At 44.8% G+C, this 144,179-nt stretch overlaps 3 protein-coding genes and 3 long non-coding RNA genes across 9 annotated transcripts in view; 3 read left to right on the forward strand and 3 right to left on the reverse strand.

Annotated features, from left to right (window-relative positions):
• The first annotated feature begins 14,375 nt into the window (after positions 1–14,375).
• Positions 14,376–54,867, forward strand: gfra4b (GDNF family receptor alpha 4b). Its single transcript, XM_077005880.1, has 8 exons — positions 14,376–14,791; positions 36,769–37,044; positions 37,253–37,333; positions 45,961–46,306; positions 47,238–47,347; positions 49,815–49,949; positions 51,982–52,145; positions 53,184–54,867. The coding sequence occupies exons 1-8, from the start codon at positions 14,551–14,553 to the stop codon at positions 53,319–53,321; spliced, it is 1,491 nt and encodes a 496-aa protein (XP_076861995.1). The 5' UTR covers positions 14,376–14,550; the 3' UTR covers positions 53,322–54,867.
• On the reverse strand, positions 38,525–41,257 carry LOC143514557 (uncharacterized). The gene is made up of 2 exons (XR_013130899.1): positions 40,863–41,257; positions 38,525–40,761 (listed from the first exon to the last, which is right to left on the reverse strand). It is a non-coding gene; the product is annotated as an uncharacterized LOC143514557 (long non-coding RNA).
• A 20,806-nt stretch (positions 54,868–75,673) lies between the features above and the next one.
• Positions 75,674–81,444, reverse strand: LOC143514558 (kyphoscoliosis peptidase-like). Of its 2 annotated transcripts, none has more exons than XM_077005881.1 (7): positions 81,173–81,444; positions 79,756–80,472; positions 79,305–79,419; positions 78,507–78,624; positions 78,181–78,372; positions 77,655–77,845; positions 75,674–77,397 (listed from the first exon to the last, which is right to left on the reverse strand). In XM_077005881.1, exons 2-7 carry the CDS (start codon positions 80,443–80,445, stop codon positions 76,097–76,099), a joined length of 2,607 nt encoding a protein of 868 aa, XP_076861996.1. In that variant the 5' UTR covers positions 80,446–80,472; positions 81,173–81,444; the 3' UTR covers positions 75,674–76,096. The 2 variants fall into 2 exon arrangements, with proteins under 2 accessions (XP_076861996.1, XP_076861997.1); XM_077005882.1 differs by having other exon boundaries at positions 80,317–80,472; positions 81,173–81,443.
• An 8,420-nt stretch (positions 81,445–89,864) lies between these two features.
• On the forward strand, positions 89,865–110,780 carry LOC143514560 (solute carrier family 4 member 11-like). Of its 3 annotated transcripts, none has more exons than XM_077005883.1 (19): positions 89,865–90,005; positions 95,027–95,125; positions 95,659–95,702; positions 96,138–96,357; positions 96,569–96,650; positions 96,914–97,037; positions 97,260–97,463; positions 98,681–98,765; positions 99,103–99,228; positions 99,550–99,663; positions 99,767–99,899; positions 100,159–100,232; positions 100,487–100,697; positions 101,604–101,710; positions 101,931–102,096; positions 102,365–102,562; positions 103,006–103,201; positions 109,819–109,988; positions 110,288–110,780. In XM_077005883.1, the coding sequence occupies exons 1-19, from the start codon at positions 89,969–89,971 to the stop codon at positions 110,352–110,354; spliced, it is 2,457 nt and encodes an 818-aa protein (XP_076861998.1). In that variant the 5' UTR covers positions 89,865–89,968; the 3' UTR covers positions 110,355–110,780. The 3 variants fall into 3 exon arrangements, with proteins under 3 accessions (XP_076861998.1, XP_076861999.1, XP_076862000.1); XM_077005884.1 differs by having other exon boundaries at positions 110,177–110,302; XM_077005885.1 differs by lacking the exons at positions 109,819–109,988; positions 110,288–110,780 and having other exon boundaries at positions 102,884–103,021.
• Positions 89,999–102,835, reverse strand: LOC143514562 (uncharacterized). Its single transcript, XR_013130901.1, has 4 exons — positions 102,387–102,835; positions 101,925–102,102; positions 90,305–90,367; positions 89,999–90,205 (listed from the first exon to the last, which is right to left on the reverse strand). It is a non-coding gene; the product is annotated as an uncharacterized LOC143514562 (long non-coding RNA).
• Positions 110,781–141,462: 30,682 nt separating the features above from the next.
• The window catches only part of LOC143514561 (uncharacterized), an 18,015-nt gene continuing 15,298 nt past the window's right edge, over positions 141,463–144,179 (forward strand). The window contains exon 1 of the long non-coding RNA XR_013130900.1: positions 141,463–141,503. This is a non-coding gene — a long non-coding RNA (uncharacterized LOC143514561). The remainder of the gene's footprint in view (positions 141,504–144,179) is intronic.

Below are 144,179 nucleotides of genomic sequence, written 5' to 3' on the forward strand. Positions count from 1 at the left end.
TGGAGGGGGGTTCTGACTACTTGTCAGAAATGGTTTGGTTTACATTTTGTGCGTTGCCAGGACTCTTGCCATCCGACTTGGGTGTACTGGACCCCAAGAAGCAATCCGTGTTTCAGAACCTAAATACACAGTAATTATATAAGTAGCGTATGGTTGTTTGGATGAAAGTTTTAATAATAGAAATGGTGTGTGAGGTGTGTTGACACTAAGTGACGCTGATGTGACAGATGGTCCTGATGCTGACTGATGCAGGCTTATTTGTGTGTCACAGTCGTCACATTCCATAGACGTCTGGACTAGCAAATTAGTAATTAGTGGTCTGGCTTGCCGAGAAGTGTTCCTAGCAGCATATGGAAGCAGTCAGGATTAAGCCATCTGGATCCGCCCGCAATCTCGACTGACACACTGCCCCGTCCCCAGACCTGGGTGAAATAAACACAGCATGATCCCAGGACAAATGTCCCACAGGACAAATGTCCCACAGTCCAGCAACACGCTCTCATGTTCAGATGGAATGGTCCAATTTTCTGGAAAGTTCAACAAACCATTTCCCCCTAGTGCAGGTGAAATGGTGGACGTTTGTCAAACTAACAGTCTCAACCAAAGGAAAAATAGACAAAACACCCATAGTGCTGTGCTCTTGCTTATCCAGGGTTTGAATGAATGCCCTGGGCACACAGTGGCCTCTTGGCACCCGGTAGTTAAAGCAAGTAGTGAATACCAGTTACCTTGTTCTGTCCTGCATGTTTACTGGTATTCAACCTGTTGGTATACTGGTGAATACCAGTTCCACAAACCACCACCACTACAGAAAGCAAAACGTACACCTCATTGCCAAACTGCCTTTTATATATACAGATATTCCAAAACAACCCATGTACAAATTCCCCCCTCTTACTTGAGGTTTTGATGGTATTTATCGCCGCACATGTAGTTTCTGGGTCTTAGTAATTATTCTGCTACTGTTCGGAGACCTTTGGAATATGTTGACATTTGCTAAACTTGCCCAACCCTGTCCAATTTTGAGGCCCGGACAATCGGAATAAAGCAGGACTAGTCGGGTGATATGGAGCCTGCCTCCACGGACCGTTCCCTCGCCGCATGCCAGCTGGCCCTGGGAAACCCTGATGTGGACATCAGTCCAGAAGCTTAAGTGGAGACACCAGAGGTGCAGCAGTCTCTCCAGCTGCTAGCCTCTTATCTGATTCTCTAATTCTTTGCTGCACATCCCTCGCTAGATGAAGCTAATGCTTTTTTTCCCACTCCGCTTGGCATTTTAAACTCGGCGGTACAAAAGGATGGACAGTCTGCCATTATGCTGAACCGACGCTGTGAGGGAGAATACCGGGTCGTCTGGCGAGATAATCCGCTAAGATAAGGCCTGTTTGGCCACAGCCCCTGCGGTGTCCGGGGGCAAGCCATTTGATGGATGCACTTTGGACAAAAGGTCATATTCATAAAGAAGTTATCTGAGAAATGTTTAAGGAATGCTAAAGAACGAACATGAAACCGCAATGTGACAATGGTGTGATTTTATCCGTTGCTCTTACAAGTTCCCGAGGCCTCAGACTGAGCTGACGTAGCTGACAAGTGTAATGGCTACCCCGCTGTAACAAAGAATGACTTTGCTGCTTTGTTTGCCTTCTGTGTAAACCTACTACACCCAAGGCTATTAATCCAGCGCTACAACCATTTTGTAATGAACAATCGTCCCCACTGCTGGTGAATGGGGAACCCAGTTGATTAAAGCATTAATATTCCTAGTGGACTAACCTACAGAAGCAAACAATAGTGGCGTCTTATGCACGCACTATAAATGGCTCATGTGGATTCTAAATGCTTATACTCATTAAGGGAAAAGAGTCTTTGGAAATAATGGGCAAGACTCGCCTCCTACATCTTGATACCCTCCCTCTTCAAAACCGATATTCTTTTGCGCACTGTCTGTTTTCGAATGATTAATTGGTCTTTGGTGACCTGAATTTGCTATGACTAAACGCACTGACGATCTCTTATGAAGTCACCTTAATTAGCGGTGATGGAGCTTAGTGCAGATGCTGTGGCCTCTGGTACCAGTGCAGTCTGATGATGAGTGCAGGAAGGGGAAAGGCTGTATTGTAATGACCCAATATGAAGAGAGCTCTTTGGTGAAATATTTCATTCTCTTTTCCAAAGGCTTTGAAACTTTATTATGCAACAGTTGAAATCCTTTTTTCTGCTTTGGGTAATGTGATATTACAGCTTTTAACGTAAGCATATGACACGCAGATGGCAAATCCACTCAGGCCAGCGACAGAAACAGACAGCTGTAATTATCGATGCTGGCCTTTTTGGGTAAATGATTATTTATTAGATAGAAGATCAGGTCAAACTGATCAACTAGCCTCTTATCATGGCGATGTCCCTCCACTGTTGACCCATGAAGTATGCAGTAAACAAAGAGTCACTGAGAGGTAAGATGACTTCACATAGACCTTCTCATGTTCGTGTTCGCACTTGTTTTGCATTAGTTGCTATTACTCCACCTGTCACACACGTCCTGCCCAGCTCGAGTAGCAGTAGTGTTTGGAACCTCTGGGGTTTGCTACATTACAGTAATGGCAGTGCTCTGAAGAAGACCAAACACCACCTGGGAGTGAACCTCTTACATAAGATCAATAGATTGTCCCCCTTTTATCTCTCTCTCTCTCTCTCTCTCTCTCTCTCTCTCTCTCTCTCTCTCACTGCACCCCTGTCTTCCTTCTATTTCTCAGTCATTCAAGTGTTAAAGGAAACAAATCTCCCTCTTGCATCTCCTTCCTATGAGCCGCCAGCCTGAAATGAAACGGGCCGGTTCTGGATCAGTCCAGCATTCCTGCTTCTCCAGACCCCAGCCAACAGCTACACTGTTTAAACCTCTGGCTCTCAGTCCTGCTCCCTGCTCCTCTCTTTCCATTGATTACACATAAACAGGCCACATGGGGGGTTGGTTTCCATAAAATCTGTTTTCTGTTGGCTGGAAATAACAACATGAGGCGCTTGTTCGTTTCCTGTACCATTTCCGTAGTTCGCAAGATGACTCCTAACGGATTACCCAAATAATGAGGTGCAAGAAAACTTGGGCCTTGTTGCTGGAAGGATGTGTTCATGCCAGAATTGAATTGCTAGACAGACAGACACACACACACACACACACACACACACACACACACACACACACACACACACACACACACTTAATTATTAAATCACTCAGGGCTAACTAGATTTTTTTTGTGAATAGGTTAACAAATGTCTCACACTGCCAAACACAATCTTTCTGGTGTGCAGAAGTTAAATGAGTTCTCAGCTTGCAATGCATAAGACAGTTAGGATTACATTATCCACACTATATGTGGCCCAGTAGCGTGGGACATACATTTCTGTCCCTTTTTCTTGTCCACTTGAAAACAATCATACACAATCATGTTTACGATTACCAAGACTGACCTTTGAGGAAAGAAATTTAAGAAATAAAAAAAGGAGGCACTCCAGCACAGCTGGGCCTTACATTCATGATTTCATTAAGATCTGATCCCCACGGAGAAGACTGACACACCTGCAGGTATGCAGATGAAGTTTACCTTTTTTTAGTGAATGCCTTTGAGTTTAATACTTGCGCAGAGCTGAAGCAGAATACAGGCCCACCTTTCTTTTTTATGTAAATGCTGGACAATTATCTTGAATAAAGATGCCTTTATTATGTTAATGAACGTGACAGTGTCTGCTTCCACCTGTTGGTAATAAAATACTGCACCCTCAGTCAGTAGACATGGACTGGGAACCATGTTTTGAAACAGCTTCTTGCATTGACAATCTATATATTGCAATATATATATTGCATGAGAATCAGAAGAAAACGAGATTGAGAGCTCAAGTATGTAGTTAGTGCATTCCAGACTGTTACCTGTGCAAAGCCGGTGTGGAAGATGGGGGATGTGTTTGACAAGGTTTTCGTGCTCCGTGGTTCTTTCTGTTGGTGAAATTAAAGCACATTTCAAGTTAACAGCAAAGACTGCAAGCCATTTCAGGAGTTGTCAGATCTGACCCTAATATCCCAGCATGCCGCTGAGCTGTGAGGCTAAGTGATGTGTGAAGCAGTGCTTAAGGAGAGGTTCACTCTAACTCGCTCCACACCTTATTAAAATTGTTGTTTCCCCTCATTTGTAATCACACATGGCACCACCTCTCTGACAGCCTTACTGAGAAACTCCTCTACAGAATCTCAACGGACTAAAACACTCCAGTGGGAACCATCACTTAAGCTTTAAAAATCCCCCATAAATCTGCTGTTCTGAAAAGGGTAAACCGTGCAGTCCTGGATGAATTTGTGCATTAAATGTTTATTCAAAGAATAGCTGGATCGGATAACAGTAGCATTTAATACAACAGTTCGTTTGTGGGATTACTTGTATTTGCTGTAGGACATCCAAGCCGTGTGGAAATATCCAAGCACGGCGTTCGCCTCCACAGCCTCTAGAGTGCACGTTTGCTCACACTCAGGTGCTTGTGTCAGAGGGCTTTATTCAATTCTCACCTCATTTGCTCAAGAATCTTTACTGTGAACCTCCCCATGAATACTTCTCCGCCCATCCCTGCCTCACGTGAGGCGATAATCTCCGGCAGTGTGATTAAAGCACCGACCCAGCCAGGCCCACGTGAATTGTGTGGCGCACGCGGGCTGCAAAAGAAACGCCTGGCTTTTATTTACTATAAACCTGTTTAGTGTGTGAGCGTATAATGCAGGCAGGGTGACTGATGCTTGCGTTGAATAAGAAGAGAGCGCTATGACTCTTTGTGAGCTCTTTGTAGTTGGATGTTGGAAATTCAGAAGTCGGCCATGATCCTCTGGTATTGAACCCACCCCTCCGCTTTCTCCCCACTCATTACTTCCTGTCTCTGTGTAGAAGAGAAGACATTAAATTCACTCCAGTACTTAGCAGGCTAGGGTTCATCAACAGCTGCCTGCTACACTGGCCACACTGCACAGTGACTAGTGGCTTTTTCTCCTGAGAGGCCCCTCAGGGCCAAAAGCTTATTGCATGGGTGACTTTTCCTGGACCAAATGGTCACCTTTGAGACCATGTGGGTTCTTTAGAAATGGACTCCTTAATGGGTCATGTGTGTCTTTATGCTCTGTTCACCATTCAGTGTCTACAATGACCATTTAGTGTCTGCAGTGTTTAAATAGTGGTTTTTTTGTGTCCTGCCAAAAAAAAATTTGGCTTATTTGCCAAAGAACATGTGAAAATGTCTATTTCGTGACCAAAAAATTATTCAATTTTCAATCCTCAAGAAAGGGCCTTACTGAGAAACTCCTCTCCAGAATTCAGTTTAAACAGTAATTCAGCCTCTTCCAACCCCAGAATGGAGCTGTTGGAGTGAACATGAGGCACACACTCACTGGACTTTACACGGTCTGTGTGGTGGGCTGACCCTTTGAGCCACAGGGTGCAGTGGTGGTGGGGGGGGGTGTGGGAGTGTGGGGGGGTGTGATTCAGCAGACCCTTTGGGGCATGGCTTTGTTGGCAGGCGGCTTGCTTAGACTGTTTGGACCCCCTCCCTCAGTGCTAGAGGAAAAGAGCACGCTCAGGAAACCACTGAATTATAGATGCAGAAACAGGAAATTCCTCCACCCCTCAGCCACTGTCATTCAGCGCATGACCTTTGACCTAATCAATTAGCCCAACCAGAAGCATGTGGCAGAGTTCCTCGGGCAGCTGAACACAGTTTCAGATTTATGAGAGACTCCTGCCCCTCTCAGGACAGACCCCGAGAGCTGGGTGGTCACCGTTAGCGGCAAATAGAACAGCACAGCCTGTTGGCTAATTCCATAGCACATCTCACACAAAATTGGATTGATTATGTCTTCATTTTTTTTAAATTTGCATTTGAAGTTACTCGGTGTAGGCCTTGAGCATTAAGAAGAAATTGGTTGTTTAATTGAGCATATCATGAATGCAGTAGTAGATGACCAATTAATGTAATTATTCAGGACATTCCCAAGCAGAGTTCATCAGAATTTCCTGAAAAAGCTCTTTAATTGAATTAGAAAACACGTCGATACTTAAATCCTGGTTTTAGAGGCTAAAGTCTAAGTGTGGTCTTCAGTTTAGATAAGGTTGAGGAAGCAGCTGCTCAGCAATGCCAGCCCAGTACAGACCGCATGTGAACCTGCTCATCCCCAGCACAGTACAGACCCCATGTGAACCTGCTCATCCCCAGCCCAGTACAGACCGCATGTGAACCTGCTCCCCCCACAGACTACTGCTGCTAGTTTTATTTGACAAGACAACAAGCTAACTGTGACTCTATAGCTATTCATGCTTTGTGCATGAATTGAGAGATACTCCATTGTTGATAAATGACCATCGGTGGAATTTAAATGGTTTGTGGTCCCAAGTTTCTTAAGATCACAGAAGAACAGGTTCTACACAACAATACAATGCACCATGTGATCATGCCGAAATACCCCATAATAATCTTTAATGGAGACACCATAGACAAAAGGAAGACAAAAGCAAAACCATGTAACCGTGGTTACACATGATCAAAGGTCCCCCGATTCATGGGTCAACATGAAACACAGTGTTGGTACTGAGACAAAGTCAGTGATGTAATTTTCACCTTCTGAATGAGTCCTTAAGATGGCAGTGAACAAACACGCCATATGTAATCAATGTGAAGGGAGTTGGGTCAACTTAGAGGGAAGAATCACAGCGTTAGGTGTCTCTGCTCAGCAGCATGAGGAGGGCCATTTTGAGCCCAGCTCTACAGGATAGCCCATAATATGCCAATCAGCTTTGATTGAAGTTCTTCTTTCCTGTGCCAGCTCTCTGATCATTCGCTTCAGGTCACGTTATGCAGTGGGAAACTCTCAAAAACTAATTGGTTGGATCCAAAGGTCATTTTGGTTAGTCCTTGAACTTGTGGCAACGCTTTAGTATTTGACATTTGATACTGAGAATGTCTTCAGCCTTTTTTGAGGAGGCACGGCCGTCTGAAAGTTTTGGAGCTGTCGTAACTTGAAGCAACTCAGCTGTTTTGTTGGTCTTTTTTTCTTTGGTCTCTTCTTCACACGGATTCAGGGTACACTGTGGGGAACAGTTGGTCTCATCACTGATGTGCCTCTGCTGGGTGTAAAGAGTGAACCCTCTATCACCCACCCTATTCACAGTTGTGTACCCTGTTCCGGAAAATTCCATTTAGCATGTAACAGCGTTACCTGTCTGCGTGATTACAGTATTAAACCGTATATGAACCGGAGTTACCAGATTTCCACACCCAGAGTTCCAGGGATGGCTACTTTCACCAATTACTTATTTAAACATCATGAGACTGACACCAAGTATATTGCCTTATTATTTATGACGTCTCTTAGTCAGCCGAACGGCAAGCGTTGTTGTGATGCAGGTCCCCCAGGGCCCGGAGATAGAGATCTAATGAACTCATTCTGACCTCCCCTCATTCATCCTGCACTCGTTTCTGATATTGATTCACCTGGATGTGCGGACTGAGACACTTTTTAAATATTTGCTCTGGTAAACCAACATGAACACTCCATTACAGGAGCTGTTAGTAACGGACAGCGTACGCGCCGTGTCCTGTACCTGAGAGATACCCTGCTTTAACATCCAAGATGCCAAATACCATTGTTGCTAGGCATCTATCTCCATAGTCACCCAGGCATTTTAATGGCCTCCTAGATATTTAATGAAGCTAGCTATGGGATGGTGTGGTGGTGTGGAGAGGGTGGGGGGTTGTTGAGGATTAAAATGACATGCTTGGAATGATGAAATGACTATTGCAATGTAAAGGAAAGAAAAAAAAAATCAGGTAATAATGCATTAGCTGGGGTGATGTGTCAAGGTGCATGCAGCAGGACCCCTGGGTAGGTCCGCACACAGGACCAGGTTTATGAACCCACTCCTCCATATTATAGAAATGTTCTGGGAAGCCAAACTGTTATTGGTAAGCTCTCCGGCACATGGTTTGTTAATCAGAGGCCTCTGTAAACATACTGATGAGCAAACCTCTGTTTGGGCACTTTGTGGCAGCCACTCCCGGATGGCAGAGTCATTATAAAATGCAAATGCGTCTGTCTTCTTAAGACACCACTGCTCTTGTCTCGTTGGCTCACTCTTGAGTCTATTAAAGACAGCAATCTGGAAAACAAAGAGCGAAGAAATGACATTTTGAAATGACGTGGCACATGAAATATCAATAGTTATCATATGAAAGAATGAGAGAAAGTCTTCCTATGGGATTTATTTAATGGAAGCATTGCTGAGAGAGAAGGGGTGGGTATTTTTATTTATTAAAAAACTTTTTTGAGGTTTGGATTCCACATTCGCTCGTCGCTGTGTCGCTATGGTGCTGTTGCTTGCTTTGCACCCTGAGCTGTCTTGATCAGCAGTTCCCTTATGGTCTTTGACACTACAAGCTGCTCTTCTGTAATTTGGGTAATTGTTACTCCCGCTCCCCTCCAGCGCACACACACACACACACACACACACACACACACACACACACACACACACACACACACACACACACACACACACACACACACACCAGGCCCGCTCCCTGCCTGATACAGCTGTGAACCCAATTCCGGGTCAAGTCAGTATTGTGAAGTCAGTTATTTGCAGACACAATACCACAAGCTCTAAGGATGCAGTCCATCCTGCAGCCTCTGACCTCTAATGCACTGCTACAGCTAATAGTAAATGCAACAGTGATTTCGCAGCATGGACACTGGGCTCTGGTACGGTTCAGGGTCACGACCCCGTGTGCTGCATGCAATGCTTTAACCGCATACATCACGGCCTTTAAACCATGGGCCGCTGTTGACTCAGGTGCCATCGGATTATTTTTGGCCACCATGGCGGCGGGTGATAGATGTTTGAGCGCAACCTTTTCACCCCTATAAGAAGACACTGAGGGCCCCGTGAAAACAGGGAGAGTGATGGCTTTATGAATTCACTCTACAATAGCACCCGCAGAGCCAGATCTACTGCTGTGCTGGTGCTGCTCTGCAGCAGTTAATCTCTCATTTCAGGGGTGGTAATGGATGAAATCTGAAGTATCATCTGAAGAGAGGGAGAAACTTTAGAGGTGCTCATGAGCCTGAGATACAGCAGCGTGAAGGGAGACGGGGCCACTATGTTTTACGTCTGCTCTTCAGACGAGAGGGAGAGGGATTTGGCGTGCAATGCTGGGAGATGCGGCTAAGTGGTTTCCTGTGTGTTTTATGATTACGTGCGTCACACCGTCCTCCTCTACGTACAGTATGCGTGCGGCGAGGTGTGTACTAAGTGTACCTGTGGATTTGAAATTTGAACGTGCGTGTGTGTGCACATGTGAAGTGCATGCCATTGTGTTTACGTCTATGCCTGTGTGTGCGTTTGTGTGTGTGTGTATGCATAGAAGTGTTTATAGGTATCTGAATGTGTGCAAACTATATTTAAGGACAGACAGATCCCAGCCACTGTAACTTAACCTAAGACATCCAGAAGGATGCGTGCAGGAATGATGTTGCTGTGTGTGTGAAGGAGTTGACCACACACCCACAACCCCAGCGTGGGGTCTCCTGGAAGCAGGTGCTCCCTCCTCTCCTGCGGTCCAGCTAAGACGCCTGAAGCTCCCACATTAGAGAGTCGTCTCATGACCTTCTGGCTTAAATAGGACCGTAAGGGAAACAATAGGCCTTTATTTTCCCTCCAGGACTTATTTGCCACTCACTGTACAACGTGCCGGCAAAAACATGAAATTCATTCTCAACATGTTGTGTGATTGGCAGATAATTTAGGCGGAAATGTTTATGGTAGTGAGGCCAGCCATCTGCAGAGTGATTTCTGATTGTTTTCATTTCATACAGTCAGCAGCACCACTGCAGAAAGCGTTGATAAAAAAAAATGTTAAAGGCATTTTCCACCGTGCACAAGGGGTGGTCACCAGGCTGTGTGTAAGTGATCCTTTTCTATGACAAAATTACCATGGGACACCCTGTGAAACGGTCCAACCACTTGGGGTATTATGAAGTGCTGATGAATGTGTGTATGTGTCCACGCCTATATCCACATGGTGAAAGTACGGCTTATGAGTGTGGCTTTGATGTAATTATTTTCCCTCTAGACCTGGTGGGGTATATGAGTGCAGTGTTTATAAATGTAGTGTCCCACCAGTCCTGCTCAGTGACCCATTTCCCATAGGCTTTGTAGCGAGATCATTCTCATTTGTAGAGAGAGCGCATTCATAGTGATGCTAACTCCATCTCATTATAATCTTTGTGCTTTATGACTTTTGGGAAACATACTCCTTGTCCAGTTAACCGTACCAAGCTATATTTAGCTATTTATATTTAACTTTTATAATAAAAAGGATAACGATGAGGGGAAAGATGGCATTTCAAAAATGACTATGAATAATTTTGTCTTTTTCATGCTTGCCCTCTTAGGTATTATCTAATACATTATTAATTATTATTATCTAATACAGGCAGAATGGCTCCACGGCCCCTTAGCCGCTCTTGTCAAGCCATGAGGTCTCGCACCTGGACACGCACGCTCTTCATCTGGCTTTTGTCAAGCATGCAGTGGGGGTGACCCTGGGCAGGGCAGGTCAGAGCTGAAAGCAGAGACAACAGCAGCGCGGTGACACACATCCCCACCCCGTGTGCCCCCCTCATCACCACGGATACAACCAGGCCCCTACCAGTCATTCTGGCACCACGCCGAGGTCGCTGCTCCCTTACAGTGTTTACAAATTCTGATATACATTACAAAAAAAAATGGGCTGAAGTGAAAGATCCTGAAGTTGTTTTTTAATAATTCATCTAATATGCTCGGAGCTCACATAGTTTGATGTCACGGAGCTTTGCTGCCCTGCTAGTGATGTCCACTTGTGTTTACGTGGCTGTGTGGAGTTCCCCTGGCTGTGAGTGGAGTTTCCAAAAGCAGACCCAGTCCAGCGAGGCACGGTGTTTGGAGACCACGTTGTCTAATAGTAATCATAACATGCTGACTCTTTAGGAAACCTGAGATCCTTGATGTATACAAAGGGTTGTTGCATTTAATTTCATTTTGTTTGCTAGAAATAAAAGGTGTTGAGTACGCCTTCGGGAGGAGACCGTGGAGTGACGAGGTGTTGTGGAACTCCAGTCTGGGCAGGAACCGTGAGAACTTCAGCTGGAGTTGCAGGCAGAGCTGTGGACAGCTTCTGCTTTGCATCAGCAACCCCCCCCCCCCCCCCCCCCCCCCCCCACCATCGACACCACTACCCCTAAGCCCCCCTGCCTGCCCCAAAGAACCAGTGGAGAGGTGCAGGAGATGATGAGGAGATGGAGGGGGTGGAGATGGAGAGCTGTGTCACAGGGAAGAGAAGTGAGACTTGTAGGAAGTGTGCTTGGAGTCAGGAGTCTCAAACTCCTTCAGTTATTTCCTACTCATTTTGCAAGTATAGGAAAGAGACAAAACTACATTGGGTTCCAATAGTAGAGGAAAATAAAAAAGTCACATGCCATTGACAACTGTGGTGCTGAGATGGGAAATGACACGTTATTACCTGATGAGTCTTCAAAAATATTGGAACTATAAAACTCTCCCCTGTTCTGTTCACACTCTCAGTCCAGGACTCTTGCAGCACTCCTGGCCCTGAGGAAGCTCTCTCCTCCCCTACGGCCTGGTGCACAACCACATCCTGCACATGGCCCCTTTTCCTTTTCAAGTTGTCGCCGGTATTTCTTCTGTCCTCTTACATCCTGATGCTGCACCCAACATCAAACCCCCACCCACCACCTCCACCACCACCATCACCACCACCTTCTTTCATGTCTCCTGCCAGTCAGAGATCCCACCATCTTAAGATCTATCCAATTTGCTAGATGTCGCAGGCTCCATTCTCCTCTCCTCAGAAACAACTTATGTCACCCAGTGAGCGCGGAGCTACATCCGCACGCCAGTTCAGACTCAAAGCCGAGAGGCTTCTCACTCTTGTTCACATCTGGGCCCCGGCGGGCCGGCGGCCGGGCCGGATCCTGTAATCTTGCACCTCAGAGCACGGGCAGCAGTGAGCCAGGGCCAACTCCATTCTCCCTGTGATCCTCTAATGACTGAGGGCTCATCCAGTCACTCCCTCCGGGCCACTGCTGTTGTGCTATTGCCATGATTAGATTAGTGAGGGTAAACAGTCCTGTATTGTTTGAGCTCACTTAAAAAAGGAGGCCTTCTAATAGTCCGTGTTTTTACAGTGGGCTGGTCTTATGTTTTGCATTTAACTTAATTTAGAGGATACATTATATACATAGATTTTCTGGATAATATTTTAAAAAATCACAAACACAGCTAAGCAAAACAGTTAAATAATACAAAGTCTAGCCTTTTGTGATCTGTTTGAAGTGCAATGTGAAAACCAGGCTGGGAGTCGTGTATTGGAATTGCTGTCAGGTAGGTGCTGTTCGTGGTTAACATCTGCTGTTGTTTGACACTGTGTTTGGTGCAGGGATGGGCCATAGAGGAATGGGTGCAGAGAGCTCTGTTTCCAGTGCTCCCCGCAGCGCATGGTGTGTGTGTGTGTGTGTGTGTGGCATTCTGGGAACACCACAGACATCTGAATTAAACATGGTGTTTCATGCAAAAGAGCTTAAATGTGGGGCGAAATATAATGGTTGGATGAAGAATATCAAATGACAACAAATATCTGAAAGAAGTGGCAGTGTTTGAAGCAGGCTCCTCCCTACCCGGACCTCCCCTAAAGACCAGGATGTAAACATTTACAGACCAGCGCAACCTTAGTGTACTTGTCAGTGCAGAGCTGAACGACTAAGGGCCGCTGCTGGGAGCATCCTCCATACACGCCGACATAGGCCACAGGCGCCTGTTTCACACACTTCTCATCTGTTCTACTTTCACCTACATTTAACCATTCAGAGCACAGCACAGGCTGACGATACGAGCACCTATCTTCTGTCCACAATGGCATTGAGGCTTTCCACATGTTCAGCAGAGAGCATCTGAGCTCCTGGGACCAGACAGATATTCAGCAGGCTTTTAAGACACATTAAAACTGGGAGAGGGGGAGTGGGGTGTGGTCAGAGGCTAGAGCCCCCCCAACAAAATTCACCCTGCCATCTGGATGTCATGTCCTGGACACGGCCATGGAACAGCAGAACTGAGATGTGTGCCAGGACACACTACTTTGCCCCACGAAGGAAAAACCCATATTTCACGTTGGCATGTGCCAGGGCGGTATGCCATAAGGATATTTCAGGGTTTTTCAGAAGGGTATTTAAGAAGGGCTTTTCAGGGGTATCTCAGAAGGGTACTTCATAAAGGTACTTCAAGGATGTTTCTGAAGGGTATTTCAAGTAGCCTATTGGTATTCCAAGCTGCCAATAACAATGCCACATTTTTGTCAGCTTTAAACTGCCAGCTTCTGAGATTTTGAAATATTTTATTAGTGTGTGTGACTTTAAACAGTACATTAGAGTTGTTTGTAGTCTGATCGGTTACATCTCTGAATCTCTGTGGCCCTGTGCTCATTGCTGTACAAAACTGAGTCATGGAAGTTAACAAGGAGCAAAGCGAAAGGTTACCTGCCTAAACTCTAAATCCCCATGCCTCACAACACGCAAATCAAACCCTGACCCACCTTAGATTTTATTTAAGCTTTGCCATATAGGACTGAACATTAGTTGAACTTGTCAGTTCAATCAACTCATAATGACACTGGTTACAGCATTGTAATGGTCGCGCGCACTAAGCTCTTTCGCGCACATTAATGGGCTGATTGGCACGGGCACGTGAACGTGAGAAAGTTGCCTATAGGAGCCCAAGTCCCTATGATCTCGCGCCATAATCAAGATCAGCATTGTCCCTCGGTATGAACGCAAATCACACATCCCGACTCTAGCCTCAACCAGGTGTCAATTTCCATCCTGGGAATCTCATTAAATGCCTTCAGCGTTTGTGGCGCGTGCTGCTGATGCCCCTCTTTAGCGCCTTTTCATGATGATTAGGCTATAATTTAAAGACTCTAAAGATGCGCTGAACAGCAAATGTACTCAACACGTCCGCTATCGCCGTCTCTACGTATGAGACATGGGAAAAGAAGAGCGCTAAGTGCGTGGACAAAAAAAACATCTCTGGAGCTACTGCGCTTTTTGCTGAATTTTAAATCCAAAACCAGGCACAGTTTGTCCAGTCCTAGCCCGCAGTTTGTGCGAACACTTTCACTAGACGCCTCTCTCTCTCTCTCTCTTTCTCTCTCTCTCTCTCTCTCTCTCTCTCCCCCCGAATCTCCTGCTCTCACGCGCGTTCACGCTCTCCGAGCTCCAGTCTGACGTTCCAACAGTTTCTTTCTGCGCGGAGTTTGAAGGGACCTGTGGTGTGGTCACTACTGTGATCCAGGACGCGCACCAATATTACAGTAGCTTTACCGGACACTGATTTCCCTGACCAAGGACAACTTTCACTAAAACCTGAATTACAAATATTGCGGCACACAATATAATTAGCTGTTAATTTCATTTGTATGTTATCGCTTTTTGGCTTTTTACGCCAACCTATATTAAAGCATTTGGGATTTTTCGCGGTTACAAGTGTCGTTTTGCGTCACATTTTGATATGTGTTCTGCACGGGCGAGGAACTCATACTTCACATGGTAACAGATATATGAACAAAGCAGTCCTGCCATATTCGGAATTAGATATCTTCAGAAATTATAAAGAAATGGACCTTATCAGCATTTATTTCATTCATCTGTTTTTTTCAGGTAAGGGACCCTCGTTCCGTTTATTCTCATGATTATAAGTAGCATACGCTATGACTTAAACTACAATTGGAACATCGTGAAAATAATGAAGTTATCTCGTACAGGACTCGTACGAGGCTTGACAGCTATCAGACTTTTGAGATTGCAGGTTGAATCTACATTCGTGAAACACATACTTTTCGAAATCTGAGCTGAATTATTCATGAAAATTAATGGATCAGTACCCAGGACGCACGAAGCGCGAGTCTGGTGGTCACACATGTACCAGCGTTGACCTGTCCTGACGTGGTGTTAGTAAAGACGTCCTGCTAAGTTGACGGTGAGGACATGACTGTCCATTTGTACGAATGTTGGCGGAAAACAAGTTTGAATACGCTGTAATTCGGTTTTGCCACGTCGAAGAGTTATTGGGTGTTAACTGCTTTAATTGCAGGAATCATTTCGTTTGTCATGGAGTGTATGGTAACATAAACACAATAAGATCAGGCAGGTCATGCAGGTCGTTAGTATTGGCTTATAGATTTTCAGGTAAGCAGCATGCACTACACTTCGATTTTCAGTGGGTCAATGTAATATGAGCCCACTGAACGAGCAGCTTCACACCGGCCACAGGGACTCGGCACTTAGACGGACCTGAAACGAATGAGTCTGTGGTGTCAGCTGATTGGATCATTAATTTCATAAATGTTTCTGTTGGATCTGTATTTTAATGAGACTTTTAGATAACTGTGTTTGTGTGTGTGTGTGTGTGTGTGTGTGTGTGTGTGTGTGAAATTTGAAATCGAAATTTGCTAATGATAAATAATAAATGCATATTTCTTTAAAAAAGAAAAATCATAGAATCATCCATTAAAATCATAGAATCATCCATTAAAATCATAGAGTCATCCATTAAAATCATAGATGGTTTTGAATAATTTGAATTATTGTGCATCCTATCAACTTGTTTCACTAAGGATTTAAATATTGCATAATGCACATACAAAATTTTGGTCATGAAAGTCTAAGTACAGCCATTACCCTTGTAAAAAAGTCAATCACATAGGCCTACTTCAATCAGATAGCTTTAAGGAGTCATAAGGTGGTCCATATCTGATATTTGAAGTAGAAGTTGTAAATATTGAACATTGTTGTGAATATTGAAGTCAAGTTCTAAGCATAACCATGACAACAGATTGGCACTGCAGTGTTCTCAGTAGAGGGGGAAGGTCAACTGTTCTGAAGGCTTTTCTTCTACAGACATTGATCTTCTGACGAGTGTGTTCACACAGTTGATTTTTTAATTGGTAACACCCATGTGCATGTTTATTTAGTGTTAGACCTGTTGAAAACCACAATAGAGAAAGCTTATGTGATTTTGGCATGAGGAGAATGAATAAATGTTTTCATTAACAACAGCTTTAATGAAAACCTTTTGAACCTTTGGAATAGCTACTAACTGGCTGAGGGGAACTCACAAGAACATTTGGTTCCCGATTACACACAGAGTAAGGTGCTGAGGAAGAAAACCCGAAGCATCACATCATCTGAAGATATTTTTTTCATTTTAGAGTCATGGCCTCAAAATAAACTCAAATATGCCTTCTCCATACCAGCAGGCCTGTTGGAAGGTTTACAGGAACAACATCCTCTTCCATAATCCAGCTGTTTGTTACAGCCTTGAACAATGTTCATATAGTCTTAGTAAATTATTCTTGTAGGACTGTGCTACATGAAGCAATAAAAAATGGAATGCCAATAATTATGAAGCCATGTAATATATCTTAGCAATGAATTATTTGTTTTCTACAATATCATTTTTCTTCATTTTCATGAAATGGGGTAAATAATTCAGGATCTGAATGTATATGCGCTCTGTAACTTGGTTTTTATAAAATTCTTGGCTTTCCGCTGCATTCTGTAATTGTGTCCCTGAGCAAGGCAGGTCCCTCAGTTGAGATGAAAAGATTATTTTGAGAACTTTTTGGTGCTTTTCCACATCTGAAACTCTAGGAAAGAACACCAAAAATATAATACTTTATAGGGACAGGCTTGAAATCTGACACAAATCTGCCAAAGACTTTGTCCTTTAAACACCTGCCCATAGTGTGACGATAGTTTGGCATTCAGCTGAAAATCCACGACATGCTCTGTGTTTGTATTTTAGGGTACAGAGTTAAAGTGAGTTAGGATGCTGCATTAGCATGTAATGTATTCACCTCAAAATCTTTGGCATGGCAAAGATTTGTCTTTGATACCCCAGTAGTACTTTGTAGTTTGGGTGGAGCTTCACATCAGCTCTAAAATGAGCTGAACTTAAAAAATCTTAAACAAAAACACAACGACAGTGGCATTGCAAACTTTGTTGGACCAACTTTGCATAAGGAGTTGGAAGTTAATGCTTATCTAATGTAATATTTAATACACTTAGTCTAGAGGTAATTCCTTTTACCAGAGAAGACAGAAAAACAGCCACTTCCCCACTGATTAGATGAGCCAGGAGTCGATTTGAGCTCAAAGATCCTGTGAAGCAGAAAGTCTATCCGTGTCCATTAGCCAAATGAATGACTGACATATGTTAATTCTGACCTTGCTATGTCATTAATTTTATTGACATGGCAACTACACCAGTATCGACAGCTTCCTGTAGCAGTCTAGCCTGACTTACTTCTGCACGATCTACGTAACATTTTTATGGATCACATTTTTGGCAGGGGAGCAGTCGCTCTTTTAAGAATAATAGGAATATAAGATTTTACCTCAGAGTAAATGCATTCACTGAAATTTAAAAAAAGAAATAATTGCAAATACACGCAATTTTGTAGTCTCTCCTGAATTTTCATGCATAGCAACTACAGATACGTTATCAGGATGCAGGACAACACCAATATACACAAGACCGAACTCCACAAGTATGTCCTCGGCTATGTCCTGGTTTGATGTCTTGAACATCACTTTTACGTTAAATGCAAGGATTCGTTGGTGTTTCCTTCGGTCAGTCTGCACATAGAGAAGGTGGACAGAAGAGTGATGACCACCTGTGGTCCAGCCATTGCTTCACACATGTGGATGACACCAGGGTCAAGATCGAAGTGCAGGAGGTGCAAACCTTCACTAATCACATCAACTGGGTGGACAGCTCCATCGAGTTCATATCGAAAGACGCACAAATCAACAAACTGGTCTTTCTAGATTGTGCAGAACATAAAAGAGAGGAGTAACTCAGTACGGAGGCCTGCAGGAAGTCTGTTCTTACCAACTATAATTTGTTGTTTGATTCCAGCCACCTTCTGGCACACAAGCAGACAAGATATTAGAACTACACAACTTGGCTGAGAACATGCCATCCAGGACTGAGTCCAAACATGAGGAAGGCAGACCTCTCAGAGAAGCATTGGAAGCTTGTGATTACCAAGACTGGCCCCTTTGGCAAAACCTGCTGCAAAAATAAGCAGGACCATCACCCTGACAGGCCGTGGCAGAGACAGAGCAGACGGAGCAACGGAGCAGGACGAACAGCCGGGCGACGTCCCGCACGCCTGGAGCTTCTGAGACACTCCGCACGCTCTTCAATAAATATCGCATTCTGGCATATTTAAAATGCAGCGATACAACAAGACAGGAACCTGTACAATCAAAAGCCCATGCTGCAGTGCATGGGGGGAGTGCTCAGACCCTCACAGAAGAGACGAAACAAACAACGTAACAGAGCTGTCTCCCCAGGTCTGGAGACAGGTTTTGTCTTCCCAGTGCTGTCCCTCCATCTGAAGGACAAAGGAGAGTCCTTTGATGACAAGAATGCAAACATTTTGAATTGAGTAGAGGATCGGTTCCAAAGACATAAGGAGGAGGTCACGCAAGAGGTCATCTTGGTTGAGCTGTGACACCCAAACATGCTGAACATAGAACATAGTTACCACAGTAGTTTCATACCGGCTCAGGACTCAGGAGTGTCACATGACTGTAACATGCTTCTTGACATTGTGGATGTTAATCATTCACACCGGCTATATATATATATATATATATATATATATATATATATATATATATATATATATATATATATATATATATATATAGAGAGAGAGAGAGAGAGAGAGAGAGAGAGAGAGAGAGAGAGAGAGAGAGAGAGAGAGAGAGAGAATTCCATTAAATATTATTTCCTGCCATATACTAACAAGCCAGAGGTGACTTAGGTGACTTGCACCCATACACATTTTCTTTTAATGAGCATGGCTTTGAAAAGCTTGGGTTTAACATGTCATTGTTCTGCACTGTCCCATGAGAAAGGCGTGCTTGGAAATGACCTAAAACCAGGTATATTAGCTGAGACCCTTCATGCCTCCTTCATCTTTCTGCTGCACGTTTGAGAAGATTGGGACCAACACTGCATTACCACGTGGCTCCCACACCAGCCCAGTTTTAAAGACTTAACGTCCAGAAATCACACTCGGTACACTCTTGTCTACATGGCAACCGTGTAGAGGAGTTCAGTGTGATGCACCATCTGCAGCGTTACATGCTAATGACCCAAATACATGTACATACAGTGGGACCTTCTGGGACTTTTGTTTAAATTATTTGGCAACCTGCTGTAGTTAATCACAGTCAGACCATTGCCATTTCATATGAAGGACTCTTAAGCTTAAGGTGAATGTGGTGAATATTAATGGTCCACTTTACATGGATAAGACATGATCCCTGGTGGCACTGAATCCAGGGACCTTTTCAATTTTAAACTTGGTGATAACAATGCACTGCTATGTGAGATATATGCAAAAAAAGAAAAAAAAGTCTAAACCATGAAGGTGAAAATGAAGTGGCTGCGAAAAAAAATAAAAAAAGAAAATTCTCCCACATCTGCATCCGAGACTGCGATGTGTCTGATAGCCCACACTAAAGGCAGCTGGAGTTCTCTGGTCTCTCTTATTAACCACCATAGAAATCAAAGGAGCATCAAGAATAAAGATCGTGTTCCTTTACAATTACATTGTAATGGCGTCCTTGTCCTCACCTTTTATACACAGTTCATTGTGATCAGTATCACTAGGCTGGAGTGATAAGCAGAGGGAGGGAGCGTGAATGTTATCACCAGGTGTATTTTGGCAGCCTCGTGGATCTCATCTGAAACCGAGATCACTCATAATAAAGGGCTTATCAGGGATGACATTTTCTTCAATCGGCACGGCCATTAGAATCACATTACTGTTGGTAGAATATATCACTTAGTCTTCATAACAGGGACATATTCATATGGATCCTAACCTGTGACCTCTAACTGTTAGGACCCATTATGCACAAAGTTAGCTGTCATTCTGTTGTCATTTCGAGAAGTATCAAGTTATCATTGTTCTATTTTTTAAAATCAGAATCCTTTATTTCATTCTACCACACTGGCTGACTCATTTAACTGTTATGATTCCTGATTGAAACTGTCACTGAAATAGTTAGGCCCTTTCTTCTTTCATTGACTTTCTCAATCCACTTCTGATTTAGAACATGGAATCAAAACCTTTGAACAGCAGGGCTACTTTTAGACTTAATGGAGTTTGACCATACTGTTGGGCCTGACAGAGAGGGATATTAAAGCCATAGGGACCCAGTGCCTCGTGATGTGTGCTACGCCACTGCCGCTGCTACCTCGTTTCTCTTGACATATTCAGGGCCTTTAAAATTGTCCTCATGTTTAATTATAGATGCCTTAAACCTAGCAGTTGAATGGGCCCTTTGCTATTCATCTAATGTCAGTCAGTTTGATGGTTTTGACCTTTCATCCTGACATTATTCAATATCGCACATAGTCATCTGCCTACAATATTAAACCATAATAGCTCCAAACAGTACATACTGTAAGGAGTAAGATGGAGTCACAGTTGAGAGAAGTCTAGGGTTCCTTGGTCCGGATTAATCTCGATGACAGGTCATTTTAAAATGGTCACTGGGCAGTGAGCTGGAAATTACCCCTACAAACCGAAACAGTGCTCACAATAGTGGAGGCATTTGGATGGGATGAAAGCTGGGCCTCTTTCCCACCAGCCTTGTTAAGAAATGCAGGGGATGGCTTCAGGGTTCGAGGACTACGGTGTCCTCTAAGGGCCAAACAGAGGCTCATTAGCTGAGCGACTGTTGACAGTTACCCAAGAAAAAAAAATGTGTGTGTGTGTGCGCATGCATGTGTGTGTCAGAGAGAAATAGGAAACAGAGCTGGTTTCTTCTGCTGGATAGGCACAGTGCGTCTGTGACCCAACTTCAAATAGATGGCTTTAGCTGCTCCACAGAGCAAGTGGCAGTTTAACAAGAACAAACAGCCATGTGTGGCAGCAGTGAGCTGCCATCTTTGTCTGCGTGGTGAACACAGGGAGGCTTATGCATTTCCTCGAGTTCCTTCATGGGATGCTTGGGCTTATGCGGTGTGCCAAGCAGTCCAATCACCTCCTGTCTCCTCCCTGGGTAGGTCTTTTCTGCTCAAGCTCAGTACGGGTTGTCTTTGCCTTGTGTGAACCCTCCTCCCAGACGTGTGCAGACTCTTTCCTGCAAGCATGCATCAGTGTTGCACTGGTCCCCATACCAGGAAGGACTAGTACCTTAAATTAGGCATTGGTAAAGCCATCCTCCACCATGCCCATCCTCCACTACACCCATCCTCCTCCTCATCCATCCTCCACCACACCCATCTTCAACCATGCCCATCCTCCACCACACCCATCCTCCACCACGCCCACCCTGTCCTCCACCACACCCATCCTCCACCACGCCCACCCTGACCTCCACCACACCCATCCTCCACCACGCCCACCCTGTCCTCCACCACACCCATCCTCCACCACGCCCACCCTGTCCTCCACCACACCCATCCTCCACCACGCCCACCCTGTCCTCCACCACACCCATCCTCCACCACGCCCGCCCTGTCCTCCACCACACCTGTCCCTCACCGCTCCACCATCCCTCATCCTGAGAGGCGCTGGCTGCCTCGTCTGCTTCATGCTGCTCTTATGAGGAGGTGTTGTGTCCCTGGGCTCTCCTGTGACAACCCTTCACTCATGTGCCTCGTGCTGCACTCCTGTCCCCCCGCTGCACACCCACGTCAGAGCCACTGGATAGATTCTTCAGTTGATCGCTACTGCAGCAGACAGCCATGTCTAATGGGAGGGACGTTTATTCCTCTCTATTTATTTACAAGTGCAAAAGACACATGCTGAAGAAAGTGAGAATGTGGGGCACAAGCTGCATGTGCTCAGTAGCTGAGAGAGAGAGAAACAGAGAGATATAGACAAAGAGGAGAGGAAATGAGAGAGAGAGATAGAGAGGAGAGAAAAAAGAGATAGAAAGGGGAGAAAATAAAGTAAACATAAAGAAAACGCTGCGTGGATGTCACTGGTAAACCTGTGATGGATGCAGCTGTCTGATTTCACCGTAGTCATGGCGTAACACTTTCTGACAGCCAGGATGAATGAGGAATGAGGTCCTCACGGCAAACAGGTATCATATCCCAGCAATAGGCAAGTATTATTTTCTTTATTCATTATTTCTTTATTATCAGTCACTTTCACAAACATAAATGCAGGTTGGGTGTCTGTGGCATTTAATTACAGTGGGCTACTCAAACGTTTGCCCATATTTGCTGGGCGGTAAATCGCCTGGCGCTTCCAAAGCAGACTTAAAGTCTGTCTTATCGGCCGGTGCAGGCCTTCAGAGAGCAGAGGCGAGTGTCTGAATGCATGGTGGCTTCTGCCGTGTTGTGGGTGGCCTTTTAATGAATCAGATCAATAAAGGCAGTGCTGCCCCTGCACTAAGGTGTTGCTGGAGTGCTTCAGTCCCAGTGAGTCTAATCAAGAAGACAAGGATGCATGACTTGAGAAATCTGATAGCAATCGTCACAGAGCTGTGCAGAGAGAGGGGGGAATAAAGGGGCCACGAGATCCTCATAACCTCAGCGTTGACTTTTTGGGGGGAAGGAAAACCCACATCATGATGCAATTCGAGAAGGTGAAAAGACACCGGAGGCTGCTGGTGTTCGGTCCAACTCCTACGCCACGCCGAGACGGCTCGGCCGGTGCCGGGAGCGGGAGGGCTGCCGGGGACGGACCTGTTTTCCAGCGTCCCGCGAAAGGAAACAAGTCATTACTGGGGCAGCAGAGAAGAACGAAGCAGAGGGCACCTGTCTGGCTGAGGCCCTGTGGATTTACGGCTGCGCCTCAGCTGGGAAGAGCTGCCACCACGCCTCCCTGCCCCGCCATTAATTACACCAGGCGCCGCTGAAGTGAACCGCACCAGTCGCTAATGTTTTAGAGAATAGCTTTGCATTCCCACGTATTTAATATGACGCCAAGCAAGCAAGGGATAAAGCAGCATTCATATTCATGAGCCAGTAGTCAGAATGTGACTTGGCTTCAGCAAATATCATTCTTAGCAGAAGAGACCGGAGTCCCCAGCAGGTGCTTGATTTGTAATCCTGTAGACTGAAAGCCGAATCCCGTTATATAAGTGTTATAATAGGTCATATCGCTAGCAGATTAAGGCATCCGCACATGTCCTGGGTTCAACCCTTAGTTCCCACATGTCTCTCGGCCTGTTAGAGCCAGATGGATGGACAGGGGGAACGACAGTGAGGATCTGACGGCCCCCCGTGAAGTGAGCTTGAGAGGGGACGGCCCACTGCCAAGAGGCTGCCTCCAGAGAGTGATCACTCCATATTAGGCCCGTTTACACTCTGCTCAGCAAGAGGCAAAAGGAATTAGCTTGGGCTATGAGTTCAGAAGCTGGAGGGACCCGTACCGCACACTGGAACCCCAGAAGCGCTGACCTTTTCGCTAATGAACTTTCGCACAAACGTTGCCCACATTAATGGAATTCACCACGGCAACACCGATGACAGCAGACTACAGACTGCTGGGATAAGCGTCATGTGGACCGTTTTCGAATAGTTTCTTTCTTAGGGGAGCAAAGAATTGGGAGCAAGGGGGAGAGAGAAAAGAAAAAGTGTGTCATACGCAGATGATCAAACGATAAGCCCAGATAAGTCTGTTCGCTAAACCCCCGGGGGCTTCGGTAAGGCAGCAGTGTGAAGTAAGAGAGTAGGGAGGAGAGCAACAGCTGGCACAGACTCCGCCCACCACCAAGCCCCACCCCCGCACAGGGAACACGGCTGCAGCTCCTCCTCTAAGACGGGACGTGAGTAGTGCCGTTTATAAATATTTGGCGAGGATCTCCAGAATCCGGACGAGCGGGTCGGAATCTTCCGGCGCCGCGATGGCTTCCCTGTCACACGCAACACTGGCACTACAGCAGACGGGCCCGCTCGGGTCAGAAGGTCAACGTAGGGCATAGCATCGCTGGTCCGCAAGCTGACCATGTTTTACGACAGGCCCCTCCCCCATCCCCGCGCAGAGCCACGCAGGCCGACGCAGCCATCTTTCTCTTAAAAAGTGACAAACTGTTTCTATTAGGGCCTGTCTTGGTGAGAGTGTCCGATTCTTAAATAAAGGCCAAGGGCTGGAGGTGACATGAGAACTGTCGGAGAAGACAGTGGCCATATTTTATTGGGCTGCTGCTGGGTGGTGCGAGTGCGGGCGGATGATAACGCCATTCCAGGGTGCAGAACTCGCCTTTATCCTTCACATTCCAGCCATTTATCCAACAATGGATTTTGCCATTAACTGAGAGATGAGGAACAAAAAATTCCCATTAACAACATCAGGCGATGGAAGCACATTGACCACTGACATTTGAGCTGTAGGTCCGCCTGAAACCTCATTATTGTATAGACTGCTGGACATGTTTGGTTTTTTTTTTGCTTTTATTTTTTTTATTTGAACCTTGCAATTTTCCGATTTGAACAGGCGTCTCCAGATCCAGTTTATCTGAGCATCTTCCCCAAGTACAAACTGCATTATTCACCACAGAAACACCAAAGGTAAAAAAAAAATAGACTGTCCCAGTGCCTGACCTGGGCCGCACGCCGGGGCCGCTGCTATTGTGCGGCGGCTACATTAGCCAGTCTGCTCTTCAGCCAGTGTGTGCATGATTCACCACAGGGCAGGGTTGTGCTTTAGCTGTATTATGTCATGCTTTGAAGCAGTTTTCTTTTGTGCTGAATGTAGGGGTAAAGCATGTGCATCTGGTCTGTTAGAGGACGGCATCAGCAGAGACAGGCGTGGTTCTGCACTTCTGATGATCCACTTTACCTGAATGCACCATTTGTTCGTTCTCCCCCATATGAGCTTTTTGTTGATAGCTGTGTTCTGTTGCTGTTGTTTACATTACGAGGCACCCTGTGAACAGTAGTAACATGTGCAAAACCTGCGTACGACAGAAGCGCTGTGAAGCCCTCAGTGTGCTGAGGTCAGGCTCTCAGCAGCTGTGTGTGTGGTGTCTGTGTCAGTCCCGTGGAGTCACAGTGTAGGAGGCCACATGGACGCCTCACACCGTTACACTGATCATTGGTCTCACTCCACTCTCACACTGCTCTCACACTGCTCATATCACTCTCACACTGCTCTCATATCACTCTCACACTGCTCTCACACTGCTCATATCACTCTCACACTGCTCTCACACTGCTCTCATATCACTCTCACACTGCTCTCATATCACTCTCACACTGCTCTCACACTGCTCTCATATCACTCACATACCACTCTCACACTTCTCTCATATCACTCTCACACCACTCACTCCACTCTCACTGCTCTTATATCACTCTCACACTGCTCTCATATCACTCTCATACCATTCTCACACTGCTCTCATATCACTCTCACACCACTCACTCCACTCTCACACTGCTCTCATATCACTCTCACACCACTCTCACTCCACTCTCACTGCTCTTATATCACTCTCACACTGCTCTCATATCACTCTCACTCCACTCTCACACTGCTCTCATATCACTCTCACACTGCTCTCATATCACTCTCACACCACTCTCACTGCTCTTATATCACTCTCACACCACTTTCAGTCCACTCTCACACTTCTCTCATATCACTCTCACACCACTCTCACTGCTCTTATATCACTCTCACACTATTTTCACATCACTCAGATCACTCTCACCCTATTCTCACACAACTCTCACATCACTCACATTTTTTAGCTTTCTCACACCCACTCCCCATTCACATCATTCTCACACCACTCTTACTGTTCTTGCTTCACTGTCATACTGTTGTCACAGCTATCTCCATTCTCACACCACTCTTATATCACTCTCACACTGCTCTCACACTGCTCTCATATCACTCTCACATCCCTCTCACTCCACTCATACCCCTATCATATCACTCTCAGACTCTCGCTCAACTCTCACACCCCTATTATATCTCTCTCACACCACTCTCGCTCCACTCTCACACCACTCTCATATCACTCTCACACTACTCTCACACCATTCTCAATTGTTTCTCTCCACTCTCCCTGTTCTCACACTCTCACATGGCTCTCACAGTTCTCACGTGGCTCTCACAGTTCTCACGTGGCTCTCACACCGCTCTCACCGTGCTCACACACGCTCGGCTCTGGCCAGATTGACTCGGCCATAATCACAGCGAGGCCAGCCGCTGCTGCAGCAACCTCTCCATCTTGTAAGGGGCGCTGCACCCTTGACAGCCTCCCTGAAGGGGAGGGAACAGGGGGAGGTATGGAACGGTGTGAGACAAAGCATTCCCACAGCCATACAATAAGCTCCTGATTAAGACTGGTCCACGGCCAGACAGACGGCTTAAGAGCAAATACAAAACGTTAAATTGATCTTTTTAGGCTAATATGGAGATGTTAGCTGTCTCTGAGCACAGCTTTAAAACACTGAAGTACAGGTTGTTTCTCCTGCAACGGTGCACTAGTGGGTAAGTGCATGCTGACTCCATGTAAGCTGACACTGAGACCCACTGAGAAATACACAGGTAGCTTGAGTCAAAGTTCAGATTTACAAACATGAGCAAACACACACACACACACACACACACACACACACACACACCCATGTAGAGACTGACCTTGCAGGTGTCTTCATCAGTACGTTCAGGGCAGATGGTAGAAGGATGGGGAGGAGTTAATGGAAGTCTAGGTCCTAGTCATTTATCTGTCATCTCCATCAATGACAAACACTCAATGCTTTTACGTTGGCATGACGCTACCATGCAATTAGTCAGGCATTTGTGTGAATGTTTTCAGATGTCTTTCCACAAGCTTAAAAAAAACAAAGTCAAAGTGCTTTAATCCATTTGTCTCTCAATAAAACCTTTTAACAAGTAATTGTAGGCCTAGTAATAATGAAAACTGGCATTTTTAATATTGTGTCCTGAGATGGAAGAGAGACCATTGCGTACAGCTTGGCAGTTGGCAGTCAGGACTCTCCAAAATGAGCAGCCTGACCTGTGCATGTGGAGTGGGCTGAAGTCGTAAGCACTGGTAATGTCCACCTCATTGTGTGTGTGTGTGTGTGTGTGTGTGTGTGTGTGTGTGTGTGTGTGTGATGCAGCAGCGATTACATCAAAGTACGGAGAAGTCCAGGTCCATGCCAGACAAATTGGTCGTCTCCTTCATTCCCTTACAGTGATGGAAAAGAATTCACACACAGGTTGTTATTACAGGCGATGAAGTTGCATTACTGGCTGTTTCGGTATTTGCACATAATGATAGTCTGGGAGAATAAATGATCCTTTAAATCCTGCTAATAAAGGTTTTTTTTTTGTCTCAGAATGGCTCATTAGACAGAGTAATACGATGGCGCCACCTGTCTCAGGTACGCAGGTGGCTGCTGCCTCCTTCCGCTTGTTGTCTGACACGTTTACACGAAGTCGCAGTATATATGTGTGCAAGAGCCAGGCAGCAGCATCATCTCTTTGACGACCCTGACCTCTGACCTCAGGTGGCCATGCTGAGCTGGGTTCGAGAGCAGGTCTCGGTGTGCTGGAGCATCGGCCACATCTGCCCCGAGGCAGCGTGGACCCCCACTGTGATGGGGCTCAGGGGACGCGGCCTTCCTTCCCAGAGAGAGTGCACATAACTCACAGCTAAGGCCATCGTTAACACTCCAACCCCCCCCAACATACACACACACACACACACACACACACACACACTCTCATTGGTCTTCTCTCCGCCTTTTCCTGAGTCTGCAGCTGTGTTGAGCTTATACGTATACCTGTGAAACTCCAGATTTAATAAGTAGATGGAAACTTTCTTTTTATGAAATAACTTTTTATAAACAACCACTGCCTTCTGGATGTTGATGCTCATGAAATGCCTAAGGAGAAAGAACTAAACAGCCCCAGAACGTGTATTTGTGTGAATTATGGGAAAAATACTGTAATGTTTCCATGTTTGCCCAAATCCAAATCCTCTTCACGATACCTCACCTCCCACTGCTAATGCGTTAGCTTCTGTTATAGTGTGATGGGACCCTCATCTGGCAAAGTGCATCTCAGTCCCAACAAAACCTGAGAAGCACTTTTTTGCAGCACTATGGCAGCTGCTTGACCTCTGTACAGGAGCAAGGCATTCTGGGCCACCACCCCTGGGGACATCTAACCATCTCCACAGTGTCCCCACACATTTGCTTTCTATAAGCCTTAATAATTTTCATTCTCTTCCGTTCCTCTGGCTTAGCAGTGGCTTGATGTGCCCGTAATTTGTTCCAATCTGGCCCCTACCCATCAGTTGGTGAATCTCTCCATAGATCAGCGAGGGAGATGAGAGGAGGGTTGATGGAGGGGGGGGGGGGGGGGGTTACGTATAAATGCATCTGAGTGTTTGCTACAGGAGGAACAATCTGTGGTGAATTAGTCAGTATGGGAAAACGAGCACATGTGCTCCTTCCAGCACACTGACTAGATGGAAAACAGCTGCTCTGCTCGCTAGTCAAGGTGTGCAATCACTCATCTGGAGCTCCACGGCTGGTAATGGGCGATTTAACAATCCTTCCACAGAATCTCCTGTTTTAAGATATTGAGACTATGATCTATATGGAAGTGGTCCAAAGGGTTAATTTCATAAGATCAATGACTCCTTGAGGCTGAGCAGGGATGAAGAGAGTGTGTGTGTGTGAGGGTGTGTGTGAGTCTTAGTGTGGGTGTGTATGAGGGTGTGTGTGAGTGTGAGTGTGTGTGTGAAAGGGAGAACTAGACCTGAGAGTTTCTCATCAGCGAAAGTGCTCATCATTCCTTTTGATAGAACACTTAGCATGGTAGGCCCCGCCCCACAGCCAGCCGTTACCCATGGTAACAGACGTCTTGTCTCTTTGGGCCTCCACCAACCGCAGTGCAGAGTGTTCATGGCCGACGGTGCTCAAGGCTCAGTGCCCTGGCCAACAAAACAGAACTTTTCGCAGAAGCTTGTGGGAACCTGGATAGCTCAAGGTCAAGTGCAGCTTGGACAGTAGAACAATGCAATATGACATGTGACTGATATTCACATGGCGAGTGCTTTGAGAAAAACGAAAGTCTGAGGTTAAATGGTCAGCGCCTGCATGGATTAACACCCCCTCCACATGTGCTTCATGTGGTACAGTCCATCTCTGCTTAATGAATAAGTGCTGGTAGCCAATTAGTTCATGGCTCGTGACATGTTCACATAGTCACTAATGGCTTCTCGTGCTTTAAATGTTTGTGTTGTTCTGCAAAGCTCCTTCATGCCTGCTCTTCTCCATGCCTGGCAGTCACTCATTAAACACTGCCTGATACTAATGATGTATGCCATTGTTTGGCAATGGTTGGAATTATTTTTTTGATGAGTCATGCTCTCTCCCCATCGTCATGCACACACTTACACACACACACACACACACACACACACACACACACACGCACGCGCACCGTAGGGCAATATGATGATAAGTTAATTACCACTATTATGAAGCAACCGACAATCTTGATGCCTTAATGTGGCTCACTGCATGTCTTGAGATAAGTCGCTATTGTGAAGTGACTTTGAGGGTGAGTATGATGAACCATCAGGCTAAATGTAGACTGTGGGACCACCTCCTTCTGTCACACACCCTTTGTAATTAAGGCCTATTTTATAAATGAGAGAGAAACTCAAATGAAAGCTCTTTTCTCTTTCAAATGCCACTTTCTTTTAGCCACAGCGTCACAAAATGTCCACACTTTTATTTTACTGATACTTTTGTCCACCCAAGACCAAAGACTTTGGGCCAGAACATGTAAACGACTGTGAGAGTGGCTTCCAGTATTGGCTTTAATATGCACGGGCTGGCGAAGCATTGGATCAGTACATCTGCATAGACTCATCATAGTAGCTCCTAACCAACCACACCTTCCTACATCAGCATCCCTGTTGATTTGTGTAGGTTTCTGCTCAGATCCAGCCACAACACTCCCTGGCTTTGCAGATAGCAGATGTTTCACTAATGGGAGACTCATGTTGTCTTGCTATGTTACAATAAGCTTGTGGTAGAAACCTCAGTCTATCCTGCACAGCACCCTGCCCTGCCCTCCCCAGCACGGGTATCGAGCGACTGGGATAAATGCTCGCCGTCAGATTGGGACCCCCTACCTATTAGCTTGGCTAAATGGCTGCAGAGTTGCTTTTCACCTTCTGAGGTGACAAATTGTGTGCAGCTAATTGTGAACTTGTGGCCTGCGTGTGTGTGTGTGTGTGTGTGTGTGTGTGTGTGTGTGTGTGTGTGTGTGTGTGTGTGTGTGTGTGTGCATGCACGTGCATATATGTGTGTGTGCGTGTGTGTGCTCTGCTCCAGTCTGGTCTCTGCTTCTCCCAGGTTAATATGTGCTGTGCATTGAGGTGGGACTCAGATCAGTGACCTGTACTTCCTGCTCTTGCGGTTTTGAGCAGGGGCTTTGGTAGTGTGTCACGGGACGGTTACCCGATCCGCCTCTGTTGGGTCTCAGCTCCCACACTTGTCCAGGATCTCCTCCTGATAACTTACGTCTGACCCTAAACGCACTCCTCACTCAAACAGAGTGTGCACGTATACTCACATCATTACAAGGGGCTGCATTCTTTTCCCCATTCATATTCCATGCATGGCTGATATTTTAAGCTGATCAGGCATTCATTTTGAGTTGCAGTGCAGTCTCAGATCCAATCTAAACTTTCTGTGATATTTCCTGTCGCTTACTTTCACCTGCACCACAAAACCAGGCAGTGCAGTAAGGTAATACGTGCAGGTGGAGCTAACCCCCTACTGCCCTGCCCTGAGACCCAGGCCGAACGAACGTGGATGGGCCCGTAAGGAGCCACACGGCGCTTCTTATGGGGAATCACATACCCGCATGCCCTCACGAGAGATTACGGGCCCGTCCCACTCCAGTGACGGCAAACAGCAATCCGTCAGGATTAAACAGTAATCTGCAAGGTGGACTGCAGGGATTGGGTGGAACCGTGGTGTTTCGCCGGGAACGCCTGTGTCCATTAAGCTGTGCTTCAGGGGGTTTAAGAGTGTGTTACGTGTGTGTGTTATGATGATGCCTGCCGGGTGCAGGGGCTGGTTCTCTTACGCACCAGAATTCATGGCCGCCGTGGGATGTTGGTGTCTGGTTTCCTCGCACGCCTCCTCTCAGGTTGGCTGAATGGGCTGATCGTGAAACGGTCTCCAGTGTAAATAACGCTCCTACACCAAGGCTTCGCGCTGCATAAACCACATCATCATCCTCTCCATTTCGCATTCAGCTGACGTATTCGCCATTCGCCAAGCACTGTTGTCATCGACTAAGCATCTTCTGTTTGTTTTTTATTAATTTTTTTATTTCTCTGCATGCTTTTTGAATCCCAACAGGTTATTAACGCGCAGGGCATTCTGGGAACAGCTGATGAACATGGATGTGCACATTCCTTTTGTGGAATGGAAGGTTTCCAGAATGGCATCCCATCACAAGCAGCTGAAAGCACAGGCTGATTAGTCTGATGATAAGTCCAAGTACACACTGAGTGGGCAGGAAAAATAGGATTTTGAGTTAAACTTTCTCACTGTGTTGAGGAGGAGATAAAATACCTTATTTTTTATCCCTAAACCTGCAGTGCAGAGGAACAGAGGGACATATTTCCCCAGAAACTTAACTTTTGGAAATTGCTTCTCTATCAAAACATGTTAGGAGGAAAACTGCCTATGCTTAGGGCTATATCTGTAGTATTAGAAAATGTTGCATGTCTCACATTCAGTTTGGGTAAACTGAGATTACAGCATTCTGGAAACAAAGTGAAATGTGTTGCTGTGTCAAATTTCTAAGAGCAATCTATTTTCCTTTGAAGTTAGTGAGTAGTTTTTGTGCCAGAATAACTAATTGTATTTAGGCTGTCTGTGTGTGGCTGTCTTATACACTCTTTTTTACACTCTTTTTAACACTCTCCAACTTCTGATTGAGTTTTGAGGGTTTTTTTTTACAACTTTTAACCATCACCTCTGAGGACTTCTCATAATGAAGTGATTAAATGAGGCACATGTATCTAATTGGTACAATGACTGAATGAACATAACTTCCAGCATATCGGTATCACACAGAGACAGGGCATCTGCTTGTGGTCATGGAGCTAAAAACAAGGGTGACATCTGCACTGAGCTGCTGCGTGCCATCAGTGCATGTGGAAGCCATTACCAGTCATCCCTGTTTACCAGGTAGCCCCTTGTCCAGATGCTACAAGAGCAAAGGACGAGTCCTCCACTAGTGAGACCAGGAGCTGCCTGGGTCTGTCAAAGCTCAGACATTTTTGTAATTTCTCAGGTTGCTCTCTACTGCTAACAGAGTTTCTAAAATATCTAAAGCAATTAATTCCCTTATTAATATCACTATTTGTCTAATTTCTCCATTAAAGGCAATCTGGTCTACTGAGGGAAATATTTTAATGTATTAAAACAGTCTTGTGCAATGGGTTTGTTTTTTTTTAAATGCCTTTTTACAATTCCCTCAGTATATCTATGTTCCTGGACCAATGATCTCTCCATATTCCACTGACTTCAGAGACAACGTTTTCAGCTTCAAACTACTTGGCTACTTTTACAACAAAGTTTTAACTTTGCTACATTTTTGAGTAACTTCATCAAAGCAGGCCTGCTATTGAACTTTGACCCAAAAAGGATACACACCACTGTGGTAAGACAGACTCGCTCCTCTGGCCTGGGCTCAGACATACGTGGAGCTGTGCTTCACACAGCCATAAAGCAGGTGGCTTTAAATCAGGCCCTGGCTAAAGAGGGGAAAAAAAGAAACATGAGAGAAGCTACAGTCTGAACACAGTAAATCTGTCTCTGAACACGAGGCAGCATGGCTGTGTCTCCCTCTCAGAGAGCTGTGAATGGAGGTATAAAGGCATCTTGTTGGTGTTGTCCTACCAGACTTCATTAACTTTCATTTTCAGTCTCATCCTTCCTAAAGTGGGCCATTAAGTCAGTGCATCTGGGTAACTGATCAGCTAATCTGTATTTGATTTATGTGCTAGGATAAGTGAGGACTTAGCACGGGCTTAGAAGGAATTGATTACTGACATGGCTAATTGGCTAAACCCACTGGTACTCCGAGACAGGCTTATTGGAAATGTCAAATCAAGCGCTTCATTTGCATTCATGATGTACAGCGTCTACTCAAGCTTCTGCCAAGGCGGTGTAAACGGACGCTGGTTGTGGCAGGGATGGGCCGGGGTCTCAGTCCGCCTCCCTACTCTCTGGAATCACCATCTGCCCACGCGAGAGGGTTTGTTTGATCACAAGTAGCACCGCATTTACCTCCGCTCGTCCAGATGTTTCACATGAACAGTTGTTTATGTGCCCCACCCATCACCACCACCACCACCACCTTTCTCGGAAGGTTACGTGAAATAGCAGATAGACCCAGTAGAATAGATTTGTGCTGATTTGTAGTCAATAATCCTTGGGATTAAAGTACCCTTGTAGACTATAAAATTGTGCAGTTTGTGCAATCACAGTTTGGTAGTTTTGGGATCAATACAGTTCTAGCAGAGCAATCACCTTCCATGATAAGCTGTAGAAGCTTGGTGTGTGAGAGTTTGTGTGTGTGTGTGTGTATGTGTGTGAGAGAGAGAGAGAGAGAGTGTGTGTATGTGTATGTGTGTGTCTGCGTGTATCTATGACTGTTTAAAAACAATAAAGCCTAAAAGACTTTTCTGCAGAGGCTTGGCTCCCGAGAATTATGCTACAACAGCATATGCAAATGTAAATAGGTCTCGCGTGGAAGACTTGAGCTTGGCATGGCGATGTGGGCATATGGGAAAACAGACTGCAGCAGAATGTTATGGCGCACCGACTGGCTTATTCAGCGAGGGGTATATCTCTGGTGGTGCGACACATCGCAGATTATCAAAGGATACAGAGTGCAGGCTCCTGAAGTAACGGGCCACTGCCTACTGTTGAATGTGAAAGTCTCCACTCGAGTACACTTGAACACGTCACCCCCCCTGTTGTAATGAATTCTAAAGATATTAGATATGACATGCTGCATGATGCTTGGTCTCACAGTGTATCGCTGACCCGTCAGCGGGGTGTGGAAGCCCCAAACAACTTCCTCCTCTTCTTTATTTAATGAATTCTTCTGAAGACTTCTATACATTTGAACAAAGTGGTGCCCTGAGGGACGCTTCATGAGAACGTTCCAACCAGAGTGTGAGCGTTCAGCGCTAACTCCAGCTGATCAATTAACTCTGTTCACCTGTATGAAGTTGGCAGGTGCAGCAGAGAAACGAGAGTGCACAGAGGAGAAGCTTTTTTTAACCTAACGAGGAGAGTATCACATTAATCGGTGAGCAGATTCACAGTCATTAACGCTCTAATTATCATCCTCCAACATTAAAGAAGGCAAACCTAAAGCCCCACTGTGACATGCTCGACAAACAAACTTTTCCTGTTTCCCCTTTGAAATCCTGTTACTTGTTTTCACTGGAACAATTCTTTTGCCAATTTTCATAAGGGTCCAATAAACACAGACTGCATTATTTTTTTACACGCATATACAAATATCGTTATAACAGCTCCACCCCTTCATTGATTGGGCTCTTGTTAATAAGACAATATAAGGAAATGGTTTGATCTAAATAATGCATGACGTGGGTATGCACGGTGGGACCTGAACGTTGCTAAGCCAGCTTTGTATCAAGCACACTTATCCTTCCCATAATCCTCTCCAGCTGCACACGCTCAACCTGCGCCAGCAAGATACAAAAAAAAATCGTTTTGTCTCCCGTCATCTTCGCTTACTCTGGTGTGTGTTTTCATGGCAGCCAACTCACTCTGCCACCATGGAAACACATGCGTATGGCTCCCTGGCAGAGGTTCGGAGACATCGCTTGAATATGTGCGGTTGTGCCATTCCGCATATGTGTCTGAAAATATTGAGCTATCAACTCCAACAAAGCCAGTGGATAAAACACCCTGCCAGACTCTCACAAGGATATTTCTCAAAATCTGAGGTTTTCTTTTTCAATTTTTTCTTCTTTTCTCTTAAATAATTTTGTAGCGACAATCCTGTGTTAGGTTTGAGTTACAAAACTACTCCACGTGTCATTCTGCAGTTAGTTTGTCTGTGTTTCTATTTTGAAGTATAAAAAGTGATACAAAACTAACCTGTGCTCTCTTATTCAGCACAATTTGTCCTTATCTAATTTGTGATTTCAAGATGTATATGAACAGAAAGTACACAGATTATTATGCAGATGTGTCTGAAAATATGAGGTGGCATGGGAGACTCACAGGGACATTCCTGAAAAGTGGATCTTTCTTTTCTTTTCTTTTTTAATTGATGTGTGGTAATATAGCTTCCTAGATCATGTGTTCAAAACATGCAAAGATTTCTTCAATGCAGTGAGAAAATGTTGTGGTTTGAATCTTGCTTTAAAGTTATTTTTTTTAAAGAAGCAATTGTTGGGCATGTTGCCGTGGATTCCAGTAACATGCATGAAAGGCTCTCTGAGTGAAGACCAGCTCAAAACTCCAGCACTGGCAGCTCAGCGTGTGGTGAAATCTGTGAGCTTCACAGATCGTTTGGTTGGCAACAAAAGGATTTATTAAATCATTTGATGACTTACCTAAAACATGTCATATCTATGAACCATGTAGTCGGTAAGCATATAATACACTACGTAAATGAACATCTACAAAAGAACCTTGCGTACAGTATCTTTGCCTTTCGTCCTTTGATGTGAGGAGGCTAATTATTCGATTTTGAAAAGTTTTCTTAATTATGAAAAAAGGAAAGAGCAGTATACCCCACTGATGCAAATGGCAGAAATATTATCAATAATTCTAATACCTCATGAATGAAGAAACTACTCATCCTTCTGGTGCAGTAGTAATTGGCTCCTGCTGGATTCTAATCAATGGCGGGACTTTTGGTCAAAGCATTCTTTGAACCGTCATGAACGCAAAGACACATGCAACATGAGAGACGTCTCTGTGGCAGTCTTACAGGCTTACTGATGTAATCTTGACGTTCCCTTCCTTCACTCAAGACCCTGGAAACGACTCCACGGAGCTTACCTTTGAGGTACCCTTGAGGTGTTTGAGGCAGTCATGGCCTGGCGGTTAGGGAACTGGACTTGTGACCGGAGGGTCGTGGGTTCGATTCCCAGACAGGCCATGACTGAGGTGCCCTTGAGCAAGGCACCTAACCCCAACTGCTCCCCGGGCGCCGGGCTAGGGCTGCCCACCGCTCTGGGCACGTGTGATCCACAGCCCCTAGTAATCACTAGTGTGTGTGTGTGTTCTGACTGCACAGATGGGTTAAAAGCGGAGGACAAATTTCGATTGGGGTGTAAAAATCACAATTGACAAAATATGGCACATTTCACATTTCATTTCACCTAAAGCTTGTGTGTGTGTGTGTGTGTGTGTGTGTGTGTGTGTGTGTGTGTGTGTGTGTGTGTGTGTGTGTGTGTGTGTGTGTGTGTGTGTGTGTGTGTGTGTGTGTGTGTGTGTGTGTGTGTGTGTGTGTGTGTGTGTGTGTGTGTGTGTGTGTGTGTGTGTGTGTGTGTGTGTGTGTGTGTGTGTGTGTGTGTGTGTGTGTGGACAGCCCTGCAGGTGTTGCTGTGTGCAGGGAGAGACTGCCTGCTGGCGGGGGACACGTGCTCCAGCGATGAGAACTGCAGCCCGCGGCTTCGTACCCTGCGCCAGTGCGTGGCGGGCGATGGCAGCGTGAGGCTGGGCCCCGGGGCCCGCAGTCAGTGCTCCAGCGCCGTGTCCGCCCTGCTCTCCAGTCCCCTGCACGGCTGCCAGTGCCGGCGCGGCATGAGGAGGGAGAAGAACTGTCTCAGCATATACTGGAGCCTCCACCAGTCTGGCGTGCACGGTGAGGGCGCGCTCACTACCCACATTTCTCCCACCCGTGGCAGAATTAACCCACTTCTCTTTAACGGGACTCTTTAAAGCTAAGACAAGTAAAACCTCCATAAGGGAACAAAACCCCTTACTAATGTTGAACCTATTTGACTTTTACTAAGGGGTTTTCTGTTGTCTGAGCACAGAAGAATGGTCTTGTCTCTGTCCTGCCTCTGTAGGGCTCAGTCTGGTGGAAAGCTACCCGTACGAGGCTGTGGAGAAAGGCTACGACTACGTCCGTCTAGCTTCCATCACTGCAGGTAAACACACAGGCAGTTCTCTAATAATATTCAGCTTTAACCTGCTGTGTACCTTGGGTAATGAAATCATTTGTGAATGTACACTAGACCGAACAGGTGTTCATGTGATGGCCGCAAAGACAAACCAAACACGACCACATTCATTTATTTATTTAATGCCCTCTGTTTATTTAAATAGTCTCACATGGACATTTCCAAGTTCTTTATCTTTGCAAATTTATGTTGCCTAATTTCGTTCACTATTTATATTGTTTCAGAATCATCGATCATGAAAAGAAAATGAGGTATTGACCTTGTTCTGATGGAGTGACTATGAGTAGTGGTTCTACATTTCAGATAATGAAGTAAAAATAGAGCGGAAGCTTGACAAATGATGGTTTCATTTGTAAGAGCACCCATGCTTCTGTAGCTAATAATATCCATGCCAAGTGGGCAGGAGATGTGTTAGGCATTTCAGACAGCTAGTCTGTCTAAAGCTACTTCACAGAAGACCAAATAAGTAGTATAGTATTGTCACAGCACGAGTATACCTTTAAGAGCCTATGTGCTCATCCCAGACTGCATCATATACTTCAGATATTCCAGATACTCCAAATAATCCAGATACTCCAAATAATCCAGATAGTCCAGGTACTCCAGATAGTCCAGATACTCCAGTTAATATAGATAATCTGGATACTCCAGATAGTCCAGATACTCTGGATAATCTAGATAATCCAGATACTCTGGATACTCCAAATAGTCCAGATACTCCAGTTAATACAGGTAATCTGGATACTTCAGACACTCCAGATACTCCAGTTAATTCAAATAATTAAAAAACTGCCAGTGGCCATGCCTGCCATCCTCTTGCTTTGAAAAGTCCCTGAGCAGGTGAGAGATGGTTGGTTTGGATTACTCAGGTGTCGTTAAGGCTGAGAGAAACATTGGCCAGTCACATCTTCCAAACTTTCAATCAATTGTCATTTACATAATGTACAGTATAACAGCAATGGAAGATTTTCACTTAAGATGCATTTGACAAGAGGAGCTGGAAGCTACCCAATACACATATCAAATATTGTACTCCGTATCTGAGAGTCGGGAAACCCTATGGAAGAAAAATAGTTCCATCGGATTTTGAATTCGTATTTGAAGCACTGAATTTGTTTGCCCTTGAATTTGAAGCTCTGAATTTTTTTTGCACTGAAATTATGCATCTGAATTTTGTTGCCTTTGAATTTAATGCTTATTAAAATACAATGAAAAAAAATTCGAGCGTTAAAAAATTCAAAAGATTTTTTTTCAAGTTGCTCGAATTCGATTGGTCAAATTTGGCTCACAAAATACGCGTGCAAAATTTCGCGTGCTAAAATACGAGTTCAAAGATATTCAGAGTAAACATCCGGGACACAAAGGATGAGCAATCGATTCAAGACTCCAATCGAACCAAATCCAACCAATCACGCTCCACTGGTCACGGCGCTGTTTGAAGCCACAGGCGGAGAGAGAAAGTGAGTTATGTCGGCGCACGGGATCGGCTCCTCTTCGGTGAGTGTATTTACTCCTTTATTTGTCTATTGTGGTGTTTTTAAGATTCAGTAAGATACAGTAAACGACGTGTTGCACATCAGAGGTTTGCGCTGGACTGATCTTTTTTTAACTCGCTCTGAACTCGCTATGTAGTCAACGTAGCTGCGTATGTGTGTGTCCGTCAGTCCACACTGTGCTTTATGATATTATATTTATCATAAAATCATTACATTCGTTTATTACTTCCTTACCAGTCGAGTAGTTTACAGCTGTTTTCAACTGTCTCCGTGGGGTAATGGTTAGTGACGAGAGCTTCGGACAAAACGGGCCTGACGAGCGATTTGTTTTTTAAAATTATTATTATATGTATAAAATCTTTCTCTCTGAGTTTACTTTTGGATAAGGAATTTATTTTTTCATTTTCTCTTCTGTTTATTACTCTAAACAGGTAGTTGGACGTGTCACAAGACAGATCAAGCAGTTAATGCCCGGTTCACACTACACGATTTTAGGCTGGTTTTTCAGTCGCCGACTGATCGGCGACAGAAACTGTGGTCGGAGGCAAATCGGCGATCACTCGTGTGAACTGCTGAAAGACGCTCGCCGAGCCGTCGCCGACTCGTCGCAGACGACCGGCAGATATCTAGCATGTTTAATATCTAGCATGTTTAATATCTAGCAGTCGGCGACTGAGAGTCGGCAGCAGCGTCTAGCTACAGCCAATGGGAACGCGGAGAGAGAACCGCGGCACCGCTGAATATATCTCTGAAGAATGTAAAAAACTTTCAAGAATGCTTTCAAAACAGTAACCCAGTAAACACACAAAATCCTCACCTTTCTTACAACTTTACTACAACACTGTGTTTAAGTTATTGTGACAGCACTGGAGAAATAGTGCGATTGATTATATCTATGTTCACTGCAACGGAGAGATGAAATAATTCTGGCAACTTGGGACTATGGAGTGTTTAAACGGTAAAAAAATAACGAAAATGTGGAGTACATGTACAATGTTTTTTCCTTCTATTTGGTGTTGCTGGTTCTGGCGAGAGTTTCGTTTTCGTGTTCTCGTGTTTTTGGACGGCAGCCAGATGAGGCGATTCCCCAGTTCCCCAGTCGTGTAATTCGTGAGCCCGCGTCGCCGATCAGTCATGTAGTGTGAAAGCCACAACAACTGAAAGACTCGCGATTACAGCACGACCAGTCGTGTAGTGCGAACGGCACAAAAACCTGGCGACTGAAAAGTCGTGTAGTGTGAACCGGGCATTAGACGAGGGATTAAAGAATCCCCAATGTGGACAGTGCTCACTCGACGACCTGACAGTGGCCTTGCTTTTTCCAAAAGAGGCAGAAGGGAATTTGACTAACTCATTTTTGAAAACTTCAACTCTTAATAAAATGAAAGTGAGTCAAGCATGAGTTTTAATTAGTTTTATTTTCTGTGGTGTATAATTTTTACCTTTATGTCAAACATCAGAATAACAAAATTGGGCAATCAAACAACTTTTGATTGTATCCATTTACTGCAATGTCTCCTACTCTGTAAATAATTAAAAAAATTAATGAAGCTGCATCTCAGTTTTTTATTGTTTTTTTTTATTACTCAAACTAAAACTGATGACAAAATTTGCCATTAATTTTTCATTCATATGGTCTTAACTTTGTAAAGATGTTATTTTATTCCAATTCTCAGACCAGTTGTTTCAAATAGACAGGAAATTCTCACAAAACTGGACAGCAGAAATGTAAAGATCACAGCCAGAGGACTGGGATGCAGCTCCTGGGTTAACTGCATCTCTCAAAGCTGTCATCTGTTCATCTGTCAGTGGGCATTCTGTGTGTGGGACAATGATATTTGAGTGGTCATCAATGGGAAGTCCAGTGTTGTCCCACTCAATATTGGGAATCTCCATTCCCTACAAATAAGTTGTATACACTTATGTGGATAAAATAGCCACTTCCAAACTTTATACATAAACCATACTATTTGTTAAAATCATATTACACTTGCATGTACCTCTGTGCTATCTGCTGCAGGAATTGGGTGATGTGAATGACCCAGCACCCACAGTTGATTAGGGGTCATGTGGCTCTCTGTTCTTATTGGATGATTGTCCCAACCACTACAAAAAGTATCTAGGTCTTCCTGCAGGCGTGGTAGGAACACATAGTGGCAACAGAAGATGTGTGTGATGTTGGAAATGCTGAGCCCTCTCCTTCAAGGTAATGGAGAACATCATAGTAGATGCTTGTTACAGCTACCCATAGATCTCACCACAACCTTTCAATCCTGGAATATGATCAAACTGAAATACCTTGTATTAAAAAAACAAAACAACTTGCACTCAAGTTCTGAAACTTCCACTTCAAAAAAGGCGTCGCCCCCTCAATTTAAATAATAAGACCCATTTATTTTACTATTGCTACCGCCCCCTTGCCCGCTTAACAATCGTCACACGCCGCCACCCCCACTGTATATGTCCTGGCGCCGGTCCAGTATATATATAAATGAATAAAAAATATTAATTATAACAAATCGGTCGTCAGTCGCGGGTATCGAACCCAGGCCCGTTTTGTCCGAAGCTCTCGTCACTAACCATTACCCCACGGAGAGTTAAAAACAGTTGTAAACTACTCGACTGGTAAGGAAATAATAAACGAATGTAATGATTTTATGATAAATATAATATAAAGCACAGTGTGGACTGACGGACACACACATACGCAGCTACGTTGACTACATAGCGAGTTCAGAGCGAGTTAAAAAAAGATCAGTCCAGCGCAAACCTCTGATGTGCAACACGTCGTTTACTGTATCTTACTGAATCTTAAAAACACCACAATAGACAAATAAAGGAGTAAATACACTCACCGAAGAGGAGCCGATCCCGTGCGCCGACATAACTCACTTTCTCTCTCCGCCTGTGGCTTCAAACAGCGCCGTGACCAGTGGAGCGTGATTGGTTGGATTTGGTTCGATTGGAGTCTTGAATCGATTGCTCATCCTTTGTGTCCCGGATGTTTACTCTGAATATCTTTGAACTCGTATTTTAGCACGCGAAATTTTGCACGCGTATTTTGTGAGCCAAATTTGACCAATCGAATTCGAGCAACTTGAAAAAAAATCTTTTGAATTTTTTAACGCTCGAATTTTTTTTCATTGTATTTTAATAAGCATTAAATTCAAAGGCAACAAAATTCAGATGCATAATTTCAGTGCAAAAAAAATTCAGAGCTTCAAATTCAAGGGCAAACAAATTCAGTGCTTCAAATACGAATTCAAAATCCGATGGAACTATTTTTCTTCCATAATACCCTGCCTGATTTAAAATCACTCATCATTAGTGTCTGAGATGTTGTTATACAAGTTGACCATACCTTAATTAATTTGTCAAGTTGCTATGAACAGAGTCCAGTGGGGGGAGGTTGGGTTAATGACACACACTTACAATTATCTGTTGAGAGTTATAATCATTTTTTAGCTAACAGTAATTAACAGCCCAATTGTTCTGTGACTAAAGAAGAAGTATTTATAGACGCACGGAAGGCTTGTCTCACTTCTCACTACTGTTCCATTTCCCCTTTGATCTGCACTTCTGTGAGTACACTAAAGTATCTGCATACTACCATAAAGTGGGAGATCATGTTCCTGACCCAGACCACAGACCTCTTCACGTTCCTGACCCAGACCACAGACCTCTTCGCATTCCTGACCCAGACCACAGACCTCTTCACGTTCCTGACCCAGACCACAGACCTCTTCACGTTCCTGACCCAGACCACAGACCTCTTCACGTTCCTGACTCAGACCACAGACCTCTTCACTTTCCTGACTCAGACCACAGACCTCTTCACGTTCCTGACCCAGACCACAGACCTCTTCACGTTCCTGACTCAGACCACAGACCTCTTCACTTTCCTGACTCAGACCACAGACCTCTTCACGTTCCTGACCCAGACCACAGACCTCTTCACGTTCCTGACCCAGACCACTGACCTCTTCACGTTCCTGACCCAGACCACAGACCTCTTCACGTTCCTGACTCAGACCACAGACCTCTTCACGTTCCTGACCCAGACCACAGACCTCTTCACGTTCCTGACCCAGACCACAGACCTCTTCACGTTCCTGACCCAGACCACAGACCTCTTCGCATTCCTGACCCAGACCACAGACCTCTTCACGTTTCTGACTCAGACCACACTCTTTATTGTCTGGGTTACTGTCAAGAACATGCATGGAAATCAACGTCATCCCTAAAGACGTTTCTCAGGTTACCTTTCTTGGCTGGGAATTCTGAAACATGGTTTTTCAAAAGCTGTGCACGCATTCACGTGCCTTGACTCATTTTCATGGTAATGAGAAGACAACAGTAGGTGGTGGGGAAACTGTAAATGTAGAAACATCATTACATTTCCTGAAAATGATATGCAACAATGCACCCTACAGTCATTTAAGTGAAGTGCTTATATGCACCCTAAATTAACTAATCCACCCTACAGCCATTTAAGTGAAGTGCTTATATGCACCCTAAATGAACTAATCCACCCTACAGCCATTTAAATGAAGTGCTTATGTGCACCCTAAATGAACTAATTCACCCTACAGCCATTTAAATGAAGTGCTTATGTGCACCCTAAATGCAGCGATGTACCCTACAGCCATTTAAGTGGAGCGTTTACATGCACTATATGCACACAGGAATGCACCCTAGAGTAGTTTCAGACCATTTGCCAGCTGTTCAAATCAGACTGCTCAAATCATACTGTTCAAATCAGACTGCTCAAATCTGACTGTTCAAATCAGATTGCTCAAATCAGACTGTTCAAATCATACTGTTCAAATCGGACTGCTCAAAACCAATCATTTAAGCAGCCCAGTGAAACTGCTGTTGTTTCCAGTTAAGGCCACGATCATGGCTGTGTTTGCCTGTGTAGCATAACTGCACCCTGGTAACTGCTGTCACAAACTGACCAGCACTGGCTGGGTAGAAAAACGCCTGGAGAACTGGGCAAACAAAATGTGATGCAGCCATAGACAAAATGACCCAACACAACAGATGTAGGTGGTGAGGACGGGCAGTGTAGGTACTAGGTAGGTGTTCCTAAAAAAGTGGGTGCAGTGTAATGAACAACATGGAGCTTGTGTGTTTTAATGGCCTGCCAGTGAGAAGGACATGATTTGACTCTGGGCCATTTGAGCAGGTCTGGATTCTCGTCCTCCGTGCCCGAACGTGTCTGGCTTTGCTGCCCGTGTGCTGTGGGTTCACCGGCTCCAGACACCATGGCTGTTCCACCTCCTCCTGCAGATACCGCAGGAATATAAAAGCACCTATATATCTCCCAGCACTGTTAGCTGCACTTGTGTCTGTGGGACTGGGTATCTCGTAACATTTCACTTAAGAGAAAAATTTAACGCTGGCCACTGCTGAGTAGGAAGATAAGGCCAGTCATCACAAATGTGTATTAGTTTTCTCTTTTTTATTTCCTTTCATCATGTTATCTCTTTAAGCCATCCCCTAGCTTCCATTCGGCCCCCGTATGAAAGCTTCACTCGGATTCGCGCTGTGCTTCAGGGATCCTGTTTTTCCACAGCTCTGCGAGCACCAACAAAGCTGCTCCCTCAATTCATGCAGATAGGCTCGGCCCGCGTTTTTGGCCCAAAACATCTATTTGGCGGCTGAGGGGAGGCGTGTATGAAAGAGGGCGTAATGAAAGAGCGAGAGAGACAGGAGACGAGGTGATTGATGGGAAGATTAGTTTAATTTCCCCTTTGCTTTTACCATCACTTCACTTTTGTTTGTGTTGTTTTTGTTGTGGCAAGCTGCAAAAATAAATAAATCTTGTGTGCACTGTAATGTCCAATGGAATAACTGTAACAACAAAGTTTTCAGGTAATTGAACCCCATGCCCCTCCCCATCGTAAACAAGCTCTCACCCCCTCTCCTGCCCCTCTCACCCCTCTCACCCCCTCTCCTGCCACTCTCACCCCCTCTCCTCCTCTCCTGCCACTCTCACCCCCTCTCCTGCCCCTCTCACCCCTCTCCTGTCCCTCTCACCCCTCTCCTGCCCCTCTCACCCCCTCTCCTGTCCCCCTCACCCCCTCTCTCCCCCTCTCCTGTCCCTCTCACCCTCTCTCCTGCCCCTCTCTCCCCCTCTCCTGTCCCTCTCACCCCTCTCCTGCCCCTCTCACCCCCTCTCCTGTCCCTCTCACCCCCTCTCTCCCCCTCTCCTGTCCCTGTTACCCCCTCTCCTGCCCCTCTCACCCCTCTCACCCCCTCTCCTGCCACTCTCACCCCCTCTCCTCCTCTCCTGCCACTCTCACCCCCTCTCCTGCCCCTCTCACCCCTCTCCTGTCCCTCTCACCCCTCTCCTGCCCCTCTCACCCCCTCTCCTGTCCCCCTCACCCCCTCTCTCCCCCTCTCCTGTCCCTCTCACCCCTCTCCTGCCCCTCTCACCCCCTCTCCTGTCCCTCTCACCCCCTCTCTCCCCCTCTCCTGCCCCTCTCTCTCCCTTCCCTGTCCCTCTCACCCCCTTTTCTGCCCCTCTCACCCCTCTCCTGTCCCTTTGTCCCCCTCTCCTGCCCCTCTCCTGCCCCTCTCACCCCCTCTCCTGCCCCCCTCACCCCCTCTCCTGCCCCCCTCACCCCCTCTCCTGCCCCTCTCACCCCCTCTCCTGCCCCCCTCACCCCCTCTCCTGCCCCCCTCACCCCCTCTCCTGCCCCTCTCACCCCCTCTCCTGCCCCCCTCACCCCCTCTCCTGCCCCTCTCACCCCTCTCCTGCCCCCTCACCCCCCTCTCCTGCCCCCCTCTCCCCCTCTCCTGTCCCTCTCACCCCCTCTCCTCCTCTCCTGCCCCTCTCACCCCCTCTCCTGCCCCCCTCACCCCCTCTCCCCCTCTCCTGCCCCTCTCACCCCCTCTCCTGCCCCTCTCACCCCCTCTCCTGCCCCCCTCACCCCCCTCTCCCCCTCTCCTGCCCCTCTCACCCCCTCTCCTGCCCCTCTCACCCCCTCTCCTGCCCCTCTCACCCCTCTCCTGCCCCTCTCACCCCCTCTCCTGCCCCTCTCACCCCTCTCCTGCCCCTCTCACCCCCTCCCCTGTCCTTGCTCCTGGCAGACTCAGAGCGCGGCGTGTCGGCGGTGAACCGTTGCCTGGACGCGGCCAAGGCGTGCAACGTGGACGACGCGTGTCAGCGCCTGCGCACCGAGTACGTGTCGGCGTGCATCAAGCCGTCCGGCCGCGGCGGCCCCTGCAACCGCTCGCGCTGCAACAAGGCCCTCCGCCGCTTCTTCGACCGCGTGCCGGCCGAGCACACGCACGAGCTGCTCTTCTGCCCCTGCGGCGACGTGGCCTGCTCCGAGAGGCGCCGGCAGACCATCGTGCCCAGCTGCTCGTACGAGACCCCCGACAAGCCCAGCTGCCTCACACAGATGAGGATGTGCAGGGCCGACTACGTGTGCAGGTGAGCGCCCGCGACCCCGAGCCCCGCCCACACGCCTCAACCATGTGGCATGTGGGCGGAGAGAGGAGGACTCTGACACTCCGTGAACTGCTGAATGTATAAGTAGGACTCTCATTTCCAAGAGAGGAGGTCTGACTTTTAGCTCCTTGGAGACGGTAAGCTAAAAGTAAAACTTTTAAGAGTTTTTGGCTAGAAGTAACTTGAAGAGATGATTATTTTTTCTTGTTCTTGTCTTTCCCATATCTCCTCTGCTTGCTTTAATAAACTGAAGTGCAGGGGAGAAACAAACAAACAAATAAACAAACCTCTGGGCTTCTGGGAAGGTTCCTAAGTTCAGGCATTTGATTGGTTTGTGCAATAGCTAAAGTCAAACAAATATTATTTACTACTTAAAGAGCAAACAAGGTCAGATGGAGTGTTGGTTGTGAGCTTTAGTTATGATCGTCAGCACCTACGGCCCTTCAGGTCATGTTAATGGTTGTGCTTCCTGAGGAAAGAAGTGTCCCTGTGACACATGGCACAAGGTTGATCTCCACCACTGGAAATAACCTCTTTGGTCCTGGTATAATTGGAGCCAGACAGAAGCTGAGGCCACTACAGAAACAGGCGTTTTCTGTGATTTCCTGGAAAAATCGGAGCAAGAAATAGAAAGACTGGACAGTTGATTCTGTTCTATTCGCATGTTTTCTTAATGGCCTTTGATCCGACAAGTAGGTTCCGAGAAAGAGAGAGAAAAAAGTGACAACAGCTCTTAGTGAGTTTATAAATGGAAGTGTGGAAAAGTTGCTCTGTCTGTGATACATCAGCATCGGGGCCCGTCAGTGGTAATTACCCCGGTGAGCGTGCTCGCTGCCGCTCTGGCTGGCGATCCTCGTCGGACATCCCGAACCTCTTTTGTTCAGTGGGACTGTGCGCTCTGCTTGTCCCGCAGGTCCCGCTTGGCCCAGTTTCAGCACGACTGCCAGCCCGAGGGACCGTCGGCCAGCGGCTGCAAACGGGGGAGCTACGCAGCGTGTCTCCTGGCCTACACTGGCCTCATAGGTATGTGGGGAGGGAGAGATGGATGTGGGGCTTTGAGCCGACAGGCAAGGTCAAGGGGAAAGAGGAGAGGGGGGGTAGGAGGGGAGGAGAGGGTAGGAGGAGAGGGGGGGTAGGAGGGGGGGTAGGAGAGGGGGGTAGGAGGGGAGGGGAGGGTAGGAGGAGAGGGGGGTAGGAGAGGGGGGTAGGAGGGGGGGGTAGGAGGGGAGGAGAGGGTAGGAGGAGAGGGGGGTAGGAGGGGGGGGTAGGAGAGGGGGGTAGGAGGAGAGGGGGGGTAGGAGGAGAGGGGGGTAGGAGAGGGGGGTAGGAGGAGAGTGGGGGTAGGAGGGGGGGGGTAGGAGGGGAGGGGAGGGTAGGAGGAGAGGGGGGTAGGAGGAGAGGAGAGGGTAGGAGGAGAGGGGGGTAGGAGGGGAGGAGAGGGTAGGAGGAGAGGGGGGGTAGGAGGAGAGGGGGGTAGGAGAGGGGGGTAGGAGGAGAGTGGGGGTAGGAGGGGGGGGTAGGAGGGGAGGGGAGGGTAGGAGGAGAGGGGGGTAGGAGGAGAGGAGAGGGTAGGAGGAGAGGGGGGTAGGAGGAGAGGGGAGGGTATGAGAGGGGGGTAGGAGGAGAGGGGGAGAGGGGGGTAGGAGGAGAGGGGGTAGGAGGAGAGGGGGAGAGGGGGGTAGGAGGAGAGGGGGGGTAGGAGGAGAGGGGGGTAGGAGGAGAGGGGGAGAGGGGGGTAGGAGGAGAGGGAGGGGGGGTAGGAGGAGATGGAGGACAGAGTGACCAGGAGGAAGGAGACCCGGGATACTGGAGTCAAGAGGGTCATTTGAAGAAATTAGATGCTTGAAATGAAAATGAAAGAGAAGGATAATCAGCAGATACAGAAAGAGGAAGGTGTGTGTGTATGTGTGTGTGTGTGTGTGTGTGTGTGTGTGTGTGTGTGTGTGTGTGTGTGTGTGTGTGTGTGTGTGTGTGTGTGTGTGTGTGTATGTGGTGTGTGCATGCGTGCGTGTGTGTGTATGTTTGAAAGAGAAATTAAGAAGATGAATAAAGAATTTGTGGAGAGAAAGAGGGAGAGAGATGCTATTTTTCAGCAGCAAGAAATAAGACCTCCCAGATGCAGTGTGTGATGTGCGAAAGTTGTTATTGTTCTGTGAAATGCCTTTGATGGCGATTGGCTGGAAATGCACCCTATTTTATGACCCTTCTGAAAACAGGGCTATTTTTTCATGACCACTAAAACAGAAACCCAGGCAGACTTAATGCATTTCAAAGGTGTTGCCACCAGCACCCCGCAGCTCAAACACTCTCTAAACAGCAGAGTGTTATTAGCCTCTCTGCGTCGGGAGCAATGAGACGCTTTCAAACGTTAGAGGCACACGGCCCGGGTGATCCCTCCTCACCACGCTACTACGACAAACGTTGAGTCAGGGTCATTTATATAAATGTGTGAGATTGTGATTGTGTGTTGGATGTACAGAAGCAAGCATGCAAACCTTACCAGGCTGTATGGAGTCACTTCCAACATGTAGAGATCCAACATAGAGTATACACACAGATCAGACACATAGACCATACACACAAGGCATACGCACAGGACATACACACAGGGCATATGCATAGTGCATACACACAGATCATACACATAGAGCTTGCACATAGAGCAGGGGTGCACAACATACGGCCCGCGGGCCATTTGCGGCCCGCCGGTTGATAAATAATTTGGCCCGCCTTCTGGCTTTGTGCCTGAATTTGAACGGTAATCAGGTAGAATATTTGTCCAGCTTAGAGATCCATATGTCTGGAGGTGGTAGAAAGCAGGTGAGTGTGTATCAGGCATGTAGGTACCATGCATATAAATGAGGTTCAAAAGGTAAACAGGTGTTGTATCAACCACCCTCACCTGCCAAGATAATGAATGAGATCCTCAGTGATGCAGCGTCGTGGCTCTGTGGACGTGAGCGTACAGTACATGACAGTAGTGGAAGATGGAACCAGACGGGTGGGCGGGGGAGGGCACGTTTTGAAAAATGGCCACAGTCTGCTGTAGAGGATCTAGCCACGTCTCCAGGGGCAGGTGATTTTCCCCTCAGGTCCAGAGGGACATCTGCACCATGTAGTTTCATCCGTTCCCCTTTCAAACAAACCTGATTCTCCTCGTATGTAGCCGGCTAGCGAGCCGCGGCGTGGGCTGAAGATGTGGCCAGCAGTTCCCACGGGGCTCTGCAGGAAGCCCTGTGTTCAGGCGCACGCGCGCGTGGAGCCCACATGCTGTGTAGAGTTTGTGGGCCGCTGCTTCAGCCTTCTTAGTAGAGCCCCGCGCGCTGATGACATTTCGACTTTTGTATTCTGCTAAATTATCCTAAAGCACATGGGAGCGGGCTGAGAAGAGGGTCTGGGTTGTTAATGAGATAACAGTCCAACGGGTCTGACGTGGTTTGGCCAATAAAAACGGCCCGTTTGCCCAGCAATGACGCTCCGTTTCCCACAGGGAGCTCCATTACTCCGAACTACGTCGACAACTCCACCTCCAACGTGTCACCGTGGTGCACGTGCTCAACGAGTGGCAACCAGAAGGAGCAGTGCACCGAGTTCCTGGATTACTTCACGGACAACGTGTGTTTACGTGAGTCTCACGCGTCTTCCTCACCGGGCTCAAACCAGGCCACGTTCTCACACCACAACTGGCCTTTGTCTGTGGGATGAAGGGATGTGTGTTAGTGTTGCTGTCATGTGTGTCCTGACATGATTCTTGGCTTTTCCTTTTGAAGCACTATTAGTATTTATTTATCCAGTGACATTTACATGACATTTACATGATACTATATATTTATGTGTGTGTGTGTGTGTGTGTGTGTGTGTGCTGGTTAATTCTACATAGTGAGTGTTAAATGTGTTAAATCAGCACTGCTGGATACTGCATCTGTAGTATGTATTACCATGAGTCCATAATGCTTGGTAATGTAAAGCCTAGACCCACTACAGTCTAGATGTCACCAGGTCTAGCTCCATTATACACTCCTGTTTCTCCTCAGCTCCTCAGAAGCACTGAAGTAAAAAATATGCCCATTACAATAACAGCCAAATTGCCTTTGCAATTATGTCAGAACTTCCTTGGCTTAGTGAAAAACACAACTTGCATTAAAATCCTGAGTATGGGTATTATAATGTCATATTTGTTTAATGAGCTCCTTGGTTGGAAGGAATATTCTGTGCTTTTCTGTTTTTTTTTTGTTTCGCATTAAGCAAAGGGACGGTGTGTTTGTTTAACAAGTGAGTTTGTGCCTGTGAATGGCAGACAAAATGAAGACAGCTCAACTGGCCCTCCGGAGAGTTTGCTTAATGAATCCAGAGGCATTCCTGAAGTGCGTAGCGCTCACACTCTGCTGTGTCTGAAGGGAGCGTGCGGTGCAGGCTCTCGTGTTGTGGGTGGGGGATCTCCACTTGGAGACTTCAGGAGTTTCTCTACACCAGTCCGTCTGGCTTTATAGCCAGGAGTCCCCACTCACTGCTCCAGCTCTGTCACACGTTTCCTATCAGCCCACCAACACAGCAGCCTGGGGCTTCTCAGATTAGGACTTTTATAGAGGAAAGAATCGTCTTGTAAAGCTTTTATGGCTCAGCCATGCACTCCGACAGGGAGGGAAGAATCTCACGTTTTCCTTCTGTAGTTCCACGTGTGAAAATATACAATTATTAATGCAACACAATGAGTTCTAGGAATTAAGGTGAGAAATGATTCTCCTCTCTCTCTGTCAGCTTGGGTCTATCATTCTGTCTCTCTATATTTCTCTGTCTTTCTGTCTCTCATCCTCTCTCTCTCTCTGTCGACTTGGGTTTGTCATTCTCTCTCTCTCTCTCTCTGTCTCAGTCATCTCTCTTTTCCTATGTGGCGCCCCAACATGGAGATGGAAGTGTGTCTCCAGCTCCGTATGGGCTGGGTTTAGCTGAACGTACCTCTGGCAGCTAATATCCCAGCGGCTGAGAATATTATCTGTGGATGGGGTCATTTGAGCGTGTTTGCTTGACTAGAAGTCCAATAATAATAAATGCTGAACAGTTTGGAGATTCTGCTTCTCCACTGAAGTAACCAGCTGCCTGGCCGTGGTCCCTATGGCCCACTCTGTGTGGGGGTTGGTTCTCAGGAGCGGAGCACAGCCGCTCCGCCTCTCTCCTGTCAGACCAATGCCTTCAGCACCCCCCCCCCCCTCCTCGTCTCAGCCCGGCCTGGCTCGGCCCTTCCACATAATCATCAGCGTTTCGTCCTCGTTATTGACTCCCCGGGCCTGTTCAAACAGAGACGGCTCGTACCAAGTCCCTCCCGCGCCCCCGCCGGCCCTCTCCGTTACGGCCTTCTGAAGTGGCGTCTCCGGGGAGGCGTGCAAGGGTCCTGAGAGGAAGTGGAGGGGCAGGTGCAGCCCGGGCACCCGAGAGGAATACTGAGCACTCGTCATGCCTATTGAGACGCTGGCGCCAGGCCCCCCTGGCCCCCCCGGCTGGCTTCCTCTCCGCCCTGCATTTAAATGGCCGTCTGAGAAGGGGCCAGCGGCTGAGTGGGACACAGCCGCCCAGCACTGACGCTCAGACGCTGCTCCTTCCTTGACACGACGCTGCTCCCAGCTCTGACTCTGGGTCTGTCTGTCTGTTTGTGCAAACAGGGAATGCTCTCGTTACGTTTGGGAATGGGACAGACCTCACACCCACCCCCAGCCAATCGGAGCGCTTAAGCCCCGTGACCGACAGAGGGGCGAGACACACCACTCCGGGCTTCGTCTCCATGGATACAGAAGAGAACATTGTGAGCCCAGCCATACCAACACAGGTGAGGGTTAGAGAACCAGGTGGGAGACGACTGTGTTTTCAGCTGCTGTCAGAGAACACCTCACAGACCCTAAAGCACAGATAAAACCTCAGAGACCCTAAAGTACAGATAAAACCTGAGACCCTAAAGCACAAAGAACACCTCACAGACCCTAAAGCACAGATAAAACCTCAGAGACCCTAAAGCAGAGAAAACACCTCAGAGACCCTAAAGCAGAGAAAACACCTGAGACCTTAAAGCACAGAAAACACCTCAGAGACCTTAAAGCAGAGAAAACACCTCAGAGACCCTAAAGCAGAGAAAACACCTCAGAGACCTTAAAGCAGAGAAAACACCTCAGAGACCCTAAATCACAGAGAACTCCTCACAGATCTTTCATTTGGATGGATCAGGTAATAAATCAGAAAGTGCCATGCTTCCATCAAGTTGTACACCAAAAACGTCACGTGATCACCCTGAGCTATTAAACCGCCATCATCTGCAGCTCTGTGTGGGCTGGGTTAAGCTGAACGTACCTCTGGCAGCTAATATCCCAGCGACTGAGAATATTGTCTGTGGATGGGGTCATTTGAGCGTGTTTGCTTGACTGTTTGTCTGTCTGTAGAGTTCACTGTACGTCTATCAGAAGTCCAATAATAATAATAAGCGCGGAACAGTTCGGAGATTCTGCTTCTCCACTGAAGTAACCAGCCGCCTAAATGGTTGCTTGAAGTTAAGAATCACTTGAAAGATTTCCATCACTTTACATCGCAGTACTTAATCCAAATCACTTCTTGTCTTTCTCTCGAATGTTAAAGTCTATTACAATCATTGCTATAGTGTTACATAAAAAAATTAAGAACGCTAAAAGAAGAAAACACAAATAACGAGGCCAATTCAAACTAACACAAGCACAGATTAAAATGGCTGCCCTATACACAGCTGTGCTTGTGATTTTTTTCAGACATCTTTACAGAATGAAATAAAGGTCAAACGCAGGAAGAATGTTTAGTGGTTCTTTAGTACATCTCGTCTTATTCTGCTTTGCTTGTTTCTTAGGACACGGAGAGTGAGAGACTATGGGGTGACGTGACTGTTCCCTTCCACCCTCACTCGGGTCACGTGACAGCCCACGTGGGGCTGCTGCTGCCCAACTTTCTCCTGCCTCTCTTGCTCCTGCTCAGTTCCCATTACTGACGTGACTCGATGGACATTTGCTGTGCCTCCTAGGACAACCCTGGGGCCATGGACCAATGTTTTTTTTTTTTTAATTCCAGGACAAAACAGAGCTGCCAGCCCCTCATTCCCGACACCTCTGACCCATCATGTAATCACTGCTTTTCTGTGGAAACTCCGAGTGCCAGCCAGAGGGGGAGCTTGCAAAGCAAAATGCCATTTATTGTGATGTACAGTTACATCTGTCTTGAACACAACTGGGAGTCACACTTGTACATATGTACATAATGTTACGCAGCACTGGTAGCAGATCCTATTGTGTGTGAGTGGTTTTTGAAAGGCTTTGTGAAGGGGGGAAGCCCATTGAACCTTTTAAGGTCCGAAATTGCTAGTCAATGCTCTGAAATTGGAAATTGGCCGCTGACACAAAGTAGGGAGGGAAGAGTGGAAGGTTTGTGTATTTTTTTGAGCTCCTCACGTGTCACTTCCAAGCATTCAGACGTGGCCCTGAAGGAAACCACGATTTAATACCGTTCTGATCGAGCTGACTGAGGAGAAAGACGTTAGCTGCTTCTGGCCAATACCAGAACGACAAACCGTGGGCTGAGGAAAACAGTATGTCTGCCAGAGCGTGAACCAGTGCTCCAATGAATACCAGTTTCTAGATCATTCTAAGGTGTGCTGTGTGTTTTCAAAAAGACGAACTTTCTTTGCCTGTCCAGCATCAGAGTCAGACTGAATGTTTGCCTTCTGAACATGTGTAGTCCTCTGTGTTGCTCTGGCCTTGTCTAAGCACGATGGATTTTCCCCAATGGTGTACATCATACTGCCAAGCACTTGACTATTATCTTATACAGCGTTCTCATAGTTGAGTCCTGTATAGTTGGACGTTTTACTTTCTCCAACACACCTGATGTCTGATAAGTTTAATGACGTGTGGTAGAGCACAGAACATACCAAACTGTGTAGTGCTCTGACACACCATGACTAGTTTTAGAGCACTGTTCTTAAAAATGACAAGTCAATGTAATAAAATTTATTTCAACGAAAGCCCTATGGAGAAAAATAGCCACTGCAAAATTAAAGTCACTGAAGGCCGTATACAGTAAAATACAGTAAAAGAATCAGTTCTGAATTGCCTCTCCCAAGGTACCCCCAGACTGTTGAAATAGGTCTTACGGTGTTCATTTGAATAGATGATTTCATTTTCTACGCTAGTGATTTCATAATCTACAGACAGTATTATGGTGTCCTTGTAGCTATGGGACGAAATGTATAGCTACAGTGCAGTGTGTTGATACGCTATGTGGATTTTCTCACGCAGTCTTTCGTCTGTGTAGATGAGAGTCCCTGGTGTTACTTTATAAATGCATCATTTACACTGGTGCCCATGCCACCATGAGGAAATGGTTAAAGCAGAGTGAGGAAAAGTGCGTTGGACACTGACACGGACCTGCAGCTGGTCACGCTGCCCCTTGTACTGCCATGAAAATACTACCAACGTCATTACAGAACATTCTGAGGTTCATCTCGGCTGCTGCCAATAAAAGATGCTGGTTCATTTAAAGCCTGTTGCTTTTTCTTTCACTGGCTGGACAGAGAGGTAACAGGAATGAAGTGTGGGGAAGTTTGTCAGGTACTCGCAACGCATGTGTCTGTCAAAAACAACATGTTCAGTGCCAGTCACTGAGAGGGGAGGTTATTCCTGGAAAGGAAAGAGATGACGCAGATTCTCCATCTGACGCAGAACACGTTTATTATTTAGTAAATCAACCAAGATTATTGCGGAGGACAAGAACTTTGGGTCTCAGCAGGGGCCGAACATTTCAACAGGCATAATGACAACGTGAATTCAGAAGTACATTTGCAGGTGTTTGTTCAAACATGAACACCGAGGTTAACAGATTTTACTTTACGACAAGAAACTGTACCTATTTGATTAAGTGGTGACAGGGGAATGGTTGTGTTGTTGTTGTTGTTGTTGTTGTTTCTGTGTAGAGGGTTTTTTTCTTTTTTTCCTGCCCTTTTTTGTCATTTTTCCCTTGGCAGATAGCAGTGAACATCAGCAGTTACTGAATCCTGGAACAAGACGTGTTGCTAAAGACCTTCTCCACTCCAAAGGAAAAGAAAAAAGACCAGTGGCCCTTACACTTAGCATGCGGCTATAGCACGTGCTGCCTTGGTTATTCACCAAGTCCGAATGTAAAGCTAGCACCACCCACTTCACCTGTGTAGGTGGTGGAGTTCTTTGAGGCCATTGGGAACTTTTAGCAGCTTGTTTCTCCATCAACGTTTGTTTGATTCCTTTTAACTGACTCTTTAGAAATTATAAGTGCCATGATTGTTTTGAAAGAGATGCTGTTTTGAAATGGATGTTGCTGAAAACCCCCCTACTGTTACCCAGTAACTACTGTTATCATTGTCAGTGCGGACTGTATTTAAACAGCCATGGCGTGGAGCTGGTTATGCTTGCAGATCTGATTATGCATTGCTGTAGCAATGCTTTAAGCCAAAGGTTTTGATTGGCTTTTGATCACTAATTATCCTTTAAAATGTGATAGATTGTTAAAAGGAAAACATTATTATATGGTATTCTATTTAATGTACATTTTTAAAGTTCAGAATTAAAGTTTTTTTTTTCCTTTTCAGGCAGACCAAAATGGTTTTTGACATTTCAAATCCACAGTGACATGATAAATGGCCTTATTTCAAACGCTTTAACTTTGCTTTGAAGTGGATAAACAAATGTTGAATGCAGTTGCTGAAAATTCATACTGTGGAAACAAGCATTTAATGAACATCTCACTTTTTCATAGATCCCACTGACTTACCATTAAAAATGAAAAAAAAAATAATAAACTTATCATATACCATACAGTACCATATAACTCCAGCTGTTATGAAATGTATTGATACCAGAGTAATCAGAGTATCCTTCACACTGTAAAAAAACAAACAACCATCCAACCAACCAATCACAACAAAGCCCTCAGCAAACCCATTTCCCAGAGGATCTTGACTGGGTGACAGAATAAACTCAACATAATCATGGGACAGGAAAAATCAATTAAAACCATTTGCTGAGCAGTGCTAAAAGCAGTGCGTGGCAAAATGAGCCCTGGGCCAGAGGCAGACACACATCCCCCAGGATGCATTGCACCGCTCGTCTCCTCCACACCCATCGCCACATCCTTCTCATCCTTCATCTCATCGAGGAGGAGGAGCACGCTGTGGTCCGAGCCCACCTCACTGCTCCATCCGGAGCTGGCGGGGCTGAAGAAGGCCAGGCGCGTGACGCACGTGGGGTGCCGTATTCATGTGGGCACACCGTAACTACGGGCGTTAGCGTGACGCTGGGTGGTGGGTGTTCAGCTGTGGAGCTCAGGCTGGGGTGCATGATGCAACCACCGGTCAATGAACTATGAATCGCACTTAATATTTACCAAATAAACTTCATTAGAGGGAGCAAACTGTTGTTTACTTTTTTCTTGACGTAGGTTGCTGAAAATACATGCCGTTAGTCTATAGTAATGAAATTAACATAATACATGGAGAACTATATATTTTATTGCAGAGTAATACTGAACTCTAGGTTAAACTAACAAAATGGAGCTTCTCTTATTAGTGTTTGGGATTATGGATAAGCTAGCATGGCTCAGAAGTGCTCAGCCTTGTCTCATCTCTAATGCAAAGTGTAGTCAGTGGTCATTTGATGGCTAGACGTACCACTTGTGCACAGCAGACACAGAGACCTCACCGCACGGCTGTGTGAAGTGGTGAGATGCTTTGATCGACTCCCTATGGATGTCGCCAACTTTTAATGATCATGCCTCTCCGAGGCGATTGCTCTGGAGAGCTGATAATGACCCAGCGCCGGTGTTTTCTCTCCATGGATATTCACTTAGAAGCTGAGATGCGTTTGCATGGTGCTGGAAGGATAGATCAATTTAGACTCTACTGGTCTTTATTGCCTGCATCTGCATGTCATATGCACCTGACATTTCGGCTCCCCCGTCCTGACGGAGAACTCAGTGCCACGACAGACAGCTGATCACCATAAAACATATCGCACATACGTTAAAGTCCCACACCGGGGCTTTTACACTCAACGTCTGCACTTCTGTTTTCCTTTTATCTCTGCGGCACGTATTTTGGGTCTTTCGGGTAAGACATAGAGAATCTCCTCGAGAAGAGACGATAACATTCTCTCTGTAAAAAACCCATTTTCTCCAAAGTTCATCCTCGATGACATCTTAAAGCCGAGCCCGATCAATACAAACAATTCAGAAGAATGCTGGGGGGGGACAGAGGTGAGTGGTGTCGAAACCTTGCCATTATAGCACGATTCCGGCTTTACCCGCACTGCATATCTACCCAGTCCCACTTCTCTCTCCTAAGGATATGTTGGCATTCATGGGAAATCTTAGCACACACCACTCATATTATTTCCCCCGGATGGCTGTATTATGATCGATTTTTTCTTCCCATTGCTGTAAACACTGCGACGAAGCGGGTTGTGGGATCATGAAACATGCCGACTTCATTTTCACTGAGCTTTAGCTTTCCTGTCCAATAGCTTTCCACGCTCCCGTGAACTGTGCACGCTCCCGTGAACTGTGCACGCTCCTGTGAGCTGTGCACGCTCCCGTGAGCTGTGCACGCTTCTGTGAGCTGTGCACGCTCCTGAGTTCACTGATAAATCATTGCAATACCATCTGGTTTCCCCGTGCCAGACAACACTCTGCAGCTCACGCACCTTTTGGTGCTGGTGTTCTCGGTGTAGCTCTGGTGGAAAGTCGCAAGATGCAGGGAGAATGCAAGAGAGACATAGAGATAAAAAGAGAGAGAGAGGGAGAAAGAGTGAGAGAGAGAGTGAGAGAGACAGAGAGTGAGAGAGAGAGTGAGAGAGACAGAGTGAGTGAGAGACAGAGAGCGCGAAAGAGTGAGAGACAGAGTGATGAGAAGGAGAGAGTGAGAGACAGAGAGAGAGAGTGAGTGAGAGACAGAGAGAGAGAGAGACGGAGAGAGATGGAGAGTGAGAGACAGAGAGAGTGAGAGAGAGGGATGGTGTACTCAGCTGCAGTTATGCACTACATTAATGCAGATAAATCTTGACAAGGTTCCTTTCTTTGGTCCGTGCCCCCGCCGCCACGTATAGACACATGGCTTCTCTTCGCCTTGTGCTTAGCAGACATTCGTTATTCTGCAGCCCGGGGAAGTAAATCTTCCGTGATGTGAGTTTCGGTTCAGCCTCCAGCTGAAACAACAGCCACTGGGATCCACCGGTGAGCTGTGCTGGGTCCAGTGCTGCACACAGGGATTTGTTATCCAGCACTTGCATGAATACAATTTTCCACTTGTCCTGTGGGGGTGTGAGACCATGGAGTGTGTGTATATGTTTGCATGCATGTGTGTGTGTAAGCGTGGGAGTGCATAATTACCTATGACATAGTGTGTCTCTGCATATGCATGGGTGTGCTCACCTGACTTTTGTGTAGTGGCAGATATGTTTATACTGTATGGCTACACAGGACCAGGCTGCCACTGGGAGACCAGGAGAACAGGGGGCCGGCCTGTTGGGCCCGTGTGTCTGGGGTGGAGTCGACGGTTCCTACACCGCTGCAGTCACCCCATCAGAACCCACCCCATCAGAGCCCACCCCATCAGAGCACACCCCATCAGAACCCACCCCATCAGAGCACACCCCATCAGAACCCACCCCATCAGAGCACACCCCATCAGAGCCCACCCCATCAGAGCACACCCCATCAGAACCCACCCCATCAGAGCCCACCCCATCAGAGCACACCCCATCAGAGCACACCCCATCAGAGCCCACCCCATCAGAGCCCACCCCATCAGAGCACACCCCATCAGAGCACACCCCATCAGAGCACACCCCATCAGAGCCCACCCCATCAGAACCCACCCCATCAGAGCACACCCCATCAGAGCACACCCCATCAGAACCCACCCCATCAGAGCCCACCCCATCAGAGCACACCCCATCAGAACCCACCCCATCAGAGCACACCCCATCAGAACCCACCCCATCAGAGCCCACCCCATCAGAACCCACCCCATCAGAGCACACCCCATCAGAGCCCACCCCATCAGAGCACACACCATCAGAACCCACCCCATCAGAGCCCACCCCATCAGAACCCACCCCATCAGAGCACACCCCATCAGAACCCACCCCATCAGAGCACACCCCATCAGAGCCCACCCCATCAGAACCCACCCCATCAGAGCACACCCCATCAGAGCACACACCATCAGAACCCACCCCATCAGAGCCCACCCCATCAGAACCCACCCCATCAGAGCACACCCCATCAGAACCCACCCCATCAGAGCACACCCCATCAGAGCCCACCCCATCAGAGCACACCCCATCAGAGCCCACCCCATCAGAGCCCACCCCATCAGAGCACACCCCATCAGAGCCCACCCCATCAGAGCCCACCCCATCAGAACCCACCCCATCAGAGCCCACCCCATCAGAGCACACCCCATCAGAGCCCACCCCATCAGAGCCCACCCCATCAGAGCACACCCCATCAGAGCCCACCCCATCAGAGCACACCCCATCAGAGCCCACCCCATCAGAGCACACCCCATCAGAACCCACCCCATCAGAGCCCACCCCATCAGAACCCACCCCATCAGAGCCCACCCCATCAGAGCACACCCCATCAGAGCCCACCCCATCAGAACCCACCCCATCAGAGCCCACCCCATCAGAGCACACCCCATCAGAGCCCACCCCATCAGAACCCACCCCATCAGAGCCCACCCCATCAGAGCACACCCCATCAGAGCCCACCCCATCAGAGCACACCCCATCAGAGCCCACTCCATCAGAACCCACCCCATCAGAGCACACCCCATCAGAACCCACCCCTCTGGGGCGTGTGCGGGACACACTCCATGTGACCACTGGAAGTGAAGGAAGGTAACACTCCATTTAACTCCCTTTCAAGACTTTGACCAAAAACTAAATAGGAAAAACGACCAGTCTAATGCTTCAATACCAAGAAACTGTGTTTTTTTCTGGCCACGACTCTAAATTTCGTCTGTGTGCTCTGCGGCTTGATTTAGACGGTTTCATGTGGCTTTCGTCTAATCCTGAAAAACAAAGCGTGGCACCCAGAAGCTCAGAGCTGCTCTGTCAGAAGGTGCCTCATAATACAGTTCAGTAACAGCCCATGCTGTTATGCAGAGATGCTACAGAGACCTGCAACGAGGCTCTTTTGTCCTTACATGAGATGTCATATTAAATGTAACGCTTAAACGCAGTGCTATTAGTGGAGCTTTTCACCAGCTCTCCGAGTGCTCTGATGTGACCTGCATTTTGAGGTTCTCTTCTGTGTGGTCTCTGCTGTCTGCACGCCCTCCTCCTGTGAGCCTGACGCTATCTGCACGCCTCCCATCAACCACTACCACCCCACCCATCCAGCCCCCAGTCGTTAAGGAAATGCTACCATTACGCCCGGTTCTCTGTTCTTCTCATACGACACGAGGCACGCGTATGCGACCTTCGCCATAAAGTGTTTACAAATACACTGAGCATGGCAATTATGTCATAGCATACCCATCTCTAATGCTGCTCATATTGGCTTCATCTGGCCCAAGGTCATTTCCACTGTAGTACTCAACGGCTGGATGAATGAGGGAGCCAGAATTGATGCTCTGGCCGACAAACACGGGGCGGACACGAGGCTGATGGCTGTTTGGCGGGCGGCAGTGGGCTCACTCCGAGGGAGACGGGGGTTAAACGCTCTGCTCTTGCCCCATGCTCAAGAGGCGGCCCTGTTTCATCACGGAACCGCTAATGGACAGACTCTGCGTTGCCCGCCTGAGCAAACAGAAACTCAGGATGTCAACAGAGCTCTTGATGAGTAAAAAGCCCCAAACAGCCGACCGCAGATCAGATCGCAGACCAAAACTGAGGTTCTCAAGTCATTCATATTGTAATTCTGCTTAGACCTGGTGCTTGTTATGCAGATCGCTCTCTACCATAGAAAAAGGCGGAGGAAAAAAGCTGTTAAGTGACTTCACGTCAAAGCTCCAGCGTGAGCTCGAGCTATGGTGGGTAAACACCGAGCTTTGATGCATGGTCCAGCGGTAGGCTTGCATGAGCTCCGTGTGCTCAAATGTCAGATCCTGTAGACTCAACACGCCTCACGTCTTCCAGCCTGCCTGGCCCGGAGTCGACTGGAGCAAGAAGAGATCTGCCCACAGGGACGGTCACCACATGGTCATCGATGCAGGGGCTTGACTCCAATACTGGCGTGTCTCTCACTCTCTCTTTCTCACTCCCCCCCCTCTCCCCCCCCCCTCTTTCCCTCTATAATGCTCTCACCTTCTGTCTGGGATTCCGACCCATTACAACAGACCTCAGCTGTCTGAGCAGCTGATAGCAGCTGTCTATCAGGGGAGTCAGCTCCGTGGCTCATGCAGACGGACGTCCAGCTCTGGCATGACGTGATGCTCATAACACTCCCCCCCCTTCACAGTTCCCCTGAGTGAGCACTAAACAAAGGTGGAGAAACAGGCGCAAGCACAGCGATCTCCACCCGAGCCCCACCTCTGCTCCATCAGCCCCGCACTGGTCCTTGAGGTGCTAGCTCCGTGTCGACTCCGTCCGACACTTGGACGGCCAAACCTCTCAGACTTTGATATTGACATCAGAGACCATTGCTCTGCTTTCCTTTTGTTAAGTATTTCTGTAAGGGTCAACCTCACAGTAGAAGCGAATGTGGGATGAATGTTTCAGAGGCACAGCTCTAGACACCAGGGGTGGAGGGGGGTGGTGTATCACCTGTGAACTGGACGCACACCTTTACCAGCAGGCTGCAATCAGACCTCTCACCAAGGCAATCATGTAGAGTTTCAGACACAATCAGACGAATATATTAGTCGTTTAGCTGCTAATAGGGATTCTTACCTTCTGCACTGACTGCTGATGTAAGGTGCTGAGCTTCTCAATCAAGCACAAGCCATTACGATGCACTCTCTTCCTCCAGGTTTACCGCATGCAAGCGTTCGCACCAGGGCTCAGGAGCCCCAACTTTACTTCATCAAATTGTATCTAGACACGGCCCAGTGCCCTAAATCGCATTTGCTAATAGCGATGGGCTCTGTATGCCCGTTTGCTAATGAAATGAGGTGAGAAGATGAGGAGATGAAGAGGAGAAGAGGAAGAGAAACAGTGAGGCATATATAGCTACCACGATGATTCACCTAAATATCAGGCATGGAAAATGCCACTGACAGGGCTTGCATAAGCATAAAATCAGTGGCAAAATATCCTTTTACCTTTGTGTGTGTGTGTGTGTGTGTATGCGTGTGTTTCAGTCCTTTTAAACTTTTCTCCTAAGCCTTCTCAGCTTTGTAGAGATACTACTGCCCCCTACTGTTAATAAAAGGCACTACATCACTTCACCTTGACTTGTGAAGTATATTTATAATATAATTATGACTTGGTATGTATATTTTCACACACTTAAAATAACCAAAACCACTTTAAATTCTGTTGCTAAGGTACCTTTCATGCTGCCCTCTGAGGGAGGGGCTGGTTTCACTTTGGATGTCCACTCCTTGCTCACAGCCACAGCGTCTGGGACTGTCTGCTCAAATTGCGATCGCAACAGAATGTTCGCGAAAGCCACAACCACAAACAATGCGGCAATAAAAGTCTTCACAGGGACTGTTTTTGAAGCACAATTGCTATTTTCAGTTATTTGATATTTCAAGTTTTGTACAAAGTAAATGTGATATCTTTATCCAAGTGAAAAAAGAAAAATAACATCAGTTTGATCGTTGATTGATTAATGTGGGTTTCATAGCCAAACAAATTAAAAGGATTTATGTTATAAGCAAACAAGCAAACATATTTTTTTTACATCTATGCAAATATATATGTAATATTTGTAATTTGAATAAGTTATGAATTCAAGTTATTTAACATTAAGTAGTAGCTACATTTATTAGTTACATATGCAACGATTATGCTGATGTGGCTCACTGTGAAAATGAGTTTGACCTCTCTGGCATACAGAGTCTCAGAGGGAATGTAGATAGAATATCCAGCCGGACTCGTTAGCTGTTAATATATGTTAGTGGTGACATGTCCTCGTTGTCTGGAAACATCACCATGCAATGTCTTTAGTTAAATTAATTAAGTAATATGATGAGTCCATGTTATATGCATTTGAACCCTTTGGAATTATGTTATGATTTAAATGTCTGTTGTGAGAGTAACTGGCTTTACTTCCTAGAGCTTCTGAAGCACCTTGTGTGCCCCGCTGATGAAGAGCCTCTACCCAGACTGTTGTCACTTTGAAGACTTTATGTAGTACTCTACAATTTATACCACCTCTATATCTTTACGTTAACTACACTGCAGTTACTGTATGGAGTCATCTTCCGTTATACACTCAATGGCCACTTTATTAGGCACCAGCCCTTTTACGATTCGAGCTTCCCAGTATGAAAATTAGACACATGACCCCAGAGTGCAGTGTAAAACCTTTTTTCAGTGTGAATCCACACTTTAATGGTCATCTGTACAGCACTATCTGTACAGCACTATCCTGTGTATGTAAACAGCTCGTTGACAAAAGTGGCCAGAGGAGGATAGTGAAAATGGAGCAGCCCGCAGCCAAATGTAACGCAGGTGTCCCAATGCACAACTCGTCAATGTTCAGCACGGGTGGGCTAGAACCACAGGGTTAGAACCACATGGCTAGAACCACAGGGCTAGAACCACATGGCTAGAACCACAGGGTTAGAACCACATGGCTAGAACCACAGGGCTAGAACCACATGGCTAGAACCACAGGGTTAGAACCACATGGCTAGAACCACATGGCTAGAACCGCAGGGCTAGATCTGCAGGGCTAGAACCGCATGGCTAGAACTGCAGGGACAGAACTCCAGGTGTCCACTTTGAGCTCCATCTCTGTCTAAGGGACACAGAAAGGTGAGACTCCAGTAGGTAAGAGTGTTAAACCCGGGTCATTGAGCAGTGGAGACACATCACCTGGTCAGACGAGTACAGATTTCTGCTGCAGGATGATGTGAGGGGCAGAATTTGGCGCGAGCAGCATGAATCCATGAGCCCTTCCTGTCAAGTGTGAACAGTTCAGGCTGCTGGAGGTGGAGTAATGGTGGAGGGAATGTTTACCTGTCTCACCTGGGTCCTCTGATACCTGTGGGTGGACATAGGGACAGCAGGGTTTACCTAACCATTGTGGCCTTTGGCAGAAAGACAATTTCATCATGCCATAAGGGTCGTGTAGGCATGGCCTGGTTCCTGTGTCTCTAATAAAGGGGTGAGTTTCTAATAAAGGAGTGTGTCTCTAATAAAGGAGTGTATATCTAATAAAAGGGTGACTAATAAAGGAGTGTGTCTCAAATAAAGGGGTTTGTCTCTAATAAAGGGGTGTGTTTCTAATAAAGGAGTGAGTCTCAAACAAAGGGGTGTGTCTCTAATAAAGGAGCATGTCTCTAATAAAGCGGTATGTCTTTAATAAAGGGGCCATTCAGTGTGTTAATGCATATATTTGCATGTATGAGCAAAGTGCCCAGCTAACGATGGACTTCAAAACGTTTGTATTCTTTGGAAAGCTTGTGCACTACACTGTAAGTGTTACACTTGCTATATCTATAACCACAATACACTGCAGTTATATATTTATATGTGCTTGAACAAGACTCTGCCAAAGCTCTAAAAAGCAAAACTATGCCAAAAATAAGATGAAGGTATGCAGCTGATTATGCAGGGAACAAAGTCAGGCTACCAGATAAGATGTTTATATCACACGCAGAATTTATCACACGCACGCTTTGCATATCACAGAGGACGACAGGCCCAGAAGCTGCTGGTGTATCTGTTGGGCAGAGGGTGTGGAGATCACACGTCATCCATGCTGGCGTCACAAGTGCTCCTAGCACTCCTAGCGTGACCCCTGCTGACCCCGAGTGCTTCCTGAATAAAATCACTGAGATGGCTGACACGCACACTAGGGGTCAAGCTGTCCTGCTCTGGATGCTCTGACATTATTGTCATTATTTATTGTTTATTACGTTATGTGTTACAGTTTTATCTATTCAGCATACACGTATGGTTTATATGGTTGTATCTACTTCCACGAAGGTCTACACTTAAGATTCTCATAAAAATGTGAATCAGAATGGATTTATTAGGGTTCTATTATCACCCTATTCACAGAGAGTGTTGGGAGACATCACTCATTGTTTCAGGCCTTGCTGATAGTTAAATAATATTTCGACTTTCTGTACCTCAGAGGGCTGTTTTCAACAAGATATAGCTGCTTCGTGCTTCGCACTAGCCCACATGGAGAGACAGGAACATTTACTGTTAGTATTTAATAACATTTTTAGTTAATTTACTGTAAAGTTGATGTAGTGTGCTGTCCCCCCCCCCCCCCCCCCCCCCCCCAAGTTAAACCCCATGTTACAGAAATAGATGGTTGTAAGCAAGCTGTAAATGACTATACCAGTACTAGGCTGGGAAAATTGAAATTTACATCAAATTTACATTTAAAAAAATGCACTTTACATTCCAACGCATTTAGCAAAGAGAAGTTAATTTTTCTACAGGGCCAATAATGTCAGTCAGTAAGATAGATAATAAACTTTACTGAATAACTGGTACAATTTATTCCAGTCATTTACTGATTAATGATAACAGTGTAGACACCCCTCACTCATTACTTAGTAATGCAAATTCCCAAGAAAATGGGAATTAATCATCATTTTAGATCAGGTTAAGCACAGACACAAATAAATGCAAGGTGTTCCCAAAGCTGTTTAGCCATTTCCATAAATCAAGGGCCACTATTTCTGAAAATAATCTCCTCAATCACATTGTATTTGCTGAACCTATTACACGGATTGCCCTGTGGAGATGGCAGGTTGAAATGTGTGCTCTAAGGCTGGACTTGTGTGCTTTAACGCTGGACTTGTGTGCTTTAAGGCTGGACTTGTGTGCTTTAAGGCCTGTCATATCACCAGAGCTCATGTGGCCAGCATGGCACAGTGCTGCCTGGAAAGCTTGTGCAGTGGTAGAGAGTGTGCACGTGTAGAGAGCACAAATCCAAGAGAGTCCAGACTGATAAACTACCACCTTTCCCAGCACCCCAGTTGAAACTAATGTGATGACAGATCATCAAAAGGGAAAAACTCAGTATCACCTTCTCCTCTTCTGTAGTGTGAAAAACTGAGTAGATAACTTTTTTTTCTGTTCGCTGAGAATGCTCCAACATCTTCCTTTACCCTTGGTGCTGTACTTCAGAGAGATCCACTTGTGACCTTAATGTTAGATGCCATTTTCTCGGGGTGTTACTGCCTGTTACACTGACTGTCCGTCCCGAAGCTGGAACCTTGGCGCCCATCTCAAGCACAGTCAGCCTGTTCTCTGTTACTCTGGAGGCACCAGGGGTCAGGGTGAGTTCACCAGGTAAAACAAACCTGCCATGTGCAGTTTTAGAGGTACTTTACCACACCTGCTCCAGTAGAGAGTGAGTCTCATCCATGACCAGGTGTTCGCATGTATAAATCTAACTTTTTCCCCGATCATAATATCTCTGACCAGACGGTTGTGGCTGGTTACTGTGGCTTGCTTAATTGGACAAAATAAATAGATTCAAGTTACTGATCAGCTTATAACAACAGAACATGAGCCCTTTGTGGTCATGGGTGCTATAACTGTATATCACATTACTCAGCAGTGATGTCCAGAGACACTAAGTCAATATAAGTTGTTCCACCACATTGAGGGATCAGAGGAACAGGACTGGGAACCCTCGACCCAAATCAGCCTTCTGATAGCAGGACAGTGATAGAAGGACAGTGATAATAACAGCGGAATAGTTTCAGACCCACGAGCCCCCCCCCCCCCCCCCCCACCCTCTCTGTCTGTCAGAGCACAAAGCTATGAAGCCATGCTCCAACTCATTAGCAGTGGAGGCCAACACTTCCCCAGTCCTGGAAACAACCTCACAGCTGTATTGCAAACAGCTCACATGGAACACGTCCGATGTGGGAGGCACATGGCACAAAGACATGATGTAGAAAAACAAGCTGCCCACACACATGCCGATTGAACCAGGGCGTCGTTTAACACGCCACTCTGTGGTATATTGAACACATGCAGGTATCTGGTTTTTATCCTTTGATGTAGCTGTTGAAAGTGCACATATTCATTTGCCAGATATACAAAACAAATGTGTTGTAGCTTTAGGAAATGAATCACTCTACGTTGTAATGAAACCGTATAGTACTGAATTATTCCCACGTGACAAAACTGGAATCATGCAAGCATAAAACTTCAGCCATCCGCTGAACTGTGGTTAATGTACCGAGTGACTGGGCCTCCCTAAACTCAGACCTTAGAATTAGAACCCAATCAAAACCTGGTAAGAAGCCAATAAGAACCCGGTAAAGAATTTGCCCTGAACACACTAAGTTTAGAGTTAGAGTTAGGATTGCATTTTGCAAGCATGTTTATTGAACTAACCTTCCAGAAATGGTCATTTCATGTCAAATCAAAAGATAATACGAATGATATTTTGCATGAAATGTGTTATATTTTGTAAGAGTTGTAACCTATTTGACTGACAAAAGCTTATGATAAACTGAGATGCATGAATGTCTCCTTAAAACAAAACTGGGATGAGAGTAGCAGTATGTTGGGAGAAAGTTTCAGCTGAAGGGTGACCTCATCATTTCAGGTGAGCTTGCTGTTGTAGTGACAAGTAAAGCAACAATGAAACTGAAAAAACCCTCTATTTGTCAAAAAAATGAGGTCATCAAACATGACTTATTTGTGCAAACCTTTCTGTGCGAGTTTAACGTGCCTGAGGCTGTCTGCTCCGGCAGCTCACGATGCCGTCTGTGTTCCCGTACAGCAGGGCGCTACTGTTTGTTTTGTTCTCTCTCCTTGGCTGCTACGTCAAGGACACTTGAGAAATTAAAATAATATAAGGAAAACCTATAAGCCCCTAACGATCTGTTAATGAAGCTGACCAGACCTGATTAGAATCTGTGGACATATCCTAAATGTTTCTGACGTTCAGTGCCTCCAATTCCTGCAAAAGCAACGGTGGCTGTCCCAGACATCTGTGTTAGTGTCACAGGGCGATCATCAGGGTAGTAGAAAGAGAGAAGTAGAGGTAGAAATCTGTGACTCTGTGGGTCACGGTTGACATATGACCTGAGGACGCAGAGAAGCCGTAAGCGGTAGCATTCTGCAATACCTGCTCGGCCCAAAGTGACGGGTGCGTGGATAATCTGCTCCAGAACTGACAGTGTGGAACCGTAGCTATTTATACCGCCCTGACCTTTCCTGGAATGCCCGTGTCTCAGAGAGTCTTGTGCGGCTCGGTCAGATCAGTGCGTGGTGCAGGAGAGGCTGTGGACTCACAAAAGGAAGGGTGTATTCAGCTGTGTGAACAAAGTTGTGATATTTAGACATTTCTCTTTTGGTCTGTATTTAAGTTTGTTACACTTAAAAAACAAACTTTTGTTACACACAAAACACGCTATTGGTTATCCTCTTAATAAAACTAGTTTTATTCTCTTTTTCAGTTGTTAATCTTAAAACATGTTATTCATTAACTATTAGGAATTATTTACTAACCGCCATGATGCTTAGTTATGAAACTGTAAGACTGGAGCCATCTGTGTGTTTTTTTTTTTTTTGCGATCTCTACTTGACCAATGAATACGCTTGACCTGTGATCTGCTGAGTGCCCTTCAGGTTCCAAATTTAAAAGATTTTAAAAGATTTTCTCTCCTGGCTGATTTCACCAAACACCTGTCTATTTGACCTACTGAATAAAACATCCAGGAGGGATCATTCCTTTCTGGTATTGAATGTGCACTAGGCAGTCAGTAACACTGCGGTAGGTTTTACAGAAAAACTGTAATAATATTCTTGTGTTTTGCTTGTAAGTCACATATTACTGGTTGGCATCTTAACACATCGCTCGCCATATGGCTTGTCAGCACTCTGGAATAGGGAATAACCTCTAGTGTCACGTCAAACCATATAGAATAGACAGACTCTGGCGTCATTCTTTGCAGTGTTCTCCGTAATGAATTGTGGTAGTGTGAAGAAATACCCCTCAAAAACGGTAAGGAATATTTACCTAATGAATATTAATATTGCACTGTTCCAGGTTTGAAAGTGCTGGAATTTTGGCTAAAGTAAGCTACTTCAAAATGCTTGAAACTGTAACTGTAGCGTGTATTTACTTCAGCCCTGTTGTTGCTGTTGAGACTGAATTTTGAAGATGTTTCCAGGATCGTTGGAGAACATTCAACAACGAAGAATTCCAAGTTGATGGAATACAAATTGTTTGTTGAAGAATAAATTCACTCATACCAGGGTAAGGTGACACCAGCTAACACTAGCTAGGTAACAAACTAACTATTATTTAATGCATAGCTAGTTCAATTAGTCATCCTACGGAGTGGTAAAACAGTCTATATTATTATGATATATATAATATAATTAGTGGTCGGCCGTTATCGGCGTTAACGGCCCACCACTAATTATAATATTACAAATGATACTGACAGCTTTAGTTAACAATATCTAGCTAGGTTAGCTAGCCAAGTAATGTCAGCTATTGATTGCAGGGTTGCCAACTCTCACGCATTGAGCATGAGACACACGCATTTGACTGTCTTCACACGCTCACACGCCACACATCCGATTTCTCACGTCGAAAAAAAAATCTAGTTTATTTACCTCTCATCCATATCTATGATTCAATGAGTTACTAGTTTGCTCTGGCGCCAACAACCCCCCCGTCACTTGGATCTCACTCCAAATGATCCTGAAAAGTTGGCAACCCTGTGATTGTTTGGTTTACATCAGTATCAGTCAAGTTCATGACACACACAAAGTTATTCCTCGCTATGGGAATGTGAGACTAAGTGTTATTGTTTATTCAGTGTCCAATATAGTCGACAGCAAAGTGAGAGCTAGATGCTACCGATCTTAGCGCAAATGCTCAAATCCACAACCTCCAACTCTGGTGGACGAATGTCTACTCCCAGCCGAGAGCTTGCTCTTTCAAATGCGGACAGCCTTTGAGCGGGAACATGGAAACTGTTCCACTGAAACCGGCTGGGAACAGCACCAACATTTAGTCGCGAGTTTCCTACTATGTAGTCTGCAGCAGTGAAATGCTGGCTACACACAAAGGTACTTCCCCTCCGTATCACAAAGTTTTTCCCTTTATCTGTCCTAATTGCACAAACCCATTTGCTTTCCTGCTTGTCGTCAGCCGGAAAACCATGGAAACTGAGATACGGCTGTTTTTGCTTCGAGTTCGAACCCCCTTGGACTCTGCCATTGTTTACTGTTTAACGGAAGTAACTTTACCCTGCGACTAGAGCTTCCGGAAGAAAAAATGCGTGTGAAAAGGGCCTATTGCGTGAGAGTTGGCAACCCTGCGTTTACAAATTCAAGCCTCCTGTAATTCCAGCGGGAAACACGAGAGAACGTTAAGACCAGGGCTCTCAAGTCTCACGCATTGAGCGTGTGACACACGCATTTGACCGTCTTCACACGCTCACACGCCACACTACCGATTTCACACGGCGAGAAAAAAAAATCTAGTTTATTTACCTCCGATTCATATCTATGTCGCACTCCACTGGCGATCGATCGCGATATACAAATCACCCCCCCCCTCAACAACTTACGTTCGCCACCCCCCGCTCAACAACTCACGTTCGCCACCCCCCCCCACCCCCCCCGCTCAACAATTAACGTTCGCCACCCCCCGTCAACAACTCTCACACTCTGACATGAATCTAGGGGTGCACGATATGGACTAGAATTGCGATGTGCGATAACATTGTTGGATATCCCGATATCGATGTGAACCACAATAAATTAAGATTAAAATACAGAAATGTAGTGTCTCTCTGAACAGCAGCACGTTAATTTGTTTTGTTTTTTACTGTGTAATGAATCCAGAATAATTCCAAATATTTTGCAGGTTTATTCAACAATAGATTCAATCTAGGTTTATACTTTCACGAGTGAGCGACTCCGCACACCTCGTTAACCTCCGCGAACGGCGGAAGCGTTTAATCTTGCCGTGTCACATTCTTTGCAGTGTTGTCCGAAACGATATGTAGGCCTAGTAGTATAAAAAAACACCCCTCAAATACAGGGGAATGAACTTTTACCTGACCAATTTTAATGTTGCTTTGTGTTTCAGGTTTGAATGTGCTGGAATTTAGGCTAAAGTACTTGAAAATGCTTGAAATTGTAACTACTTCGTTTCACAACAAATATCTGTCTGACTGAACAATTCTCTTGTATTACGTTAACAAATACGAGCCTCTTGTAATTCCTGGATGAAACATGAGAGAACGTGAAGACGTTAAGATTGGGCGTTTTGAAAATAAATATCCATTAAATAATGTGATAAAAAAGCGAATTATTTTGAATCATTTAGAGTATATGTATAAATATTTAATAATTAAGTTTAACGTGCTGGGAATTATTGAAATGGACCTTGAAAGTGACGTACAAGTGCTTGAATTCCACCTTGTATAGGTGTATGAACCCTGCAAACATGACTGTTCTCATTGCGCTGAGACGCGGCGCGCGCGAACTTACAAAATTCGAGAGGTACATGACCTCGTGAAACGACAGCGCGCGAGGCCATTGCACATGGGCGAAGCCACCGCGACTACGTTATTTTCGCCTCCCGGACCCTCGCGCTGCATCAAGTGTAAACTAGGCTTAAACCAAATCGCGTGTCTGATGAGCGTGTTCACCTCACTCCAGGGTTGCCAGGTCCTACAAAAATTTTCCGCACAAAATCTGCGAGTGTAAGTTGTCGGGGGGGGGGGCTGGATTTTCAAACAAGCCCAATTTGGCGTGAAAACCGCGAACCTGGCAACTCTGCCTCACTCTGCCTCTTGCCTACTTACGTCACGTGATCATAGTCTGCAGCGCGAATAGCTCCCTCTATTGCTGGACGAGGATAATGCAATTTGAGTTTGCTGTTATTCAAGGAGTTATCGTGGCTCTTTCGATGTGTTTATCGTGAAACTTCACATCGCGATAACGATAAAAATACGATTAATCGTGCAGCCCTACATGAATCCAAAACTTGAGAGCCCTGGTTAAGACATTAAGGTTGGACGTTTTGAAAATAAACTACCATTAAATGAAATATATGCTAGCTTGGTAACTAAGCCAAGTACAGGAGCAAATCCTAACCGAACTAGCATTTAAGTATAATACATCAACAAGCTTATGTGATACACTTACTTCTGCTGTTACCAAACACGGTGCCATCTCTTTTAATGTGAAAAAGCAAATTAATCATTTTCAGTATATGTGTATTTGTATAAGTGTAACTTCATAAAGCTTAAGGTGCTGGAAAATATTGAAAATTGACCTTTACACGTGCTTGAATTCCATCTTGTGAAGGTGTATGAATCCTTCAAACATTACTTGTTCATTCCGCTGAAGCGCGAGGACAAGGCGCATGGGCGGAGCCACCGCGACTGCGTCATTCTTGCCGCGCGTCCCTTCTTGATCCTCGCGCCAGTCGCGACGCAACAAGTATAAACCTAGCTGAAACCTAGCTTTAGTATTTTGAATCTTATTATGAAATATTTAATGTATTTAATGTCTCATTTGCATAATTCCTGCTATTTCATGCCATGTATGTTCTGAGTAATGCACATGATCTTGCAAAATATCTCAGGTAAATGATTGTTGTTCAATCAGCATTACCGAGTATTAAAAGAAAACATGACATTTTTGCTGTACTGCACTGCTAATTTGAAACCTATGTAACAGCTTATCTGAGTTTCAGTCTTTGTCAGGGTTGCCAACTCTCACACATTGAGCGTGAGACACAAGCATCTTCACACGCTCTCACGCCACACATCTGATTTCTCAAGCCGAAAAAAAAAAAATCTAGTTTATTTTACACTTAACTGACTTATGGACTTTGATATCCTCACAATAGCATTTTAATCTGTGAAAGAACTGTGCTGTAACAAAGCTAATCTAAATCAGGTAGCTAAAATATCTCAAATGCTGGCCTGATTCCAATATGATCTAACTGACCTGTTGCTTTCATGTCCTTGTGTTTACATGCAAATGTATGACCCCTCTGTTGTCTGGACATGCTACATGTGCTCAGAGGCCACACCATGTGAACCAGCTAATCAATAGCTCCAGGGCCGTCTGAACATTAGAGCAGGTGTGTTGCATTAGTGTTGATAATAACCAATTCCAGTTCAAGCAGACTGGAACATTCTTTGTTTCTTAGGGCGTACTCACACTAGGGTCTGTGATCCGGGCCCGGGCCCGCTTGAAGAGGTGGGCCAGGGCACGATTCGCGTGGACTCGGGCACGGTTCGCTTCTAGTGTGAGCGCTATCCATGCCCGAGCCCGCTTGGTGCCTCGTCTGATTGGTTCATTTCGCTGGAACTCAAACATGACGTCAGTGATGCGACGCTCACGTTAAATAGTCATAGCGGCAAAGCGATTAGCAGACAATCGTTGTGTTAAATTATCGATAAATCTGTGCTTGCACCGTGTTTCTGCACTCCCAAAACGACTCCAAAAATACAATAAAAAGAGAATTGGGAACTCCTTAGTGTTGTGTGAGAGCGCTTTTTTCCAAATAAAGTGGCGTTGTGATGACGTAAGCGTGCTCGGGCCGGCTTGATGAAGCCAGTGTGAGTGCAGGCCAGAGGGGGAGTGGGGAGGGGGGATAACCGGGCCCCAGCAAGGAACCAGCAAACCGTGCCTAGTGTGAGTACGCCCTTAGCCACAGAAATTTTTTTCACAAAGTCAAAAAGACAAGAAAAAATTATAAAATACATACATACATACATAAATACATAAACAGCCAGTGTCCCTGGGCCCTATAGCTCGATGGAAATGGAAATAAATGAAAACATTGAAATTATTCAAGCCTCAATTACCGGTTTCCTCATGTGTGTTGATAACTTAATCCAGTGAGACCTGATCAGACAGCACACACTCTGCTGTGCCAGACAAGTTCCAGACATGTTCTATACATATTCCATACATGTACCAGACATGTTCCACACATGTACCAGACATGTTCCACACATGTACCAAACATGTTCAGACATGTACCAGACATGTTCCACACATGTACCAGACATGTTTCACACATGTTCAGACATGTTCCACACATGTTCCAGACATGTTCCACACATGTTCCACACATGTACCAGACATGTTCCACACATGTTCCACACATGTTCCAGACATGTTCCACACATGTTCCACACATGTACCAGACATGTTCCACACATGTTCACACAGGTACCAAACATGTTCCACACATGTATATGCAGTGGATCAATCTGCTGGCACTGAGATCTAAGGTCCTGTGCTTTTAGCCTCTGGTGAAGGCTGTCAGGAATGGTGCTAAGTAGCTTAACCCATGACGGGTGTCAGACCGAGAAACAGAGCCAGGGTCTTAACATTCCCCACCCGTTTGGGCTGAGCCGCCTGCCCCGCTGTGACCCACACCCACTCGCACAGAGGTGCCTCTGAGCAATATAGTCTGCTCACAAGTTCACTTGTGGGATACGGTGGGAAATAAAACATTGGTAGAAGTGAAAGTGTGAACGATGAAAGTGAGAACGATGTGAATGACATGAAGGTTTTATTGAAAAGTGTGCTTTGGTGGAAGTAGTAAACATATCTAGAAAGCAATATCATCTGTACCCCAGATGTGATTGATATGTGTAGCACATATCAGTACACAGAAGCAATTTTGAGATTCCAATGGGGAAACTATACGTCTTGCTTTGTGGTTGTTTCTAACGGTGACCTTCATCACATCTGGTAGATCTTCACTTCTTCAGTTCATGCTGGTCATGTGATGACTCTGTGAGTGCAGCCAATCATGATGCGTGACTCTGTGATCGCAGCCAATCGTGATGCGTGACTCTGTGATCCCAGCCAATCATGATGCATGACCTGTGGCCATAAGAACCTGCCTTCTCTCACAAACACTGGCACTAGGACTGATTAACAGGCACAAGCTTTATACTTCACTGAACTGAGCGCTGAGCTGGCGTAGTGGGGATGAGCAGGACATGCTGTGTTGAGTGCACTGGGTATGTCTTTATGAAGCATTGCGCTCCATGCTAAAATAGTCCAACTTTCAATACAGTGCAAAATCTTTCTCTCAATTTAGTCATTTTAGATTCCCATGCATGAATAAATTTTTTGGTTTGTTTTACAGAACACTTCTGTTTGAGATCATTACACAGGATACACTTTTTAAAGTACTTTATTACAAAAGAAAAAAAATAATGAGACAATAAAATATTTGGGACTAAATATACTCCTTATTAATGGTTAGACACAAAAAGTTTTAAGAGCATCAGTTAGTTATGCTAAACTTTTCACAGTGGAGATTTAGGCTACACAGAAAAGTTTTGTGTCTTTTAAATATAATAAAGTAATGTGTTTTAAACTAGTTACAACCCTAGTGTGTATAGTAAGTCTGTGCCTAGGACTTTAATTAGAGCTCCTTTAATTGATTACAAACGGTGAACGCTTATATACTATGGCACCTAGCAGAGGAAATGTAACACTTGCTCAAAATCTTGCTCAAAAGCTCACAAATGGCACAAAGCTCTTGCTTCTCTCTTTCTTAGCCATTGCGCACATTTCCAAACCTTTTTGTTTTAACAAAAGTTTGCTATTTTAATTGTGTCACTCACAATGCGTCCTGCACGTCGAAGCATAGGAGCACAGCCATGTTGCTGGATGTTCGGTCCCAGCAGGCGGCGAGCCGGAGCTGCCCGCCCCCACCGCCTGTGACCGCCTCCCCCTCCCACAGGTCACTATCGCTCAGGTGCAGCTCAGCCGTCTCCTCCCCCAGCGCGCAGACCCTGCAGGCTCCGGGCACACGGGCGCGCAGCCGTACCCGGGAGCGGGGCTCCAGCAGGCCGGCCCGCGGGGCCAGCAGCACGCAGCCCTTCCCCCAGGCGGCGAAGGCGAGGGGGAACGGCGGCTGCCCGGCTTCCGCGCTATTCCGCACCACGAAGTCGCAGAGTGGAGCGAAGTCCTGTCCGGCTGAGGCGCTGGCGTACAGGCCCAGCTTGTAGACGCCTGGCTCGGGGAGCGTGACGCTGACCGTGACCTCCGTGCGGACATGGGCGATAAAGACGTGGCGGGACAGGGCGTTTCCTGCCTGCGCCTGCTGCTCTTTGCTCAAAACTGCATGAATGTCCAGGTCCCGCTGGTTCTGGAAGGTGATGTTCAACTGGCCCTGCTGCGTGCTCACTACCGCCTCCGTGTGGCTGAACTGGGACAGGCCGGCGAGGCTGGTGCTGATGCCGGGGCCACAGCAGTTGCTGAGAGCTGGTGGGAAAAGCTCATTAAGGTTGATCGGATTTCCAGTGCAGTGAATGAGAAAGTTGCCGGCGTTCCGGAAGCTGTCTCCGCTGCGCTCGTAGTCTCGGACAAACACGGAGAGTCTGTAATAACCAGTGAAAGGGCAAAGAACGTTACAGGTAAGTTTATCCACCTCAATCTGAGTGCTCAGGCATCTCTTAGCCAGACTCTCAGCCAGGTCCTTATGGCTGAGCTCACACAGCATCATGAGGGCCCTGGTGGTGTGCAGGACCAGCTCGAACGAGCCCCGCGTCAGTGCCACCGCCTCATTCCCACATGCGCGGGGCTCCAGGCCCAGGGCCCTGCAGCTCGGCTGCGTGCCCCAGCACAGGAAGGGGTTCTCCGGGAGATCCCGCGCAGGCCGCGCCCTGGGGCACTCCACCTGGAAGGAGCAGACCCAGACGAACATGCCGGAAGCATCTCCCCGTCGCGCGAACAACATGACCTCGAAGGAGCCTGCCGTGGGAGGCTGTAGGCAGAGCTTCATGGTGGTCTGTGTTACGGTGAGCAGACCCACAGAGCTGCTGACCTCCTGCTGTTCACAGCCACTGCACTGTAAGATCTGATATGTGAAGTCCACAGGCTGAGAAAGCCCCAGGGTTATGGAAGCCTCACCATTCTCTAAACACCAGATAGAAAAAAAACTACTGAATAATATACCTTAGGTTTAATAATGCAGTAAAAGTCCTAGAATTTTGAGGTTAATTTAACTAACATACATAAAAGATTAGAATATATAATTCACACATATTCTAAGATAAAGATATATACTTAACACAAAATATTTCACAAAATATTTGGACTAAGTAACTTATTATTATTATTAATAATAACAATAACAACAATGATGATAATAACAGTAATAGAGTGTTGGGCACCTGTGATAAGTAGGAAGTGTTTGGGGTGGATGAGCGTTAGGCCCAGCCTGTAAAACTCTGAGGTCTTCAGCACCATCTTCTCAAACTCCTCCAGATGAACAGGGTTCTCCAGGAGTTGCCACTCCTCCTCATCCGGACAGTGTGAGTTGATGAAGTCTTCCGGATCAGTCAGGAAGTAGAATTCATTGTACCTGGAGAGCAAGAAATGCAGTGTTGGCTGTGGTTGACAGGTTTTGGGAAGAGCTGAGTGTTAGCATTGCTGCTTTGTTTAGCTTTATTTCATCTTAAACGACTAGCCACTGTAAAAGTGTGTCTAAAAGTCTCAGTTCATCAAATCTCAGTCCCACAATCAATGAACTAAAAACCTATTTTTTTTGCTAAAAATGCAATATACTAAACAATTACTACACTTTACTCAAAAATGTCTATCCTCTGTGAATGTACAGCACATCAAAGTGCGCAGTATGATCTTGCATCAGTGTAGGTCTCCACTGTTCCTCCATGCAGTGGCCACTGTCTGGGTCACCTCTTCATGAAGACCCTGTTGTCCATGTCCACCTTCCCTGCACCCCAGCAGGCATCCAGCAGGTACCAGTGGTCTTCCAGGCGTACGGCATTCCAGCTGTGATTGGACTTGATGTTCTGGTAGCTCATCCCCGGCCGGTATCCTGCGCCTTTCCCATGGCCGCTCACCTCCTTACACTCGAGGCCCACCCCCCTGGGGAGAGGGAAGTGCTCACCGTGCATGTCTGTCATTAATCCAACATGAACTCTTACAGGACCAAAGGTCCAACATTGGCGCAGGGGTGTGAGGGCATCACTCAGGTCAGCACAAAGCCTCGAAGTTCGTACTTGCACATGTGTAAGCAGACGCTGGAGTATCCACAGCAAACGGCTCGCCCCGTCTCGACGACACGCTCGGGAGAGCACACTTTCTCCGTCACGCCCAGGTAACCGCTCACGTCGTACTCTGCGACATGTGCACCAAACGCTCAATCAGGGCCCCATGTCTTTTACAGGCATGTGGACAGCAGTGTCAGTAAAAACACTCCTTGGTTTCTAGGTGGGAAAGAACTTCTGCTATTTACAGTTATTTAAGTGTTCTAGCAGACAAAATGGTAAAATCATCAGTACTTACTGACTGATTAATCTGGTTATGTGTTTAAGATATATTAACAGGGAGGAAAGAGGTGAACTCAGTATCATCACATCTCTGTAGTTACTCGATTTGACACTCAACTCCTCACACACACATACTCTCTCTAATTTGCATTTTAAATAACTTGTAAACGGACACAGATGAGCCTTAAAAGAGATCAAGATGAAGCGTTTATAATGTCCTCTTGGCTGGGTACATCCGCAGGAATGCCCCATTATTTAAACATATTGAGTCGCCCCACACAGGTGACTCAGTATCCCCAAGCTGGACTGGTACATTTACATTCATAATAGGATCCTTTCCAGTGTGTAGCTTGAGAAGAAATGGAAAGTGATCCACTGATCAGCTAATGTCAGCTTTATCTAGCCTGGTCTTGCTAGCACCTTCTACGCTGGCAATATGAGGCAAGTCAGATATTTTGTGTACGATTGAAACAGGATGTGTGTGTGTTGGGGGTGGGGGGGGTGGGGTGGGGGGTGTAGACTACTGACCAATGTTGTCACACAGCCAGATCCAGATAGCACGGAGTCTTTCTAAATCTGTAGAAGCTCCCTCTGTGATAGTCTGGGCAATCGTCTCTACTGAGAAGACCTTCTTGCGCTTTAACTATGAACACACACACACACACACACACACACACACACACACACACACACACACACACACACACACACACACACACACACACACACACACACACACAAACTTTTATTAAACTGCAGGCACATCAACATATATCAAATCACTCACATATGGCACAAACATTTACTCCTCTGAAATAACTACATATCAAATCACATAACAACAGACACTGATCTCAGACCAAAATACTCCCCCCCCCCCTCTCTCTGTGTGTTCCACACACACACACACACACACACACACACACACACACACACACACACACACACACACACACACACACACACACACACACCTGACCTCTTTGCCAGCATTGATAGCATGTGTGTCTATTCTGTGGAAGTCATCTCTGTTGGAGATCAACTCCTGCAGTTTCTTCCTGGGACCAGGTTTGTTTGGGCTGCCCTGATTGGTTCTGTTCTCCTCTGACCTTACAGAATGAGCAGCCCTGGCATGCTCAGCTCCTCCCTTCTGCTCAGCTCCTCCCTTCTGATCAGCTTTTCCATTCTGCTTGGCCCCTCCCTTCTGCTCAGCCCCTCCCACTGCTGTTTTCTTTGTGGCTCTAGAAGCGTGCACTTTGATATCATCTGACGGCTGCCTGTTCGTCTGTGCTCTCTTTTCCATGGCTGCCCACTTTTCAAACACAGAGTCCTTAGTCAGGCCAGCACCAGAGATCTGGGCCATCGGGACTGCACGGGACATTCGTTTGTTACTGTGTGACCCACTCCGCATGCTTGTGTTTGCGCCAAGGTCCTGTGGCTGGGCGTCTTCAGCTTGGCCTGCTTCAACCTGAGCTCGACCTTTTTCGCAGTCCTCATTGTGTGCACGGGGCTGACTCTTTGTCCTAGCACGAGGACACACCTTCTCTGACACTGCTGCGCTGTTATTGTTTTTGTCATCGTCGTCGGTGACGCAGTGCAGGTGATTGGCGTTAGAGGGCAGATGACCGAAGCCTTTTAGGAGATGAGGAGCATTCAGAACAACTGCCATCTCTGACGCGTCAGTCTGACGTCACACCTGCAGAGGGATGGTGACCACAATTATTCTTTAGCTTTGCTGCTGTTACCTATTTGCTGGTTTACACTGCTTGCTCGAGGTAGAAGAGCAGATCTGTTGGAGAAGATGACCAGTGACCAAATCAAGAAAACACAAATCAAGAAAACACACGAAATAATCAGCTAAACTCCAGAGTGTTACAGCTACACGATGTTAAAAATATACAATAACGGTAAATCATTTCGCAGGCTGGCTGCCTGTTATTTGCGATGGCCTGCTCCAGAGTGCATGGGCGGCCTGCTCCCACATTTGTGCCAATCACGCTCTTTTGACAATTTCACTGCTCCGCCATTACGGCTTTTCACATGGCTGCACCGGTAATTCTCTCTCAGTTAATGCTAAATAGGGTATTTACCAGAGGCCAGATAGGTGAAGGGTGCTTGATCAAAATTGATGAGAATAGCACATAATGCTCTTATTTCTGCCTGTAATCTGTACGGTATTATTTGACAGGCAGCCTTCGGTGTCTAACATGCTCAAAAACACATTTCTAAGGCTCATTTAATTCTTCAAATGACTTGTTTCTGAAGACCGCAGCATGAGCCTGGAGCCCTCAAGGTCGACAAGATAAGACAGATGGTGGAAGCACATCTCCTTTTCCTCTCAGCATTACAAATGCAGCCACTTGTAAGTTCCTTCGCTCGGGCTGCCGAGCTCTTACCTGGTGGCGGGTGCAAGTCTTCCTCCCTGGTGATGCGTCTGTATGTGTGCATGGACCCAGGCGGGTCTTGCCTCCTGGTGAGGGGGCTGTTATATCCCCAGTGCAGAGTAGTGCCAGGGGACCAGGGAACGACAGCCCTAAAAATACAGCAAAGCAGCTGAGAGAGAGAGAGAGAGAGAGAGAGAGAGAGAGAGAGAGAGAGAGAGAGAGAGAGAGCAGGGAGAGCACAGAAGAGTGTGAGAGGGAAAGAAAGGGAAAGAGAGATAAAGTGAGAGATATAAAGAAGGAAAAGATGAGGGAAATTGGAGCCACCCACCAGGGGCTTGTCAGAGTTCCTATGGGGCAAACGGTGTGAACCTTGAGGAAGCTCAGTTTCTTCAGTGATTTTCCTTTCATGTGGTCCGACACATGAGTTTTTTTTTAATGGGCAAATGCATGAAAGAAATAGACTTTCACAAGTAACAATTGTATGCGGTTTCTGAGGGGTCGAGGTCAAGGCCAGAGTTAAAAAACCCATCCCTAATGGTCACACTGACTGCATGCATATGCCTCAAAGTTTAAATATAAGGCAGTGTAATTTGGGCTCAAAATGTCTTAGGGGTGGCAAAAACTTAGGGGTGGAAACTTGGGCAACTCTGGAGAGCAGGTCGTTTCTGCCAACAGGAGAAGTAGTTTAGCTAGTTTAGTCTTTTAGTGCAATATTAACACTTACAAGTTTAACCTCACATCCACATCCTAAAATGGGTGATTTATTGCTTGATATCTTTTACATTTAATATTTTTGCTGTTTACCTTAGGATCTTGTTTATTTTGCGGTCAGCTATTAATCTCTGTTAGCTCAGACTGTAGGTAATTATAATTCATATATTTTCGAGTATTTAATAACGTACTACATCTTGATAATGCTACATCTGCTAGTTCTTCCACATCATGTCAGAGCCCAGTTTCTGCTAGTTGTGATCTTTCACAGCGTGACACATCCCTAGACCCCTATATAAGCATATATTTCTTCTATATTACTGGTTTAGAATGTTTTGGATACTGGGCAGCCTGTTTTAGAAAAGTGCTAAAGTGTTCAAGAACAGTTATTCTATCAGTGTGCTACTGAGCATAGTCAGATTAAATTAAAGGGGATTGATGAGAATCTTTCAGATCTCTCATACTGCAGTCAGACTCATTTTTATAATATAAGCATAAAGTATATTCTTCAATAATTAGACTTGACTTTCTTAAGACTTTTATTGCAGTTTAAGTGTTTGCATTTGAAGACACATGCACATTTGTTAGTTTTATTACTTTACTTCAGATTTTCGTTTAAGTCGGTATCATTAGCTCTGCAGTCAACCTTTATCATCAGGGTCTGCTAAGCAGTTCTTGTCTCGATGATGCAGCTGACAGTATAACTTTTACATTGGCCTATTTTTACCTTTTATTTGATCAATCATTAAGAAAATACCCTAACAAAGGATCAGATTTTCACTGTACTAACTCATCTGGTTAATGATGGACAGATTGTTTTTCTTCTATTTGACGCAAGTCCGTGGATCTTGCTGTATTTCTAGCAGATGCAAACTGCACAAATTTCTCCACAGAATAATGAAGAGAATGCCCGCAATTCTACAGTACCACCTCGTCAGTACTGCCCCTAATGTCGTCTGAACTGCCCCTATGGTTGTCTGTACTGCCCCTATGGTTGTCCGACATGATGAATTTCTGATATGCAAGATAATTGGGTGTTTAAGTTGCGTCTATGGTTAAAGTGAAAATATCAACAATTCAACCAAAACCAAATTACCGTAATCTTAAGGGGGTATAAAGGGAGATGAATGTTACAGAGGGGGTATAAGGGGAGATGAGCGTTACAGAGTGGGTATACAGGGAGATGAGTGTTTCAGAGGGGGTATAAGGGGAGATGAGTGTTTCAGAGGTGGTATAAGGGATGAGTGTTTCAGAGCGGGTATAAGGGGAGATGAGTGTTTCAGAGGGAGTATAAGGGAAGATGAGTGTTTCAGAGGAGGTATAAGGGGAGATGACTGTTTCAGAGGGGGTATAAGGGGAGATGAGTGTTTCAAAGGAGGTATAAGGGGAGATGAGTGTTTCAGAGGGGGTATAAGGGGAGATGAGTGTTTCAGAGGGGGTATAAGGGATGAGTGTTTCAGAGGGGGTATAAGGGGAGATGAGTGTTTCAGAGGTGGTATAAGGGATGAGTGTTTCAGAGGGGGTATAAGGGGAGATGAGTGTTTCAAAGGGGTATAAGGGGAGATGAGTGTTTCAGAGGGGGTATAAGGGGAGATGAGTGTTTCAGAGGAGGTATAAGGGGAGATGAGTGTTTCAGAGGGGGTATAAGGGATGAGTGTTTCAGAGGTGGTATAAGGGATGAGTGTTTCAGAGGTGGTATAAGGGATGAGTGTTTCAGAGCGGGTATAAGGGGAGATGAGTGTTTCAGAGGGAGTATAAGGGAAGATGAGTGTTTCAGAGGAGGTATAAGGGGAGATGAGTGTTTCAGAGGGGGTATAAGGGGAGATGAGTGTTTCAGAGGAGGTATAAGGGGAGATGCGTGTTTCAGAGGGGGTATAAGGGGAGATGAGTGTTTTAGAGGGAGTATAAGGGGAGATGAGTGTTTCAGAGGGGGTATAAGGGGAGATGAGTGTTTCAGAGGAGGTATAAGGGGAGATGAGTGTTTCAGAGGGGGTATAAGGGATGAGTGTTTCAGAGGAGGTATAAGGGGAGATGAGTGTTTCAGAGGGGGTATAAGGGATGAGTGTTTCAGAGGTGGTATAAGGGATGAGTGTTTCAGAGGTGGTATAAGGGATGAGTGTTTCAGAGCGGGTATAAGGGGAGATGAGTGTTTCAGAGGGAGTGTAAGGGAAGATGAGTGTTTCAGAGGAGGTATAAGGGGAGATGAGTGTTTCAGAGGGGGTATAAGGGGAGATGAGTGTTTCAGAGGAGGTATAAGGGGAGATGCGTGTTTCAGAGGGGGTATAAGGGGAGATGAGTGTTTCAGAGGGGGTATAAGGGGAGATGAGTGTTTCAGAGGTGGTATAAGGGATGAGTGTTTCAGAGGGGGTATAAGGGGAGATGAGTGTTTCAGAGGGGGTATAAGGGGAGATGAGTGTTTCAGAGGAGGTATAAGGGGAGATGAGTGTTTCAGAGGGGGTATAAGGGATGAGTGTTTCAGAGGTGGTATAAGGGATGAGTGTTTCAGAGGTGGTATAAGGGATGAGTGTTTCAGAGGGGGTATAAGGGGAGATGAGTGTTTCAAAGGGGTATAAGGGGAGATGAGTGTTTCAGAGGTGGTATAAGGGATGAGTGTTTCAGAGGGGGTATAAGGGGAGATGAGTGTTTCAGAGGTGGTATAAGGGATGAGTGTTTCTGAGGGGGTATAAGGGGAGATGAGTGTTTCAGAGGTGGTATAAGGGATGAGTGTTTCAGAGGGGGTATAGGGAGATGAGTGTTTCAAAGGGGTATAAGGGGAGATGAGTGTTTTAGAGGGAGTATAAGGGGAGATGAGTGTTTCAGAGGGAGTATAAGGGGAGATGAGTGTTTCAGAGGAGGTATAAGGGGAGATGAGTGTTTCAGAGGAGTGGATATCCACATGCTTCTTTTTAACTGGGGGATTACAGCATCTCCTTGCATACCTTCTCAAATCACACCCTGAGTATAGTTCTGGGCTTCCAAATATGACCCCCCCCCCCCCCCCCCCCCCACCTCCCTCCAGCCACAGCACACTGGAGAGTCCCAACTATCAGCAAAATGTTCTATCTTTAGCGTATAATCAAACTCTGAAAGATGATCCAATAAAGGTTTTGAGTGAATGCAAGGGACAGAATTTAAACAGATGGTACAAACATTTATTTTTGAGCAGTCCTGGGTGTGTGTTTCATCGGTTTGAAGCCAATCATCAAACCAAGTGTAACCAAGTGTGCAGAGAAGGACTGGGCATGTGTGCTGTACAGTGTCATTAATGGGCTTATGAACTCCTGTCAGCTCAGCTTTGTTGACTTTTCTTTTTAACATGTCTTGAATTGCTCCAAAAATAACAGTCTCATAACTGCAAGAGCTGTAAAACGCATCACAGCACTGGCGCATTCAGGCCCCAGACATAGGCCTTCTGCAATAGATTTCACAGGACAGCCTCACTGCAAATGAGATAAGTAATTGGATATCTGAGGGGCTATGCCATTATTTACTGTTTTTCTCCAGCCCTTCCTTTCTTCTGTCACCTCCTGTTCGCGTGCTTTTTTCTCTTCCCAACATCTGGCCTCTTATTGGCTGTTAGTGTGTCAGCCTCGGTTAATGGCTCTTAGGTGAGCCGCGTGCACCTGCTGAACGCCTCGCTGCCCTTCGCGTGGCCGCGCGAATCCGAATCACCACCCCAAATCCATTTCATGCCCTCGTGTAAAACCGCCGCTCCGGGCAATTTGTGACCAAACGGCACCGCGGGTTAGTAATGAACCATGAAGACCACGGAGATGGTGGGAGATGAGATGGCAGAAGTCATCGTGAACTGCTTTGCAGAGACAGAGATACATTTACAGTGCTTGGCAGAGAGCTTGATGTGCAGATGAGTTTTAAAGGTTTCCAGTGAAGTTTCAAAAAGAAGATGTGTGTGTTGCACATTGCATTGTATTGACTGATCATTTAATTAAAAACAAAATATAGGCTGTAAAGCAAAAATAACCAGTGAGTTAACCTAATGATCCACCTCATGAAAACAGGAAACCTAGAGTCCTTCCTCTTTTGCCTAATTTCAAATAAGGCCTTTTACTTTTTTACCAGCGTTCCCATTCTTGTCTTATAACTTCTCAGGACACGACCTAGCCAGTAACGTATAAGCTACTAGCTACTAAGGCTGCTTAAATATGAATACACGAAACCGAGATAAGGTTATCTGCTCTCTGTCGTTATGTATAACAAACAAACTAACTGAAAAGGGTGTAGTTACTGGACCAGGGCTGAGAACACGCTGTAACGGTCCAGTCTGTCGACTGAACGTTAAGTCTAGTTTTAGCCTTAGTTAAGCTACCATGTCTGGGCATATGGGATGGTGTAAGGGCGGGATTTCCACCGTCTGTATTTCCACTGTTGACATTTTAGCAAACAATGAAATTTGATAGAGGCTGGATTTAATCGAATTTAATTTATTTGAGTTTCACTGTCTGTTCTTTGATTCCTTCCAAAATGTGTCAACAGGTCTCAGGTCTGAATCGCTGAATCTGTAAGGAATAGACCACTAGATTATAAATAAGACTATACAATCATACGATTATTCCTTACTGACCTATAAGAAATAGATCTGTGGTACAAATTTTAGTTGGGTGTGTTTTACACAAGGGGCTGAATGAAAAGAAAATGTTAACACCAAGGTTGACTCACTGGTGATAGGGACATTTTGAGCTGTAACATCTAAGAAACACAGATGTTTAAGGACCTCTGTTGATGTATGTTGATATATTGCTTGTCATTCTGTCTCTGGCCAATAGAGGGCACTGTTGTTTTTTAACCAAACTTTGCAGAGAAACACCTTGTGCAGGGTCTGTATGCGTGGTTCAGGCCACAGTTGATTGTCTCAGATGACCAACCAAAGACAATATGCTTTTGCTTTTCAGGATCACTTACGTATTGTTGATATTTGTGGCACAAATAAAAACAGTCACTTGTAAGTTGGTTGTTAGAGATGGCTGTGCATTACGTCTCATGTTTCACATTAGCACATCAAATCTCACTGTTAATTTACCTGAGACATGTCACATCCTACACTTTATCACTCCAGAACAGATGTTCTGAGGGCTAACTCGCACCTTTGCTAGGTTACTGTGAACACTGCAGCCCTCGGGAGTTTAAGGGGATGAGGAATGGAGGAGAGGACGATATGGCTGGGAGTGCCTGTCAAATGTAATGAGAACCTCTGCTTACGGGATAAAGTGTGAGACCAACATTAGACCTGTATAAAAGGCCAGCTTTATTTTCACTTGTTTGTTGTCTGCTGCCCTCTGGTGACAGCCTGAGGTGTAGCATTATCAACCATAGAGCACTGGTAAGGTCTAATGCCCTCAAAACCTAATAACTCCAGCTAGAACTTTTAAAATCAGAATCAGAATTCGTTTATTTTTTCACTTTCATTCGAAGTTATCAAAATGTCAAACATACTGTATATACTTACAGTTATATATATATATATATATATATATATATATATATATATATATATATATATATATATATATATATATATATATATATAATGGTGATATGATCACCAACCCAGATCTCCCACTGAAACAAGCTCACTGCACTGTGATCATACTTCACATATTTTATCTATCTATCTATCTATCTATCTATCTATCTATCTATCTATCTATCTACATATGTATATATATATATATATATATTATATATATATATATATATATATATATATATATATATATATATATATATATATATATATATATATATATATATATACATATGTAGATAGATAGATAGATAGATAGATAGATAGATAGATAGATAGATAGATAGATAAAATATGTGAAGTATGATCACAGTGCAGTGAGCTTGTTTCAGTGGGAGATCTGGGTTGGTGATCATAGGAACGGAAGCTTCAAACCTGCTTCAGACTCATTAAATGAACATTAACAGGATGCCTGAAGTATTGTTAAAAAGCACCCTTTGATGGCAGGTTACATAAGAATTTAAAGGTGTAGCTACAAGGAGTCTAACCTTATAATATAATTATAAGTATAATTAGCAGCAATTCTCTAATGATTACAGTATTATAAAGGAATTCTGTAGAAATGCGTCACAAAGGAATTCTGTAGAAATGTGTCATAAAGGAATTCTGTAGAAATGTAGAATTTTTTGTAGACAAAGGGTGTAAATCATCGTATCCATGGGGTGAATAAGGTACACAGTCTTTCTCTGAATCCAGTTAAGAACTGAATCAGATTCTTCCAATAAAAGTCCCTCCAGGACACTGAGCTGGTTGTAGAGTCCTGTAAGTGCGACCATGCCTCCTCTGGTATTACCACCCGCATTTCTCAGCACGGTCTTACATAGTAGAATTTTAATTATTATTTTGAAGTAATGTCTTTGTATAATGTACCTATAATCACTCTTAGCTTCACCATTGTAAGCATCTATGAACATGTATAATTTTCTAGAAGGTTTCATGGTTGGGGCCTTTAATCTTCCTCAGCCAAATGTGAGATATTTGTAAATCAACATACTCTACCTCAGACAGAAGTGAGATATTTGTAAATAAATATCATCTAATCCACCTGATGTTCATGGTCAATGCCTGATCCGTACCATGAACACTCCAAGTCTCAGTCATGGCTCGACTCAAAACATCATGCTTAAAGTCTCACAGAAGACAAAACTCAAGACTATTATTTGTCCTGGCTCTGAGATGGTGGAACGATCTTCCACGTACTGCTTAGACTGCAGTGTCTTGTCTTCAACCATAGACCGAAGACTCACCTTGTTGACCACTAACACCGCAGATAGCTCTTGTTTTTGTTCTTTAAATTGTATGTTTATCTTTCTATGGTTATTTGTGCTTCTAGGTAGTTTAGTAGTAGTCTGATATCTTGAACTCTGACCTATCTATGCTACTATCTAGGATGAATTCTGTGAACAGATGCAAAACACTTTGTAAGTCGCTCTGGATAAGAACGTCTGCTAAATGCCCTAAATGTAAATGTAAATGTGTTTGACACAGTTTAACACAAGGCAGCAATGCTGTATTGAGTCCTTTGCCTGTGTGTGGTGTGGCTTAATCAGTATCATTAAAACATTAGAACAGTAGATGAGTGTGTATTGAATAGATGACCAAGAGTGTGTCTAACTGCCATTGAAAGCAGTAGAGTACTCACAGTAATAAGAGCTGTAATTTAGCAGAGCATTGCATTCAGACTGGGAAGCATGGCTGTAGCCACGGATAAGAGAGATCGCACTTCACCCTAAAAACCCCCAAACCGCACCTCAAAATAACTTTTTTAAAAATTGCAATTATTCTTTCTTATTGTGTCATAATGAGTCAAAGGGAGTATTCTGGAAAATATTTGGAGAAATATTTACAAGTTCTTCAGAGCAGTGCTGTCATACTGAACAGATTAGCATTATTACTAATTTTGCATGAACTCCACTCAATAATTGATTTACCACTTCACCCTGATGCCATTTACTCTGCATTAAATAATATCATATCCACATTGTTGCTGTTTGTTAATCTTCTCTGGGGAAAGCAAATTGTTTTTTAAGAAAGTTATTCAACAAACTTACATTTTTTAATGGCCACTGTGTGTTGGGCATACACATGTGTCATTGGCCAAATATCAAATATCACATAACTGGCTTAATATTCATTTACAATTCCCCTCTACAGTGAGGGGAATACACCAACCACAGTTGGTGGTTAAGTTAGTGTACAGAACACACATTTGTGTTAGAGCTGGGAGCTGGAGCAGAAGCTGGAGCAGAAGCTGGAGCTGGAGCTGGAGCTGGACCAGAAGCTGGAGCTGGAGCAGAAGCTGGGAGCTGGAGCTGGCATTGACAAGGCTGCAAGCTCCGCCTGTGGCTCCTTCAAGGATAGGCACAAGGACCCAGCGACAGAGCCGCTGTCCTTATCCTTCCTGTGTGGAGGGGAGTTGGCCAGAGTCTGGCTGTGTCGTCTAGTGAGGTGCGTGGAGCGTTTAAAGTACACCTGTGGGAGTTCTCGCTGCCCTCACTCCCAGAAGTGATGGCTTGACCTGGGAGGAGCTCACACCTCACAAGTTGGGAGACACAATGGAGCGTGGAGAAGCGCTCTGTTTGGGGCCCATGGGTAAGTTCAGCACACGCTTCCTGAGACATCTCGGTGTCCTGGGGGCCGTAGAGAGAGCTGCCGTCTGGCGCCCGGCTTCTGGAGGTCGCTGCTGCTGTCTGGCGCTGCCTTCACACGGCTGCTGCAGGAGGAGCGCCTGCTCCTGTTTCCAGATTCTTTCCTTCATCCTGTTTTCTTTCCTTCCCCCAGCTGCAGGTCGTCTAAGGAGAGAGGGTCTCGTTTTTTCTGATGCACCTTGCAATCCTCTTGACCCTCTGTACTGGCAGATAATATATGTTGCTGTGAAGTTAATGCTTTACCCTTTCATCAGTAGGAAATGGCAGGAGGTAGCGATGACACCTTTAAAATCCCAGTCAGGAGTTCTGCATGATGGGAAAGAGAATTTTTTTATTTTCATTGAACATGAAGCAGGAACGTGTAAGCCGTGCAGGTCTTGTGAAAGGCAATCAAATGAAAAACAGTGTGGACTTGTGCACAGGACATGTTTGGTGTTGCCATGGTGTGTCTGAAGTTTGCCCGTCCTACGATTGGTCCAGTGTTAGCATGCCTGTTCAGACCCCAGAAAACTGTGTTAGCACACCTGGCAGGCCTGTTCAGACCCCACAAAGCTGTGTTAGCACGCCTGGCAGACCTGTTCAGACCCCAGAAAGCTGTGTCTGCCTTTTTTAAATTGCAGATAGGGTTTCCCTGCTCTGTCACTCACACATGTTGTCTTCTAGCCATGATGCTACTCAGGACCATTAGGCATGAAGGTTGTAATGCATCTTTATAGTATTAATTTTCTTTAAATGTGGCTCTGGTACTAGATTACCTACATCTCGCTTGGATGTTTTATGTAGCCAGTATATGGGCTAATTTGTTCTGTCTTAATTTGCATAGGCTAAGGATAAGCAGATTAAAGGGGCTAAAATATCCCCCATTCTCTCCTCCCTGTGCCAGCTTCAGAGATATAGTGCACTCATTAGACTTTGCCTGCTCATGATTATGAAGGATGCAGCCTCAGTGGTTTAGCTGTAGGAGGTAGCGCTAATCCACACTCACGGCAAGAGCTAATCTACATAGCATTTGTAAGAATGTGTGAATTATCGTGATGAAATTGCTGCGCCTAAACGAGTGACCAATCACAAAACATCCCTAGTGGATGTGTAGTTACGTGTATATGCAGTTACGCAACAGACTAGAGACCTCGGAAAGCCATCTGAGTGTGTAACATTGCAGGTTCAGTCAGGAGTTTTCCTGGACCTGCAGCGGTGTGAGCGTGCACACAGACTGTAGACCTGATTAAGGGAGAATAGAGCAGCGCGGAGGGTTAAAGTGCGACGGCCCATCACGTCCACGCACACACGCAGCTCGGTCTCTGCCCACAGCCTGTGTGATGGGGAACACCTCCTTTCACTTCATGTGCTTATTGCTTAGAGTGACTCAAGCCTTCAGTTTTAGAATTCACCAGGAGTGCGATGTGATATAAATTTATGTCAGGGTGAGTTTCATAATTTGAGGCTTTTTTTTTCAGGATGTTTAATAGGTTAGAGTTGTTGTGTGACAGACTGTCAAACACAAGTCATATTCTTTAGTCATAGTCCCCTAAACATTTAGCCACAGGAGACAGTGCAGAGCTGAGGGCTAAAAATAATGTGAAGGCGTGGATAATGGGGAAAGTGCCTGGCTCCATCACAGCGAGTGCTGACTGCTGGGTTTGGCTAGCGTCGATTCTGGTAGTCGTGTTTGGTCTCCCTGCTCAGCACCTTAAACCACTGTTACCCTGACAGCTGCTTACAGAGGCTGACTCGAGCTCTGTGAGAGTCCCAGTGTTGTGGGTGCAGGGCGTGAGGGGGGACTCGTGGTTTAAGCCCCGTCACCAGCCACCGACCCTGGGCATGAACTTAATCTCGCTTAGTGTGTGTCTAGAGAGGATGTTTAGACTGGAGAGGAGGAAACGTGTGTTGTTGGATTGTCAATCTCTTCCAAACAAGTGCATCAGTGTGTTCTCAAGTGGAAGAATCTCAAGGTTCTCTGATATTAGCTGTGTGGACTGTGTTACTAATAATTATTGTCTCTTCTAACAACTAGGTAAGCATTGTCCTTATATAAATAACGTGCAGATAAATCCCTTAATGATAAATAATTTCTAATCTGGCTTTTGACCTTTTGCTAAGGGAGAGTGTGATTCCCATATAGCTCAGAACAGCAAAAGCCTTTTGAATCAACAAACATGGAATCACACTTATTTGAAGTGGAATATTACATATTTAAGTAATATTAAATAAGTTATATTATATAATATTTATTTACATAAATATTATAAAATAGTTTTAAGAAAAAAAACTCATTTTTTTATGGAACTGTAATATTTAATTTCAGTTTATCTTTGTAGTCTATTTTTGCCCCAGGACAGAAGAACAACCTGTTAGAAACAGATAAATGCTTTTTCTGCCTTGGGAGTAAATTGGTGGAAAGGTCAGTGGTTGAGGCGCTACATTCTGGGTTAGTGCTTTGGCTTCTGAGCGGAGCTCCAGTCGTGACCGGCCTTGACCCAAATCCCTGTCAACTTGCCAGGACAGCATGGTCAGCAACAGGAAGTCGGTGAGCCTGTTAACAGGAAGTCAAGTGAAATGAGCAGCCAAAGAAATGGTCACAGCAACTTGTCTGTGGGTGAATAATCCCAGCAGCGTCCTTCACGGGAGTCTCTTTAGGTGCTCGTGGTGAGGGCTGAAAGTGACATTTAATGATATGAAAATGTTCAGTGTGTCTGTCTTGTGTGTTCTGCCAGGTTGGTGTCCCAAGGGCACGTGCAGATCCATGCTCCAGACATTAGTATGCGTGACTTGTCAGACTTTCTGTACATCTCACTCCTGGCCTGGCCTGCGTGAATTACAGCAGCACACTGTCTGTCAGGCGAGTGCAAGGCTGTGAAACGGGATGCACAGGAAACCAGAGTTTTTGTGTGATGTGCCGTGTGCAGTGCTGGACCTCTGATTACCAGCAGTGCCCAGCGAGGGAGACCCCTGGCTATTCTGTACAGATCCTCCATGATGGCAGAGGCACTGTGTTTATAGTCTCACTAAGGTCAGGATTAGTGCTACTCAAACAGACCCACTGCTCACATGGGGTCCATAGTATCAGCAGAGGAGGAGAGACAGGGCCGTAATATCAGCAGGGAAAGAGAGACTGGTCTGTAATATCAGCAGGGGAAGAGAGACGGGTCTGTATTAGCAGCATGGGAAGAGAAACAGGTCAGTAATAGCAGCGTGGGAAGAGAGACTGGTCCGTTCTATCAGCTGGGGAAGAGAGACGGGTCCATTATTTCAGCTGGGAAAGAGAGACGGGTCCGTTATTTCAGCAGGAAAAGAGAGACTGGTCCGTAATATCAGCAGGGGAAGAGAGACAGGTCAGTAATAGCAGCATGGGAAGAGAGACAGGTCTGTAATAGCAGCATGGGAAGAGAGACAGGTCCATAATATCAGCAAGGGAAGAGAGACAGGTCATAATATCAGCAGAAGAAGATTGAGAGATCCGTTATATCAGCAGGAGAAGGGAGAGACAGATCCATTATATCAACATGGGAAGAGAGACAGGTCCGTTATATCTGCAGGGAAAGAGAGACAGGTCCATTATATCAGCAGGGAAAGAGAGATGGGTCTGTTATATCAGATGTGTATGAGGGACAGGTCCGTTCTATCACCACAGGAAGAGAGACTGGTCCGTTCTATCAGCTGGGGAAGAGAGAAGGGTCCGTTATTTCAGATGGGGAAGAGAAACGGGTCTGTTATTTCAGCTGGGTAAGAGAGACGGGTCCGTTATATCAGCACGAGAAAAGAGACGGGTCCGTTATGTCTGTACGGGAAGAGAGACGGGTCCGTTATATCAGCTGGGGAAGAGAGAATGTGTAAGATAAGAAAACAATACACCAGCAGTGTCTTTGATTAAGATTTCAGAGCAGAAACTTTTTCTCATTTATTTCTCATTTATTCTCATCATCCCCAGTCCTCTGCCCTGAATTCCCTCTAGTCTGTCATGCTCTGATGCTGGCCGGTTTCACGTTGACTGTATAAATTACGGAGATGAGAAATTTCCGTGCAGTTCCAGTCCTTTGGTTGATTCAGGCTGAGCTGCAGCTGAGTCTGTGGTTTAGGATGGGATTGGGTATTGATGTCATTAACTACACACAGACCAGCAGCTCTGCTCCTCGCCCTCGAAACACAGTCACTACTCCATTTGCTTTACAGTCCTGCTCAAGGCCTTTGTAAGAAATCAGTTTTATAAAAATTCTATTAAAATGTACTCACACTGTACATGGAGATGCTGTAAATGAAATAACATTGGTCCATCAGTATCTGGAATGCCAGGTTTGCATTATGCATTGGGAGGTTTATCTGGGGCATTTGGTTCACACTTAATTTGTAAAGCACTGCTTCTATGATGATGTTGAGTAACGCTGCAGGGTGCGGCACATGAACACTCCCTGTACATCGCAAAAAAGATTTTATCTCCCACATGGTCTCCATCAGCAGGGAATGGTCACGTCTTCTGGAAGACGGGTGTGTCCATGGTACTGTTGTTGATAACAAATGACCCTCTGCCAGTTCCTCAGAATGAAGCTTGGTGTAGCTCACTTAATAATCATTCTCTTCCTATGCTAGGAGGAATACATTGGGCAGGAATTCTATTGCCCTGCCTACCTGCCTTTGAAGGGCGTCTTTATTAGCTCTGTTCAACATGCCCTGCACTGTTCTACACATGCTCCGTGTATATCACAGGGTTAGTGGGTTATGCCCCGCCTCTCCAGCCTCAGGCTCCGCCTCTCCAGCCTCAGCCTGTGATTTCAAACCTCCTGATTTGATAGTGATGGCTGTGCTCTTATTTCATGAATGGAACGTTTCATATAAAACCTGTGAAACATTGTGAGCCAAACTAATGCTCCCAGAGTGAGATTAGGATAACCACGAAGAAGCTTGAGAAGGGTCTGTATGCGGCTTGTGTCAGTTCTGTGTGTGAGAAGAGTCTCGGTGGTATTGTTTCAGAGCTCAGGGACGATGAACCGGGGGAGGAGGGGCTTGAAACCCCAACCACCTCTACAAACACCAGCCATGGCTACGAGCCACCCACGCTCTCCACCTCAGGTACATATGCGTGTGTGTGTGTGTGTGTGAGGGTGAAAGATCGAGAGAAAGTGGAGGAGAAAGGAAGACACTGAAACTGAAATTATGCCAAATCTATATTGAAGAAACCCGTCCTGATCCTCGCCTGAAACCAAGTGCTCGGGCCAAAAGTGCGGCACCCGCTCCTCACCCGGCGGCTAGCAGCCCTGACGAGGCATGCAGGCCTCCTCAGCACTGTAAAGAGCTGCCAGCAACTCTCTGTGTTTCAGTCCCCAGAGCAATTGTGACTGTTCCCCTATTTGGGGAGGTTGTTTTCAGGAAGAGGAGAATGCCTGTGAGTCGGGTTCTGCTCACAGTGAGGATGAGGATCCAGCACACTCCTGATGATGATCTCCTGATGATCTCCAGACTCACGGCAGCGCTGGCTCCTGGTGCTCCAGGCATGCGTCTAACAAGGGGAAACCCCTGGACGGAGGGCCTAGACTCAGACACTCCCCTCAGCTTTTGTTTACATATGTTTGTGACTGTTTTCCATTTCCTGTGCTCCCCTCCAGATTCTGATGCTTCAGTATTTGGACTCATAAACACATCACGAAAAGTAAGAGTTCCCTGCCTGTCTCTTAAACTTCAATTCATAACATTGATAATGTTAATTTTTTGCGCCTTATTGCAACCTTAAGACAAGTGTGATCACGGAAGTTTGAATTTTAGATGACATTTACCCTATAATATGGCTTAGAAGTGGTTTAGAAGTCAGTAGATATTTTTTCCTGCAGTAGTAGCTATTGCAGGACTGTGCTAAAGTGTTACTCTATACAGGTTAGACTCATGCAGCAATAAAATGAAACGCTACCGCAGCCAAATGTTAATACCTAAACTGACCTGTTAAATTAGTTGAGCAAAATCACATTGCTGTGCTTTTAAGAGACTCGGCCTCCCCGTGTTTCAAACTGAGAGAGCACTTTAAGCGCTCTCTTTTAACCACACCACATTGATTATTCCCTCTCTTATCTTCTGTCTGTCTCTCGCCAAGTACATGAAGCTGATGAACTTCCAGGAGGAGGTGTGGGCCCTGCAGGACTTGGATAGTTTCCTGACGCGGGCCAGTGTCCTGCTGGACGAGACGGCCGCCTCCCTGGATGAGGTGCTTGGGCGTATGCTAGAGTGCGTAGCCTGTGACGGGCGGAGCAGCTGGACCCAGGAGGAGGTCGCCAGCACGCTGTTTACTGACGCCATGGGCCCGGGAGGCCGTGGTGAGCACCAGGCGTCATGTGGGCCGGAACTAGCCCCGGGCCGGCCAACCGAGCGGGCCTGTTAAATCAAAGCTCGTTAGAAGCTTCTGAAGAGTCTCACTCCTTTCATTTTGATACGATTTCCTTTCAAAAGGACTGTTGTGTTGATTGTGTACTTGTGTGTGCCTTGAAAGCGCTTGCTGCTTCATTTGGCTTCTGTCTGTCATTTCAGCCCACATGCTGACCGAAACCATTCAAGGCGTGACTGCTTCGGCCACTGGGGGGCGCTACCAGCAGTCCTGGCTGAGTGTGCTGTGAGTGACCGTGCTGCTGACCCTCTGCGCCAGTTTTTCTAAAAGCATAGCGACACAAACCACAGTCAGCCCTCCCTTGAGTTAAGTTCCACTCTCGGGATGAAAGCGTTGCCTTAATGCAGCACCGCAGCAGGGGGCGGAGTTAAGGAACGAGAGTGTTATTACAGCATGATGGCGAAGCTTTTCCTAAAGCGCTCGCAAGTCCCGTTTCATGTTCGGTAACTCGTCTCCTCTTCCTTCCCTCCACACGTTACGCTACGCAGCTGTGAGGCGAAGACCCTCCGGCGAGGTGCCGTCTGCATCGCCCGGCTACAGCAGCCCCGGGACTGGGGGGCGGGCCGACGCCGGGTGCGCTTCATCATCCTCATCCTCACACCGCCCAGGATGGTGAGCAGACGGCCTCCACTGGTGTCTGGCCTGTCTCAGAGAGTCCGGGATCACTGGAACTAGGAACGCTGTGGTCGTGCCCACATTTTCTCTGCGTATAACAACAGCCCTGCTGATTGCAATAAATTCTGACCGGGGTCGTTCATGTAAATGGTCTGTACTTTGAATAAGAAGCTTTTTGTAATTCTGGAGCCCTAATGCAAAATTCCTCTTCCTCGCCAGAAAAGCGCCAAGACGGCCATCGAGCTCGGGCGGGCATTCGCCACCTTGTTCGCAGACACCTCCCTCAGGGAGAAGCTCTTGGAGATGAAGACGCAGGAGGAGGTCAAACAGGAGCTTGTGCGCTGGAGACAGCGTCTGTCTTCTGCTGTCCCCAGGCCCTCCGTGGAGGACGAGACCGGTGCTCGCAGCCACAGACCTCTCAAGGTTCGAGCCAGGGGGTGATGTAGATCTGAGCTCATGGGTTACAGCAGGAGGAAGATGTTGAAGATCAGCATGATCTGTGTAGCCCACACACTCTCTTCTTCTCCATGACACGTTCTTCCCTTCCACTCTTGTCTGTCCCATGTCCCAGACCCCAGAAGCAGATCCCACCCTGACAGCCAGCTCTAGTCTAAATGCATCAGAAACACAAACCCTTGTTATTAATGTCTGTTTTTAGGTGGTTATGAGGCACAGTTGTTGAGGCACAATTCCCCTCAGGTCACCACCCTGCATACTACAGACTGCACGTCACCTGCATCTCACCTGCACTTCACCTGCACCTCACCTGCACCTCACCTACAGCCCACCTGCACCTCACCTACAGCCCACCTGCACCTCACCTACACCTCATCTGCACCTCACCTACACCTCACCTGCAGCTCGCCTGCACCTCACCTACACCTCATCTGCACCTCACCTACACCTCATCTGCACCTCACCTGCAATTCACCTGAAGTTAACCTGAATCTCACCTGCACCTCACCTAAAGCCCACCTGCATCTCACCTGCACATCCCCTGCAGCTTGTCATGGACTGGATTTCATGCGCTTCTTTACGACTATAACAACAAAACCCTCCATCAAAGCCCCCATCAGGCATGAGTGAAGAATGTCAAGTGTCTGCTTAAGGAGCTCCTGCTCTGCTAAGCCTGCTGCAGTTACCCGGCACCCAGGCCTCCCCTGCCGATTGCACCCAATGAATTATTTCCTTACAAATAACTCTAATATAAGCAGAATTTCTTTTTCCCTGAGTAGGGCTGCCTCCACGAGCTGTTCTGCTGAAGACAGGCGCTTCCACATGAGAAAGTGATTCAGTTATCCTCAGCAACAAATGTTTAAACATTTATGAGGAATATTGTGCATTCCAGCTGTGCATGAAGAGATACAATAACTTGCAGCAGTTTTGCACAAGACTTTAAATAAAGTGTATTTATGTCAAATTGGCCCAGTGTCTTGGCAAAGCGTTTCAACACTTATAGAACACCTCAACACAGGGACTATCACATAAACTGGGTTTAAGTGACTCTGGGGCGCCATGAAATTGCAAGATTGACATAAATGACTCATATACAACAACAGAACGTTTTAAAACGGGCCGTCTGAGGCGTGCTAAGTAGTCACGGTGGGCTCATGGCCATTGTCATTCTGTGTTTTACGTAGGCGGGAGATTTTCTGCGACCCGGTCGTGGAATTTGTGAGGACCTGAGCCGCAGGCCTCCGCTGTACCTCCATGACTTCGCCGACGGTGAGCGTGTCCCTCCTGTCCCCCGTCCCCTCGCTCTCACCCACGAGTTTTTGACGAACGTCTTTGAACGTTAAAGGAAGTCGTAGTAAATCTTTAAGTCTTTTTTGTGACAGCCGCTGACAAGCTTTCGTAAGCTCGTCTCCGTGCATCTGAAGCGTCTTCTCAAAGACTCCAGTCCCAGATGATCTCGCCACAAACATCAGAAACGAAGTCACGGCGGGTAGAGCCTGCGTGTTGTTTAGAAGTCTCTCATCCTCCTACTCCCCCTGCGCTGCCACAGCGCCCCCCAGTGGCCTGAATTGAGTCGTAAAACTCACGCGTTGACTCCTGTCCTCAGGGCTGTACGGCAGGAGCAGGTCTCTACTGAAGTACACCACGACTGCCATCTTCCTCTACATCGCCATCCTGCTGCCGGCCATTGGCATGGGTTCACTGAACGCCGAGAACACACGAGGGAGTATAGGTCCGAACGGTGACCTTACATACTCCTGTTTCAATTTTGCTATACACAAAACAGTAGAACGAGAATGAAATGACTAGAAAGAACAGTAAGAAAGTGCATCAGGGTGATGTGATCAAAGAGAATTGCTAATTGAATGCAATATTAAGATGTTTTTTGAAGGCAGTAAGACTGTCGGTTGGTCTCAGTACCTGCATGTGTCAGATCTTGTATATTACTGCAGTTACTGTGTCAGATTTTCTGAATGCTAATTATTTTTTTCTTCATATTTCATGAAAATGAAAATAAAACAACCATGATTTGGCATGTGTCAATTCTCTTCAGATGTCCAGAAAACCGTGGTAGGGCAGAGTATTGGAGGCGTGATGTATGCCCTGTTCGCAGGATGTCCTCTGGTCATCCCTGTCACCACCCCTCCTCTTGCCATCTTCATCAGCGGTATGCTTTCATCATCTTCCTCAAAGCCTGAGTTGTGTTGTCTCAGAGAACTCTCTGTCCTGTTGCCCTGATGCGTTTTCTCTGTTCTGCCATGTGGTTACAGTTATCAGGGCTGTCTGTCATGATTTTAACCTGGACTTCCCTGCCTTCTATGCCTGTGTTGGCCTGTGGAACAGCCTGTTCCTCATACTGGGGGGAATCTTCAATCTCAGCTTAGTCATGAAGCTCGTCAAGCGGTCAGTGGGAAGAAATTATTGACTTGTTTTTCTTGTTTTACTTGTTTATAAATATGTAGATTAGTTTTCACTTTATCAAACTGCACTGGGCTCTTTCTGGGTTCAGCTTCTCATAAACATCCTTCGCAACTTTATTCTGTGCTCATGGTGTGCTGACGGCTTCTTGTTTGTGATGGGCTGTGATGATGATGATGATGATGATGATGATGAAGAAGATGAAGACTGGTCTGGTTGTTCTGTGTGTGTTGTATGTCCTTAGTTCCACAGAGGAGGTCATAGCTCTGTTCTTCTTGATTGCTTTCGTGGGGGATGCAGTGAAAGGTGTGATCAAAAGTAAGTTCAGATCCTCCAAACATCACACCACAAGAGTCTGAGCCACCAGATTCGAACAACCAGACCAAAAGAGAAGGTCAAAAAGAAACTGCCTGTCCTTCGTGTGGGCAAATATAAGCACAAAGATGAGATGAGAGTCGAAGACTTCATAACAACGTTTCATGCCATGATGGAACAGGCTACACTGGTTATTACAGCGTTGCATCAGGCCCCTCACACACAGCTGCCTTCCCATCACCCCCCTCTTCTCTCAGTCTTCCATAAACACTACCATGGTGCAGTGGTGGTGAACAGTGCTGCTGAAGAACTGCTCCACCTGGCTGACCGGATCCAGGCTGGGATCAGGGACGACGGCCACATGCCTGCAGTACCTGCACTGTGCACCAGGGAGCGCCCTATCCTCTCCCTACTGCTCATGCTGGGGACCCTGTGGTTTGGTTATACCCTTTTTCTCATCAAGAGGAGGTAACCGGAGCAGACGTAATAGTAGTAATTGTAATTGCATGTATTGTGATGTTTCTTTAAAAATGTATGTGCATGTTTCTTCTTTTAACATCTAACAGTGCTTAGACGTCACAACTTTAGTTCATTATAACTGAGACTAATTTTAGTGAGGTCAGATGGGGGTTATTTCTGTCAGGAGACTTTTATGTGTAGATAAACAAAAGTTGTATTCTGCTAATTATAACATTTGAATTATTTGAAGATTTTTCCATGAAGTTTTATAAGTAGCCATTAGTACGTGTACGTTTCTTTAGGCTTTTTTTTGTATTAAGTATGCAAATATTTATATAATTCATGCTCAGTTGAAGCAAGCGATTGTCACCTCCAATAATTGCTGCTCTATACATCTCTTGTGGATTGCATGGAAAATTATATATATATAGCAAATATGATACATACACACACACACACACACACACACACACACACACACACACACACATAGCATAATGATGTCAGATGATGTCTGGAGCTCCTGGGCAGTCAATATGTCAGGGAAATTAAGGCAGAATTGTCTGGTGAAATGATTACGGTCAAGGACCACTCTAACTTGCCTCATGTAGCGTGAGATGATTAGAAATGACTGAGGGGATTGAGAAACTTCATTATAAGTCATCTTCATTATCTGTCTCAACCCTCAAAGTTTCCACAGTGACAATTCTGCATATCATGGTTTCTGTAGATACATTTTTAGACATCTCAAAAACAGCTCTCTGCATAGTAAGTTAAACGGTTGCCCGGAGTGTGTGGTCTCAGTGGTGGGCAGGACGCCGCTTCACTCTGATCATGTACGTCAGCCGTGCCCCAGCGGCGAGGGTGGTGCGTTTTAATGAGGTGGAGCTGCCATATGCTTCTGATTTTCTCCAGCCCTTTCCTCCACGCACGGGTCAGGGAGGTGGTGTCGGACTGCGCGTTGCCCGTGTCTGTGGCTGTGTTCTCCTTCGTGGGCTCATACCTTTTTAACGACATTGAGCGTGAGTGCCTCGCTATCACAGAAGACCTTTAGATAATGAACTTCTTTGATTTCCTCCACTTATGTATTTCAAGGCACTGAAAGTCCCCAAAATGACATTATTTATGTATCTGTCTATTAAGAGCCTGATCTAGATCAGATACAGAGTCTTTACAGGTTATCTCCTCCTCGGACTGAAGTGCAGCGCTTTGAAATGTGTTGTGCTTTGTGCTTACCCACAGTTCCAGTGTTCGACTACCCCAGTGGCCCTGCGTTCAGCTTGGCTCCTTTTGCCAGCCTGACAAGCATGAACGTGCTGAGCGCGGCTACCCTGGGCTTCACTCTTGCTTTGCTCATTTTCATCGACCAGAACATTGTGGTCTCCCTTACCGAAGCCCCTGAGAACAGGTACACCTCGGGAAATTAAGAAAACAACACTGTCACCACTTTGAAGCGCTGGAGAACATTCACAGTACATTTGCCAGCGATTCTTAGAGAATATATTTTCAGTTTGATGATTATCTTGTCTACCTGTAAAGTTTGGCCTCCCCTGAGATCATTACAGGTCCTGGGTTGTCAGTTTTGTGCTGACAGTTACAGGATACAGTGAATGTCAGTGTGTGTGTGTGTGTGTGTGTGTGTGTGTGTGTGTGTGTGTGTGTGTGTGTGTGTTCAGATTGCTGAAGGGAACCGCATACCACTGGGATCTCATGCTCTCTGGATTTATCAACGTCGTGATGTCAGTGCTGGGGTTGCCATGGATGCATGCAGCTTTCCCACTCTCTGTGCTGCATGTTCGTCATCTGGCGGAGGTGGAGCAGCGGGTGGAGCAGCGGGTGGAGCAGCGGGTGGAGCAGGGCTCCCTTCACGAGACGTAGGTCACACGCCACCAGCACCTCCGGCAACACACCACCTACCGTCTGCACTTAAGCCATCACTGACATACACCACTGGATGAACTACTGATAAAAATAAGATCCAGTGCCATTCATTAAATGTTGAGACGATCAAAGCGTGAAGATGTCTAGCGTCAGCTACGGATGTACGCCTACGAGGGAGAGTTTAATAACACGAGAAGTAATTGGAGTAGGAAAAGTAGGATTAGTTCAGTCATGAAGCAGGATATTCATTCTGCTGTATTGCACACACAAAAGATTTAGTCGATCAGCCTGACAAATCTCTGTACCCATAACAGAAAATAACCAGTTACCCACAGCAGCAGGTTATCTGGCGGAGATGTAGCCACTTGCCGCTGCCTGCTCCTCCTCTTCAGTCGCACCTCCATCAGTCGCTCTCCTCCCACACCTGCACCTGCAGCATCGTCAGCGTGAAGGAGACACGGCTGACGTCTCTGGCTGCGAATGTCCTGATTGGCCTGTCCGTGTTCCTGCTGCCGTCTGTGCTGCGATGGATCCCTCAGCCGGTCCTCTACGGCCTCCACCTCTTCATCGCGCTCATCTCCGTCCACGGCAACCAGATGTGCGACCGGATCGCCCTGCTGCTCAAAGAACAAGTGAGTCCTCAAGGGTTACCAAGGCAACCGCATCAGGAGAAGCCCTTAAAAAATTATCTAACTCCATTTAGACAGATACAGTAGGATGAATGAATGATCCATAAGCGTATATATATAGAGCTATAACTCATATTTTGAATGTAGCAATCTTCACTGAGGTGGTCTGAATAATTTATGTGCAGTATATGGGGGGAAGAGAGTTTATCTGGTGAAGATCAGCGTGCTCTTGAAATGCAGCGGTCTGTGCTTTTATGAAGCTGTGCATCTCATCACAGGTTCATTGGGCTATTTTACTTAGGGATGTCCCACTGAGGCCAGAGGCCCATCTTTAGAGGGCTTCTCAAAATGACAGTCATCTTCTTCTATTTTACATTAAATTTAAATACCGTAATATTCACCAAAAATTTATGCAGACACACACACACACACACACACACACACACACACACACACACACACACACACACACACACACACACACACACAGAGGCAGTCCCCCATTTACCAATGTAAAGAGTGTCCTAATATTGGTGAAATATCACTTTGGCAGTAATATCTTTCAGGTAGATTTTTTTGGCACCTTTATAAAATGTAATCCTTAAAGATCTTTTTAATTAAAATGCTCAAGCACAACTGAAATACTTTTTTGGGGGGTAGGATTAAGTGTGATGTCTGTCTCTTCTGGAATTTCCTTGGTCGATTTGAACATGCAATACATTAAGCTTTTTATGTTTTAGTTCATATCGTAGGCACATGCACAGTGCATGTATTTGATATGAATCATTTTGAGATGTTTGCCTAGTTCGGCGCTTGCATGAATGTTGTGCAGCTGTCTGACTCCAGACCACCCCTGGCCCCTTTCAACAAGTCAGTGCCAAGATTTTATTCCTGTTATTTTGACAAAGTACGATAATGATGCTTTATGATGGAGTAGAATTGCTTTCTAGGCTGCCGATGCAGTGCTGAAATGTTTGGCGAGGTAAACACGGTGGCTGTCCAAAGTGCTTCCCATAAAATACTTTTAAATTAAAAACAACAGTGAGGAACTAACTCTGATTTAAACATGGCAAATGTCAAATAGAGATCTAAATAAACTATTTACTAGTAACTAAACTAAATGTTAATTGTCCTGATGATTGCACTATGCTCAGAAGAGCAGAGAAAATACTGTCCAGCCTCTCTTCTGCTCTGGAGGTACCAGCTGCTGCCCTCTGGCAGAAGACACAGAGTGCCAAGGTGCCAATTAGATTATGAAAATAATTAGCTTGTGCCTGCTCTAATACACCTACAGAGTAGCTAGATCTAGGGCACTGCAAAGTTCTGAACTGAGTGTTTGAGGCAGGCACAATGATTGCGGCACTGGTGGGGTTTTCTTTTATTCTCCTGACAGGTTCTGCAGTATCAGAGGGACTGCATTGACTGCAGGCTGGTTTGGGAGACTGTTGACTGTGCAGAAAGTGCGAGAGTTGTGGGGCTGTGGAGGGGCGGGGCTGTCCAGCAGTTGTGGGACTGTGTAACACCTGCAGTAACTGGGACTGCTGTGGAGACTGAACTGTGCAATAGTGCTTGAAAGTTCTGGAACTGTGCAATGCTGTGTTGAGCTGTGCAGTGATTGTGGGACTGTAAGTCTGGAGAGGCTGATGAGATGGACTCGTGTTGACAGTATATGATGTGTAATGTGTGTGTTTTTCTGTGTGTTCACTCCAAAGAACATTTTGCCTGTAAGACAATAAGGTGTGTACCACACCACATCTAAAAACATATGATGTTATGACAGGACAGTTAATGAACTGACCAGGTATGTTTTGAAGTAGTTTTTCAGACGATACTGCTGTTGACAGATGAACTTGTTTGTTTTTTATATATATATATATAACTCCCAAAGTGGCCAGCAGGAGGCGAGACAAGCATTCTGCTTTGCTGCGATGTAAATACACATTACTCCACAGGACTGAGGACTTCCTGCTGATCTGAGAGTTCTGCTCAGCTGTCAGATGCAGCATGTCAGATGAAAGTACTTGTCCTTCGGTCATTTGGAGACCTGTAATAACACCTTAACGTCAGCTCTGGAACAGCGCAAGGATTTAAGAGTAGGGGTGGAGTCTCTTCTGCCTCTCATTCTAGTAAGAAGTTACATGTTGAATCACAATGGTTGATTACCTCTTTCTGAGTCCAACTATGAGACCATTGCAGTAATCAAGCCTGCTAGAAACAAAAGCATAGATGAGTTTCCCCAGGTCAGCTATAGTCAGGAAACCTCTGATTTTGTTGATGGTCATAAGGCGATGAAATGCTGATTTTGTAACTGATTGGATATGAGATCAGAGTCTATTAGTATAAAAGGCTTATGAGCTTATGAGGTAGCTCTTTACACGTGAGGACATTTACGTCTATAAAGGCCTCTCTGTGCCTCTCATTACTGTTCCAAAATATTATAATATATATTTTATATTTATTCAGCTGCAGAAAGCTTTGGCCCATCCAGTTAGTGATGCTTGAGACAGTTACAAAGTGGGTTGAAGGGACCAAATTGTTGTTTACGGAGAGGGCCAAGTGTATCTGAATGCCATCTATGGTAGGACAGCCCACAATCCTGTAAGATCTGCTGAAGAGGAAGCAGGTATGAAGGAAATAAGAGCAGCCCGAGTGCTGAGCTCTGGGGGACACCACAGGTCACCAGCACTCTTTCAGAAACATTATTTTCTATTTCGACAAAGTAATTCCTGCCTGGCGGGTATGAACTGAACCATTTTAGGACTGTTGGTGAGAGTCCAACTCTCCTCTCAAGTCTGTCTATAAGAATTTTATGGTCAGTGATATCAAAGGCAGCACCGAGACATTCCGAGTGTCTGAGCACAGAGACATTCTCAGTTTCTGAGAAATTCCCAGTGTCTGAGCACAGAGACATTCCTGGTCTCTGAGACATTCCCAGTGTCTGTGTTTAAACTAATGTCATTACCTCCTTTAATTAGAGCAGTGTCAAGACTATGAGCAGATCCTGACACAAATTTGTCTAGACAGATATTTTTAGGATAGAAAGTCAGTAATTCTCTTGAATAACATTTTCTCAATGATTTTACCAATTAACGATTTGAAATTGATCTGTAATTACTTAACCGAAATGCCTCCAGATTCTCATTCTTTAGAAGAGGCTTTACAATCACAGATTTTAGACTTTTAAGTAAAATGCTGCTATTGAGTGTAATGTTCTTTAAAAAGCTGGTCAGAAAGGTGCAGAGGCTTCAAGGGGATGATCTGAGGTAAACTCAATGGCTCCTTGGTGGATATAGAAGTATTAACTACTTGTCTGATATTGAGTATTTTACAGCACTAATTACAGCACTGTGAAACGTCAAATCTTGAGGATTTGAAAATAAAACAATTGTGCCTTACAGGAACGTCATGTATAGAATGTCCCCATAATATAAAATATAAAACAGTATCTTGAATAAAATACTTTTGTAGTATTAAACCAACCATATATCTACTTCACTTTCATCATCGACATGCGTTTTGAACACATTTCTTATTTAAATCCTGTTCGCACTTATAAGGAAAACTTCTCTAAGACATCAGTGTTTGAGCACTGTGAGAGAGCGAGTTTAGTTTAGTCTTCGTTCAGTTAAACCTTTAACTTGAGGAGCGGAAGTCGTTATATTTACAAGGACAGATAAGTGGAGCTAATTCCTTACTTGATTATCAAAATAGTTCTGGATAACATCTGTAGCCATAGCAGCAGATGGTAACGATGGCAATAGCACTCGAGTATATGTTTATCAGACTTCACTCATACCACAGCAAAAGTGCCAAGGTTACCTGTCAGACCATCATCAACCAACATTCAGCTTTTAAACAGTTTAGTCTATTTTTATCCTGATTATTATGATTCTGATCTCATATTCTTTTATCTATTTATCTATATTTACTACTGCAGTTTTTCTGAACATTTCACTTAAGAGAATTTTGCACTCCAGTATGTTACAAAGGGGAATTGAGATTGAACCCTACAGGAACATTACCATTAACACGACCTGATCATGTGTCCCCCACTAGAGCTGATTGTGCCCCCCCCACTAGAGCTGATTGTGTCCCCCCCACTAGAGCTGATTGTGTCCCCCCCACTAGAGCTGATTGTGCCCCCCCCACTAGAGCATGATCGTGTGTGTCCCCCACTAGAGCATGATCGTGTGTCCCCCACTAGAGCATGATTGTGTGTCCCTCGCTAGAACTGATTGTGTGTGTCCCCCACTAGAGCATAATTGTGTCCCCCACTAGAGCATGATCGTGTGTGTCCCCACTAGAGCATGATCGTGTGTGTCCCCCACTAGAGCATGATCGTGTGTGTCCCCCACTAGAGCATGATCGTGTGTGTCCCCCACTAGAGCATGATCGTGTGTGTCCCCCACTAGAGCATGATCGTGTGTGTCCCCCACTAGAGCATGATCGTGTGTCCCCCACTAGAGCATAATTGTGTCCCCCACTAGAGCATGATTGTGTGTCCCCCACTAGAGCATGATTGTGTGTCCCCCACTAGAGCATGATTGTGTGTCCCCCACTAGAGCTGATCGTGTGTCCCCCACTAGAGCATGATCGTGTGTGTCCCCCACTAGAGCATGATCGTGTGTGTCCCCCACTAGAGCATGATTGTGTGTCCCCCACTAGAGCTGATCGTGTGTCCCCCAGCATGCTGTGGTCTGTTTTGAAGGCAAAGGATGGTCACAAAAATGAGTGATTTAGATGTTTCCTTTATTTATTCACTTTGCCCTTTGTGAAGTGACAAAAATGAACTATTAACACTTCTACTTTTTGAGGCACTTTTACAGCCTTTTCCCACACCTGCTTTAAGCTTTTGCACAGTACTGTTATGTATCAGCCTGTAATGACACATAGTATCAAAGTCCTTCATTAAATAGCCATACCTGCACTGTGCTGTTTTCAACACAGCAAGCAGTATCACGATCCGCTGGACCTGTGGATGTTACAGTGCTTTGGTTAGATACACACACTGATGACACACTCATGTTTTTAAAAATTAGAATGAAAGGTACAAAACTGAAGATGTACTTTGACATATTAATTAGATAATAATTCTAATAAATTATCTCCTCTCCTTAATAATACATTTTTTTTATGTAATAAAATAATACATGTAAACTAACTTCCACCCTTAAAATGTGATTTAAAGGTAAGATCAGCTCACCCAGCTTATGTGGCATGGTTGAGTTAGGCTCGTAATCAGACAGGGATCACTTCTGCTCTGTTCTAAGCAGTGCTTCTAAAATCTAAACAAGACAGTGAGAGTATATAAACGTCACATCACACTGAGCATTGAGACTGAGCCAAATGGGATTGTAAGCAGACAAATATATTAGAAGTAAACATATATCTTTTCGTTCGTTCAGAAATATGAGGTATGTTGTGATTCTGGCGGGACTGCTGTTAATAATAAGCCTACACTTGAAATGTTTATGTTAAGTATGTGTTGATTTTGTCCCTTACCCATGGTCCCATCAGAGTGTTGCATGATTTAGTGTTACTGAATGATATTGTTCTGTTGCCTGTGTTCATCCGGAGAGACATGCACCTCACCCAAATCAGTTTAGCTGCGTAGATATTGTTAGTAAGATCTGATGTTAATCTCTCTCCAAACTAACCTGCTGTTGCTGCAGGGCATCATTGAACGATCATAACATCGGTTTGGAATGCTTCACTTCTTCACTTCACTGCATATTTTGGCTCTTTAAGGATAAGTTCTTTAAGGATGTTTTTTTCAGTAACAGTGGAAATCAATATTTTACTACACTGATGTACTTAGGAAAGTACTTCAAAGGATTTACTGCCCAGCAAATATCTAAATTTGCATCTTGTCAGCAACATCCTGGAACATGAAGGAGGAGAAGGTAGCATGTGTTAGCAGCCGCTAGGCGCTGACGCCATGTAAAGAGATAAAATGATCACAAGTAGAACTAATTACCCGCCTGTCATCAGTCAGTCCAGATGGCAGATTGATGTGAAGCTGCTAATTTTATTTTTGGCTTACCATTTAGAATGGTACTGAAATCCTTACAGAGAAACATGTAAATAGGACATGTAAAACTACTGAAATCTTTAAGGGGACACATGTAAATGGCGCACATGTAAATGTACTGAAATCCTTAAAGGGACATGTGTAAATGAGACATAGACAAGAAGTGGAATCCTCAAAGGGACACAGTTGCCTCCTGTGTCTTGAATTAACACAGTAAACGAGCGGGTCAACCTGAGTTCGTCATGCTGATTAACAAATGAAAGTCTCTGTTGTTTCCTTCCTTTGAAAATGTAAAGCAACCTTGGGTGTGTGAAAGGTGCCATATAAGTAATCTATTATTATTATTATTATTATTATTATTATTATTATTATTATTATTATTAATAATACAAAATTATTATCATTTATTAATTATTACATATTATTATTAGTTACAACACCACAATTATTATTATTATTAATTAATAATACTAAGAATAATAAAGACAGTGCTGGAGTCAGGTGTAACCTGAGATGTTTTATTTTAGTTGATAGAACTCCTTTGGATTTGATTATGAATGTAGCCTGTTTCTCTGATCTGGCTCCCCAGACCTCCTATCCACCCACACACTACATCCACCAGGTCCCACGCAGGCAGCTTCACTGCTTCACAGGCCTGCAGTTGGTGCAGCTGCTCCTCATGTGTGCCTGTGGGATGTGCCCTCTGCCTTATGTGAAGATGTTCTTCCCTCTGCTCACGATCCTCCTCATACCTGTCAGGTATGCCACTGGCTGGAGAGGTTCTTCATGAGGCAACTCTGGGCCTCATGCTGAGTGTGACACAGTTAGTCTGAGTTATATGTGGTCTTCAGTGGGCAGTAAGTTCTTTGATATGTCGAACAGTAACATGATGTTCATGACATGTCCTGCTGAGTCCTAATGTGTGTGTTATATTGGGCACAATTCAGGACCAAGACCCTGTGTAATGTTTGAAAACAATGTGTCGTGCCGCTCAAAGACGCATCATGATGCTGGCGGGGACAAGTGACGCTCACCACGGTCCTTCGTCTCGTTTTCAGGAACAGCCTGCTGCCAAAGATCATTGAAGCAAAGTACCTGGACATTATGGATGCACAGCATGTGTGAATAGGAGAAGTGACTTTAATAAAGAAACAAGTAAGCACAGCAGAAAGTCGGTGTGAAATAACGCAGTAATGGAGAGAGATGAAAGTTAATGGTGCCGTTAATAAGCCCGATGAAAGCCATTCCTCACCCTCTGCTTTCGTCCTCACCTTTGACCCACTGCACTTTTGTTTGTTTTTGTGAGTGTCTGATATGTTTCCCCCTCAGTTTCCCCAAATCTGTTTCACAACACTCTACTGTCATGTCTGATTCACACCTCTGTCATGTCTGTTTCACACCACACTACTGTCATGTCTGATTCATGTCTGATTCACTCGGAACAGTGTCTTCATTTAGAACAGTGCATGTGTGTTTGTTTTATTGTTTTATTCACAAGAGTTATTTTAGGCTGATTGTGTTGAATTTCAAATAAAATCTTTGATTTGTTGAGCTGCTTGTGTTGTTTTAAATCAGAATTATTTTATTCCTTCAAAGCTGTAACATTCTAATATGCACTTGGGGGTGAAGTATGGGAGAGCAGGAATATTCAGCCTGCTGAATTGTACAGTCAGAATCAAGTATTCAATCTGCAGAGTCGTAATAAAATATAGCATGAATAATACTAATGTAATAAAATATAGTTTCGCTGTAGTGCATTTACAGTGCAGGTTGTTGTATACAGAAACCAGAAATATGCCTGAGCATAAAAGTGTTAATATAACTCAACTCCACCAGGCAGGAAACAGTTTGGTGTTTGTCAGCAGCACGACAAACATTGGGGCTGCTTGCATTTGTACCGAGACAAATGGTTGCATATTGTGGCTGGTCAACACACATCTCACATCTCAGTTATGCTTAGTGGCAAAAAAGCTTTAACCAGGTAATAATTGTGCGGTTTGCTTACAGAGACTGAGCGCGTTTTATGTGTCCTGGCTTTAGAGCTGATATTCTCTTGCATTGCAGTTTCTACACTCAAAACACCCAATTTAGCTCACGATAGATTTGAAATACAGCACATGAAGTGCATTAGAAGTGTAAAACTATGGAAACACTATCACAGAACAAGGACTCCAAGACTGGGAAAGAAGTATCAACACAGCAACTGGGATTTAATAAAATAGAATGGATATAAAACCCTTGTTCCATAACTTTAAAACCTTCCTAATATAGTTTTCCCCTTGTGACACCAAACAGCACTGATCCATCATGCTGTGCACTCCACAAGACCTCTGAAGGTGTCCCATGGTATCAGGCACCAAGATGTTAGCAGCATGTCCTTTAAGTCCCTGTAAGTTGCGAGGCGGGGACACCGAGGAACAAACACGTTTTTCCAGGACATCCCACAGATTCTCGATTGGATCGCTTTTGGCCTGCAGCAATGTTTAGGTACATGGTACATATCAAAGTAACGTCCCAAGGAATGTCAGGACTCTCAGTTTCTCAACTGAACATTGCCCAGAGCGTTGCGCTGTCTCTGACGGTTTGCCTTCTTCTAAAGGTGCATTCTGGTCCATCCCTTCCCCAGGTGTGTATCAGGCTTTCCATTTGATGTCCATTGCTTCACAGTTCTGATGCTCACATGCCTGATGTATCTGCTTTTGGCACTGGATGGTTGAGCATGATGTGCAGCTATGCAGGCATTTCAAATCACACTGCAGTGCACTCTGTGTTGCGACACATTTCTATCACACTGCAGTGCACTCTGTGTTATGACACTTTCCCATCATAGCCAGCGTTAATGTTGCTTTTCCTTGGGACACCTTTGGTCGGTACTATCCGCCCCACGAGACCTGACATTCTACAGATGCTCTGACCTACTCATCTGGACACCACAAACTTAATCAGATCCTTGTAGATGCCCATTTTTCAAGACCTAACATAACAGATTACGTGCTACCTCATATATCTCAGCTCTTGAAAGGTGCCAAAGTATTGAGATAATATTATTCACTTCATCTGTTAATGGTTTTAATGTTGTGGCTAATAGCTATATGAAATATGTTGTATGGAGGATTTTATATAAATGTATTCTAACCATTCACCAGTGCTCTGTATAGCTTGTCTTTGTTGTTGTTTATGTGGTTTATGGCTGCTCATTCCAAACACTTCTGCACTTGTGTATCAAGCCTAGAATTCATGTGATCTTTGTGCTGTTTCAAGGTTCTGCTCTCTTGTCTTTACACATCCTAAATATATAAAATAAATGTATTTATTTTGCCATGTGGAGCTCTGCACAGTCTGTGAGTGTTGGGATTTCAGCAACATCATGTCCATAGTGATTCTCATGGAAAGTTTGGTATCCTAGCAACACATGCGTAACCACAGCGAGCAGTATTAGAACATGGCGGTGGGTCGGTCTGCCCAGGCCCAACTGATGAGCAGATGTTCATATGTAATCGGCAGTCATCAAGGACGACGCGGACCCCTTGGTAGAGCAATGAAGGAGCTCTCTGTAATCTCCTATTTTTTTCTTTTTGTTTGTGCTGTTCAGATTAGAGGTCATTTATAATGTATAATGTGTGTAAATGTGCTTTTTGATACTTCAAGGAGGGAGGAAAAGAGAGGGATGAATTATTCACTGTGGATGATTGCACTACTGCAAAACTGAATTTTGCATCCTGAGTTTTACAGCACGGTATTAACACGGCGTTGCATCACAGAATATTTACATTCCCTTAATCTTCGTAAGCACATTGTCTGATCAGGTTTAGGATGAGAGGACCTCCTCATATAATTCATGCAGTGATCTGTAATCAGCAGGGTAGCTACTGGGTGGGATGTAGGGAGTCCACTGGGGCCCGTGGTGAGATTCAAAGAGTCCAGCATGAACGTTTAGGATCATTTTAGAGAAGACTGTAGCTTTTCATGTATTCTGTGGAGTACTTGTGGTAGCTGTGAAGGCACCAAGCAAAGGACAGACGTCCTGAACTGAGCACTTTCTTCAGAAGACATCAGAGATCGGACAGTCTGGCTGTTCTGTCCATTGAAAATGTGGACTGTTTTTGCTGAGTGAAAGACACATGGCACGGACTTCACCTGAGTGAGGGAATGCCTTATGTACACAAGTAAACAAACTGTACTATAGACGGGGCCCAGAAGATCCTAGTTATGCCTCTGTCCACAGTGATTTTCATTCAGAGAACACATCAGAGGTTACAGAGGTCTTGTGGAGGGAGACTAGGCAGAAGAGAGTCTGAAGACAGAGGGAGAAAAACAGAGAGAGAGAGAGAGAGAGAGAGAGAGAGAGAGAGAGAGCGAGCGTGTGGGGGTCACTGATGATAGCTATGACCCGATCTTCACCTTCTCGTCCCCAGATCTGCACTTCATGTGTTTCTACTTTTCACTTCTTTCATTTTTCATTTCTTCCTAATTCGGGGGTTTTCTCGTTACATGTGTGATTAGACTTTTAAAATGATCCCAAAATTGTAATTTTTTTCTTCATTGACCAAGTGGAGAAGCACACGACCATAATATTCACTATCTTCATTATAATTTTAGGGGCTATTACATCCAGAGATCTTTCTCCATTTAGCTCTGGAGAAGTGTGTTATGATCACGCACTCATCTCAGATCGACACCTATCTACACTATGAACTATTCTGTTAAGTTGCTTGTTTGCATCACACATTATTCGCTGGCATTGGCATCGCACATTTAGAACTTGAAAGTAAGACACCAAGTCGTGTGTTTAACCCTCTTCCACATTTACATGGATTTACATGTATTTATACAACTGAAAGAGCTGAAAGAAACTTTGTAACTGAAATTGTAATGTTTTTCAGTACAAAACTAGACCTAATATTTCTACAAACTACCCTTTTGACTGAAGAGTGTTTTTTTCTGCTGTTCATGTTGATTTACCAATAAACACTAAAGTGTATTAAAGCGTGTTGGTGTTGTACAGCCAGTGTTGATGTGTGCACGGCTGTCAATGAGCCCAGTCAGAGATGATCAGCCCATTAGCCTGCTCCCACCACACCTAGATATCGTTCCCACAATTGTGCACAATGTAAAACATTAATCACCCAGGTTATCTCAACACACCTATTGTGTTTTAGGAGGTGTTATACTCGTGCCGTTTCTTGTAAACTTGACTCATTTGAATAAAAGCGGTATACTTCCGCAGTAGGATCCCTCTCTGTCTGGTCAATACGTTACAGAATACGAGACGATTCACCAACTCGTGAAGATCATACAGGATCAAGGGGTAAACATCACTACGCTCCAGGAAACTGTCCGTCTGGTCACCGCTGCTGCTTCTACAACCATGAACGTCCCCGTAGCAGAACCTGAGCGTTACGATGGGTCTCCTGACCGCTGCCAAAATTTTCTCATGCAATGTTCTATATACTTCACATACCACCCTGCCCGATTCCAGACCGAACTGCAAAAGATTCACTTCATCCTGTCGTTTCTCACGGGTGTAGCAGGTACTTGGGGCACAGCGTTGTGGGACTTTAACGACCCAGCTCTCCAGTCCGAGAATCAGTTCACTGCCTTGTTCAGAGCCGTCTTCGATCATCCCACAGACGGCCGTGACGTTGGGGACCGACATAACGAACTCCAACAAGGACAACAAAGTGCAGCCGACTATGTAAGGGAGTTCCGCACACTGGCCACAGGGAGTGGATGGAGTGACTCGGCCCTGAAAACGGTATTCCGCCGCGGTCTGAAAACGGATGTACAGGTCGAACTCGCCTGCAGGAGTGAAACCCTCACGTTAGCGGAATTCGTCCAAGCTGCCATACACGTTGACAAATTGTTGAGAACCTACCATCCTAATAGTGTTGACTCCCCCCTCGCTGCGTCCGGCACACCGTCATCCCAGACGTGTGACACTAGCCTTCATGCTGCTGACGAGTCCTTGCGGCTGGGTAGATCCCCACTTATGTGTCAGTCTTTACTAAGAAATAACCAAGTCAACCTACCCGTACAAATATCCTGGGGAGGTATAGTCACGCACCTGTCAGCTTTGGTTGATTCGGGAGCTGCCGGTGATTTTATAGATCGGGATCTAGCCCATCACCTACGCCTCCCCACCTTACCTGTAGAACCTCCCTTGAAGGTGAATTCGCTAAACGGTCAACCTATAGGCGAGGGTATAATAACGCTTTGTACCTGTCCCGTTGAACTGCGAGTAGGCCTGTTCCACAGCGAAATGCGGGAATTCTTCCTCATCTCCACACCCCGTCATACTCGGATTCCCGTGGCTGTCTACACATGACCCGGAAATCTCCTGGAAAAGACGCGAGCTCATACGGTGGAAGGCCAGCTGCCTCAGCGAATGCATGTACCTACCCCTCCGGTCCTCCTCGGTGGAAAGCCCCGACTCTCCTCTGTCTGATGTCGTCCCGGTGCAGTATCGAAGCTTCGCTGACGTTTTCAACAAGGATAGCGCCTGTCGTCTACCTCCTCATCGTCCCTGTGATTGCGCAATCGACCTCTTACCTGGAGCCCCCTTACCTCGCAAGACAAAACCTTACCCTCTGTCACGTCCTGAAGATCTGGCGATGGAGTCCTATGTCACTGAAGCTCTACAGAAAGGGTTTATTCGACACTCCACTTCTCCAGTAGCGGCCGGTTTCTTCTTCGTCGAAAAGAAGGATGGGGGATTGCGTCCTTGTATCGATTACCGTGCCCTGAACGCCGTTACATCCAAGTATGCGTACCCTCTCCCTTTTATCGCCGCGTCACAGGAAAGCCTTATGGGAGCTAACGTATTCACAAAGCTGGATTTACGGAGTGCTTACAACCTGATCCGTATCAGAGAGGGCGATGAGTGGCAGACTGCCTTTGTTACCGCCAGAGGGCACTACGAGTACTTAGTAATGCCGTATGGACTGACAAACAGCCCCTCCGTATTCCAGGCATTCATGGATGAGATCTTCCGCGATATGATAGATAAATTTGTATTCGTTTATATTGACGACATCCTGATTTACTCCCCTTCTGTCTTGGAACACGTCCGACACGTCTCTGCTGTACTACAACGCCTACGAGAACATAATCTCTATGTAAAGGCAGAGAAGTGCGAGTTTCATCGCTCATCGATGACGTTCCTGGGGTGTACTCTCTCCCCTGGTCGGATCTCCATGGATTCTGGAAAGGTGGAGGCTGTCACGACGTGGCCGACGCCCCGTTCCACGAAATAACTACAAAGATTCCTGGGGTTTGCGAACTTCTGTCACTGTTTCATCAGTGGTTTTGGTGAGTTAGCAGCCCCTCTGACTAACCTCTTAAGGGGTGGGGGAAATCGGCGCTTCACCTGGACAGCCGAAGAGGACCGAGCGTTCTCACTCCTCAAAAAAGCTTTTACGTCCGCTCCCATTCTGCATCTTCCCGACCCACAGCTCCAGTTCATCGTGGAGGTAGATGCCTCTGAAGTAGGAGTAGGCGCTGTTCTCTCACAACGACAGGGGAACCCACCTAAGTTATACCCCTGCGCCTACTTTTCCAGGAAATTATCACCTGCTGAGATGAACTATGATGTCGGAAACCGAGAACTCCTGGCCATCAAACTCGCCCTTGAACAATGGCGTCACTGGTTAGAAGGAGCGGAACATCCCTTTATTGTTTATACTGACCACAAGAATCTTGAGTACTTGAAGTCGACCAGACGCCTGAATCCACGACAAGCCCGGTGGGCACTGTTTTTTTCTCGTTTTCGCTTCACTGTATCTTACAGACCGGGGTCTAAGAATGTCAAGGCAGACACACTCTCACGGATCTACGAGAAGGACGAGGCAGTCAAAGCACCTGAGCGAATTCTGCAAGATTCCTGCTTCCTCGCAGCCATAAGATGGGACGTACAAGAAGAACTGGACGAAGCTCTACGCACTGATCCTAGTCCAGATGAATGTCCTGAGGGTAAGCAGTATGTGCCAGTCTCTCTCCAGGGGCGTTTACTCCAACTCGCCCACGACACAGCAGGCACAGGCCATCCAGGTATCACACGCACACGATATCTTATTTCACAACGTTACTGGTGGCCATCCTGGGAGGATGACATACGTGATTACGTTCTGGCATGCTCCATTTGTGCCCAGTCCCGTACTCCCCGTACTCTTCCCGCGGGACAACTTCTTCCCCTGCCCATTCCTCTCCGACCATGGACACACCTCGCGATCGACTTCGTCACTAATCTGCCCACATCAGGAGGTAACACAGTGATAATGGTGATCGTAGACCGTTTCTCTAAGATGTGTTGTCTAATTCCATGCCCGTAGCTACCTACAGCCATGGAAACAGCTCTTGATCTGTTTAATTATGTCTTTCGTATATACGGCTTACCCGAAGATATCGTCTCTGATAGAGGGACGCAGTTTACCTCCCGAGTTTGGAAACAGTTTTGCAAGCTTCTTGGTATCACAGTCAGTTTAACCTCGGGTTACCACCCCCAATCTAACGGTGAAGTAGAGCGGTACAACCAAGAGTTAGGAAGGTTTCTACGACAGTATTGCGTCTCCCAACACGATTGGCATAAGTACCTCCCATGGGCAGAGTACGCCCGGAATTCAATTGTGCACTCCGCCACTAAACTCACTCCTTTTCAATGTGTTTACGGTTACCAACCTGCGTTCTTTCCCTGGGACAAGACACCTGCCGACGTTCTGGCTTTGGACGAGTGGTTGAAGCGCAGTGCCCGCACCTGGGAGATGGCACATGTTCATTTACGTCACGGCCTACATACGCGCCGGCTCAACGCAGACCGCCGTCGTCTTCCTGCTTTGATCTATCACCCGGGACAGAGGGTATGGCTATCGACACGGGACCTTAATCTGAAACACCGGAGCAAAAAACTCAGCCCACGTTACATCAGACCATTTAAGATACTCAGCAGAGTCAACGCAGTTACATATAAACTCCTCTTACCTACACACTACCGCATTCACCCTGTCTTCCATGTCTCTCTCCTGAAACCAGTTCACTACAGCCCTTTCACCACTCCTCCTGTATCTGCCAAGCCTCCGGACCCTCTGGACATCGATGGTCATCCTGCCTATATAGTCCGGGAATTGTTGGAATCCCGACGCCGACGCAGGGGTCTCCAATACCTGGTTGACTGGGAAGGATATGGCCCCGAGGAGCGTGCCTGGATCCCAGCGAGGGATGTTCTCTGCCCCACTATGATCGCAGACTTCCACGCTGCGCACCCTAACTTTCCTGCACCCCGACGCCGCGGTCGACCCCCGGCTCGTCATAGAGCGTCAAGAGACGCTCCTTTGAGGGGGGGTACTGTAAGGAATGCCGTCTGATATGTCCCTCCCAGCTACACCTGCTACTAATTACCACGCCCCCTTTTCAGTCACATATATACACCTTCCCACCACTTCCTCGTCGCAAAGTATTGCCGTTCCCATGCAGCATACCAAGCGTTTCCATTGCCTGTTCGATCTCCTGTGCTTTGACCCTTGCTTTCTCTCCAGACCTCGCCTCCTGTCTAGCCCTCCTGTACCTCCCAGATTCTGCCCCCCCGTTATGACCCTGGACCGTCCTGACCATCCCACGAAAACGCTGATGTTGTTACTACACCTAGCGCTAGTGATACTCGTGCCGTTTCTTGTAAACGTGACTCATTTGAATAAAAGCGGTATACTTCTGCAGTTGGATCCCTCTCTGTCTGGTCAATACGTTACACATAATTATATTAGGTGGATAGTTACCTAGTTACATGCCTTAGATAATGTAATCTGCTCAAAGTGATTTACATTTTATAAGTGTTTAAAATTACGTTGAGTATGTCATGTTTAGATGTCTAATTTCAGGTTTTACTGGTATAATCTGTAGTTACTCGAAACACAGAGCTGAAAGCTTCTTAAGAGACCTCCTGACAGGAAGGAGTGTCAGTGTTGTAAAATCTCTCTTAAACTCACGGAGTCCACATGCTCTCCCTGGAGGAGCAGCTATAGCTCCACTGTAGCTCCCTGAGATCACATGGCAGATGAACATCTCCATCTCCCTGAGATCACATGACAAATGAACATCTCCATCTCCCTGAGATTACATGACAATTGAACATCTCCATCTCCCTGAGATCACATGACAAATGAACATCTCCATCTCCCTGAGATCATATGGCAGTGACCAGTTTGGCCCTTTGTTCTCCAGTGCCACAAGTCAATTCCTTAACCAGTGTGAGAACCCTAAACTGTAATATCTGACAATTGCATCATGGTGGGGAACACTTCTAGTGTGTAGTGACTTTTTGATTGGTCAGTGATCTTTGATCATTGGTCAGTGTTGGGCAAACTCTCTATCTGTCAGGAAGTGTATGGTGGAGAACCGTGTACCTGAGTAAACGTGCTACAGACCTGCTGACCTACAGACCTGCTACTACAGACCTACTGTGGCACGACTGCCACACATTTGAATATCTCCTCCCGTCAGCCTTTTCTCTCCCCTGTCCTCAGTCCCCTTTAAATCTGTGCTGTGTGGAACAACACGGGTGCGCTATCACTGGTATATTTACCACTTTGTAAGCTAACACTGGCGTTTTTGCATATGGGTTGTATGTCTTTATCAAGTGTTATGTATCCAAAGGACTGTAAGTGAGTATATTTGGATCATTTATATGGCCGCCTTCTGAGTGGAGGCAGGCATTGCATTCACTTATCCAAATGTGCTTTCTGTATGGAACATTAAAATAGCTTCATTTACTTTGACATTCAGCTAATAAGGGAGACCTAATCAGTGGAGCGTGATATTTGCTCGCTCTGTGTAATAAAGGTGTGTACCAAATACGTAAAGAACCAAGGTCAACGTGGAAATTCATTCATCCCGTGATTATCAACGTACGATAATTGCTTCCTTGCATACAGAGAGAATTTCAGACTGATGCTGATGTGTAACTAACAGACCATATATATCTCTCCAAATATCCAACAAAGTACATTGTATGTTTCAGAAATTCACTGTATGGTACATTATTGCATGAAAGTCACATTTTATGGGTGTTATTAAGACACTTGATACACCCTCTTACAGCCTCTGCTGGGCTATAATGTTAAATGGCAAGCTGGATACAAAATTAACAAGCCATTTGCTTTAGCCAGATAATGAAGATTTGGAGAGGGACCAGAGTGTGTTGTTTTTCCAGACTGAATTATATACTGCAGTTATGTCTTCTGCTTAGACATGCATCCTCCTCAATGCTGAAATAAGGTTTGCTTTTAAATGAGTTTTTCTCCATTAATTGCAAAGGTTTATAGGGTTACTGAGATTCTTGCAGCATCTACAAGATAAGTTAAAAACCTAATCTTGATCAAGCTTTTTTAAAATAAAAAATTGCCCCACAGGTGCATGGCAACTCTTACACTGTTCTCAGATAAATTCTGCTACACACAATGTGGAATGATAATCAGAATATAATTTTCCTTCTATGTATTTGATACTTGCACAACAACCAATAGGGAGAAACTATGTGCAAGACAGAGTTCTAGCAAGACAATCACACATAGTGTGAAGGTTTCACCTCTGCAAAACTGTTTGTTTATACAAGATTAACACAAGTAATTAAATGTTAGCTTTTGCTCTCGAGACTGGTCAGTGTTGTAGAGAATGAAATCTTTGTAATAAAGTTTATTGCTGAATTGGGAAACGTATTATACTAAACACGAGAACTAAACATAGGGAATACTGGAAGAGGAAATTAATTAGGCTGCCAAAGCTAACAAAACACAGAAGAGGCTAATAATGACACAGCAAAACAGAGAACCCAGTTACAAAATACAGGTTCAAAAAGAGTACCTGGACACATGACTTGGTATGAGCAACAAAGCTTGGAACAAACAGGGTTGAACAGACGTGGTTTAAATAAAGGCTAACGAGACTAGAAACGAGGAACAGGTGAAACTAATCAGAGAGAAAAACAAAACAACAACAGGACCAGGAACAGAGCCAGAAGTCAGGATTGCCAAGGTTACCTCGAAGTTAGCGGTGGGGAAGCATGAGAATGTTCCAGACACTTTTTTGTGCGATGTGCTTGCACACCTGATGAAGAACCTCTGTCTGAAACCTCCTGTTGTTCTGGAAACTATGTACTGGAAAATCTACAATTTTGAATATCTCTACATCTCTTACAACAGTACACTGCAGTTACCAGGAATCATATTATTATATAAAATCCTCATTATCTCGCAAAACCAATGACTTGTTTAATTTTGTAATCTTATGTGGACAGGGAGATGCTTGTTTGCATGAGAACATACATGTTACACATATAAATCTAGTATCTCTAGTATCTCTAGTGTTTGCATGGGAGAAAGTGTCTAAGAGATTCAGGTGACCATGACTCACTGTTGAAATATTTATGTGTTTTTTCATGTACTCAGTAATAAGGTGTATTGTGAAGGCACTTTTTGGGAATCAGTTCTTAGGGACCACATTGTTCTCAGGTCTACGACAGTACTTGGTGTTTGATGAAGAGTTCTCAGACAGATCTCCTACAGCCCCCTGAGTGTGGGTGTTGGCTCTTGGGGAATTTTTCTCCGATCATCACTTTTATCATTTTGATATAATCCAAAGGGCTTGTTTTTTTTTCTTTCTGTATGGTGTTTCTAAACCAAACAGTGATACATCCAGAAACAGTATTGGCACCATAGTGACCTCATTCATGGAGTCCATTCTTTACAACAAACCTTGGAATGCAAATTTTTTTTTAAGACACTGATTGTAGACACCAATAAGAAGGCCACTGTTCTAAGCTTAAAGTGTAACGTAGCTCATGAGATGCTCACAAGATGCTCACGAGACATGAGATGCTCATGAAATGCTCACAAGACACAAGATGCTCATGAGATGGACTGGAAGGGCTAGAGATGAGGCTGAGAAGGATTGTGTCATCCACAAATGTGATTACTACATTATTGCTGTGGGCAGACTGACAATTAGTAGGGTAGAAGAAAGAGCTTGAAACTTCAGCCGCAGCTCAGTGGGGACGCTGCTGTTTACTCCTCCTTTCTCCTCCCACATTCTCCACCTGTGGTCTGTCTGTGAGGACATCTAGTATGCAGTCTCCTATGGAGTTCAGCACGCCAAGAATCCTAGCTTTCACCATCAGCTTTATAGGCCTTGTTGTTGTAAAGGATGAACTCTAGTAGGTGTATGGGTGTGCTGAGAAGCATTATGCTGATTCCTGGGTAGAGTGTGTGTGTGTGTGTGTGTCTGTGTGAGAGAGAGAGAGAGAGAGAGAGAGAGAGAGAGAGAGAGAGAGAGAATTTTATCCCTACCTCATTTGGATATATTCTATTTTAAACAGCATACATTTAATTTTGTTTTCAGTAATATGAATTCTTTGTTTATACACTTTTCAACACATGCTGAAGGACTATTACGCTCTTACAATGAATAGTCAAGTTTTCAAGGCCAAGTCAAGGCCAAATTAGCAGTCAGTGTTCTTTTTTTCCAACAGTTCTGTAATTTCTGGTTGTTTCAGCTCACAGCTGGAAGAAGCTCTGCACTCTCTTGTGATGCCAGGGACAGATGAAACAGCATGAAACAGACCGAAGCCGTGATAATTACATTTGCAGCAGGAACATTCTGCTTGGATTGTAAATATGATGGGTGGAAAAAGATCATAGATCTCAGCTTTTAAGGCAGAAAAGATGTATCTTGTTTTTGTTTACTGTTATTTACTGCCAACATTTGTTCGGCCTGTCAGACAGAATTCAGTGCAACATCAGATTGTCCACATACTAGAACATTAGAAAAACGATGTGAACTTGTTTAAAGTTAAAGTTTTTGTGACCTATAGTTTACCTTTCCTTAGAAACCTCCTTGCAGTAGGTTATAACAAGCATCTGTCACTCACGCAGCCTTCAGCTGTCACGTGTCTATCTGTGTAACTGAGTTTACTGTTGTTAGCACGTTCTTACAGTCAGTGTCAAACATGTCCTTCCACCAGCCTTTTACCCATTTGTCCTCAGAGTGTAGCTGTGTGTAAAGAGCTTATGTCTTATGCCCACCGGCTGTCCCCTTGGAAGTAGGAGACAGTGGTTCGTGACCCCACATCATGGCACTGACCATAGAATAAAATGACTGATTTGGATTTGTGAGGGCAGATTTGTTTCCCTGTAATACTTTATCATAAAATATGTGATAGGATGGTTTATTTCATACAATAATGTTTCTGCACTATAATAATATAATAATGTGAATGTGGTCGTGTTTTTGCTCCCCCATCCCTAGAATTGCCCCTAAATTATTTCTTCTTTTTATCTTTCATTTCCACTTCCTCCATATTTCTGATTTCTGTTTTTTTTTTCAAATGTGTGATATTATCTCATAATTAATCCACCCCTTAATGACCAAGCCGAGTGCCACCATACAGCCGTAACATTCATAGTATTTCAGGGGCCATTAAATTGTTCCAGAGATTTTTCTCCATTGACATCCAGGGATGTTCTCATGGTCCTTCCCCCATCTCAGCATGACACCACCACTGTGGAACTGCTGCTGTTTGCTTGTGTCTGCCACATGTATTGTGTCTTCTTCTCAGCACCGTCATCTGCTGTTAATGACCACAACACAATGGAGAATCATTTGTCATACATCCAATGTCAACGTTTTATTTCAGTGTCTACATTGTCAAATCCAACAAAAAGCTGACTGTTTAAAACTAAATACATCTTTGCATGTTTCACCAAACAAATAACTTTCTTTTGCTCATGTAACCTCCAACCTCTTTGCTGTTTATTTATAAACAAGTGTCAGATATGCACACGGTTTTGTTTTACTTACTTTTAAACAGCAAATACTGTATTTAGAATTAGCTAATGCATTTGCATCAATTTAGAACATCATAATATTTTTTTAATCACATTTATGGTTTGATGTGCCAGTGTTCAGTGGTTCACTTTATCATTGAACCATCTGTGATTCATATATGGAAAACATTCTGATTATTATGTGTATTCCTTTTTTTAACACATTGTGATTTTGATGTGTCCATCATCTGGGAATATTTTTTGAACTATTAGACCTCTACAGTTGCATGTCCCTCTCTCTTAATAGGAACTGGTAACTGCACTTGCATATATGAATTAACACAGGAGTGAGCAGCCCATAATTGAATGAGTCAGGAGCATCAGAGTGCTTGTAAATTGGCAGCTGTCCTGCCCGTAGCAGCTATGAATGGCAAAACAATCTGTGCTGCTTTGGCTAATGAATGCGCAGTGGGCGTGATGCATGTGTAATTCCATTGTGATGTAATATATCACTATATTACTGAGAGGAATGATTTGGAGTTATATCAAAAGGAATTAACAAAGATGGGCTTAAGATATCTAAATGTATTTGATGTTAAAACATATACCTCTTGTTTATGAACGAATGAAGTTGAATCTATCCAGACAGGAAATGGCAATTTCGTAGCATTTGACTTCCACCCAGACCTTACATACATTTAAGTACAGAAATGAAGATGACACATTAGAAATGAGAGAGAGAGAGAGAGAGAGAGAGAGAGAGAGAGAGAGAGAGAGAGAGAGAGAGAGAGAGAGAGAGAGAGAGAGAGAGAGAGAGAGAGAGAGAGAGAGAGAGAGAGAGAGAGAGAGAGAGAGAGAGAGAGAGAGAGTAGTACTGTCAAGTAATGGATTGTCCAGTAGGTCTGAAGAGCAATGATAATGCAGTCTCTGGAGCACCTCAAAGCAATACCTCCATATGCTCCAGTCATACAGGATGCCTGGGGGCACACTCAGTTACACTAGGCAATGGGAACAGGGTCAGAGGTTACAGATAGCGGACCTGAACCATGGATGTATCAGTTGAACATAGAGAAAGCTGAATGACCCAAATATAGTAGCCTAGTGACTACCAGTTAACAGAGTGCTCTTACCCTTTGCGCTCCCCTTGACCTGGGTCACAGTATAGCACACATGCATAATATGAACTAAACATGGTACATGATTACACTGAAACACACTACTCCATTATTGTAGTCCTTCTGCTTAATCAGAATGGCATACTGTATACTAAATCATAAAGTTCATAATGATCACTTATAATAACTAAACATGATCTAATCAATAGTTTCTGTCACAGGACACTTATTTGGTGCTGTGGAAACCTAGTGGCACTCCCTGGGACAGCAGGCAATGATGGGAGGGAGGGAGATACAGGGAGGAGTGAAGGGGCGGCGAAAACGAACAAGGAGAGTGGAAGACACCTCCTGCTGGATGACCAAAGGGTCAAACAAGGAGACGGGCATAACAGTATTTACCGTCTTAGTTTCACTAATGTCTTAACCATAGTCATATTCAGTAATGGTCCAGGATAAAGTGAAGCTTACCTTAGTTTTGTTAAGGAGAAGAATTGAGCCAAATAAGTCAATTAGACAGAGTCCTGATGAAGAACAAAAGGGAAACTTCACAGGATGTGATGACATAGTTAATAAGACACCATGGTGATGGTGAGGCACCAGGACGTAACTGGACCAATCAGGTGCTAAGTGGCTCTTCCAGGATGTTCTATCTAGAACGTGCTGTTGTGTATTATATCCTATGAGATCACATTTAGTATGACATATAATAACTAGTCTAAATTTACGTTGCCCATGTTCGCAAAGAAATGTTGAATCAGAAATCTGTAACAGATCAGAATTAGCTTGACACTTGCAGATCTAAGATGATGTACTTTTGATAGTTTAATAGTTTATAAAGGGCAATCCAATAACATAGTCAAACAATGGGCCAAGTCAAAACCAGAACGGTGAGATGCACAAACCAGAAAACACATGATGACTTTAAATGTCAAAGAAAAACTTACTCAAAAGCATGCACATTTGATTCCCAGAGGTATTTTAAGTATACTAATTTTAGTTAAATTAGTATAAGTTGTACTTAAATTATTAAGTATACTCATTCTAAATGCATTTATTTTCAAGTATACTAATGCTAGATGTATTTATTTTTAAGTCTACTAATCCTAGATGTATTTATTTTTAAGTACACTAATCCTTCCATTTATTTTCATTAAAGTAAAATAAAAAAAAAAGTTTGTTAACTATGAAGCAGCTACAAAGTTTTTTAAAGAACACTGAACTTTTTATGGAAAATACAAAAAGTGAATACTGTAATCCACTTCTAAAAGCAGTTATAACGAGCAAAGATAATTAAAACCACTGCTTTAGGCATCATACATTGAGCATGAATCTTCGATAGGCTGTGAGGATTAAAGGAAAAATAGATGGCCAAGCAGGACAAGAGTAAAGATTGGATAACAAGCCCGGACAAATCAATATCGTATATATATATATACATTGACTTGCTTGTTCTCAAGCGTTTCCCCCCACAAAAGTAGCCAGCCAGTACCAGTAGAGTAATTGGCTGGCTGGCTCCTCTGGAGCTCAGAGGCTCATCAAAGATGATGAATCTACCTATTGCAAGAAGGTGGCCCTACCAGCAGCTCACCGTGCTGACAAGCGTGAGCTAAACACCCTCAACACCTCTGTGTGTCGAGAGGCCAGCTATCTCACTTGTGCTTGGTAATTACGACAGCCACCGATAAGCGCCGTGGACTCATTTAAATTCCTCTATCACCACCATTTATCACGTGGGATTAAAACATCTCAGGCCTTGTGAGGAAGATTGCACATGGAAATATATCCTTTCTGTGACCATTAAGGTATCAGTGTATGTAAAACTAGATTGTTGACCTATTATTTTGTAAATGTAAATAGACATGTTGGAAAATGTGGCATTAATTAAATGGTGTACGTAGAGTCATGAAGCAAGGTAAAACATATGGTATAAACTAATACATTAGTCAGTTTGCTATAACTTGCTGTAGGATGGTGCCAGTAAACGCACTCCGTTAAAGTCTAGGGGGATGAGGGGCGACTCTGGGAGGATGCATTATAGAGGCTGTTGGGAGATGCTAGAAAAGATACCAAGCACCGGGTACTGAGCAGGGTAATGAGCTAGTTGCTAAGGTTGCGCCAGGATTTCACATCATGGAGAGAATGAGCTGACCTTTCTCCACTTTGGCAACAATGTTCATCCACCTTACTGCTTCAAGTCAGTCCAGGCTCAGTCAGCATGCAGCATTGTCAGTCCAGTTCCATCTGTAGTTCAAGAAGATCCCCCAGATACCTCTGATATATATCATATAGTCTACCTAGAAAGGGACTTGTGTCAGAGACTTCCTACCATGCTGAAAATCCACCCGTAGTTACTTTAGCTTGCAGGGGTTACATAGAGGTTCTCTACTCTCCAACGCATAGTCCTGGAGCCTCACTAACTGTCAGATAGTCCATGATCCAGAAGATCATTTGATATTTTCTCCAACACATTGGTGTTGAGGACACTGGAGAAATCAATGAACTTAATACTAGCTATGATACCACTATGAAAGTGTTAGCAGGCTCCTTGAAGCATGTGGATTAAAGCTTCATATATTCCAGTGTATTTGGTAGGTGAACTGCAAAGGGCTCATATACTTTGTGGACCATGGGTGTTTAAGTTTGAGGATGAGCCTCTGAAAGGTCCTCATGAGGTGAAGTGACAGTCCTTAGGGTCACTGGTATGCCACGTCTTTGACACCATGTCTATGCAGGAGCACATCCAGAGCTGGAGCTCTATAGTCTCACAGGAAGAGAGGATAGATCGGTAGTAATGGAGCTACCTGGTGCAGGACCTCAGCACTCTCTGTTACTATTAAAAACACAAGATTACTTACCTATTTTTTACTGCTCTCATGCACTGCTGTGTGTTCTAAGAAACACTATTTCTTCCCACATGTACCATGTGAAAACTGTCCAGTGCTGGGAGTTTCAGACTGAAGCCATGTTTCTGTAAAGCACATGACATTACGCCAAGACAATAGATTTCATATTCCCTGTAGCTTTTCATCCCAGCTGAGACATTGCTTGATGTGTTTACCTTACATTGGAGATAGAAGACAAGTAAGATGTGTGTTTTCTTTTTCAATTTCAAAGCCCAGACTCTGGCTCTCTCTCTCCCCAGAGACATCACATTAGCTATAGCCACAGTTTGAGGCCCAGGACCCACGGAAGCTGCTGTGTGTAGGTCAACATCAGTCCCTCCTCATTAGAGCCACTATTTATTGTTGAAAAAATATGCAAAAAGCCAACAGAACCTTTCAGCGCAATAATATTTTACTCCCAATTACAAATGTACACTAAGCACACCAAAAAAGCTCATAAAAAACAAATTGGGTCACAAACAGAAACAGTGTTGGCTATTGAAACTACAGTTGGCTACTGTATCTGGTAAAAAAAAAACCCCTGTAAATCAATGACCAGTCAGATAATCATTATTTTCACCTCACCTTCCACACACTAACCTATTTTTCTAAGTTCTGTCACTATAGACTCGACCTTTGCTCGTATACTGTTAAGACTTCCCACTGTGTATATCTGTAATTGGCATGTTTATTATCAGTGTTGCGACTAATGCCGTTAAAAATAACGGCGTTAGATAACGGCGTTAGATAACGGCGTTAGATAACGGTGTTAGATAACGGTGTTAGATAACGGTGTTAGATAACGGTGTTAGATAACGGCGTCATTTTGTCAGTAACAGCACAATATAATTAATTACTTTTCCTGTCGTTACAACGCCGTTAATGTTACTGGTCATTAAAAGCAGTGCGTTACTATATATTGATATACTAACAGTAAAGGGAGCGGACCGCTGCCCAGACTAGTGAGGGGTAACAGATCTCGATAGGTCACAGTTCTCAGTGTAACACCTGTTTAACTTAACAAGTCAATAAGCAATTGGCTAAGGCAGCGTTATGGTAGCCAATCAGAGCCAGTGTTGATACATGCGTGCTGAAGCACACCAGTGACACATGACACAAACGGAGAAGAGGCAGAAATGGCGAATCAGGAGCAAGCCAAGTGTAACGCGGCTCGCGCCACGGAGCGAGGAGACGTACACAAACGCTGAGGAGAGCGAGATTTATTAAGGGAAATTCCATAGGCAGAGTCGAAGTGACAGGCATGGGTCATAACGGGTAGGCAGTCAGGACACGAAATACGGACAGACATAGCGAACACAACAAGGAAGACTCACGGAACAGCAGCACTAGGGCGAACAGGCAAAACACAGAGAAAACAAAAAGACCGATAACTAGACCTGGGAGACACAGGGACTAATATACACAGGACTAAACTAGGGACAGGTGATGACAATGACACAGGGGCGTGGTAACAAACAAGGAATCCATCAAAACCAACGAGCAGGGCGGGACAAACAGGCAAGGAACACAGACACGAGGGAACCCAGAGTGACAGCTACGATAGGGGGCGTAGCCCTACGTGACACCAAGGAAAAGTTAACGTTTTCAACGTGGCTATATAAACATTATTTAAGAAAATACTTGAAGTTCCTGAATGTCTACCAGACTGGGTATTTGATTTATTTAATTAAGAATAGAGGTTTTACTGTTAAGTTTACTTCTGTGAACAAAACAGTTGTCTCAGGTTGAGATAATTTTATTTAATTTGATAGATGTAAATGCACTTTATATAGTGTAACTGTTTACTTTTGCTTTTTTTTTTTTTTTTTACAAAGATTTGGGATTTTAAAGGATTTTATCCTGCACTGGTCTGTTGATGTGCAATAAATATCAAAAGTTAAACATCTTTCTGATCTTTCTGATCTTATTTTTCAAAAAATCCTTATTCATTGGCATATAACTTTTTTTTTTACTGTAATGCAAATAACGAGTTACTTTTATTATAGAGTAATTCAGTTACTAACTCAGTTACTTTTTTTTAACAAGTAGTGAGCAACTATAACTAATTACTTTTTTAAAGTAACGTTCCCTACACTGTTTATTATACAACATTAGTATCACAGGTGCAAAATTAACAGTGTGCCCTGAACTCATACCCACAGGTCTATGTTTATCTAATGTACTACATAGTTGATTACCACACACTTTTTTCCCTGTACCTGGAGCGAAATGGAAAAACCTGTTGACTCAAAACACACTTACAATGGTGGCTGAAGGATAGTTGCTGGTAGACGGAGATTAGACTGAAAAATGCAGGAGTTTTCTAAAGTGGGAGGGCTACATTGGCCTGAATCTATCTGCCGACACTGATGAACTCGTATGATATCAGTGCTGAGCTGATGATAAGCAAAGGCCTTGTTTACCCTCTAAGGGCAGTGGTTCTGTCAAGGGTTTTTGTATATTTCTATATAAACGGCTTTTCGGTTTTTTAAAATTTCATATGGGTTTTTCAAGTGTTTATTGATTCCACCACACAGCTGGACTTAGACACCAGAAAAACAGATACTAGAAAAAAAAGGAATTATATTTTAGTCATTTATTTGACACAGCCTTAGGCCACATTCTCAAATGTTTGCATCATTGCAGGGCTGGGCACACTTCTTCTGTTAGGCGTACATTTCAGGCCTGGACTGTCTTTGTCCTGTCATAGCATTTCTTATCATAAAACATCCCTGACCCTCAAGGGCACTGCGGAAATGTAAACAACACGCAGATGGAGTGTAATGACACCTTCACCACAACACTCGCAACACTGCGCTTCAGCAGTCTGTGCTTGTGCAGCAAAGCACCTTCACTACTGCCACCCTCTGCAGAACAATCACAGACAAGTTTGAATATTTCGTTTGTTTTTGTGGCCATTTGACTCCGGATCGCGACTCTGGATCCCTGCTGCAAGCAATCTGTCTAAAAGGGGACATAAAGCCACAGAATCAATAGCTGTTCAAAGTGATCTGTGATCTCAATCTTCCCCCCTCTGAAGTTTGCTCTTCATAAAACTTGAAAACCTAATAATTTGCCTTTATCATCTTTCGGCTGTAGATGAAGATCATCTCCTGAAGAAGAGGCACCCCTCCTGTCGTCTCCAGCACAGTCTAATTGGCCGCCGACTGTTCGTTGCTAAGATACCCTGATTGAGCAGTGGCGTGGTGGCTGTTCTAATGCTCTTTGGGGTGTAAATGCATTCTTGCCAAATGCATTCTTGCCCAATCTGTAGTTCATATGCACAAAATGGCCTTTGCATGTAGTTTCATTATTCTGTATGCAGCTGATACCTCAACACTCAAGACCGCTGAGTGGTTAAGGTACGCCTGTGTGTCTGTTAAGGGCTTGGTATAAGTTTGTTTGAGGTTTCTTAAAGAAGAAGGTTTTCTCATGTGTGTATGTTTTAATATCAGCACTTGCATGTGCATTTGTTGCTAGGAAACAGTGTCAGCCTATATACATTCTAAGCACTAGTTTATTCACAGAATCTAACTTTAGTAATGAGTGTCTTAGTGTGCCAAACATGTATCAGTCTGAATGTTTCATGTATATATAATTTTTTTCTCTGAACACTTTGTGTACTTCACTACTTATTGCCTTGTTGATGCCAGAGGTCAGAGGAGAATGTCCAGACTGGTTCAAGCTGATAGAATGGCTACAGTAACTCAAATAACCAGTCGTTACAACCGAGGCATGCAGAAGAGCATCTGTGAACACACAACACATCAAACCTTGAGGTGAATGGCCAATAGCAGCAGAAGACCACGCCGGGTGCCACTCCTGTCAGCTAAGAACTGGAAACTGAGGCTACAATTTGCACAGGACAACCAAAATTGGACAATAGAAGATTGGAAAAACAGAATTTGACGTCAACAACATGAAAGCATGGATCCATCCTGCCTAGAATCAACGGTTCAGGCTGGTGGTCGTGGTACAATGGTGTGGGGGATATTTTCCTGGCACACTTTGGGCCCATTAGTACCAATTGAGCATCGTGTCAACACCATAGCCTACCTGAGTATTGTTGCTGACCACATCCATCCCTTTATGACCACAGTGTACTCATCTTCTGATGGCTAATTCCAGTAGGATAACGCGCCATGTCATGAAGTGCGAATCATCTCAGACTGGTTTCTTGAACATGACAATGAGGTCACTGCACTCAAATGGCCTCCACAGTCACCAGATCTAAATCCAATAGAGCACCTTTGGGATGTGGTGGAACAGGAGATTCACATTATAGATGTGCTGCCGACAAAACTGCAGCAACTGTGTGATAGACGTGATTTTGACTATCATGTCAATATGGACCAGAGGAATGTTTCCAGTACCTTTTTAGAATTATGCCACGGAGGATTAAGGCAGTTCTCAAGGCAAAAGAGGGTTCAACCTGGTACTAGCAAGGTGGCCTAATAAAGTGGCCGGTGAGTGTGTGTGTATGTGTGTGTGTGTGTGTATGCAGACTAATCAAAAAGTAAAAGTACTCAGACTTTTAATTGTGGACATTTTATTAACAATAATATATTAGTGATAATAATAATAATCTTGCATAACTTTCTTATATTGGCCAAACACTTTTCTCCAGTGTTTTTTCTGGTATTTTGTGTGTGAAGTGTAAAATGTATGTTTATGTGTATGTACATGCATGCCGTGGTGTGTTCAGCACCCAGTACACACACACACACACACACACACACACACACACACACACACACACACACACACACACACACACACACACCTCACTTGCTTCCAATCACCCGATTATTAACCCTCTGCACCTGTTCCCAGCTTATTTGCCTCTCTGTTTAAGCCCGCAGGTTCTCTCTTCCAGTGCTGCGTACTCACAATTCAGAGCACAAAAGTGACTCCTGCTTCAGCACCACGAGAGTTACAGCTACTTCAGCACTACAAAAGATGAGATGGCTTTGCTTTGTGTTCTATTATGTTTCTTCTTGTTCTCCATTGCACTTTGTGCCACGTTGCGGTGGAGAATTAAGACTAACATCACCTGCACACACCTCTTGATCACTCCTTGATCACTCCTTGCTGCCGTTACAATTTACAGTATATGTTTGACTTCTTTCAGCATGTGACTAGCGGTAGACCATTGTGTCTGAGTACAGATCTCTATTGACTGTTATTGTTTGGTACTTGGTCAGCAAGGTTGGTTCAGTTATTCATTTGAATAATCTGTGGCCTATGATTAACAATAGAGAGAGTGGAAAAGTCTGCAGGACGCCGGGTGCGTCCCTGCAGACTGTGAATTAGTTTAAAATGAATGCTAAATGTCTAATAGAGTCATTTACTTGTGTGTAAGCACTTAAAACTCATTTTATTAGTTTTTGTCTGTTTTATAGCATCTGTGAATCTTTTTAGTTATCTTCTCCTACTCTACCCAATAGTTTTCAGTCTTTTTTGTTACCACTGTTTAATAAAAAGTACATTTGTTACATGGAAAAGGTCTAACTCTAGTGCTTCCACAACTGCGCTACACTACTGTCGGAAGTGGGATATAGTCACAGAACTGTTAAATATCAAGGAGTGCATCAGAGAACTTGAGAGCAGATGGTGTACAAGATGTAGCCTGGAGGAAGGTGGTGCCAGGTGCCATACCTGCCTGACAGGTCCAGTCTGCTGAGAGTGAGGCAGCTGACTCTGGAAGATGGTGAACACCGGGCTGGTGTCCAACCTGGTCCAACACGAAAGATGGAACTTTTCCGTCTACCACACAACATCAGTGCGAGTGTTCGGGAACCATTCTCCGTACAGCCGTGAGTGGTTGCTCTTCATTCGCTGGACAGCTGCCGACACGGCAGCGTAGTGTCTCGCGCTGGAGGGGAAAAGCACTACAGCTACTCGTGGATCTGCCAACAACCGTGCGGAGCTGACAGCAGCCCTCCAGACTCAGATCTGGCAGGTACCGGCAGCCCTATCGGTCCGGCAACAACTCCAGAGACCTGGAGAGCAGTATAGCGGATCAGTGTGTTGGCCATAGAGCTGAGCACATCGGATCAGCAAGCATACCTGGAATTTCAGATGGCTGCCCAAAAAGAATTAGCATTGGAGCAGTTCCTGAATGCGTTATTGCCAAAAGCACTGAGAGGACAAGTACAATTCACGGCACCAACCGGCCTCCGAGCAATTCATCCTCAGCACGGAGGCAACATGGCAAGCAGCACAGTGCTACACCACAGAGGAACTTGACGAAGAGGAACTCCTGAATGAGCAGAACACTGGATGGCTGTTAATACCAGCCATCTCCACCGGGGGGGATGGAGTGAACATCAGAGAGAAGAAGTAGCTTCCCGTCACAATGGACGATCTGAGCAAAGTACCTTTACAGGGGTTGTGTGTTCTCAGTTTTCGATGTCCCTGCAGTAGTCCAGTACCGTGTTTGTCTTCAGGAAGTAGATGGAACAGATGAAGCAGAGACAGAACGTCAGGGCTCCCTGGCAGTGTGGCTTTCATTCTCCACGGGGAAATTACAAGCTCAAGAAGAGCTGAATACAAAGCACCACAATCAGATGGTGGATCTGGGTGAGGGTTTGGTGTGCTGTTGAGGCACCTCGGGGTTTTGCAGGTGAAGTTGGAAGCACTTGTACAGTGGAAACCACAGTGACAATGCTGCCAAGAGCAGTGATCAGCACCTTCATCAGTGATGGAGAAAGCAGAATCACAGATGGTGGCGTCAACAGATAAAGAGGTTTGTGAGACTTTGAAAGTGGTAGATGAACCATAACAGTGTTGTAGGTCATGCTCAACAGAGGAACAGAAACAGCAACTGTGGGAGGTTCTACTTTGAAGCATTCTGCAGCCACATGGAAAGACAGAGCAGTTTAGTCCAGCATCAACACCACTCACGCTGCACAGATTCAGCCCAATCCCCATTGGTCTCTATTGATCAAGAAAGACACTGCAGAACAGAAAACAGTGGTGGGGATCAACAAGACATCGGTGGGCTGCTGCAGTCCTGGCAAAAGAAAAAGGAAAACTTGGAAAATGTGTTCCTGAATACATTTGCTCTGACTTTGATCAAACTTTGATGGAGACTTGAAAAGCCTGTGAAGATGCACTGAGAAAGCAACCCGATATTGTACCATCCGCAGGCAAATGGACCATGTGAGAGATTTGTTTTCTACACTGTATGACCTCTTTTGCACTCTACTTCCAGAACAGAAGAAGATGTGGCCTCAACATCTACCACAACTCTTCTGGCATATAACACCATAGTGCACCAATCCACCTGCTACTCTGTCTACAAACAAACCCCAATTGATAGTCATCTATTTGCTGGGAGTGGGTGAGGAGGACTTATTTGAGGGCCCAGTGGTGGATTGAGTTCAACAACAGAAAAAAAAAACCATTCGTTTGTTTTCCACCATGAAGAATTCTTCTAGCAGCGGCATGAGTGAAGTAGCCTAGATGATTATGGGACAGCGCCACAGCGTTCTACACAATGCATAGCGTGGAAAGTGCTGGAAGACTTTATGCCATTTGTCAAGTTCATGGGAAACAACCTTGTGCGTAACATACATTGGTGGACTGGTGCTTCTCCAAGAAGATTTAGCTCCAAGGTTAGATCCTGTTCATTCAACTAGGCATGAGGAGTCAACAGTCCTCAACGCTTCACTTGCTACTTCAACACTCCCACACAGGAAGGAGATTCCCATCTGGCTGAAGGGAGCAACATTGCTGTGAGGACAGACAGCCAACATTCATATTCATATGACTCGCCTTGTTCTGTAGCTCGCATTGGCATAAGGGCTAGAACTCAACTTATTCTCCAGTGTTCCTTTAGGCCTTGGCAATAGTCACATCCAATTCCAATGAGGGGCAGTTACTGACCCACTGACCCTTTTAGGGGAGGATCAGAACTGAAGAAAATATCTTTTGCCAAAATATTGAAGGACGTGTTCTGAGCTATGCGATTGCAGAAGATCTCTGTAACCTGGTTTAAGCAGGTCTTATGTCAAAGATGTTGTGCATCTAGAGGTGCATTGGTGGTGTGAGGAAACGTGTTATTGAATGTTTATGTGTTCCTTTTTCACGTGTGATGTAATTACCTGTTGGTCTCGTTTGTATGGCCATTTCCCCCTTCTCTTCATGGTCAAGAAAGCAGTTTAAAATTTAAAGTTAGTTATTTTTTAATTAGTCAGTGTGCTTATTCTAATATATTTGGTTAAGTTGTGAGGCAAAAGGAGGTAATAATGTGGGGTTTCATCATGGAATGTGCAGGACCGACAGCAAACAAATGTAAGTGTGTAACTGAAGAGTTTAATGAAACGAACAAAAATTGCACACACTCTAACAAATGAATGCCATGGTAACACAAACAAAAACAAAAAGGACTTAGAATAAACACAATAATAATAAAACCCGGTTGCAGCACACAACACATAAAGGAGCCATGGCAACAAAGTAAAACAGAGAGAACATGTGAATGGTGAATAAAAACGTAAACACACAGCCACACGCAGTGCCTCTTCCGTCGAATGGGGCTACAGGCAGGAGGGCAACAGAACATATATTTAGTTTGAAGGGCTTTTCCCATTAATAGAACGCTAGCTATTTTAAAAATGAAATCATGCCCTGTACTTAGTTCTGTAGGCTAAAGAACCCATCAAGCCAAGGCTGGCCATGTCCCCTTTCTCTAGTACTCTAGTTTATTAGTTTTCTCATTTTTGTAATTTTGTGGTGATTGCATCTAAGGTTGTACTGAGTGTACAACTTTACACCATCACAGCTCGTTAGCTCCGTGTTATCATCTTATAGTGATTGGATGTGGCTATAATAGAATATGAATGAATCTTATTCAAATTAGAGTGGGTGGGTCCTGTTTTACAGCGCATGTTTATATATTTAGCTGTGAAATTACTTACTTTATGCTACCTAATGTTACTGTAGTAGGGTGTGATTTTCACTGTAATTATCTTTTTATGTTGGATTGTGCAACCCAACAATAGTTGATTATAGAACAACCTAGATCAGAGGTCTTTCCCCTTATCCACTATGGCCATAGTAGTGTTGAAGTGTAAGGGATAGGAGCCTTCAGTGTTATATGGTTAAGACTTATTTTAAAGATTTCTCGCCTAAATATTTGTACATCGGTACACTTTTCTATTCACCAGATGTGGAAAGGGTTTTGTGGAAAGGACTGTATTGTCGGCAGAAGAAAAATATGACCTTAAAGCAGGCCTGTTTTTTATTCCTTATCACAGATTCACATAATATATTGTAATGTATAGTATGTACATATGTATTCTCTATAGATGTCATACAAATGGCATTATTTTTTCTGGTGCTATTTCTGAATGCTATACAAGTGAGATTTTACATCCCACACATAGATTTTGAATGATACTAGGTTGAAATATTGCTACAATTTAAGGAACACTAATGTGTTTTTTTTATTAAAGCTGACCCTTAGTACTCATTAAATCTGAAAAGGAGCGAAATAAGTATTTAACATACACTATTTAATATAAATTAATAATATTTAACATAAAACATTTATATATAATGTGTGTGTGTGTGTGTGTGTGTGTGTGTGTGTGTGTGTGAAGAGCACTTAAGGGGGACTCAGCAAGTCTTTTTAGTCTTTATGTTGTTCATCACAGTGGAATTTTAATGAAAATTGACACCATCCTCAAAACATATGTCTAAATGTGTCTAAAGCACTTAAAAAGTATGATCTTAGCAGGATGTAGCTATGGAATGCTAGTTATCCTAGAAGCAAAAAAAGACATAAATGAATGGATGAATGAATGAATGAAGTTACACTTATATTGTTCCTTATATGGTTCCTTTAGCAGAACCCCATGACACTTTACAATCAACACACAATTTTTCATTCAGGCAACACAGTGACAAAAAAAGCTAAAAATAATCACATTGGAGACCTCTTGCCTATATAGAAATTTAGAAATGTGTTTCACTGCAGTCTTATCTATCTATCTATCTATCTATCTATCTATCTATCTAGCAGCATGAGCAGTAAAGAAGAAGCCCCACCAGCACACACACATTCACACACTCCTAGATGGAGAACTAGAGGATGGTTAACTAAACATGAGACACACCACTGGGACACTAGACATACCCCCACCCAACAACAAAGAGTCGTGACTGCACTAAATAAATGCAATAGCAACATTTCATTGAATTTACAGTCTGTGAGGTACATGGAATGCTGGGAGTCCTTGCCATGTTTTCCCTCTGCTCTCAGTTTTCAATTTATATACTGAACATATTGTATATTTGTTGTTTGTATAGTACCATAGTACACAATGGGGGGGCTGGGGGTGGATTTCCAGAGAAAAAGAATGTTTTGCACAGATGTCCTCTATCAGCTATGCAAGCAGTGTTTCTGAAGTACTGGTATGAGCACTAGTGGAAGGCCCTGGGCGTCATGGAGAGATCAGGAGGTGGATGCAAATGCTGAGAATCCATAAGAAAGGTCATGTAAACAGGCAAGGGTCAGATCAGACCAGAAGTTAGACATAGCAACATAACCAATACACAGAGTACTAGCTCACATGTTACTAGCTGACAACAAACCCAACTGTACTATAAACACAAACACGGGAGCAAACGACAAGGCAGTATACAAAACAAAGATCAGGAAAACATAAGACCAAACACAGGGTTTAAATACAGTACACATGACTAAGAAGGGGACTAAACTAGAAACAGGTGAGAACAATTATAAGGGGCGTGGTTACAAAGTGAGAGGGTCATGGCAGGAGAACACATGGGACAACTAGGTTCAAAGCAGTAGATGCTTAACCTAAATCATAATCCTCATACCAAGAAGTTGTAACATTCTGAGTGTAGATCAGTTCTTTTGTCATAAGCTTCCTAACTTCATTGCTGCTATTGCAACCACTGACAATGTTGCAATTAGCAATCAGATATGACATTAACACAGTGTGTATTAGCAAACATATATGACATTAACGCAGTGTGCATTAACAATCAGATATGACATTAACGCAGTGTGCATTAGCAAACAGATATGACATTAACACAGTGTGCATTAGCTAACAGATATGGCATTAATGCAGTGTGTATTAGCAATCAGATATGACATTAACGCAGTGTGCATTAGCAAACAGATATGACATTGACGCAGTGTGCATTAGCAATCAGATATGACATTGATGCAGTGTGCATTAGCAAACAGATATGACATTACTAGCAGTGTGCATTAGCAAACAGATATGACAATAATGCAGTGTGCATTAGCAAACAGATATGACACTTATGCAGTGTGCATTAGCAAACAGATATGACATTAATTCAGTGTGCATTAAGCATTACAGTAAAATACCTTGCAATTAGAAAGTTCTGATTTTCTGAAAATGTTCAATGAAATGATAAGAAAGCATTTTTTTGCTTGTTTGTTTGTTTCTCCAAGGTACTGTTGATTACTCTTGCAATGCATGAGCAATAGGTGATATCAGCTCGTTCTTTTGTGCTACTTATTTCAGTGACTGTGTTAATAGATTTGTATGGACCACATGTGCAGCAGTTGCAGACCACAATACCACAGTTAGTGTTTGATCATTAATCTCACTCTTGATGAGCATGTATTTAATGTTTTTGTCTTGTCTGTAGGAGATTAGCGGAGGATCTTTAGAAAGGGATGTGGTCTCTGCATCATTCTAGTGGACTGCAATGTTTTTAAATATAATATTATCCACTGTTTTAATTTTTAAGGCTTTGCCATCTTCCAATTATTGCTGCTGCCCCATTGGTGCATACATGACATATACGTGCATTCAGATCCAGACTTATCCTTGAAAGGAATGAAAAACGAACAAAACTCTCTAACAATATGCTTAACATTTTTCCACACTTTTCTTGTAATCTGCAATCAGCCGCCTCTTACTGCTTTTGTTTGCTAATTCATCCAACTGCAGGGTGAGCTAGCCTATAACCCAGTGAATAAACACGTTTATGGTTATTCACTTCCACAGAGCACTAGTTTCCTGTGCCTGTACTGACATGCTTACTTTAACCTTATACTGCAGATTCGCACGCCTGGTGGCCATTTTTAACATTTTTGACATAGTTCACATTAAAACTAGATATCTCAAGTTGTACATATAGGAAAATTATCATTCATGGCTCAAACTGAAGTAGGCAGTTGGGGGAACATATTAATACACTTCAGTATCATATTCACATAATTTGGTTTATTTTAGAGCCTCTATTGCAGATGCTAATATGCCAGGAATGTCACAAATGCTGACTTGAACTTGAACATGACTGGAATGTATATTCACATAGTTATTCAAATTAGGTATCAGAAATTACAATAAATTTCGCTAGGGTCTTTTCTAACAACACAGAAAAAATGGAGCAAATCCATGCAAGCATTGAAAAGTTATTCAGCTTTATCCAAGGTATGTCAAGTGCACCACACCCATGTCTAAATATGCCACACCCGACACACACCATTAGCCAACTAAGCTAACATGCCAACAAATTCCTTACACGAAACCGAGGAGCTACGACAAACAACAATGCTGCACATATTACAGCAAGACCAGAAAATTCCAATGACTAAATTTCATGTCCAAATATGAACGTTATGATATCATATTTATGTCCAATATAGTCCGACAGCATAAGCTAGGTTACCGTAGCCAACTCCGGTAGCATCCGACACGATACAGAGTGCTGCAGCACTCAAACGCTCTAAAACTGTTTATAATCTAACGCTTAGTTAATGTTTAGTATTAGAATATATATTTTGTACAATATCGCTTATGAAAAATTATCCATTGTTACTCACAGTACGTAGAATCGCGTCGTAGCCGGTGTACCGTCTCACTTCCGGGTTGGCGAAAATTCCGAAAATTGCTCATATATTCCACACAAAGTAATCCGTTTATGTTCAAAAGTATCCACAATCCGCATAAAAACGAACAAAATAATCCATGGCTGCTTCAGTTTCGCCGAACAGTGTGTTCTGGGGAGCTTAGCTTAGGTTAGCAAAGGGTTAGCTTATGTTGCTATGCTAGCGGCCGAAATTGGAAATGAAGCGCCAGTTTCCGAGGGCTCAATTTAAAAATATACTTGACCAATCATGTCATATGAGGGCTGGTTAGCTTCGGAAGGATGTACACTATTGGTTAGAACAGCTTTCAATCACTTCTGAGGCGCCAGCTTGTCTCTGTGGGCTTATTGGTTCACCCTCCCCCCCTCCCCTTCGCACCTCGCCGTGGGAGAGGTTGTAAAACCTGTCACTCAAAGTCACTACCCCACTTTAGACCAATAAAAACCACTCAAATCAAAGCAGAACCGCTGCAGCTTTGTAATGAGGGGTCAAATCAGCGTTAAGAATGCTTCTGTGACGCTTAGGGGGCAGATTTGTCGGAGTGTCTCATTCAGGAAGCGGATTTTGGAAAATTTTGCAGTGAGGTGAGCAAGCTTTTTAAGGTACTTAACCACAACGGATCTACGCTGTTAAGGTCTTAAATTAAAGCCTTATTAGTAAACGATTTTTAGGTGACAAAACATTAAGACATTTCACAACATAAATATGTTTTGTAAACGGATATGTCGGGAGACCCCCTCGCGGGGTGCACTTTTGTGGTCAACTTCAAAGCCGGATATCTCGCGATCGGCTGCACGTAGACGGCTGAAACTCGGTAGGCATGTAGATGGGATAGGAAATTTTGATTTAAGCGCTTTTGTTCGGAGATTCATTAATGTTTAATATGTTTTATATCGCCGTAAAGGAGCTGGGCCCGCCGGCGGGCCCACTAGGGGGCGCTTCTGCATAATAAAGTAGCTTCACCTTGACGTGAAATCAGAACAAGCAAGCGTCTTTGTTTGCATCTAAAGGGAGTTTGGTGCAGTGGTCTGGTGTCTTGGAACTGATCGTTAGCACTGTGGTTGGTGTGTGTGTGTGTGTGTGTTTGGCTTTATATTTTGTAGACTTAAAGAGTTAAAGTAACATGCCATGAAGAACTGCGTCGCGGAAAATGTATAGATCTTTTTATCCTTTATGTATTGTTCAGTAGTTTCATGTTTCAGTGGCAAACGATGGACATTCAAGTGCTTACCAATTACACATACTTGGCTGTAGTGCACTGTGTTTATAAATGTACAAAATGTTCCTGTTTTATTTTTTATTTATATGATTTTGTTCCTAATTTGAATCCTTTTTTCTTCAGAGTGAACTAAGATTATCCTATATCTAGGATTAATTTCCAATTTCAAAAAGAATGTATTTCACAGTTCTTCCACACACCACATACCCCCTGGAAAGTGTTCGTGCCACCCACGGAGCTACAAGTTGCCCGCCTTATGTGCCTAAACGGATCCCTGTGAAGACTACCGAAATGTGATGAGCTAAAAGCTTTAAAAAATGTCTGATTATCATATTAAACTAAAATGTTTCATAACTGACATTATAACACATTTCAGATAGCTTTAGATCTCTATAAGCTCTATAAGTTCATAATTTTCTATAAATTGTTTTTGAAGTCAGAGTGATGTTTCTAGACTCACAGCCCAGTTCATTTTGGGCATGGGCAAGAATGTTATAGATTGCAGTAAGGGCTACCTGTGTTTTATCTGAGTAAAACACCTTTAATGGATGGCTGGAACTTTAATTTAAGGAAAACATAATCGTTTGAAATTACACATTTGACATTTTTATTGATACTAACAACCTCATCTCAGGCCTGTGAAAGATGGCTTTAGTTACTGTAACATAACACATCAAGGTCTATTAAATAATGCACATAAGGCGTCCTCTGTTCTCAGTGAGCCCCATATCATACATCCAACTGCTTCTAGCAAATATAGATTTCTCCAAATGAAACGACATTACTGCTTTAAAGTTTGATTTGAGGATGGAGCATGAGTTTCACAGTTCTTTGCAGGAAACCGTTTTAAATAATGAGCAAGTCAGAGAACTCCAACAGCACTCCTGTCAGCAGGGCACGGATTGGGTTAATGTGGAAAAGAAATTAGAAAATAAATATTGAAACGTGACATTTTCCTTTCTGCAAAAGTTAATTTTAGACATTCAGAGTGTTCTTATGTCTGTGGAAACAAAGTCTTGCTTAGTTATCTAATGGATTTACAAAGCTCATTGCACACAGCAGTGATATGTATATTACCTATGTGGGTCCAGGGTGTCTTGATTGGATGTCTGAATCTGTGCAGAGCACTGGATGCTAGTGGAGTCCAGGGACAGGAGCAAAGGAGCAGTGGAATAACAAAAGACTGAATATAGCATTACCATGCTAGCCGCATACCTGCCGTCTGCACCGTTTATGACACACTTATCTCTCTCTAAACTCCTCCCGTACAGGACGAGGTCTGAGGTTGTCATTGTTTGTTTCTCTGTTTGTGTATGTTTGTGTAATTTTCTGGATACCTGATGTGTTCCATCAGGACTTTTGAGTGTTAAGTAGGTTTTCACACTGAGACTGTGCAGTGTGACTCGCAGAACAAATAGCGCTCCGTCAAGCGTCATGTGCCCCCCTCCCCCCCCCCCCCCTTGCACCCCCACCCCCGGTTTCATGTTCAGAAATCCCAGGGGTACCTCAGGGCACAATCTACAGGCAAGGACTCTGCCACTTTGAGAACATAATCCTTTAACTTGCAAGAAAGAACCTCTGTTGCATGCCGAACATGACAGCAGATTGAAAGAGAATAAGCAAGGTGATTTAAGAGCAGAGCAAATACAACAGCCTGTGAATATCTGATGGGAATATCAGCTCAGAACACAGTTTCAGTTTCTTGTGAAACATATACTTGGATTAAAAACATATAATCTTTGAGGTTACACCATACATACTGTAAGTACATATATGTTTTTATAAACATTCTCTATTATCTTTGAATCACAGGGTCACATCAGCAGAATAAAAGTGCTATATGCTACAGAGTTATTATTAAAACTCATTCTGGATATCTTTTATTCTTAACCTTTATACTCAGTAATTCTTTGAGATACTGTGAAAGGCAAATGAAGCCATCACCAACTCTTCTGTACCCACTTCAAGGCTTTAAGCTGCAGTGGATCTTTTGAAGCAATTGAGAGATGTGTGGATTTGCATATTTAGTGTATTATCCCTG

The sequence above is a fragment of the Brachyhypopomus gauderio genome, chromosome 5 (assembly GCF_052324685.1).
Source record: "Brachyhypopomus gauderio isolate BG-103 chromosome 5, BGAUD_0.2, whole genome shotgun sequence".
Lineage (NCBI taxonomy): Eukaryota > Metazoa > Chordata > Actinopteri > Gymnotiformes > Hypopomidae > Brachyhypopomus > Brachyhypopomus gauderio.

Coding starts and splice junctions, on each gene's coding strand:
- gfra4b (XM_077005880.1), top strand. CDS start 14,551: ATGTTATCGCTTTTTGGCTTTTTACGCCAACCTATATTAAAGCATTTG. Junction 46,307..47,237: donor AGGGCCGACTACGTGTGCAG/GTGAGCGCCCGC, acceptor CTTGTCCCGCAG/GTCCCGCTTGGCCCAGTTTC. Junction 49,950..51,981: donor CACGGACAACGTGTGTTTAC/GTGAGTCTCACG, acceptor TTGTGCAAACAG/GGAATGCTCTCGTTACGTTT.
- LOC143514558 (XM_077005881.1), bottom strand. CDS start 80,445: ATGGCAGTTGTTCTGAATGCTCCTCATCTCCTAAAAGGCTTCGGTCAT. Junction 79,420..79,755: donor CTATCAATGCTGGCAAAGAG/GTCAGGTGTGTG, acceptor GTGTGTTCATAG/TTAAAGCGCAAGAAGGTCTT. Junction 78,625..79,304: donor CTGGCTGTGTGACAACATTG/GTCAGTAGTCTA, acceptor CACATGTCGCAG/AGTACGACGTGAGCGGTTAC.
- LOC143514560 (XM_077005883.1), top strand. CDS start 89,969: ATGGAGCGTGGAGAAGCGCTCTGTTTGGGGCCCATGG. Junction 95,126..95,658: donor ACCCACGCTCTCCACCTCAG/GTACATATGCGT, acceptor GCTCCCCTCCAG/ATTCTGATGCTTCAGTATTT. Junction 97,464..98,680: donor GCAGCCACAGACCTCTCAAG/GTTCGAGCCAGG, acceptor TGTTTTACGTAG/GCGGGAGATTTTCTGCGACC.